Source organism: Morchella importuna, assembly GCF_003444635.1.
Source record: "Morchella importuna strain M04M26 chromosome Unknown Morimp01GS008, whole genome shotgun sequence".
Classification (NCBI taxonomy): Eukaryota; Fungi; Ascomycota; class Pezizomycetes; order Pezizales; family Morchellaceae; genus Morchella; species Morchella importuna.
Window position 1 is genome coordinate 982,119 of NW_025763405.1, and position 142,502 is coordinate 1,124,620.

The following is a 142,502-nucleotide window of genomic DNA, read 5'->3' on the forward strand; positions in this document are numbered from 1 at the left end:
AAGAATATATAACTCAGGAATACAAACTTTCAATGACCAACTTTAAGCTGCATAAAATCCTTGTTAAGACTAGGTGTTCCCTGCTTTGCAACAGTCATCACTTCATCGTGGTTTTCCGCAACCGCCCCCCCAAGAATATGCACCGCAAATTCTTAAAAACTAAACCTTTAGATACCATCCCAAACCCAGTCTAGGAACCTCATCGGAAGTTGACGTATTTTCATGTAGACAAGCCTGACTAATTTCATGAGAGATGATTCCCGGTATTTTTCCACTCTTTATTACAACAGATGAAAGTTGAGCTTAGAGATACTAATTTGTAACTTCTCTTTCTGTTTTTCTTTTGGATTAAACTCAATTCCTTGTTTCGAGACTTTGGGGTAATAATTGTCATTACCCCACGCTGATGGGTTGGGAGATTTGGAATTCCATGTTGCACGCCGACGCGCGATGCTCGGGAATACCCCTGAAATTGATATCTGAATCGGTGGTTTCTGATTGACTCGTTTAATCAGAAAAAGGGGCGAACCACCCCCTTGGGGCAGTGGGCAGACAGATTTCATAGGTCATTACTTGTTCTTGGCGCCCCGTCTCCAGAAGTTTCGGGCTTGGCGCCAATGAATGAAACGTAAGCTGTGTCGGGTGTTTCTGCCCAGTAAAAATAATTGTTTTATTCTTGGGCTACTTTGTGACTGCAGGGGCGCCGCCACCGAAACCTGGCCCAGCTTGAGATTCCCCTTGAATGCTGGCAGTCCCTAACCCTGTGCTGCGCGCTGGTATATACACATATGCATGCGCACGCTAATTACTCACGTATCTGCTTACCAGTAAAGGGATAAAAAGAAAATAGGAATTAACCCAAGCACGATTCAAGGATTTTTTGTTAGCGGGCTGTGCTGTGTCCATGTCTCGAGGTCTAGTATTTCTCGGCTTTGTTATTACTGGCAAGAAAACAGCTAATTCCACTGGAATTACGTACCCGCAAACAGACCAAATTTAGGCCAAGCAACAGTGTCCGGGGATTGATGGCCAGCTCAGCCAGGAAGCTAGGAACAATAGATACGAAGGGACTGGAGTATATGGTGTTTGGTACCTGGAAATGACCAGTAATGCCGGGTTTTTGAAAAGATCGTCGGTGAAAACCTTTAGCATCACTTCATCGTCTGACATACACGTAGCGCCTTTAGATCCTTGATGAAGGTCGAATGTTTCTTTCTAGTCGAGAAAAACAACACATGGTGTATTCTATTTCATTGATGTTCGCCCCACGATCCTATGAGCGGTAGTTGGTCCGCCCAGGCAGTCGTGTTGATTCTAGGCAACTGTCTCAGCGCTAGGCAACCTTACTGATTTCAGGCAGTTGTGTGTTGACTTCATGAGATTGTCGTGCTGGTTCCAGGCAGTCATGTCAGACTAGGCAGCCATATTCTCAACGCCAGGCAATGGCATCAACTGGCCCAGTCGATCGTATCAATTCCAGGTCGTCGTGTCCGACCACCCAGCGCTCCGAGCTATTATAGCCTCACGAGTAGGGATAGCTTGAGGGGACTTCCGGGTGCTTCTACGCCCACGAGTTGCGATATTTACCGGACAACTAGTCAGCGCTATGGATGAAGTGGTTTGGTACTTCGCCAAAAAAATGTAAAAACTACATGTAGTTGTAGAAGTGTAATATTTACATGAATCAGTAATCGAATGCAAACCATGGCTGAATTTCCATGCCGGCTATGCGTTTGACCCGTTATTAAAACTGTTTGGTAAAACCAGGGAGCCTATTCAATAAATTCATGAGTGAATTACTTTACCTAGGACGTAATAGTTATTTTTATAGGACATGTAATGTAAGTCATGTGCAAGCCCAAATATTTATTCTCCTAATAAGATATTCTTATACCACGGATCCATAACATAGCAAGCTCATTTGATGGCAAGCGAGACTAAGCCATGTGTTGTATTATGCGATGATCATGACAGCGACTTAGTCAACTCTCGAATTATCTGCTATGAAGTCTCTGATCAGCGCGCCTCAGAGACTAAAGGAGATTACTGATATGCATGCTTATCCTGCAGAATGGAGGCAGTCAACAGCGTCTCCAGCCCAATAAGTCCGACGAAAACCAGTATCCCACGAGGAAACGCTGGGAAAATCAAGCCTTGTGTGTTGAGTAGGGAAACTAAGGAATCCAATTTTCTGTCAAAGAAAGTATTCTATATATGGGTTCCCATGTGGTAAAGCTGTCGGCACACCCACATCCATAATCTGCCGAACCACATAACCACATAATCATCCCCAGGTTTCTGGCCTTCGGGAGAACTCGGCCTGGGGGGCGCGGGGGGGGGGGGGGTCCAAGAGAGATTTTTTCGTCATTTGTTGTCTCAATTGAGAACTGGTGAGGCTTAGTTGCAGTGTACGCTTTTAAATTTGTCGACACTAGTATCCAAATTTTCAAAGCTTAATATCCTAAGCAACAAGGTGGGGGATCAACATACTTATTACTCCTCAATGGATGGAGGAAATAGAGTTAGGGCCATGTATCGGGATATATCTCACTTCCTAGGTAGTCACTCTCCCATGTTACAAGCTACATGGCTTCGTAGTCACGCTAGGTCGGTATTGAAGCTATACCGGAGCTGTGTTCCCCGACTGTGATTGGATTCCCACAAGGTCTAGAGAGAACTATCACTTTAGTTCAAACAGTTCAAACCCTAGGGCAAAAACGAGTTATAGAAGCTAGTATTCTATGCGATTTAATTAGCTACAGGTATATGAAACATTCCCCCAAAGCAACCGACCCGTTATGATATTGTGCGCTCATTGGCTGGGACGTTGGGGTTTCGAAATTTCAGGGGGACTTCTCGTGAGGAGTTGAAGGGGGACTTATGAAACCGATGCATGTGTTTGAGAGTATCTGTATACCGAAGTGCCGGCAATGGGAGTTGAAGGCGCGTGGCCTTGCCGTATTGAGGCGCAATTCAACTGTCAGATGCAGGTGCGTGTAACATAATAGACCCTGATTTAACTGTCGAAATGACGTCGTTAGATCTAGAAGATGGCGATGGCTGTATGCAAGTGTAGTTTCGAATTCGCTAGTGCACTTAGATCTGCCTAATTGGCTACCTACTACGTTGCCGCTTCGACCCTGGTTTTCTCTGTTGCGCCCGGCTAACAGCTAGGGCTCTGCGTATCTGACCGGTGCAGATTGGCGACCGATAGCCCTGATTACCAAATGAGTGATTATTCCTTTTCTTTTCCTCCCTGAGATATTACTAAAGTTTATACCGTCAGACCTCGAGAAGCTGGCCAGCTCCTATGGGATCAAAATTACTTCCGGGAAACTTCTGACGAAGATCGATGCCATTAATAATTTAACCAATCACTTGAGAGATAATCACTGGAGAGAAATTGGGAATTTTTCGAGTTTGACAATATGACTTTCTAATTAAAGCTCTTTCGGGTCCTTAGGGGAGGTGGCTGGAGGGTGGATTAGCGTAAGTATCTCGAGATAAAAAGTAAAATCTCTCTCTCTCTCTCTCTCTCTCTCTCTCTCTCTCACTAATGACATCGGGAATGGAATGATAACTCGCCTCTGGGGCTACGGTTAATGCAACTACAGCCACAGCATGCATGGTACTTGGAGAATTACGAGTCTGTCTGAAGTCACAATTGCGTAGGCCGGTGAAAGAATTTCATTGTCATTGGTTCCTTCAGCTAATAGTCCTAAAGATGTATTGTTTTTCCTCTACGTGTTAAGGGGATATATTCGATAATGACCGTACAGTAGCTTACATTCATAGCACTTAGAGACGTATTGCGAGAAAAAGCACTGTTTATTAAAGAGAGAATACCAATCAGAGCCATATAGTATACTACATGTAGTTTACCTCAGTGACAACTTGCAATAGGATGTCACCCGGCCCCCGTCTCAACAATGCCCGCAACTACCCCCAAACATTAATTGCAAAGAAAAAAAAGGAGAATTTGAATCCTGTTACCGTTCGCTGAAACAAATACATTAGTGACGTGAGTACTTGTAAAATGAGCGCACGGGGTCTGAATTTCGATAGGGTCATGCTTTATCTGCATACACATGTGCACGGCTAAGACTACATTTAGTGGGATGACCGGTTTACCAAGATCAGCAGACTTGACGGAGGGGGGGGGGGGGGAAGAAGAAATATATCACAGGAAACACAAATTTCAATTCCTCTCCATGGCCGCCGCAGTTCCTCAAGTTTGGTCGTGGACCCACGTACGTGGGGAAAAAAAACCAAATATTATTATTTTCATTTTCTCCATAAAAAAATGCAATAGTAATTCGTAAGGATCCTGACAGTATTAGTGGTCAATGGCTGATTACTCTCGATCGTATGCTGCCCTTAATTTTTGACCGATCTGCCATGCGCCAAGAAGCACAGTTGAGTGGCTAGGTAGGTTGTCGACCAGTCAGCTAGAATATCGTGCCAACAGCCTCGAAACGCTAATACTCACCTAAAACACGAGCTTTTCATAATTCTAACCCCAATTCTAATCTAAGGCATGATGCTCATCATGTAGAATTAAATCTGCGACCTAGTTTTCAAACGACTGACAGCTACGAACGAAAGAGCTAGCAATGTTAATGTAGGTACAACTCTATCTAACCTATGGTCCCGTCAAAGCTGATCATGAATTCTGCTATGTAGGTACAATAATTGGCAGCACCAGCCACTCTTGGCTCCCACGGAAAAAGAAATCATGCCAAGGCTTTTGCAAGGGCATAAGTGTTAGGTACTCTATGGAGTGACGTTAGTACTGGATAGCCTGCATCTTATCTGACATAAGTTACATAACCGAGACAGGTTCCTAAAGCTTAAATCAATATCACGTTGGAAGGTCTAGTAGACATATGGATTTATTGCTAAATCGGAGCGCAAATTCTCACAATCCCACGAAAACCGATTGATCCTTATTTAAACTCATGGTCTTGTTGTGCATGTGTCTCCTAGTATATAAGTAATTATCACCAAGATTTTCAACTCTTGGGCTAAGCCATAGCTTGGTGGCCGGCCTCCTTTTTGCTGTTTGCTTTTTGTTGCTCGTGTACGAATTCTAAGCTACAAAATTACAGGAAGCACTACAGATGTAGTCGTATCCTCACCTAAACCTTACCTCAAGTATGCATGACTCGGAGACACCATAACCCAAGGTTCACTTCTGTCTTGGTGTGATTATGGGCCATAATATACATGTAGTTACATGGTTAGGTTCATTATGGTAGACGTCTTGTATACCACCGAACAAGTTGACATACATGTGAGTAGCCGTAAAATTTATATAAACTTGAACCTGTCAGAAATGGTCTCCACCACATTAAAAGCTACGTCAACGCAAATCTAAGTCAAGAGTCTGGCGATATACGTTGTACTAAGTAAGTTCCTGCTTGATTAAAAAACGAGAAACAATAAAGAGGTGACGTGTTCGGTCATAGAATGACGAAAATGGGGCATCTCGTCCGCTCTACCATACCCAAACATCGTATCGCCTAGTTATTACTGCATTGGGTGACCATGCTGGAATCCTGGGTAACGAACTTCTTTTGTTCGGATCTGCCTCAAAGACACTGCTGTAACACCATGTCAATACGCGGCGGACTCCAAGTAACGTACGGAATGTTGTATATTCCAGCCAATACCTACATGTACATATAGTTGAAACTACACCATACATATACGTGCTAAACCTATCGTAATGGCACTACTATGCGACTTGCACCCTACACCGAGAAGGCAGAGTACTTCTTTATATGACGTAGCTGATCTACTATGTAGAGAAGGCAGATCTTTGTTTGTCGATGTAGGAGTATCTTGACTACTAAGACATCGTTGAGCAGTTCATGCTGTCCTATTTCTCGGTATGTGACTGCTGTGAGCGCGGACAAGGAACCTATGTCATGAATTCTCACTCGAGCTTGTTAATGAGCCGGGACTGTCAGACTATGGGGAGTAATGCATGGTGGTATTGATATTTTATCCCGTCAGAGGAAGAGATAAGAAAAAAGAACACCAATCGCAGCGCTTGTTCCGTTTCGCCAAGGTATGGGACATAGTGATTGCAGGGGCTTGCGAGTACGAGTGCCAAGAAGCATCTTCATGTGTAGCGCATTCAGTGGCTAACTCAGCACTCTTTCTCACCTCAATCACATCACTTCTATTCACTTTCATATTCATCTCTCGACATAAACCACCGCTCTATTCAGGTCCTATACAAATCTTTATCTCTATCTGCCTCTACTCATCGTCATTCAGGCGTGCAGATTCGAGCCGCAGCTGTGATGTTCCGGGGTCCGAAACCTTGAAAAGTTGCTTTTTAGACATATGTGTCAAACAAGGAGCCGGGTTCTATTACTTGGTATCATGCACATCATATGCATGCACCTAGCATGATTGCATCAGAATATTTGAGTCTACATTCTCAGCTTGAGCTATATGATCAAATTCTAAGGCCAATTAACATGTGATATCTATAGATATCCAAAATACATCCTTAGGAGCCACATATGTCACGGGCTCCTAGAAGGTTAGATCAATATCTGAAGAGCTGCTGTATCTTTCACTCCAATTGGGGGATTCGGGCTGGCGGTTAGAACCTCATAGTATTCGAATTGTTCTTACATGAAACCTCATGTTCATCACGTTATATGTTCTGAAACATATATACTCTCGGAACGACTCAAATGATAGCTCCATGATCATCATTATCAACTAAGCGCCCTGGAAGGTGGTTATGGGTGGAGTGAAGGGCGGATGAAAGTGAACGAATTACATGCTCATTATTGGCTGCATGATATTACCGAATGGTGGACCTGACTGAGCTGGCTGAGCTTTTCCCTTCTGCAGACTAGTCAAGGCGGTCTCTAATACCCATCATGCATAGGATATATTAGCTGTCCAGCAATGATCTGTTATAGGCTTCAGGTCTCTCGCAAAAATCCATCAACCCGAAGTGTAGCATCCCTGGTATACCGTAGAGCGGCCATGATGCACATGAAGAAAGTAAGTGTCAAATATTCTTATTATGAGGTATTACAAGCTTTTTTTCCCATGGACATCCGTAGGATATATGATACAACAATAATGGGATTGTTGGCAATTGAGGCTCCGCTGTCTTCGTCCAATTGAATCAAGCGGGTAGGAACAATAGGTATGTGTGTACCTCTATCGGTTGCAGCTACCTATCAAGGCCTCCTCTGGAAAGCGATCACATGGGGTATTTAAATGATGAAAATGCAGCCATGGCTTATTGAAGCGGTAAATCAGAGAGGGAAACTACATGTAGCGTCAGAGAAAAAGAATACATTTCCAGGGCCTTATCTTTTCAGTAAAGCTTGCCCACATCTCTCCATGAGTCATGTCCGACCACCTTGAGTTATGTACAAGGCTCTGGCATTAAGTTAGTGAACTAAATGGGGTGTTGACTGGTGAGGATTCGTTCACTCACTAAATCCCAGAGCCTTGTATGTAGGTATGGCTAAGCGGGCTCTCTACGCCTAAATTCAATATCGTGGCTCGTTAACGGGGAACGGGGGACAACACATATAGACCGTGTGCACCTGTGCCGAGCATGTACCTGTGCCGAGCACCTTATAATAAAGTCAGCATTTCAGCCACCATTTGGAGTGGATCCCTCGAGATCAGATAAGATGCTCGGCACAGGTACATTCTCGGCACAGGTGCACACGGTCTACATGTATGTATTCCTACATGTACCTACACTCAGTCCTTAAGTTTCTTTTCTTTTGGGAACGAAAATATTGTTGTGATAGGCGTTACTGATCCTAAATCTATCTGTATAGTTCAAGCTCCCCGCATTGATTCTCGCCCAGTTGGGTATCTGCGAGTACAGATAGACACTTCATTATGCACATGAGGGTATTTGAAATGAAAAGCGTAGTATATTGACTGAGGCTAACTGTTGCAAAGGGCTTCGTGATAATCCTAGCTCCAACTGCGATAAAGAGCTGTGTCCACATACAGTCGGAAATTTGCCATCGAAGCAAACACTCAGTTTACAGGAACAGAGATACAGCGGCTGGGGTTCGTCGTCGAACAGTGACGATAATTATGTAATGATTGGTCTGAATTTCTCTACTACGTGACTAGCCGGGCTACGGCTAGGATCTGAACCGACCTATCTTTTTGGTTGAGTTACATATTTCTCCGAGGTGTGGGAGATATCCGCAATGCGCTTATCGAGGGTGATAATTTGTACAGGATGCTCCCAAGCACTCTGTTGTGTAACACGAGGTGCAACCATTCACATCATTAGAAAGAGTGCATTGTTATGCTCAGTCACTCTCCAAAGGGATAGGGTCTTCAGATGTAACATCCTTGCGGCTGAACCGAGTGCCCTTACGGAATCTGTATAGATTCAAGAAGCGGATAACACTGAAAACCTATCGGTCCTTTATCATAAAATAATTTGGTGACGACATTCAAGATCTGGCGCGCAGATATGTCAAAAGACTGCTAATTATAAGTTACACATAACACAGCGGTCCTGATGGTTAGCAGACCTGGGGCGGTGTTATATAAAACAAATTAAAGACACAATTGACCTGCCTAGAATGATAGGCATTTTAACTTCATTACTTGAAGCCTGTCTTTCCAAGACTAGGCTATGAATAAAGTCCTCACATGAGGAATAGTGATAAAGTCACCATCTTGATGATACACGGTATAGGAGTGCTAGCCTTTGTTAATCATTGGGTGATCGTGAGGAATAATGTGTGGGCCTTAATTATTTTTTGCAGATTGCAAATGATAAGTTCAGTGATTCGTTGCTACGATGATAAAGGTGTAATTACATAGTGTCAAGTTAGTAGCCGTTGAAGTAATATAGGTGACGGATCACCTCAGAGGCTATCCCGCTAAATTGACTTGATATTGCCTTGTATGAGCTCTAGAATAAATCTGCCTTAGGAGCGCTTTCTATAGGTAGTACTAGGGCATATGAATGGGTGCATATAAATATCTCAGCCTCTTGTATGTGGCGAAGAATGTTGAAAGCGCTACTAGATCCAATGCTTGTCTATTAAATTTCCTAGTCCAGGATTTGTAAACTTATTATGCAATGCCGGACTGCAATCTTTTTTATGAATCCATTCCTTATACGATCATCGATATTTGGATTATATTTGGCTCTAGTGTTGTGAATTATCAACTACACAAATGAGAGAGTCCAAATTTGTTCTGGCTCTTTGCGCCGTCGGAGCTTTAGGGGCGCAAATACATGTATGTAAGTACCAATTAGTATTGTATTCCTTGCTCCCATAGCAATCACCGACAGACAGACTACTTCTCGCTGTATGATGATAGGACCTCGGATGAAGGCTCATGCATGTAAGATATAATGTGAATTGATATGTGGTGCCCACAAGCCTTGTAAACGCCTGAGTGTTGGGCCACAGTAGCTATTTCGTGAGGCGATACGAAGATATATACAAAGTACATGTACGTAGAGTACCATCTCTACATTCCCGAGTCGAATACTTGTATTGAGATTGGTGATAAATCTAACTAGTGCACCTGAACGTACATACATATAGAGACATTTAGTGTGGTCGACAAGACAAGTTAACTCGAGCCCAGAGCTTGGCAGTCGCGAGCAGCCACCCTCACGAGTTGAGTTGGCTCGAGCTCCCTCCACTGCTCGACTTGAAAAGCTCGAGATTTTGAGGTGTTATTTTAACCATACTAAAAATGCGGACAATATCCTTAGTGATTAATTTACAAAATAGGTCAGTCGGAAATCCTAACCCTGGAACACTCGTTCCAATGAAGAAATCGATATCACCTAGAATGACCTAAGGACAAACATCTGAGACCGCTGGAAAGCTCGAGAACTTACAAGTCGAATCGAGGCGAGCAGCTGTTATCACCAGCCGATTCGAGCTTTTCCTCTTGCTCGTCTAAAGCCGGCTCGTCGACCACACTAGAGACATTTTTGGCAAGCTGACATGTAAAACTAGGCTGGTCTACTACTTACAAGTTACATTAACTGCACGACTTCACAATTGCAACTTCACAACTCCACGACTCCACAACACCACAAGCAACTATCAAAGCTCGAATTTGCTAGCCCCCTCTCCTCCTCCTCCGATGGGCTAGTCTTCTGGTTGCTCCCAATCCTCTTCCAACGGACTAGTCCTCCGATAGCTCAAGGCATATACTTTCGGGAGTTTGTGGCAGAACTTTGGCAGCTGAATCGCTTACTATAGGTGCGAGTTTTGAGCATATAAGAATAGGGAACGGATAGAAGGCAAAGATTTCGCCGATTCAGAATCATGCTTCGTGTAACTACAAAAGCTATGAGCATGCACCATAGCATCACCGGACGTCTGAGCCTCTGGACACCAAACTGCCTACATTGGGAAATAATTTTTTCATCCTAATAAACCATTCACAGAGTGTCAAGCTAGCCAGCGTGTGTTGAGTACGTCACGCGAGCGCTCAACGTCCCGTTATACGTTAATTATGTGAAAGTCTTTGAAGATGAGTTTGAAGCCTTGCTAATGGGGCTCCGCCCAAATATACAACTGGCCATGTCTATCCCTTTAATCCTCTTGACATTTAAAATTAAGGACGTGCATTATACTAGGGTATGGGATATAGGCTGGCATTATATCTTTAATTTATTGCCTTGGTTAAACACACCCTAACTATCGACCTGCTACACACAACGCTTCCGAATCTCAGTAGTACGTATATACGATCAACCTCCGTTACGTTACCTAAAGTAAGTAAACACCATTTTGAGTAACAATAGTCACCATTCTACACACCTCTAGCTAGCTCTAGTGAAACAAAGGAACACTAATCACTGATGATACTATACAGAGAGCATACAGCGGTAGGCAATTCGAGACTGCATAATGGGTACACCAGTTTTAAACAAGAGCGAGGTGTTCGCTCTGATCGAAATCGTTATCAGTCTTTTGGGGGTTATTGTCAGTGCTCTGGGAGTCATTGAGTTGAGGAGGCGCCGCAGAAGTAGAACTGTATCATCGTCGGTATGTATATGTTTACCCTCTCTCTTTAAGTGCAACCCTGCCGTCCGAGGAGTATAGATAACTACTGGCTCAAGCGGCCGATCATATATGCTTCCTTTATATATAATACTGACTTTCGAATTATCTATGGATAGTCAGGGGATGTAGAGGATATAGACACAGTAGAAACTCCCAGAATCCAGCCGGCACCACTACACACTTCGAGCGACCCCGGTACTATTCATGACACCCCGGAAGCCGCCACAACCAACGACATCCCATCTCTGTATTCTGTCCAAGGGTCTAGTCAATCCAGATTGAACGAACACCCATCTCAGCAATAACACCCAAACCCATGTATGTATTAGGCCCGCCAGCTAAGTGTTCATTTTTGGCTTTAAAGCTCTCACTAATGGCGTTAGTTATAGTTCCTACGTATACGTCTACTATATGCCATTTCCTATAATTCCCTTTTCTGTACGAGAAACTGTACGGATGCCCAGGTCACGAGACTACATTTAGTAAATATTTACTTGGTTCATTATGAAGTCAATTTTTTCATCTTAACTACTCGTGGCTATGGGTAGAAGCGATCGATATCATCTAGACTCTGCCCGAAGGACCATAACCGACTGTACCGTAATATAAAACCACAAGATGATTGAGCGCTATACTAATCACAACCTTAATGAATATTCCGGTGCGCCACTGGTATCTCCTTTTCAACAGAGATTGGTAGCGAGATAAGCTTTCCACCCTTTCAAATAGACTGAGCTTTGATTCATTCGATCGAGTTTCATCTTTTCCATCTTTTCGACATCCTCACAGCGCATAACGGACGCCGAAATCGCCCTTCACCCCACCCCGCCCCTCTAACGCCCCTACGAAAGGTGATGTATGGTTCTGAGTTGGCAGAGAAGGTACACGCGCACGCGCACGCGCATGCATTCGCAGGGAATGGGGCATGCACTTTAAATTTTCCTATTGGTTGGTTAGCCGTGGCTTGACCCTTATTGGGGTTTTTCTTCCTTTTCTGTCTTTCATTGAAATTGAATCTCTTATGTCATGCAGACTTTAAATTTCGTTTCTTAATTATTATTTTCATTATCATTACTCTCCTGAAAATTGATGCGCGTCATTCACTCGTACAACCTTCTATATTCCGACCAGTAATATTTCTAAGGCATCAACAGATATGTTTGTATTTGTGCTGTCACCCCTAAGGGGTAATTTTGTTTTGAGTTCAGTTAATAGTTTCACACAGTGGGCCATTAATTAAATTGACCCTGCATTCATACCCTAGATGGCTTAGTAAGCATATATAATTGAACTTAATTAGCTAGCGAGTGACTATTGATGATTTATTCTACACTAGGAAGGTGTAATCCTAAACACTAGCGTGGCGTACTTGACTCTTGCGTCTTTATCAATGCTACAAAAATCACAGTAAATCAAAGCCAAGGACTGAGGGGAGATTGGTATAGACTCAATTGTTGATAATCAAGTTGTTAGGAGGACCCGAAAGGGCCAGAATTTTTTTGATAGATTTTACGTACTATGTGGCTCTACTTCCCTCGAGGGACGGGGTATTCGTATTCGTAATCCACACTTGTGGCCGGCGGAGACAGCGAATCATAGTACATCATTCGGCAGCCAATAATATGAGATGTGCGCGATCACATGCACTTGTGTGACATGATTTGCCTCAATTGTAGGTAGATCTGCCCCCAAAATGTGTACGCTGTTCAGTCGTAGATCAGTACTGCTCTAGAGTAAATTAGTAGAGAACTCCGGGTTGTAATTAACCTTTTGCAGTCGCCGGTAGACGAGGGACTCGAACACAGACCATATAGAAGCATCGCATTAGGTACTTACAAACTAACTAGGTAGTAGTATCGGTGTTCGGTATCAGCATATATCTGGTATCCAAGCATAGTTGGGCATAACCCTGCATGCGGTCCGAATTCAGATATTGTAATTGACCGTGTAACACATGTATGGCCGACTTTACATGAATGCAACGTGGGCCCGTATGATTGATGAACACCCATGTTCTGTGTAGGGTTTAGGGCATTCTCAAAGGCTTTAATTAAACTTTGTCTCTTACGTTCTTCCTGCCCCTCCTCACTCTTTAGATTCTCTACTGTTGTCTTGTATTCCTTTATTGTTCCGTCTTCGAATTCACCTATGGTGATGGAAAACGAACAAAAATATTGTCGTAGCATCGTTGGCGTTAATTGCTAACGTGCTTTCGGGCAACATTGATATTTTCGCCTCCAATTATGGACGAAGATTACGAATTGCGTAGCATTATTAGCCGCAATCAATTTCCGCTATCATTTTCAATCTTCACTTATTGGAAAATTTAAGAGCAGAAACAGCGCTGCAGCACTGGCCGCACTCCATCGGGGTACGTATACGTACGGGAGCGCTGGCCATACTTTAAACCACCATATCTATCTCCACTTACGTAATTACGGAAAGGAGCAGCTAGAAACTACGCAGCAGCAGCACTATGTAGCTAGGCTTGCCTTCCACCCTTATAATAACGTTATTTGCATCTCCATGTTATGGAAACAGAGCATTCAACGAACCCGCAAATGTTCTAAAAGCATTCTCATCTACAGCCTTTAATTCCTCTTTAGAGCTGGTGGTAGCCCTCATGATGGGATATGAGCTGGGGTATTTCGAGTTTAAGCTCGAGCGTTTTCCATGCTCGAACTTTATACTAAGCTAGGCCGGATGATATATCTAGACGCTATACTTGAGTGTTTTCTGTACATAACCACCAATCTACTGTTTAAGATGAAACTGATGTCGCTACCCTTTCCAAATCCCTATTACCAGTCTTTATCGGGTTCGGTCCTTTGAATCCAAAAGATTCTTGTCTGTTCATGCTAATTCATGATTTATTGTATGTAGGTTAGGCCTGAAATCTACGACAACTCACCCTTCTCTCCAGTCTCTCCTCGCCTCACCCTATAGCCTACCCCCACCTCTCCCCCACCTCTCACCTCGTCTTACTACTCAACTCCTAAACACAAAAATAAAAGAAGGGAAATGGACAATTTAAACCCATCCGTCCTCCTTAGGTCACCCCACCCCATTCCCAACTCTCTAATTTCCCCTGTTCTTTGTCTCCTCATTTCCCCTGCTTCCGATACCGCCATTTCGACAGAAACTTCCTCCACCCCTTAAGGGGTATCGGAATGACCGTACTTATCCACAGTAGTTTAGGTCCAGAGATGACTCTGACTAGCCCTCTCAATGACAAGCTCAGCCTAGTTGAGCTCAGCCGAGCAGCCAGACCGCCAGAGAGAAAGTTCATGCCCATACATACCACCAATCCGAACCAGATTCACCCTCGAGATCTTTTTTGTTTCAATACTGCTTATAGTCTCCGCCCTCAACGCCTTCTAGGAACGCCGAAAATATACCAATCATTTATTGTTATGGAGTACATATTATCCTGGATGCATGTCGAACAGCAAGAAATTAAAGGAGGTTTCTACCTGTCAGGAGTTCGAATTTGGGATCAGCCGAGGAGCAAAGAGGCCGCTGGGGGGGGGGGGGGGGGGTGCTATCCTGTCTTTCTCCTTACTTGTCAGCCCGCTAGACCTGTTTCTCTCTCTCGCTCTTCTCTCCCGCTCTTCCTCTCTCTCGCTCTTTCTCTTTCTTTTTCTCATGATTTTCAAGTACGAACCCTGTATCTATCATCAATACAAGTCGATAGCATCCACCCCAGTCATCGTGACGTTCCAGTGTACTAAACTCGCCGATATGCAGAGCAGCTGGTCACGTGGGGACACTCCACTAGACGTGTTGTTCGTTTTTCCCCTCTTATTCTTTTCCTTTTGGGGCCGGCCCCACCACCTCTCGCCGATCATGAACGCGCAAGTATTTGCGGCCCTCTTTGCAATACGAATGCCGGCAGCTATTCCGTCAACAGTAACAACCGAGTTAAGGACCCAATTGGGTCCCACTTGAAATAAAGTGACCTCTTTTAAATTCATAGCACCATCAGCTTTGTAAGTACTATATTAGGAGCGCTTATTGGGATCGCTTGATAAACTTTCCTGCTTCTAGCTTTGTTATTAGTGAACAGGGCTGAATTATATCGTTTTTGTGTTTTTATCGAGGTTGGAGTTGCAAAGTACCTAATTGGAACCTCAGGCCTCTACGGTTCATGGGATAGTAAATATCAGCGTTCCCCCCATGGTAATAAGAAACGAAAGCCCGAATGACGCCTCATGACCCACACATCGACTCGACTGTAACCACAACGGCACTTTACACATCTACGAATTATCAACACCAAATAGTTATAGATGACTATGTTGATTGGATACAAAGCCACATTCTATATGAAAGTTATTCTTTCCAGCTCCGATCCTTATGGTTGTGGCTACAGGTAGAATATCAACACACATCAGGTAAGAGGAATAGTGGGGGCTGGTGGATGCTAGTATACCCGCGAGAGAGAAATAATACTTGAAATTGAAGGTTGAAGTTCAAGTTATAGTACCTAAGGATACCACTACAATTCCATCATCCTGTTCTGTAGGAGGCACCCTACATGTGGCATATGTGTTACAGGCCTCAGATAAGATTAGAACGAATCCGCGGACGAACTGCCTCTATCCTATATAAACCTACTATAATGCATCGGTTGATTATTTTATAGTATGTCAGAGCAGAATAAAGGTGTACAGTCGCTCACGCAGTGATGGCGGATCCTCTCTGATGGTTGTGTTTACATTTACCCTTGGCTTCCCTAAACTGAGATCTGCTATTGGATTCAAATATTAAATCCCTAACCGCTATCAGATAGGATGCGCCTTCACCCCGTGAGTGAGTGCACTTAATTCCCTTAATTAATACCATACGGACGAATACACGGTATCCTATAAAAAGTACGTTTATATCCAATATTAACTACTGAAAATATATATATCTACGTATACATTTAACTACATTTCATTTAATGTTGTCGGCGAGTCGAGTCCGCTCGAGTTCACAGCTCCAGCAAGGCCCAGCAAAGCCGAGCAGGAGGGGCCACGTCGAGTCGAGCTTTCATGAGCAATTTATAAAATCGACTCGAGTTTCTCGAGCCTTTTAGCCATATAAGATCTTGATAGGTTAAAGGTATTATATCAAATTAGTGTAGTCGACGAGCCCGATCGAGTCGAGCTTGATGATTGGCTCGAGGAGCTCGTTGATTTACGAGGCCTGCTCTGCTCGACTTGTGAGATCACCTGTGCTCGTGAGGAAACTCGAGCCCCTCAAGAAATATGTTTAATACCCTACATAGTACCTAATCAGGCAAAGTACTGAAAATGATATTTGCGAAAAACAGATCTTCGGCTCCAATTTGACATAGTAGCCTTTGATCTATCAACATATGCTAAGATCCTATATGACTAAAAGGCTCGAGCAACTCGAGTCGATTTTTATCAAGTGCTCGTGGAAGCTCTGCTCGTGGCCCCTCCTGCTCGTTCTTGCCCGAGTACAAAGCTCGAGCCGTGAACTCGAGCGGACTCGACTTGTCGACCACACTATATCAAATTGGAACCAAAGATCTCTTTTTCGCAAAGAATATTTCCAGTACTTTGCCCACTTGGGTACTGTTGAGGGTATTAAACATATTTCTTGAGGGGCTCGAGTTTCGCCGCAAGTAGAGGTGATCTCACGAGTCGAGCAGAGCAGGCATAATAAATAGACGAACCCGTAAAACTCCACCCGGCCGGCTCGCCGACCATATGAATTTCATTATCCATTAGGCTAGCTGACAATATGGGAAGTTCTCTCGAAACGGTATATAGATCAAGAATCTTCTCGCGCGATAGAAGAGTTGATTTTATTTCCGAACCTGGGAGTTTGTACCAAGCATTATGGCCCGAGATGCCAAGAAGGGCGATGTTTTGAAAGGTGAAGTATGCTCGGAATGTCAAGATGTGATCACCCTAGTTTGGCATTGAGATCCCGGATATGGGCTATATTCCACTCATTGTATCAAGCAAGAACCCCAGATCGGCGAGATTCCTCTGGGGGAGGTAATATTATAAGGCTCGAGTGATTTCTTATGATTAGCTACATTACTATATATGTCTTGGCCTAGAGCGTCCCTAGCAAGATCAGCAACGTTAAGGCCCGACGGCGTACTTCATGAAGGAGTTTTGTCTTAGTTCCGGGAGCTCCCGGACCTTCTAATTACGTTCCTAGCACAGAGACAATATCCAGTATTCCTTCGTCTGGTGAAAAATGTTGCACCCCACAAAGAAGGAAATTCTGTGTGGCTTTACTAACAGATCCTATCATCTCTCTTATCAAATAATAGACCCCCATATAAATATAACTCCTGTATTATGGGTAGGCAGTATTGCCAGACTAAGGGGTACGCGTATGCGCAGTTGTATATACTTGTATACGCGTACATGTACTTGAAAGTAAGAACTTTGACTTTGGCTCTTTAGGATGAGCCTAAGATTCTATAAGGTGTGGGAGCTCTACCATGATTCTTGAATCATGCCTATGAACTCTCTGGGGTTGGGTCCGGAGTTGCTGATGTTAAATGTAATTCGCGAGGACAGGCGAAAGATTAAATGCCAAGACATCAGTTGAGACCGAATGAACACGTCTGTTAACGTCGTCACCACTTATCACGTCGAGCCTGAATTCTCCACCTCAAATCACACCTGTCCACACTCGTTTTCATCCACTGTTAATTAACTCAAGTTGTCGCCCCCGCCACGTTTCATGAAAGATAGTCTTTTTATTTACTTCAACGGCTGTGATCTAAGCTTGCTACTCCCTGCCACTGTCTTCACCACGTAAGCATTGGCATTCGAGATCTCAAAGCTTCTATTCAATGCCCTTTATGCGTTTCTCTGACATCCTTGTCCTGGATACCAGAGTGAAAACTGGGGAATTCGGAATCTGCACTTCCACTCGAGCATGATGAGCAGCTTGCAGGCTCTACCATCTACTCCGACGAACTAGCTGCTCGATCTCGATCTTGACCATGTACGGGATTTATCTTGATGCTTATTAAATCTCCGTAGCAGGGATCTTGGCTCCCAGTGCCCTAAACGTTTCCACCACTCATCCGGACACCCCCCTCACTAGGACAGTTGATGGTGATTGGTTGAGAAGAGATATAGAAGCCAGTAGTAGATCTTCTTGTTGTTATGGAAACTGCCCTGGTGAGGGGGGTGTCCGGGTGAGTGGTGGAAACGTCTATTAGAAGAAAATATTGGAGGGTCACAAATCTGCGCTTCACCTCGAGCCTGAAGTTGAAGCCAATCGGATGATATCAACCACGCGTTAGTTGGTCTGTACGTAAGCTTTTTTTTTCTTTGTTTTTCCTTTTCTCCGATCACGCCCGCGCCCCAAACAAGCATCTGCTAAAAGATGAATGCAGCGACAGGATCTCCCATGGAGTTTCCCTTCATAGCTACATATTGCTAAACTAGGACCAACTTTGATCGTTGTGGCCAAAGAAGAAACCAGGCTCGAGCAAAAACCCATACCCGACGCCAGAGGTACCCTTCCAATTCCTCCGTCCATCCAAAGACCTATTATAGAAAGGTTCTATCACATATTGGGTAGGGGTCACAGCCGCCGGAGATGTGTATCAGGCACAGTGAGCATGAGGCGTCTTCGAAAGCTTAACCCGATGTCCCCTGTACGAGGGAAATGTAACCCTGAGGCTCTGCACCCCAACACCGTTGGTTTATGAACCAGGCTTGCACTTCCAGCCTTCTTTTTCTTTTCTGGAAAGTCAGATACATTATACGTTAGGGCCTACATAGCTACTAATGTTCTATTGAATGCTGCTCACGATCTGAATGCAGCGTTCAGTTATATTCCTTGGGTTGTAAGTTAGTACTAGGTAAGACAGCGAAAGGATACATTATCATCGTAACGACCTCTCTTCTCACTTCTACTCACACATTACTTTAAAGTTCGGGAGTCATTGTAACCAAATCCCCACATTGGATTCCGACCTTTTAGTTGAATCGTTTGAAATACAATCGATAAGAGGATACCAAAGCAACCGAGTATGTATACTATCGGCTTTACTTCAGAATCGAACACAAATAAAGGGCCCCTAGGCTCTTCAGTATTATATGGGGACGCCGGTGACTATGAGTCCGGCGTCCCTTGAGTGATGAAATGTGGCTGGTCAGGACCGGCGGCTGAATACCACTTATCCATTAGATAATATTGTCTTGGCAAATTCGCTACCCTAGTGACTAAATACTTGTCAAGCGCTCTGTGGCTCCCTTCGATTCATACAAATCAAAGTGGTTTCCTCGAGAGCCGTTACTGATAGAAGGGGAGTCTTTGGTTAAGTATTCTATCGCTTTAGCTAACTGGATCGTTTGCATCTGTACGAGAAAGCTAGTAGTTACAGCACATCTGAGTGGCCTTCCACCAACAAAAAAGATTGCGAACGTTACGAGCCTGAACGGGCCCGGGCTCGCGCCTTGGTTCCTGGGTAACCGCTTAAAAAGAAATATGTACGTGTCCATGATATGAGCGAGGCCGGACATTATATATATGTATATTACATGTCCCCCTTCCACTCCCCGCAAAGTAGGGAAAGTATACACAAGATCTGAGATTGTCACACCCTCTAAAGCCCATATCTCCCACGATTATGTTTATTTAAAGCTCTCCCAAAAATTCCGATACACAAAGGTCCTATAAACTCTATTCCGACCGCCGACACTCGAAGAGCATCTAAGGCCGACCAGCACGGACAGGATCCGTAAGGCCCTATACACGTTTCGACAACTCAGCATCATCAAAGATATACAATCGAGGGCTGGATACGGAATCTGAGAATTTCAGAAATCAAGTGCGTCCTCCGGCGCGAAAGAGCCGTACATACACTGGTCAAAGTACTTCTGTACTTACGCATGGGTCCGTTGATTCTAAGTCGGAGCGATATGATCGGTGTTATACAAATATGCATCGGTGTTTTCGGACTTTTTGCCAGTATTCTTGGAACTATTCAATACTGGAAGCACTGCGGAAGAAAAACCGTATGTATTCCTCAGAACCCTTAGCCGGGATAATTACCCTGTGCATTTAGCTGATGAGTTTTGTAATAAGGGATTAGATGAAGAAAATACGGTTAGACCAGAAACCATACAAATCCCAGATGAGATATCTTCACAATCGAATCTGAACGATTACCAGCCCATGGTCAAATATTATAAAATCTCAGAGACACGGGAAATTCAGGGTTCGCCTCCCCCATATACCCTTTCAATACAAAAACCAGCCGCAGCGAAACTGAAGCCCAACCTGTGGTCCCTTCATGTGTTACCAATCCACAATACATTAGTTCTCATCATCGATCTCGACGAAAGACGTAAGCAAAGTAAAAACAAGGGATTTCAGGCTATCGGAACTTGAGGGGTTATTCGTTCGCAGTTGAGTTGTCTGGATTGAGGCTTTATCTTCTGTCGGTTGACCTGTCGGGAGTTCTATTTCTTTTTCTTTTTTCTTCTTTGGCCGTGCCCGAGTTCCAGGGCAATAATTTCTTATGTAAACCTGTACGGCCGCATTCGAAAAGTACTGGCACCCTACTATATTGAGTCGTTCATGAATTGTAGCCACCAACAACCATGGCACTCGCGCATACTCAACTTATTGATAGGTATGATCGCAATAGAGAGATTGCAGCTCTTTCTGGCAACTGTCTCGAATATGACAATTGAAAAGTAGAAAGGACTGCCTCGTGAGTTTGGCTCGGAGGTGCCAATACTTTTCAAATGCGGCTGTACATGTACACTCACCAAATCAAGGGATTTCTTTTGTTACAAAGATTTCATATTTTTAGATCCCACTGAGATCTATTCTCTTATTCTTTCATTTTCGTACTGCTTTCACATACGCCTTCCTAGTGATAATTTCTTATATTTACTCATGTTTTCATTAATTCGTGGTATATACATGTATTGTTACAAGAACTTGACTGTAGAGACGTGTGAGGACACAATATTGGATATGTTAACATATCCTTCATGATCACTTATACGTAGTAATGATTAATGTCACATTTTGAACATAGGACCTGTGTACTTATAGGTTGCGCGTGTTTGTGATCCATTCTAATGAAGCTACACATCAGAACTCCAGTTTGGTACGTACCTGCAGCTGGTCGTCAGGCAGTGCAAAAATGCGCATCTCATTACTGGACGAATGATAGTACATGATGCAGAATCAATCACTGATCAGCGTCTACTTTTTCGGCCGACAAAATATATATGGTTACACAAGTAGCGCAACATGCAAGGCTCAGTAACAAATAGGGGAGGTAAATACGAGCCTGGTCCATAAATAGAGTCCTTCTCGTTAAATACTTACAGCTGCTCGCTGTCGCTCGACGAATATGATAACAGGATCGGGGTTATAATTACGGTGATGGCAAGAAACGGCCAAGCTAGCGCAAGGTCTTCAGGCTCATTTTGATTCCTATTGGCTCATGAACTTCCCCTGGTCGCCAACTGTCAGTGTCCTTCAAGTGAAGGTAAACTACTGCAGCTGCCAAAACACGTCATTTACCGTTCTGCAATGCTCTTCGATATATGATACTCCACTGCCCCTCGGGATGTCATGACACCAGATCTACACGTACCCATAACCATGGATAGGTCAAGACTGGACGTTATGTTAACCTTTCGCTGACAAATTATGTGCGATTACATAATGGGTACCGACAGGTCACTAATGCTGCAGGCTCGATATCCCGTCGGGAAGGACGTTGCACGTCGGGGGCCAGTAAATGGATCTTGCATAAGGGAAGTACGCATGCAGCTCATCTGGTGCGACAGGGAATCACCCATCCTTGAGCAGGCGGGTCTCCGATTGGCTCCGAAAGCCACAGAGTCGATGTCGCTCCCACCTCGAGAAGAGACGTGGGGACTAATTAGTTGATGAAAGACCTTTAAGGGAGCCGGGGGAAAATGGCTTTCTACTTTTCCATTAAAAAAGGCTCGAAATTTTTAGGCAGTGGCTTCTGGGATGGTTTTAAATAGACTTAATGTTAGGAAATTAAATCACTTTGCTCGGCAATCTCTGACAACGGTTTTGACAAGGGTTTTGACAAGGGTCCTCTTTGACAAGGGTTTTGATAAGCTTTGACAACGGTTTTGACAACGAATATAATAACGTTAGTACCTACAATGACACTTACCAATAGCTAAGTCTGGAAGGACTTTGACGCCGGCATTTTTACAGCAGACCTTCGGGGAAAAGGCCACGGGGAATCCTCAAAAACATTCAGTATCTACAAGTATCGTATATCTATTACCATATTGAAGCAAAGAAACACACATTTTAAAATCATTTTTCTCTCGGTATACACATATCTGGCCGTAGTGTGAAATATCCACTTCATACTACTGTACCAACAAATTTGCGGCCGAAGTATAACTACACTCTACCATGGTACGAAATGCATCAGTAAATGCATCATAAATGCATCAGTGAAAGTCGTCAGTCAATTTATCAAGCCTTGTTCCTAAAACGTGTGGATAATGCATCAACTAATGCATCAACTAATGCATCCTTAATGCATCACAGTCTCGTTTTGCCAAGAGTTCGGGAAATACTTATATCAGGAAAATAGAAATGCAAACAGTGCCGGGTTTCTGAATCATGCCAGTGGGTTGAAATGCATCAGTAAAGGAATCAGTAAAGACATCAGTAAAGGCATCAGTAAAGGCATCGGTAAAGAGATTAGTAAATGCATCATACCGAAGAACACTCCTGCCCCGATGCAAAACAAACGAATGTGGGGGGATTGAACCTGAATCCTTCCGATTATCTAGCTTAGACTTGGAGCTTACCACCTGTACCATTATATCTTTTCAATACTAGTATATAGCACTTACTAGTACAGCGGTGGGTATTAAGTCATCGGACGGCCTAGCCACAACTTGAATTTTGCCTGCAAACGCGTATTTTGGTGGCGTTCTGTCTGATCACTTATTACCCACCGCTGTACACGCAATACGTATAAGCTGACCCAATACTAGGTATATGCCAGTGTAGCCGAACTGGAGATCCAAAAATATCTAAGTCAATAATCAGTAGAGACAAGAAATACCAAAAACAGTCACGGTAGTATTCGCGGTCTGATGATTTTCCCTACTACACCTTTACCTACTGTCGATGATTTTACCTAGTACACCTTTCCCTACTAAGTACATACTATCGAAGATTTTACCAGCATCTTTCCCTACTTTGAAGTACTGTCGACGATTTTACCTACACCTTTCCCTACTAAGTAAATACTGTCGACGATCTTACCTATACCTTTCCCTACTGTCGACGATTTTACCTACACCTTTCCCTACGACTTTCCTGAGGAACATTGTCAATCAGTAGGGAAAGGTATAGGTAAGATCGTCGACAGTATTTACTTAGTAGGGAAAGGTGTAGGTAAAATCGTCGACAGTACTTCAAAGTAGGGAAAGATGCTGGTAAAATCGTCGACAGTAGGTAAAGGTGTAGGTACTAAGATCGTCGATAGTATGTACTTAGTAGGGAAATGTGTAGGTAAAATCGTCGACAGTAGGTAAAGGTGTAGGTACTAAGATCGTCGATAGTATGTACTTAGTAGGGAAATGTGTAGGTAAAATCGTCGACAGTAGGAAAAAGTGTAGGTAAAATCCTCGACAGTAGGTAAAGGTGTAGGTAAAATCGTCAGCAAATGTGTAGCCTGATGCATTTAATGAGGCCTCGACAAGCTTATGCATCAACTGGTGCATTTGCAAGCCGCTTTCGTATGGGAAATGCATCAATTGATGCATTTCCTGCCATGGTAGGTACACGCATATCAGTTAATTATCGTTTTATCCCACAATTCATGGTCTCAACTGCCATATTCTCAGTATCAGGGAACTTGGAAATAAACCAAATAATCAATTTTGATATCTCTAAATAACCGAGTGATAATCCATGATTACAATCATCACTAGTATCTCAATAACAAACCTTACAATTGGAATTGAAGTCTAACTGGGCTGGCGGCGCGTTCCCACTAGGATAGAACACGAATTATATTAATATGAGGAGGAAGAATTATTTCTAGATGGTTATTCTTTGAGATTAGTCTGTTTCGCACTGGTAGAGTATGTATATATCAGGATTTGACTAGCCAAAATCAAGAAGTGCGAAGTAATCAACCAGCGAGAAAATTAAGATAGCTATGCTTTTTTCGTACTCCTCCTCTATGGTCATGGCAAAGTTTCTTTGAGCGAAGTGAAAGAAATATGTCTCGACTTAAATTTCGAGGGGTAGGCGGATAAACCGCTTTAAGCGTAATATGTCAATTTAACTTTGCGTTACACACAGAGGCCCACAGAAAGACAAAACATTTGGTGTTTATTCCGCCTCCGCCTGGTCTGAACCTTCAGGCATAAGTATACTATATTATTAGAGGGAGGCAGAAAGAAACCTCGCCTCATAATCACACTTCTTTACTCTCATATAGTAGTGGACTGGTCTCATTCTATGCGCTGATATATTACCACTTGATTCCCATAGTCCTGATCATGTTAAACTCAATGTTAAATAACAGGACAATGCCCTTGCGAAGGGTAATTTTGAAAGCGGATATTAACCGTGCCATCCAGGTATACTTTTCACAAATAGCGATAATAGCTCTTGATTAGGTCCTTATAATTTATCCCTCGCGCAGGGGAAATTGGGGCCCATATAGACTTATGCTTTTCTTGAGCCTGATACTACAAGGTCCCGCTTGGCTATGTTTAGGTGTGGTGTCTCAAGCTTTAAAGATGACCTGTCAGCTCCCAAGCGGCATATAAAGCTGTTCTTGGGCCAATGGGAAGACTAACTTCACTTCCAGCCACCATCCATGGCTGGAAACCGCCTTTTCGCCACAAGTCAGCGTGTAGGAACAAAAACGGGTACCCGCCCCATGCAATCCTGTCCGGGATGCTCTTACACATAAAAAAAGACCATTTTAATCTCCAATAACTTCAGAAAATATATCAAACTTCAGTGAGATCCCGAGATTCGTAAGCATCACATCTACTCTCATTTCTCTTTGATATAGTTGAGGCCGGGCGGACCCTAACTCAGTTAATATATTTGGTGGATCGCAGTATGTGAGGGTATTATCATGTATCTCTATCTGTAATCTAGTGTGTTCTACGAGGACGATGGAGGCGAGGTTTTGGGGTGTCCTCGTTTACCTCTGTCCTGGTCCTCAAGGTCTGTCACTGATGTCCTGAAGAATAATAAAGCAATGAATGACCCGGTAAACAAAAAAAAAAGTGATATTTCTCAAGATTAATGGTACGCTCTGTCCGTGACCCCATCCAATTAGAACATATATATTAGATGTGTATTATATTATATATAGCCAAGAATTGTCCTTGGAAGTCCTCGAGGCGAGGACAGATATTGTTCTCGAGACCCCTTGTCCTTTTGGATCACCGTCCTTGCGCGTTATCGAGGACATGTCCTCGAGGCAAGGAGGTAAGGACGCTCGCCCTGATAGAACACACTGCTGTCATTTCTGCCTAAGGATTTAGGCTCAACTAGCCGCCGGATTGTTTGTGTGTGTGTATGATATGACGCAACACTAAATCGCATCACATCATCCAATTTGTGTTTGATTCTCTGCCGTCACTGAGCTGGTTTGTGTTTGCGTCTTGCGATCCGGTTCTTCCAACAGGTTACAGTAGGCTCTGCTCTGTGGTGGTGGTTAATGGCGTTGGCGTTGGCCCGATTGGCCAAGGATTTGGGTAACCCGTAGCCATAGTACATCTCTGTCAGGCAGACCGTAGTGAAATTAACGCCTTTTATGTATTCTGCTACTACAAAGCCATTTTACCTAGTAACCGGCGGTAACCCCGGATATTCAGTGATCATCGGTGATGGTGATATATTATGAGGTAGGGCTGTACCTACGCGTACGTCGTATCATCACAACCTGAGTTTCTATCTCATCGTGATTGATTCCTCCCGCGATCCAGGCAGGCGAGTGATGTATGGGGTTCACCTCAACCGTATATCACGCCAGGAACCGAAATTCGATAGACGGTTGTGGAAGGAGTTTGGTTACAAGATTGCGTAAGTAGCCAATCAAAGGTTAGCATATAGATATATGTGTTCTAGGCTATCCCGCGTCCACGTGTGGAGTCAAATCTATGTTACACAGTGGTGAGTTCCATTGGTGCGTCAGCCTTACATATAGTGCTCAATCCATAAATACATGTAACCAGTGGGGCAAGCGTTGGTTGGCTGATGTGTTGTGAGAGAGGCTGGTTCAAAAGGGGGTTCAGTTGTTCCGCCTCCCGTGATCCAGCAATCTATCAAAGTGCGTGTCTAACATTTGAAATTTGCCTCATATAAGGGGAAAAAAGATGCAGCCTTAATGTTGGGCGGCCCATGCTGTGTGGTTTGTCGCTTCTAAGTCGTTATGCAGAGCAGAGTTTTTATCAGGATCCCTCTCATAATTTAAAATCAAATATACACAATTGCAGATAAGGAGTACTCATATATGTTTGTGGTTGAAAGCCCATATAATGAATTACAAGTCTAATGTATGTGGCGGTGGGTGTCCCGTTCGTTCATCTATATATATATATCCGTACTATTTTCTCGTCCTGTGAAGATCAAGTATAGTAATTATATAAGCAGAGAATCTTAACCTCACAAACACCACATGAGAGCTCGCGATCATTGTAATTGAATAAGGACTCGATACATGATATAGGCATTGGATCCCCCGTAATACTGGAGGTAACTTTCTATGTAGCTCCGTAGTGTTGCCTGGCGCGCCAGGTCAGTAGGCAGAAAGAGGCGTATGGTTACATTACTAAGTGGGGGCCGTGCGACAAGGCTCATTGCATTTCACGACCTCAAATTCGTATACCAATAACTATGGATTGCATACTGAATGCCTATAGATATGTAACCCCCGGCTCCTCGCGAAAGAAAAACGGCACAAGTTATTATGGGACAGTTGGTTCTGCGATTCTATTTGTACCGTAGTTGCATACAGCTTGTTGGAGTATCATCGATCTACATGTAGCTAGGTACACAAAGTACACGGGACATCTTTTGGCGGTAGGTTTTGTCCAGCTGTGGGCGAGTAGATTTAGAGCCTGGGGACGTAGAGATTGCAGTCTTCAGGGTGCGTTCGGATATCCTGTTGTCTGGAAACCACATACGTTTTGAAAAGAAAAAGAAAATAGGAAACGATGTGAGGTGGCCTAGTGACGAAACGTGGAATCGGAAAGTGGTTGCCAGAGTGGGCATGCACAAGGTCATATCCGGCCTTTTTGAGCGTTCAGTAAACCTACCCCTCATGCCTCATACACCGTTCTGGTTACATACATGTACTTCACGCCGTTTTTTACATGCGTTTCCACCAATAGAAAATGCAGATAGTAGTCCGTTTGCTGTTATGCAACGGCTCAGCTGGATGATTGCAAAACGAGCAACCCGAAAAGTACTTTTCCAAATCCTCAGCTTCAAAGAATTTACCACCAAAAGAATAGTACGTACTCTACTCCAAATTCAAGTAAGTACTAGCGCAGCGCTAACTACCTACGTAAGAGGCAGAATGCATCAGATGAACTCGTCCTAAAATCCCAATCACTAGGGCTCGAGGTGCGTCGACAAGGCGGCCAATACATTTCCGGGAAGCATCGCAGACACAATAGCTCCCCTACGCTTACTTCTTGGTGTTTCGGAGATAGCTTATATCTGTACCTAATTGGCTCTTGGGCGGAACTACCAGTGCATCGTAGAAACGACATGTCCTGTCGTTCACTAGGCTCAGGTATTGACAAACACGGACGGGGCCTTAGTTGTTGGTTACATAACCAAAACTGTGGTGAGCGGGGCTCTCCCGATATCAAGATTGATCGATCAGATAGATACATACACAGCACCAACCATCATGTACCGGGCACTATCATAGAAGTACGGCATTTTATAGGTTCAAAGTGTGCATGTGGATCGAAAGAAAAGAACGGTTAGCCGCGCGTGCGTATATACAGTACATGGTTTCAATAAAATTAGATTTAAGTAATGAAGGTAAAAATCAAAAAAAACAGTATAGTTAAAAGTAAATTAAGAAATTAAGGTAGAATACAATCTGATACCAAAAGAAAATGGAATATCTAATGAGTGCGGCCCGCCACGATCGGTATACGTAAGTTTATACCGATAAATCCCGAGAGGTTCTAGCAAAACGTTTCAACCTTCTGATGTGTTCAATGTTATACAAGTTCCTCAAGCCTGTAGAATGTGGATAGTAGAAAATGGCCCAGGAGGGCGCGATCTCGATCGATCTCGTAATCAAGGTTTGTCGTTTTATTTGAAAGTGTGACCAAGAAGCCGAACAGACGCGGCCAACGACTCGGTATTGTTTATGGTTAATAATGCTTTTTGGTGTAGAGACATTCCGAGCTGTCGTAGTGTCCGTCGGAACGAGGTGAGCGAGGTGAGCGAGGTGAGCGAGTGTGGACTAGACGAAGAAAGAAAAAACAGTGTGAATGATCGAGCGTAGACGAAGACAAAAAGACGATTTAAAGGAATATAGGCGAAGATGCAAATAGATGTCGACTAAGATGGCCGCATCCGAAACGAGTGTAGGCGCAGACACAAACGTTATAGTAGTTTTGTTGTAAAATGTATATGGGCAAAGCAAAGACGTGCTTGGTGTTATTAACGAAATCAAAGGTAGATCCGCTTGAGAGTTTAAGCGTTATTTAGCTTTGCTGCTGATGGTTTTTGGGGGAGATTAGGGTATGGTGGAGGAGATTCCAGCACTCTTGACAGCTCTGTGAAGCTGTAGCGCTGGTTGACTGCGCATGCCTTACTGCTATTCAGGCGCCGTAGTGGGGTAGCTCCGAGCTCGATCTCGTTTTCTGCGGCTTCCGATACGAGGTTTTCTTCATCTCTGTGTGCCAGCTTCCCACAAACAAATCAGTCAGTATATACTATTAAGCAGACACATAGACTAGTCGCTTCTCTCAAGGGTTTCAAAATCACGGTGTGAAGGGACAGAAAACTAGCTTTATACCTTTTTTCCAGTATAGTATCTCCACACTTCGACAACTATAATTACGAATACACTGACCAGTGTATTTGCAACTCCGATAACAATAGCGATTACATCGCTCCTGGTGAGATTTGAGGAATTCATTTTGCAAGCCACAAATTTACCCTTAAAATAGCCGAGCTGCGTATAACGAGTGTACTTGGTCTGAAAGCTGACAATGCTGTGTGTGTATAATTCTTCGGTATATATGAATCCGATCCCATATGCGTCAAAGGTCGCTCAAAATGTAATAATAATCCATGTGATGTCCAGTTTATAATTCTTTACTTTCACTCCCGTAGGGATTTGTGGCGCTATTTGAATAACTCTGCCTAAGGCTTCAATAAGAAAGTTGACCCGTTACTACATGTACCTAGGCGATCTAGACAAAACGGACTTCATAGCATGTATGTACGTCTAGTCCTCCCAGAACTCGCTCAATTACAATGCCTTTCTTAGGTTCCATTGTCCAAAGCTACATTTTTATCACCCCGCCCTTTAATTGGCCTCAGTTTATCTATTATTGCACATTTCTGTGTTCTTTTCACGGCCAAGGGCCCGCGGGGCGTACTGTATCGTTGTACATCGAACTAGCTGCCACCCAACCAGCGTGCATGAACCGCTGCAATTTACCACTAAATACATGTACGTATGTAGTTAGCTACGTAGATCATTCGGTACACATCCGTACGTTTTTCATGCTCGGCCGGGCCTTTCTTACCTGCTCCGAATAAAACTCTAACACGCAAGCACATCCGTTTGCAAAAACTCCAACCCGCATCCCATGTCTGCAGGCCGAGCTCGAGGCGAGTACTATACTAGTTCCATCTTCGATTTTCGATCGACGTCCACTCAGTCGACCAAACCTGCTTGTAGTTGCCCATTTGCTAGCTTGTGTTGTGGATATATTCACCACTAAAATTAAATTTCGAGCTAGATAGTGACGCGAAGATATTCAGGGCTCCTAGAAGCTTCAGGGATGTATCACGGGGTTCTAGTCGTTAGAGTTACGTTGTCTTAATGCATTAATATAATGGCGATTTTCTGTCAGGACGATATATATGAAACGTACATAGAATAGCCTTGCCAATCAAACAAAACACATGTGATTTTAGAAAATGCGAATCCACTTCCAAGTTCCCGCGATTTGGGTGTAGCCGCCTCGAGTTTCTTTTATAAGCCTTACCTTATAGACCTTATCAAACTGTTACAAGTAGACAAACCATGGTTTTATGAGGACTCCCCCGGGAGATTAGACATTTTAAAGTGTTTTCGGGCTTGTATCATGCTTAAATCATATCAACAAATTATTATAGTGAATAAACTCCTTATACTCTGGGCTAAGGATTTGGTAAGGTTTATGTGAGGTATATAAAAAAACCCTTCGGGCGGTAAAGTACGTACGTACCTACACGTATATACCCTGTTAGACATACCTAAACCTATACAAAACGAGTGAGGTGATACATGCTAAACCATCTATGAGAGATCAGGTGTGCTTGTATCAATGCATTTTATTGGTAGGGCCTGCCGTTTTCTTGTGCGTTGGCGTCTCCAAAACTTCCTTCGAATATTCCTTGACTCCCTGCGTGCCATATCTTCATTCTGGGCCAACCGTCAGGACACCCTATCCAGGGATCCAGTTACCAATTGAGCCCTCCAAATGGAAAGAATACATGCAGTTGTCAAGAGCACAGCTATTATACTATGCATGTAGAGACTGCAGCTTTTTATGATATTTACAGATATATGTATACAGTACGAAAAAAGGGGCGAAATAATCACTACCATATTATAGGACTACATGCATTTCATTTAGTGAAAAATGCCGAATTAAACCGATATTGTAAGAAGAATACCGTTCTACTACTAAGCTCCTAGTGAATACGCGCACCACCCCGAGTACTATACATAAAGTACATGTATAAAGGGACCTCAGTTTCTTGTGCACGTGTACTTATGCATTACACGTATGTATGAAAACAGCCTTGAAGATTTTTTCAAATAGTCTTCAAGTCAAAAGGGCAACAATCTATGACTCGGAAGGCTTCGAGGCATCGGAAGCCTTGGCTTTCAAATGCCGAAAGAAATTCAACCTCTTCATATTCAATTCAGACACGTATGCCCTTACGCCCAACAACCAGTAGATTTATATTTTGTTCCTTAATTGATATTTATAACTTTGTAATCCCAGTTGGGCGAACTCTGAACGCTTTTCGAGGGATATTGTGTTACAATTGCCGTGGTGATGTGGGCATGGGATTTCTCTATATGATGAAATCAATTTTGGAGTAAATATGATATGAGACGATAAACCGTTACAATCTCATGAGATATTGCAATTTCACCTATTCTTGCATACCTAGCTGTTCTGTAGAAGGAAATAACCGTATATACCTCCTTATCCTGGTACCCCGTGAGCGCTTCAAAGCATACATATACCACCATCTTGATCGTTTGAGCCTTGCAAATCCCCCCTGCAGAGATCAATGCAACGTGTTCCAGGCCGTGGCATGAATTGATAAGTACTCAAAACTTTTTCCAAGTGCGTATTCCTATTTTGAATTGTGGTTTATCTGCATAATGTGCATACATACTCTGGTGTGTGCTACCACAAAATTCGAGAAAATTCGAGAAAAGGTTGTCTATTGTTGGCTTAAACCCCTGCTGCATGCAACGAAATCTTTGATAATACAGTAATCCAGCACTCACTTTCTTGACACCCAACAGTCAGGCCTGGATCTGATGGTGTGAAGCTCGGGATAACTCCATTCTAAGACGCACTTGTTAGACAACAGTCCTCCATGGGTTCGGACGAATACTCCGCATGTAGATACTTTATTTCGGCTGGAAAACACCTCCGAATTGTAATATTCAAATGAAGGATGGGATGAAGACAGCTGGGATAGAATATCTGTTTGCGTGACCGACAAAGTTTCACTACATGTAGGTAGCCGGTAAGCCAATCACAGCTGTCTTTTGCCAGCCTCCTCTGATTGGTCAATAATAGAAGTATGGCCTTCGTTTGTGGTTGTTCAGTGGTGGCTTGGCATGTACAGCCACAGAAAGTCGAGGCGGGGCCACAACCGAGGCGGAGCAACTCATATCGACCACTGCATACACTTCCCAAATAAGTGTATCCCTTAAACCGTCAGGCCAGATCAAAATCGGCACTCAAACCCTTTATGGTAACCGTGATATAAGAAGCGCTGGGCACGAACTTCTATCACGGCCCATCATGAATGCGGCGGCGTGCCGAAGACTACGATTCCCACACCTTATGAGTTGATTTCATCACGATTACCGTAAAGGGTTTAAGTGCCGCTGTTTTCAATTCGGCCTGACGGTTTAAGGGATAAGAAAGTTGAGAACCTGCAAGCATCGCCAACAAGAGGATAGCGCCCCCATCCCTCAGCCAAAGATGCTTATACTTTTAGTGTGGACAAGCTGAGCTCATCTCCAACCTCCGTAATTCCACTAAACCTTTATAAATTCTTTGGCTTGGTATGGTGGTCAGAGAAGTGTTAGGCAACAACATCAATACAAGTCTGGCCGGTACAGCTTATGGACAACTCACGTAAGAAAAGATAGAGAGACATTCCATAGTCTCATCTTGTAAAGTTCCACCTCCCTCTCTCTGAGACTAGATTAATGCAGTAACTAATTCGTGTTAGTGAAGACGTTATGGAGTTATAATCCTTAAATTACTTAGTCAATAGCGAACCTAAAATAATGGCAAATGTGAACGTACTGATAATAAAATTAAATTTGCAAAACCGCACTGGACCATCCTTCCTAATCTTCCGTTAGGTCATTTGTATTAAGAAAGGTGCGCCATTAACCCTGAAAATACGGTACAAAGTTTTGTTTTATGCGGGAGTGACCTCCAGCCACTTCTCAAAAGGTAAGGTTCGACATAAGGTACGAACAACTGAGGATTAAGTGTGTGAAGTTTCGTTTAGTTCTGGAAAGCTCAAGAAAAGCTTTAGTCAACCAATTGAACTGCTTTTTTTGCTTTTTTGCTTCTGGGAGTAACGGGTTAGGAGAGCTTTACTCACTCTGTGATATCCGTTTGGTTCGAGATTGTGCCAGACGATGAGTGATAATAAGGTGATGCGCTGGAAGGGAGAGCTCAAGCGTTGACATTAAATGAAGTTGGCAGAACTTAACAAATTTCGACAGGAGGTAGTAAACTCCCTCGATCTACGTAGGTTTAAACACCTAGCCTTAGCCGTCTTGGCATTCATTGATTAACCTTGTACCTGCGCATATCTTGGCGAAGCTTAAATTTCGTAGGGTTGGGAACAAGCCAAATACATGTACCTGAATGTATATATACCCGCATGTACGTATACGTACCGATTGGTTGTCTAGTCCTGAAAACATCCATCCTTTAAAAAGTTTACAGCCCTATCGACCATGTCAGACTTGCATTTACTCCGTGCTTCACCAGTTCTCCGTTTTTTAAGGCTTTGTGAGTCCCCATTGACTCAGCCGGGTTGCCTTCCCATGTCGACTCACAAATACATCTAGTTCTCGCCTCCGGCGTTGACCAACATCGAGCCACCATCCAATAAACTCAGTCGAATGGATATCAAGCGCTCGCCGAGCCCTTCTCGTTCTCTTCAGCTCCTTAATAAAGCCAGCTAAACCGCCCAACATGGGAGGGGGTGCACTGGGTTCTAAAAGTTTTTTTTCCTCCGTTGTCCTTTTAAATGGATCGAGTGCGTGAGACTATACAATCGATAATCAGGCATGCTAATCTATTAGAAAGCTTAAGCTCTTCAGGTGTCATCCCTTGATTAATTCAGGGCAGCATTCTCAGGAAGATACTACCTCGCTAGCCGGGGGTTTCGGTAGTGGTGCGAGAAACGACCGAAGGATCAAATACGCTGGTTAAACGCTTGGACAGTCTAAGAAAGTATATATTCTGGCAATAATTTCTTGATGGGGTTTGCATATTCCGCCCTATCAGTGTTGACTGACGCCTTGGTTTGTTAATGAATTGGCCTGTAGATAGATGGCTGTAATGAAAGGGTTCCGAATTTTGTTAATAGCCGGATACCTACCGGACCAACTAGTGATGGTCGGTCAGAAAACAAACATCTACGACAGCTACAACGCTTTCTGAACTCAGAAATCGCGTGGACATTGCGCGAGCCTGCTAATTAACTAACATATCTGGTCGAGGAACGAGAGTGGAACGGTGGTTCATGTCTTCCATTCAATGCGAAATTCGAGACGCAATACACTCAACTGATTGAGCACCGCTCGCTACTAATTTATTATCTGCTTGGGATCAGGGCTATGACTTGAGTGAAGTGCTGAAACTATTTTTCCTGATAGGTATGTCTAACTAATAACTATACTGTAACAGTTTTAAACAGCTCGCGACAAGGTATAGGCTTTGTGGAGAGGATTCCAAATTGAATTAACAGAGTGCTGACCAATGCTTTTGGGCGGGATTATTCTCCTCTATTGGGACACCTTTTTTATTACAAACCAGTCTTTCCTTTCTTATATTGTTCTGAGAAACAACGCCATCCTACACCCACTTATTCTACACCGAGTGATATTCCATGATGCACTATCACGCCCTCCTTACATGAAATGAGGTGTTCGATTACACCACTCGTCAATTTGTGTCGTTGTTATGGGCGAGTTGGTGGCTGTAGGCTCACCCACGGGGTACTAGACTGAAACACAATTATCTATAAATATTCTTCAACGGTACGCACGCCTGCCTCTTACTACTAGACTTACATAACAGATAGCAGTAGATACCGATCGAAGTATCGCTCATGCATTTTATGCGCGCCCAGATAACAACCGACTAAGAGTAGATCCACTGACTGAGTAGCAACGGATTCCTGGGTCGCGCCAAAGACAGCTGTGGTTGAATTCAATTTACTGGCCACTACTCATGGTTCTAACTATGGGCGCTTTACGCCTTAGCCACCGCCAGCCTCTCCCCAAATGAATTGCTACTCATGTGGCGTGGCGATAAGTGCTATATGGTATGAGATTCTATTCGTGGTCTAGCGGATAGCTTGTATTCGTCAATCGGCCAAAACATTCAAGTACAGCGGCAGCGCTAACAGAAAAAATTCAACTTTCAAGACCGTTCTCGATCAAAAACCACCAACTTATGGACTTGAAAGCCGTAGTCCTGAAAAAGAAAACACAGGCTATAAAACACATCAACACTACTACAACAGTTCATCATCATCATCATTTCCTCTCCATCAAAAACCTACACCCACCGCAGCAAATCACAATACAACATGCCCTCTGCACTCTCCTCCCTCACAGAAGCACACCTAGCCGAGCTCAGCAGGCTCAGCCACGCCTACGTGCTCCTTTTGAAGATACGCGCTCGTTTATACGACGCATACACGTCCCGCCACGCCGCAAGTATTTCTGTCCTCCGTGAACTGATCGGAACAGCGGAATTTCCGGTGGCGCTGATGGAGTCGATGTTTACACGGCAGCAGCTTGCGGAGGCTGCTGAGGCGCTGCTAGCGAGGTCTGAGGGTTTGAGTGAGGATATTGATATCTGTGAGCAGTTTTTGGAGGGGGATAAAGAGGCAGAGCAGAGGGTCTTAGTGTTGAGTAGGTGGAGGTGTGCGATGTTGGAGGTTGCGGTTGCGGAATTGGATGAGTAATATTGACCAAAGCTAGAGTGCTACTGGAGAGACGTGTTTTGGCTTAGAATTGAGTTGAGAAAATGATCGATGGTAATCTTAGATTGGTATTTGAATGAAGAGCCCGATGGTAATGAAGGATAGTACTTATCAGTTGTGGATCCGCAGACGCGAAGGTAAAGTGAAGTGTGCAAGACCTTATTAGTAGACAAGTCTCATATACCCATATAATTCTTAGCATAGCCTGCAATAAAACTCTTACTATGAACGCATAGTGATAGCCATATATAACTCCGGAACTCGGAAACCCAATATCAACATGAACAATTCTCATGCAGTCATTGGTCGAGTGATATCCTGTGACTCCAATACCATACTTGAGGTAAGCGATTGCACAACCCAGTCTCCTAAATATCGATATCACAGCTCACCGATTCAAATACCTTTCCCCCTTCTTCTACAAACGGCCAAACTACAAGTAGCACGACCGCTCCGGTCGAGCAAGTAAGCGTATATAACTTGTGAGAAAAACCACCACCCGCAACACTTAGTCTAGTTGCAATTGGTCAAAACCGAACAATCGAGACCGCATTCCCCATCTCCACTTGATACTAGCGTAAAGTCACGTACGCATGAAGTCCTCGTGTTTACATTACAGCTTTCACAAACGCACATACGTAGCACGAGGTTGTCGCGTAGGATACATGTACGTACGCTATAGCTAAGGGCTTATGCACGTGGCATTATACTTTGTCCTTGGCGATTTAATTGCATAAATTATCAGAAGCATGCTTCTTGCTTCCTTTAACCTCTCTCACCTCCATTCACTCCCTTAATTCATCTACCGCTCGAACCCGCGTTCCTTATGCACCAACGTTCATTGAGTATCCCGACGATTAGTAGTCTCCAAGAGCTGCTACCAAACAACGAGTGATCCTTCATGATCAGATTCACTCCCCGATCCCGATACCCCGATCCCGAGCCAGTAAGTGATTCCTCCTCCGGGGAAAATCGAATTAATAAAACCCTTGCGAGCACAGGATTTAGCCGTTAGCTCGCTGTTGCCTGTAAAGGACCGGTTTGATCAATTCAAAAAGTTCCGGGTAGCCGCTCTCCCGATCGCGACTCCCGGGACCGGGCTTCGGTTCTGGAAATAATGTTACTGGCTCCGAATCAGGCTCCGCAATGCATAAACCCAGCATAGAAAAGATTTAGGTCCTATCTAGCCGACTACAAAGAACTAAAGACCCGACCCAGGCTATAAGTTGACTGGAATTTCTCAAAGCCCGACATGATTACCTCCACCACTAAATGAGCAATCACTCGCCCAGAACCTTTCTTTCATGAACCATCCCTCGCACTGAGAATGTTAGGTCTATTGCGATTTCTGCTCCGACTACACGGCTAGAATTACCCACGAATAATTTACTCTCCGTCATTCTCGGGCCCGTCCACCCACATAAAGACTGTAAAATCGAGGTTGTTGACATGTGTAATCCCTTCTTTTATAGCAAGACTTTATAGACTGACTATCTACAAGGCGTTTACCGGCGATAATCCCTAGAATCGAATGGATTTTGGCATATAATTCGCCAATATATACAGTCCTGCCCCATTGCAAGGACCTCGACTTACTCCCATATTCGTTCTTTGAACAAACACTAAAAAGGTACGATCTGCACATGTATCTGACTCTAGGAATAGATAGACTCTGACGCCCTTAAATTCCCCCCCAGTATCACACGCCAAGAACGAGTGATACTTCATGGTTCATAATCCACCATTCACTATGCACCGTCTTCACACCCAACAAACACACCAATTGCAAATTTCTCCATGCACCGCTCACCACGGCAAATCCAAGCTGGAAGAATGCAGAGAATCGACTGCAATGACACATAAAATGCCCGCGGAATCCGGAATACGTAAAAAGTACGTACATGAACCCGGAAGTCCGTTGCATGCCTTGCAGCGGATCGTTCGGCAGGCTGGAAATGACCTGACTTAGAGTAAAATTCAAGCTTTGGTCACATGAGAATGACCGCAGTGTCCAGTAGTGTATTCTGATGTACACTGCTGCCATGGCTCACAATCAATTACCAGCGGGCGACGTGATCAGTTGGTTTCGAGTAATAGATGTTCCGGGTGGGCCATGAAAGGTTTAAGTTGGCTGTATAAACACGTGAACCCACTGAATGTGGACCCATTCTTTGATTCCTACGTCTGAGGTGAGCTCATACTATTTTATGTATGATGTGAGGATAATATCAAGCTCTAATTTCATCTTTAACAGAGATCACGTTGATCAAGAGCGTTGATCTAAGCTTACTAAGATAGGTTCGGGTCGGTCCGCCTAAAAGATTTGCCGAACTGGTTTATTATCGTGTCTCGATCCAGGTTATGGTTACCAGCGTTCTTCTAATCACTAGTGATTCATGAAGCAATATCTTGTTTTCAGAAGATCTGATGACCGGAATTGAGGTTGATTTTATATCACTAGTACACACTGATGATTCATTGGAGAGATAAGGAAAGTCTCGATTGTGTGTGTGTGAGGTAAGAAATAAAAGAGCTGCATATCACATGCCTGGTTCTAAACCCATACTTAGATTGCATCGAGTTAAGTAAAAGTCACTAACACCATATTGAGGTTGACTGTTCGTCACAAAATCTCTACATAGTCAAGGTTTTCACTTCCCTGAGAAAATGTCTGGGTAGATATATCATGCATAAAAAGCAGTTAGATACATAAAGCGCATTATAGAGAGGGGGGGAGATCTAGGTAATCTATCAATCTATATCCCAGAAACCAGAGATTTTTGATACATAAAGAGTACATGAGTACAAGCAATTAACGTTCAGTGTAAATAATAGGAAAATAACCATAAACCACCATATTGCATGCCATAAAAAAAGTAAGAATAAATAAAATATTGATAAAGAAGGTACGAAAGAAAGGAATGAAATCTAACATTCAGCCACGCACTGGAAGTCACTACCTCAAATCCACCGGCCATTTTGACCTGATGGTCTTCCCGTACTTGTAAATAAATGGCAAAAAGGGTACCAATATCAACCCCAAGAAGCCTAGCAATGTATTGCCCCACCCAAGCCCGAGCTTTCCGTACATGCTTGGCCCTGCCATCGGCAAAAACGCGCCAAACAAACTACGTGTCGCCGTCAGGGATGCGATCACACTGGCCGCATACTCTGGGAACGCATCAATCAGATACGTCTGCACGGGGATGAAGATGCCCATCATACCGAAGCCGAACGGGATCATACTGATGATGGCGACAATCCAGTGCACATGCTTCTCCGTCACCCACCCGTACCAGAACAGCGATATGGGTAGGAACATCCCAAAGATCATACACGACGGCAGACGCATCTCCGGCTCCGGAACACCACCATTGCGTTTCGCTAGCTTGATAACGGTTGCGTCCGAGATCTTTGCGACCGCGCCGACACCGAGGAAGAGGCCGATACCGATACCGAGGTAGGCAAGACCGGTCATATCAGGCTCCCAGCCATACTGGCCCTGGAAAACGCTGGTAATGGTCGTGAAAAGGAGATATAGGAGCCCGTAGGTAATACTCATGTACAGCGAGAGAAGTGCAACAATTGGGGACATGATAAGGAGCTTCAATGGGCGCATGAGACCGTGTGTGAGAACGGCGATGGGAGATAGCGGCGGGCCAACATGTTCTCTGTCGTACCAGCTGACAAGACCCTCGTTCCCAGTCTCCTTCTTCAGGGCCGTTGTCTTCCGAGCCAGGAGCACCCTCGGGTTGGACTCGCGGTTCAACACCCAGATAAGAGCAGTAACAAGGCCGGAACAAATCAAGAGGACCCAGTACACCCATCTCCAGCCGACACGTTGCGCGATGAAGCCACCACAGATAGGGCCAATGACAGGGCCAAAGAGTGGGCCCATTGCATAGATGGCTGTTGCCTTTCCACGCTGCTCGGCGGGGAAGAGATCACTGATAACACCACCTCCGATTGTAAGACAACCGGAACCACCAACGCCACTGAAGAAGCGGAAGACGATGAGGGAGTTGAGATTGGGAGCGAGGGCACAGCCAATCTGCCAGACAACGAAGAAAGCATTGGCGTAGTTAAGGACGGGACCACGACCATAGATCTCACTAAGGGGTGAGAGAAAGAGAGGGCCGACCTGGGGGTTGCATATTAGTAGGGTCAATGATTTTTATAAAAGGGAGAGCAACTTACGGCATATCCAAGGACGAAAACAGACACGACAAATGAGGAAAGGATAGTTGAGGTATTTCCAAACTCCTTGTTCATAAACCCAACACCAGGTGCAAACATAGAAGACGCCAGTGGGCTTCAAAGGATATCAACAAGCTATACATATAAATCAAGAATGGATGGAATACATACCTGACCAACGTAATACTACTAACCAATGCCAAAATCGTCCACTTGAGTTTCAACGGAAAGTTCTTTGGGTTCAATGGATCATCTTGTCCATCCCACGCCACGATCCCATTCGCCAAATCCATCACGGGATGCTCCGGCTCCTTCAGGTGCTCCCCCGCCGTAGGGTCCTCCTCTAGTTTATCATGAACAGTTTCAGTCCGTACCGTCGTCTAGCACAAGACGACGTTCATATCAGCTTCATTTATCTCCAAACCAAAACACAGGAGAAAAGGGACCAACCAGTTCGTTAACAGATCCATTCACAGGTGTTGTGGCCGTCGTGTCAGGACGGCTGCCGAAATCGCTTTTTCGGTCCTCGATTGTCTCTTTGAGTGTATCTGCCGTTGAGGGCGGCGGGCCCGGCTTCTCATTGAACGACATTATTGTTTTGTTTTGTTGACCGGACGTGCTGTACTACTTGGCGTGATGAAATATAGCACGATATATAACTATGAGTATATATATAAAAAACGACTCAATAAATAACAATAAAACCCCCTTCAGATGCCAAAGGAGAGTAATTAGTTAGTTAGCAAGAAGATCGAAGTAGGATGTCGCAAGCCAAGTTAAGTAGCAACTGCTCGGATTAAATATAAAAACACAGGTACTACTCCTTCCCTTTTTTTTTTCCTTCTCGGAATTTCCAACAGTTTTTGCTCTTTCGTCTCGGTGATCTCGGGTTCCGCTCGGGTTCCGCACATGGGTACTGATCCCTGCACGATGGTGCGATAAGCCTTTTTCTAGGGCCACCATCTGATAACAAATGTTAGATTAGTCTGATTAGGGAGGTGCAGGAGAATGGCCGGGGGGGCTAATTGGGTTTAATACAGGTAGATTGGCCCTACTGGATGTTTCTGTCTAACCTGCGCCGCAAAGGAGTTGGGGGAGATTAGTAGATTGGGGCCAAAGTAAGGTTACTGGTTGGAACTTGGAACTGGTGTTTTTCTTTTCAGGCTAGGTTTGCGCATCTCAGATCTCGGGAACGGTACTCGCATTTTTCACAAGTGGCCGAGCCGAAACATCCACGGAACCCGTGAGGCTTTGCTACTCTACATGAATCTCATGGATGTAGCTAGGCTAGGCGGTCTACCTAGACTCAGGTATCTAAACTATGATGTGTTTCAGGGGGCGTGCTCTCATGTTCCCTAACATCTCTCGGATATTAATTAGGTCGCCTTTCTTCGTCAGCCAGGCACTCAATTGTATCATGGGCATAATTAACCCTCCACGCGATCATTCCCATCTCCTCCGTACCTATCTACCTTCCCTTTTGATCCTCTCTCTACCTCCCTCAGACAAAGAATCACTAATCATATAACTCAAGCAAATTCCCCTCCACTGACCCCGCGCGCTGTGAGAGCGAAGGAGAGCAATTATTGACCTGATACCACTCACTCTCTAGGTAGCTGTCGCTGTAGCTTACGTATATACATACATATTTGCCTACCAATGGGCCTATGATGGGTCATAGCCGTGATCAAATAGTTGGTCGGGTCTTACCTGCGTCCTACGGCATGCATAGGTAGAGAGCGAGAGAAAGCGAGAAAGCGAGAAAGCGAGAGAGAGCAGCACTCCCATCCATCCATCCACCCCAACCCTCACCCCCAACGAAACCCCCCGCGACTTTTGCCTTGGTATTTTTATAACCTACCACCAACACGCAAATCAGCTACTACATACAATGCAAACTCTAGCCTCCCCCACAAACGCCAGTACTCCTCCGCCCTCCTCGGCTTCCGCCCAGTCCGAGTATGCGCGCTTCCGAGCCTGCGACGAGTGTCGCCGCCGAAAGGTAAGCCTTCTTTCCTTCTTCTTCTTCTTCTCTCTCTCTCTCTCTCTCTCCCCCCCCCCCCCCCCCCGGGGACCTCCCCCTCCCCTCTTCCAATCTCCTCTAACTCCGAAACACCCACTCTCACTCACCCGCTCTTTCTCTCTCTGACTTGTCCCGGATAGATCAAATGCGACGGCCGGATTTCAGGTTGCCGACATTGCGTGAACTCATCTGTCCACTGCGTCTACAACACCCCTACCAAGACCACGAGAAAGCGTGCCTCATCCTCGCAGTCCTCAAAACATCTGTATGTGTGATGATGATGATGACACCTCACAGTTTCGCCCCCACATGCACAGAGCTGACAAAAATAAAGGCCTGATGCCGAGACCGCCGTTATACTCGAAGAGCGTTTAGAAAGAATCGAGCGCGCCGTTAAGGAACACCTCGCAAATCGATTATCCTCCGTAACTCGCGAAGATGAGTCGTCGCAGGATGATCCGGAACATGCCGACGTCACACCCAAACGCCCGCGGCGCCATGGCATCGCCGAGACCGCCGCTGCCGTCGGGGGAGATTTAACCGCCAAGCAAAATAGCCACAACCCTAACCCACAGAAACACCAAGCCCTCTACCACTGGAAAATATCAGATGAGGAAGGGACAACAGAAAGGATTACAGCAGATGAAGGCTTGATTGAAGACTTTCAGGGAAAGCTTAAGTTCATCGGCGAATCGTCGGTATTCTCACTGTTTTTGCCGCGCGGGATGCAGTGGGTGTGCGAGAAGCTTGGGGAACCTCATTTCTTTGATCCATTAAATCGGGCGGCACTCACACAGTGGACTCTGAATTCCCCGAGCGGGAACATAATTGATATCTCCATGGCCGGCCTTCCTCCGGGGGAGGAGGAGCCGTTGCCGTCAAGGCAGGTGGTGAGGAAACTTGTTAACGGTGGGTAAGAAATCGTAAAATACTGATCTCCCCTTTTATTCACTCCAGATATATGTACACATATATCCAGAGTGAATCACAATAGACGAGTTTTACTTATTTTTACCTTAATTTCTCTTTCGGTATCTACCAGACTACTTTGACCGCATCAACTGTGTCATACCCATCTTCTCACGATCCCGATTCTCCACCGAACTTGCCATGTTCCAGCAAAACGGGCACCGAGCCTCGCCCTCGTGGCTCATATCCTTGCATAGCATCCTCGCTCTCGCATTACTCTTCAATCCCGTCAATGAGCCTGTTGCAGAGCGCAAAGCTGCCGAAAAGACTGGGCTGGCCCTCTTCCGTACCGGATGTAGACATGTACCCAAGGTTTTGTTCTGTAACCGTGACATTAGCGGCATGCAGGCTCTTCTGGTGACAATTTTGTTCCTCTGGGAAACACACAGTACCGAGGGGTGTTTCACACTGCTTGGGGTAGCTGTGAGCATAGGCACCGAGATTGGGTTCCATCGGTGTGGTACTCAGCTAGGGCTGCAAGAGGAGAGCGAGGTAGAACTGCGAAGGAATGTTTTCTGGTCGGCGTATATTCTCGACAAGGACATGTCACTGCGCATAGGGAGGCCGTCAAGCATTGCTGATGAGGATATAAATGTGAGACTACCACCGACATCGCAAGAAGGTGGAGAGTCCATGTTTTTCCATAGAGTTATGTTATCGCGGATTCAGAGCAAGGTTTCCAGGTTACTATGTAGTCAGACTTCAGTAAAGATGCCAGGAGTGGCAGTACTAGGAACAATCAGGATGCTGAATCAAGAACTAGAGACCTGGAAGGTCGGTTGCGAGTTGATGGCGGATGGCGAGGTAGATGGGGGAAGACCAGAGAGAGCGCAGCACCTTTTGAGATTGAAATTGGTGTATTATGCATGTCTGACTGCTATCAACCGGTAAGTACTGAACCTGTTTTTTAGTTTGTGTCTCCTTTTCGGTCATCTTGATGAAACGACGGGAAAATACTGAAGAACCCAAAGGCCATTATGCCCAGCTTTCGACTTGCAAGACACCGCCGACGCTGAAGTTCCACCCACCACCCCCATAGCTGCTACCAAGCTACAAGGCTATGAATCATGCATTTATGCAGCGCGCGAATCGATTTCCCTGATTGACGTCTTTGAGCAACTTGGGCTGCGGCTTCTGCGGACAACAGCAATCAGTCTAATCGCAGCATCAGTGACGCTTTTTACCAACACTCTAGAGAACCCGGGGCCGAGACGGTGTGGGACGATATTGGGAGAATCCGAAAAGTGTCTGAGTTTTTGAGAAAGGGCGTCGAGGCTGGATGCCCGAACCTCAGTGAGATGTTCTTCTTGACGTTTACGTTATGTAGTATGGCAACCAAAAGTGTAGAGAGATTGGGGTCGATGGGTGGTTCTGCCGCGGGAAACGCGGAGGGGGTGGGGCGGCGACGAATGGTGCCAGCGAGATGGGTACACAGGAGTTTGGAGGTGTAAGGCAATTCTGTTTAACATATCAGCAATAGGGACGTGCATGTAGTAGTAGCTAGTAATTTGATTTTATCGGTGTTTCGGTTATATGTTGAGCCCGAGGAGGTCGACATCCTTATCGTTTGCTGGTCCCAATTATCGTAATGCTTTCTTGCGTGCAACACAAGATATCACTCATCGAGTGGTTTATCGACTTATCCTTGTCTAAGAGCGTACAATATTCTTTGTAATGTACACAATCAGTCGATCGACAAATCAGGGCACGCCGCATGCAACGAAGGATAATGTATCGAGGAAGAGCAAGCCCAACCGCTCTTTATAAATGGCCGAATCATAACACCGAGCAGTAGAAGACACCTACCAAACAAATCCACCACGCACGCCCGACCCTCCCCACATATTTTTAGAGTGTACCAAGCACATCGTGGTACTTCAAGTAGTACTTACGTATCAAATTCCGATGAGTTGAATACAAAGAAAGTACTTCTTACGGCAACTGAAGGGTGTTATATTCCTTCCCGAGGAAAGCCTCCACGAAGCCCCTACTTCCTTTTCGATATAAGTATAAAAACTGACAGGCCAGTCGACCGAAATAAAGAACGCCGAAACAAAAATGATCCGGCGCCCTCAATATTAAACCTAACAAGGAACAAAAGGATCGCTGAGCGATTTTGAGTTACTCTCTGGCGGGGAATTGAACCCCGGTCACTCGCGTTTCGTCAGATGACAAGCGAGTATACTAACCACTATACTACCAAAGATTGATAGAAGAAGCTGCCCAGCTCATGATAAGTTAATTAAGATTACTAATAATAGACTCCAATCTTCGTGACATGTGGCAATCTATAGCTCACCACGCAAAATTAACAGCCCAGTTGAAGCGACGCAAAAATCCACAATCGAGTAGAGTAGTCGTGATTCGCGGGGGTTTTGCCCAAACCAGTAAGGCCGTTTCTGTCCGCTGCCAAGACACACCCGAATAGGTTAGGGACCACGAAACCCCAACACCGGGACAGAATTTTCCGTTACCTCCTCTCACGAGCATATTTCGTTACTTTCTCAACAAGCATATTTCCCCTCACCAAACCCAAATCCAACGCTCTCAAACCCAGAAAAAAACATGGGCGATGCCTTTTGTCGGCATGCATGTCTTCTCTTTATAACGCCACAAACCCCAACAGAACAAAAAGCGTGGAATTGATGCTCTGACTCGGAGTTGAACCGAGGATCTCAGCATGACATACTAGTGCTGCGCCTTACCAACTTGGCCACCAGAGCAGATATCTGTGTGTTTGTTTGGGGGGTTTTGTTTCAATTTCTGATATTTGGTTGCTAGTAAGAGAGTGCCAAGTCCCGGCGTAAATTATTAGATCAGTGATAACGTAATTCGTAATTGAAATGCTATTTTGCTTCAATTTTGGGCGAAATTGCTCTAAACCTCTTGTACCTAAAGCTAGTGGCATTAGAATGTGAATTAAGCGAGAATTGGACTATTCTAGTGGGGGGACATGCCCAAGCTACAGCGTTTCGGCATTCCAAAACAAGAATTATATGCCTGGAGAAAGATTTGTGGAAGCCTCCACTGAGAGAGATACTTTCCCTAACATACGGAACAAGATGGTATATGTTTAGGGCCTGAGATGAAAAATAGGCGCGGGTAAAGGAGCACCACTATATCACGCGCGCGCTTTTGTTCTCTCTTCCCTGAGTATATCTTTTTCCCTTTACCCCCCTGGACAGGCGGGCTCAGAAATTTGAACATAGTGACCTCCGTGTCTATGTTATACATATGGTAAGTAAATGACTATCAGCGGGATAAGGAAAGTTTGGAGGTGTCGGACATATGCAAGTTCATGATAAATCACTCGTAATCCGTAGAATGCATAGTGCTGAAAAAGGAAGACGAGATACGCGCAACTGACCCGATGCTGTCTCGAAAAAAAGGTCTAACTATACTTTGTAGGTGTACAGCCTTCAGGAGTTGTAGAACTTAACGAAATAGAAACAAAAACAGCACCCTCGAGCACTATAGCACAAAGACTGATGAATCTCTCCGGTATCGGTACTAAGTCTTTGTATCCTAGCAAATCAACCCTGTCAAATGCTTTCGTTGTAGAGGTATCATCTATCTAGGCGGGGCAAACAAACCCAGACATGCGTTAAATAATCTCATCTACATCCCAATATATCAACAATCACAATCCATATATGCAACGAAAGTTTAAAGGGAGCTAGCGCTTTTCTACAAGTTCACATCACCAAAACAAAGCACCTTGCTAAAGTAAACGAAAAGACCCAAATTGTAGTAAAGTTTTAAAATTCTATATACCCCCCCTCCACTATACATCCACGCACAACCACCACCACCCACATCAAACGCCCACCAAAACACACCCAAAGGACCAACGAGGACGGCAGCAACGAGCACATATTTCGTCTGTCAGATGAAGTTAGACACAGTCTTTGATGTCTCATCGCGATTGGATGATTAACTTACCGATTTCAGAGCACCGCCGCCACAGACCCCGCCACACCCGATACTCAGATCGCATGTCTCTCCATCATGTGGGAGCTGTGAGAGCTACCCCCTCAGTGATGTTGCCTTGGCTCCATACCTCCATGGCAACCCATATCTATCGCACTCCCGACACCCCCCAGGAGGATAACGTTGGATTCTGGTTCCCCAGATCATATTGGCCGTGCTTTTATGGATGTTAGTTATGCCTCTTTCTCTTATTGATGGATTGCATTACTTACAACCTCAGATTCACCAGCGTCAGGGCGGGTCAGTCACCCATTCCTGACTGCCCACACCCGAGCCTCGAACTCCCCCTCCTCAAAAGGCTTATCGAGGGCGGCCCCAAAGGGCAGAAAGCAGACAGGTAGACCCCGCGGACCGGCGACTGCAACATAACCTCTCGCCCCACCGGCAGTCTTATCAAGACTGTCGGGCTTCTTCTTGCCCTTTGTTAATGTTGGCCCCATTTTCTTCTCTTCAACTCACTGAATTGCTAATACATACCAGCGCAAAACTCAAGACCATTGATTCCCTCCTACCTCAGGGAGCTTGTGAGGGCGGCTTCAACAGGCAGGGAGGCAGGCAGGCAGGCAGGCAGGCAGGCGGGAGGGTATCATGACCATGATATACTCAGGGACCATCTCTTGAAATTCCCATGCCGAGACCCCCACCCCTCAAACCTACTAGTAGCCGAGACCCCCAGACAATGAAATTCTGGGTAGTATTTCTTCGCCCTCGTTTCACGCTTGGTTATTGTCAGTACATACACTCTAATTCGACTTACTGGATTGTTAACATACCACTTCAAAGCCCCGAACCACCCACGCCACGCTTCAAAGAAAAGAAATGGCGGCTTCTAGAGTTAGGGAGGGGTAGTAGCAGATGCCATGTCCCTAGGTCTTCAGGAGTCTGCTCCCGACAACAGACTCCTAAGGACCTTAATCTCACTCTCCCCTGCAGTCCTCGCGGACCTAGGGAGAGAATTGGAAGTGGCGTTCATCTTCGCCACGCCCTAAATCATCGTCAGCATATGCACTTTTCACTTCATTTCACTAGGTTGTTATTATACACACCTCTCCAGAACTCTGTCGTAGCCACAGTCCCACTCCCCTCCCAGACCTCCCATAAAAAAACAAGGGAAAAGCCGGACCAACCACCAGGCAGGTCCGTTGCCCCTGTCATTCTCATTAATCTACCTCCCACAACAACTCCCGAGGACCGATATGCTTAACCTCACTTCCCCCCGTGGTCCCGCGTGGACCCGGGGGAACCGGAGTTTTGGTCGTACTTGGAGCTTTGGGTAAGTTAGCTATGCCTGACATTTCTGTTTACTTGGCTAATTAGATTGTATACATACCATACTTCGAACACGGCCTCAAGAGGCCCCCCCCCACACTTAAATGGCCCAGTGGTGATGGCCTCTATTGGCGGGAAGGTATATACCCCGCCCTCAATACGGCTACCATGGCTCCGCGGCCCCCATCAGTAGCCTATAAGGATAACAAGGGGGCCGGGAGGATAGTGAAGCTTCTTTTTTCACTCCGGATACTACTCCCGGCCTCCTTGCCCTTTTTATCGTCAGTATATGTACTCTTTTTTTGAGGGATTATTCTACACACCAATATCCCAGAACCGGGTCCAAGGCCTCCCCCACACCCCAAAAGTATTTGAGGGCGGCCCCAAAGGGCAAAAACCGGCAGCGGGGGGGGGGGGGGCAGGCGTGAAGTAGGAGGGCCTCCACGGGTCAACATCCGCCCAACCAGCTGCCCCGGACCCAATCTTTCATCTCGCTGATCTCCCCAGTAGTCCCTCGTGGACCCGGGGGTTGGCCAAAGATTGGGTCTTATTTGGAGCCTAAGGTACATTAGTTATATTCTTCTCTTCATCTCACTAGATTATTGCTACACATACCGTTCCTCCAGTATCGGTCCTTGGACATTTCCCACCCACACACCCTAAAAGCTTGATGATGCCGGTGGCATCAACGAGCAGAATCATAGACCCCAGGAGGGAGGGGGCAGGCTGATAAGCCGCACCAAGCACCCCCGAGAATCTATTTTCCACAACAAACTCCCTGCACCCCCGCACCCGTGGTTCTGCTCACCCCGGCAGCAGGCCCAGGTAACCCTTAAGAACCACGGGGTGTAGCCGTACAGGGTCTGATGGTTTTGGTTAGTTATGCCTTTTGAACGATCTTTTGTTTAATTTGGGATTGGATTGCATCACTGCATGGATGGGGATAGAGTTTTTATACATACAACGACATGGGAAGGCTGATAAGGATCCGACCCTCAAGCATCTCATCTCCATTCAGCAGAGCACCGAAGGTGCAGATGGAGGGACGCGAAAACGAGCAGATGCTCGGGAAAGGTTGAGCCCCAGCCGGCCCCGCAGGATAATATGCCCATAGACGTGGCTATGGAGGGGGCCGGAGGTGAAGTCTGAGATGGAGAGGCTCAGCCACGGCAGAGGAATAGGCCCCTTCTTGAGACAGATGTCTCGAGTGTGGGGTTAGGACTGTGATGATGGTATAGTGGTGTGGCGGGGGGATGGATGGAAGGTGTTCGAGCAGAGAAACAAAAAAAAAGCCAGCAGAGCAGTGGAGAACGAAGAAGATAAGCAATCTATCCATCTCTTGGCACACAGATTCAATAAACAAAACAATAATTATCTCAGCGCTGAGGAACAATTTACACTGAGAAAAATTACGTTGTGGAGCGTGTGCCCCTCGAGGGGTGGAATCTGGTTTAGGTGCGAAACGTTACACGATTTTGGGGGATGGAAAAAGCACCAAAACCTCGTCTTGTGGATCATGAAATCGCAACTGCCTTTGCGGTTCTTGTTTCTGTTTGTCTCTATTACGTGGTTGAGGTAATTCGGTACTCGTTGAGTGGTACAGCTGACAATCGTGATAGTGATACTGCGTATATACGTATGGTGATGTTGGATATAGTGTAGAATACTCTCGTTAGTGGGATAGTAATCGATGGTCCCGAAATTAGTACTGTTTTAACTAGCTTTGCTAATTTCTCATATCGATACTCGCCTTATAAGAATAAGTAGTCATTGGTTGCGGTTCCAAACGTATCGTTATATCGATAGTCGACTGTAGTAGGTTAGTAATACTGAAAAGTTCAATCCCACTCCGCCCATACTGCAGACTATAAGCTCTCTCTTCCTCAAGTCCAAATCACAGTCAAAAAAAACGCCTGAAGCCCTCAATAACCCTTTCCCCCCCCCCCCCCCCCGCTCTCCACGCTCCAAAAAAAAAAAAAAAAAACACTAAAAACAGGTTCAAACACTTGTGCTTAACACATCTGAAGTTCAGCCTGACTTGACTCTCTGGCGGAGAGCTGCTGGGATGAGTCGCTGGCGAGAACCATGCGGCGAGTAAGACGCTGTGATCTCTATGGATCCCTGCTCAACCTAGACTTACGTATATTTTGTACAGTAATCGAAGGCCAGACCGAGGGTGGGGGGGGAACGTCCATGCTATTTAAGCTTCCGAAGCACTGCCCGGGGTCGATCCCTTATATAACCGTATCTATCAATCCGACGGTAGGGTATCGGCCTCCAGCGTAGTGAGCTAAATAACGGCCGGCGCTACATAGCAATCAGTACCAGCTCTCTGGCAGAAGCCGTGTACATGTTCTCCAGATCACGTTATATCACTCGTCCCGTCTTCCGCCCGCATAAACTCGGGAAATACGGTAAGACTACATGTACTACATGGGGAGTACGCGCGGTGGCCGGCCGGATAGGTTGAACCACCAAATACGGAGGAGTGCTTGCTACATGTAGGCACGAAAGAACAGATCACAGCGAACACTGTCCCCGTTCCTTGAGCGCTGTTTCCTCGCTACTTTAGCACTAAGCTGGTTGGCTTTTGTCTTTGGCTACTTGTTTCTTCTTCTGTTCTAATTTAGTACCATACCACTCGAGCTGGTTTTACTTTCATGCACCGAGCTTGAGCATTTCTTCCATTACCAAATCTATACCGAACTCCTGGTTCGCTCCAAGCGTTATATTCCTTGAAGCGTGTCTTGAAGTGTGTCTTTCCTCCCGGCTTGGTGCTGGCTTCCTTCACACACAACTACAAAGTACTAGTACTTTTCGGTAATCCATCCCTTCCCCCGAGAACCAATATTTGCGTGCTGATGCAGGTGTAAAACTTGTAGGTTAATTGATTCATGGATAACATACTATGAGATGAAAAAGCAGTAAGGTAAAGATCCGTTCGTGACGGCTGAGATTAGAACAAAGCATGCAATGAAAACGTACTAAGTGAGCGAATGCAGTAGGCTGTGATCGAGGAATAAGAAATTAAAAAAATATGAGAATCCCTGAGTCGAAAATAAAGAAAAAGATATGTCTCCATTTCCAGCGAGTTTGAATGAGTGTGCCATTTCATCTCTCGCCGTTCTCCGTTCCCTCATCCCCCCCCCCCCCCCTCCCTTTGCGGCCACTCTACATCGATATCTGGTTCAGCTTGTCCAAGATCTACACCACCGTTAGCCCACCTGAATCCCCTTAAGATACCACTCATCATCTCCATACTCACATTCTCAATAAAGCTTATCTCTGGCGATATCCCCGAGCCCCCCGAGCCCCCCGAGCCCCCCGAGCCCCCCGAGCCCCCCAGCCCCTGCAGACATGCCACCGTGACCTCCATATACATAGCCCCCAACCTCGGTGGGATCAACTCCTTCGCCATCTTCACCAACTCATCCCTCATAGTCCACCCATTCATGTCCGTCAGCTTCTCCATCTCGGGGTGCGCCCTCGGTTTGTTGCCCGCCTCATCATAAACTACAAACGACTTCCACAGCGCAATCTCCAGCAGACACACACCAAGACTATACACATCGTGGTCCATGCGGTACACCTCCTCGGGGAACTCGCCCTGTCGTTCCGGGTGCCGGTAGACGTTCTTCTCCCAATTCGTGTCGCCCAGCTTCGCCGTATTCCCGCCGACTGCCACGCGGAACTTCTGAAAGCCCACAAGGAACGGCGTGCCAATGTGCGAGGAGTCACTCCCGCGCGTGTCGAACACGATGATCGTCTCGGGCCGGAAGTTCTTGTGTACAAAGTTTGCAGAGTGCACGAACGAGACTGTGCGTGCGAGCTGCTTCGCAAAGTTCACCTTCTCAGTGATGCTAAAGTCCATCTCCGCGCCGCCGGACAACAGACTTCTGAAGGACTTCGGGTTCCGCAGCTCCTTCGGCACCTCCAGCACCATCTCCAGGCTCGTCACCAGCCGTGATCCGTCTTTTCCATATACCTTTGCAATCCCTGCACACGACAGCATCCCAAGGGTCAGCGGGTCTTTAATCGCCTGCAGCACCAGTGCAAGCCCCTGCAGGTCCTTTATCACGTTTGCGGCGCCGCGGTCTCGGCCATCACACGGTATCGAGTCGATCAGCACCATCCGGCCCGTCTCCCGCGACTCGTGTGTCTGCACCGGCGTGAACTTGATGGACCCCCGATCCGTCCAGTACGTATTATCGGCACCACCGTACTTGACCGCGTTATTAATATCCTTCTTCGTCTGCTTCACGCGCTCCTCCGTACCCGGCGACCCCGACCTCCCACCCCCAACCGTCAGCTCCAGGTCTGCCCTTGCCTTGCGCAGGTTCTTCACCGTCGATATCGACGCGCTGTTCTTCTCCGGCCCGTCCTTGATCCGCTGCTCAACCTCGGTCCCGTGCACGCGCGCAAGCAGATAAAACGACGGCAGCAGTATCTGGTGCAGCTCCATAAACTCCCGAATCGCGAGCTTCAGCTTCCTAAACCCGCCCTTCCCGGCCCGAAAGGCCGACCGCAGCTGCGCGAGGAAGCCCGAGGCCTTGTCGGGGATGCTGTCGATGCGGCCTCGAATGTCTTCGAGTTTCCCTTTGAGGGTTTTGATGACCCGCTCGTAGTGGTCGCGGACGCCCGGCTCGAGGGAGGACTCGATCGCAGCGATGAACTCGATCTTTTCTTCGAGTTGGCGCCATTGGGCCTCGGCGTTGAGGGAGAGGTCGGCGAGCTCGGTCTCGTAGTTCTTGAAGGTGCGGCACTTTTCGAGGATGCGTTGCCCGGCCCTGGGGTGATATACGTGAGTCTGTCTGTCTTCCGAGCTACATGCAGTATTCGGAGATTCGAAGAGGAATTCAAGCTCACTTACTGGACACAGAGAACAACGAGCCCTGGTATTCCTAGTGCCAAATCCGCCATAATTACTGCTGCTGGGCCTTTATATGTATTTACTTAAACTCGTTTTATTTTTTTCCGAGCTGTCGTTCTCGAATTAAGACTGAGGATTTGGGGGGGTAACTTGAAAGATGTCTGAAGAAAGAAAGAGAAGGTTCAAATAAAACTACACAAAACCCCCCTTAACTCTTACTTCTTACCACTCCAACAACCCAGACGTCAAGGCTGCTACATTTACAAAGCGGGGTATGTACCTCCCGGCAAATACGGAGCCGACCTGCCTATCCTTTACACGTACCTATTCGTGGTCCGAATCACTGCTGTGTGCGAAGTGCGCATAGGAATTGATAGGCAATTGATAGCGAGAATTCAATGTAGGCAGACTCGACTCACAGTTCACTACGCTGCTATGGTGCGTTGAACACTTCACTTGGGCGGAAAGGTGCTGCACTGCCCCATTGGCTGCGTGCCTTGGCGCCGCTCAGCGCTGTCAGCGAGAGCTCTGAATCAAGGCCAATGGACGCGGGCGCTATCTTCATAGAACATCACTCGGTCGTTGCGGATCTTAGGCTTGTTTTACGATTTTTTTTTTTTTTTGTTTAATTCATTAATTGCATGCAGGCTTGTTTTACGACTTAAGATTGATATAAACACACTAGGTACTTAGTTTTCATACAAGGCGGTCAATTTCACAGCCATCTAGCTCGGCGGGATATGAGGGGGTAGAACGTCCAATTCGTATTCTTTATCAAACACATATAGAAAATTCCGGTGGCTCCAGGCCTCCCTCCCCTAGCTACTAGCTCAGTGGTTTCAGGACAGAGCAAAAAAAAAAAAAGAAAAAGAGTTCCCATAACGGGGGGGATATATGCTTGCAAAAGCACCATATTCTATCCACACATCAAAAAAATAAAAATAAAAACCCCTCGCGTCACAAACCATCACTCTCATCCATTCTGATTTCCCCAGTTATCCCAGCTAGTCCTCACCCGTTCTGCAGTTTCGCGAAACGTCTTTGCCTGTGTACCACCCGCCCATTCTCAACCGTCTCTCCACATCTCTCCAGTAGACTGCCCTTCCGCCTTCACCGCCCTTCAGGTCCAAATCGCCTATTTTGCAATCGATCTTTGCCTCCATGCCCCTTCCCCGCCGCTTCCTGACCCACACCTTCAAGAATAACGAACAGTCCCTTAGTGTCATTGCCGTCCAGATATCGTCCTCATCCGCAACGATGTTCTCGTATATCTCACCCGTTGCCATACCAGCACGTTTCAAATCCTCCTCCGACGGCAGCGTCTCATTATCGCCCATCAACTGCAGCGTGGCGGACGTGAACACGCCACGAGACCCAAAGCGTGATTGCAGCTGCGTCAAAAGCGGGATGACAGGCGATGTCCGGAAAAAGTTTGTAAGGAGAGTAACCAGCGAGTTTGATAGCGCCCCTGCAAGTTGCTCGTTGATGTTCGGTGGCAGCGGAGAGGAGTCCTCGCCCTCGTCGTCGTCGGAAGGCGGTGTTGGGTCAGCAATCATGACCGCGTTGTCCATGTTGACAATCGCAAAGGTTGCTTTTTCAATCCGTGCAGGATCGCCGGAGGAGAGATCAAGCGGGCAGAATTCTGCGGCTTCAGGTTCGTGCTCCTCTTCAATCTGCCCCTGGCGCTCCTTGTTCTTGTGGTGCTGCATAAGGCGCACAGCACAGGTCCGGCATAATTTCCAATTTGCCGGGGCATTGGGAGATTGGGTTAACCATTTTGGTTTAAACTCAATCATGGCCATGTCCTTCCAGATTTCACCCTCATCTTCGCCCTCCATGTCCATATCTTCATCCTCATCATCATCCATTTCTGCCTGGCGACGCGGGGGAGCCGGCGGGTAGAGATAAAGGTAGTTCCCACAACTCATGTCTTCCACTAGCAAACCCCAGGGTTCTTTCTCGTCCAAAAGTCTTCTCTTCTTCTTAGGGGGATTAACAGGGCGTCCAGCCCAGTCAGTGGGTTGTTCGTCCTCATCGATCGACTTTAGAAGTAAGTTCAACGCGGGGATTAGGAACGACGAGAGTGCGATAATCTCAGTACGCATTAGGTATTCACCCATCAATGGGCCAAAGCGCCCGTGCAGATGATTGTGGAGCTTTTGGGTCGTAGGCGATCCTGGTAAGAGCTTTCGAAGACGCAGGAGATATGGTTTCTACGCAGAGGTTAGACGTCGGGGATGGGGAACAAAAATGAAGGAGAGATGGACGAACAAAGAATGTGTCCGCTCCCACATACCGGTACAGGACATTGTTTGCTCCTTCACCGAAGTACTCCCAGTCATCAGGATCGTCCAGAACGCGGTTGGGCACAGGCGGTGGAACAAGCCCAGGTGGAGTTGGGGTGGTGGTCATAACGATGGAAGACTATCTATCTAGTCAAGAGGAGTGGATTAATGTAGGCGAAATGCTTCAATAGCGACTCCAGTCTTTGTTCAAGTAAAGGCTCTGCAGAGAAACAAACCAGTATGGAATTAATAAGAGATGGTCAACTGGATAAGTGGTGAGGATGAGGATAATAGTTGTAGACGATAGATAAAGTGGGGTGAGAGGATAGGGGAATGGACACGAATGAAGTGAGTGAGGGATCAGAGGTTAACGTGCTGAAACAAAAACGGTGAGCAGGTGACAAGAGTGAAGATGGGAATGATTACACGTATGACTAGAAGTGGAGGAACTCTTTCTTAACAGATCAGCGGATCGTATTTGATAAAAGTGCTGCAGGAACAAGTGAACAAGTGAACAAGTGAACAAAGAAGCATAGATTTCGAGGTGGAGGAAATAACTGCGAGAGAAACACCAATCCATCTCCGTGACACCAGCGTGACATCCCGGGTAACCCCGCCTCTGCTTGTCTCAAATAATATGCGACGTCACCACTCCTCCCCTCCCCCCAAGTCTTCACAGCGAAGATCATTCGATCCACCGATCCCTTTAGTTCGCTGCATGATCTGACAAGTGCATGTGAAACCATACTCTGCGCAGTGCTCACGACAGTCGAAGGTAGTCTCACGAGTCACGACAATTGAAACATCGGGCCAGTGGGTTGTGAGAACAGATAAAAGCAGGTACGTTTACCTACATACATGTACCTACATGGGTGCAAATATTGCATCACGAGGGGAGCCGGTCGCGGTCGGCCCCATGCCCAAGAGATCGGGGAATACAACCGGCAGTAATAAAAGCCTGATCCCAACTCCAAAAAAAAAAAAAAACGGCGCACGCGATCTGTCTCCTCTGATATGAAACAAAGTTATTAGCGCCAAGAGAAACAAATCGCACGATTCGATGTAAGAGATTGAGTGCGGGAATTTCTCCAGTGTGCGATGGCACTTGAAGGCTTGATGGGTTCCCCATGGTAAAGTGCTCAATCGCAGATCTAGGACGCAACATGGATAAGATGCGGCTCTGTTGAGTGCACGTGGTGATAGGACATTGATTACCTAATTTATCGGTACTTCAATCATTGACCACCTAATGGTAGGAGTACTACTAGTGCACTCAAGACCGGAATTTGTGCCGTTATAGGGCGATTGCCTTTATGGAAAGAGTGTTTGGCCGAAAAGTGCTGCAGATATATTTAGGCGAGCGTAGCGCTTCACGTTTGATCTGCCCTAGTGGCTAATTCTTGATTTTCTTCTCCCGGGGCCCAGAATGTCATCTAATGTACTGCATTGAAAAGCAATAGCTAGAACTGAAGATTTACCTGATGATTCTTTCTCTATAGTAAATGGATTTATTTACTCGGTACACATTAACAGCCATCAAACGTTGACATAGGGAAAATATATATTTACTAATCCTCGTAAAGAAAAGCAGTACGTGGAGTAGATCTAGATAGTGCAGACGTCAAATGACATCGAATTCACTGCCGCCATCTGACATCTCCATGTCGGTTGTAATCTCAAATCTCTCAAAACCAGGAGCTACTCAAAGCATTCCCCACAGATATTCTCTCATCTGGACGTGGCACCAGTAGGCATTGCAAAAGTTCAACCACCGGCTCCTCCAAATAAAACCTCTCCAACGATTCCGTCAAATCTTCTTTCCTTCCCCCACAGAACTCCATCAGTAATTTCAAGTCTTGCTCACGGGGTATCGTGTTGACTTGAATTCCACTCTCATTTGAATCCTCATAGTAGGTAGTAGTGCGACGGAGGAACGGAAGCTCCGAAGTTAGCATCTCATGTAGTAGACACCCGAGGGCCCATATATCGACAGCAGTAGTATACTCATCGCCCCCCTTGAAGCCCTTGATCTCTCTCCGTAGGAAATTAGACATCTCTGGGGCGTAGTAACCCTCGGTTCCGTAGGTCATTCGAAGAAATGTGCCAATTTGAGATTTCGAGATCCCAAAGTCCGTAATTTTAACGTGTACTGGACTTCGGGAAGCGATAAGCACACTCTACTTAGATCTCAGTATCTACCTTTATAAACAGAACTAGAACTATATACTTGTGGTTTTAGATCTCGGTGGCAAATTCTTAGTGAGTGGAGCGCAGAAAGTCCTTCCAAGAGTTGTTTTGTAATTTCTTTTGTGTTTTCCGCCTCTGCGAGCCATGGAGTGCCGATGGCTTTGCTAAGGTCTCCACCCTCGATGTATTCCATTGCGATATATATCGAATCAAAGCTCTCATACCATCCCAGAAACTCTACAAAATAGGGTTGTAGATTTCGCTGTGGCCTCCTGCTTCAGCTCCTTTTGAACTGCCCATAACGTCGGATTTAAAGAGAGAATACTTACACCAGTTACCATCGACAATATTTCTATCTCTCTCAAAGAATCGACGCCTTTATTTTGAATAGCTTTAACAGCCCTTTCATAACTACCACCATGAGACCTTTGAAGCCAGACAGTACCGTATCCACCGCACCCGATTTTTGCTTCTCGGGTCCACTTAGATCCTGGTCCCCACTCTGTACGACTATGAACGATATTGTTGCGCTCGAACGTAGTAGGGAGTTCATAGTCAGAGAAATATTGACTTTGCTTGAATTCAAAGACCCACGGGCTCTCCAATGCCTCCTCCACTGTTATTCTCGCATCCGGAGTTAACGCTAATAGCGACTTCATGAATTCTAAAATCTCCATATGGTTCTTCTTGATCTCCGCTACGGAACTATTTCTCAATAGATCCACTGGGAAGTCAACGCTTCCCAAACCACAGTCATCAAAGCTCCATCCAACCTTCCTCCGAATTGAGGCCTTCTTGCATGTGCAATATCGAACCCCGCAACAGCAACCGGGAGGAGGGGAAGAAAAAAGCATGTCGTACAGGAGACACCCAAGCGTCCACATGTCCATAGCGCCGAGATCCCAAGAATATTCCCCTCCAGAATTCAATTTTCCACTAAATAACTCGATCTCTCGAATCGGGTAACAGACCCATTGATTTCTCTCGATGAAGACGTATTCGTCTTTAAATATAGAACGATCGAGGCCTCCTATCTTGACACGAATCGGATCCCAGGCTGCGAGGAGCACGTCCTATTCCATCATTACTAAATGCATTGCGATTGAGATTGATGCAGAAATGAAAAGATTATGAATACTTAAGGTTCTAGATTTGGGTGGAATATTCCTTGGGAGTGGAGCACAGATAATCCTTTTAACAGTTGCTGCGTGATTGATCTCGCGTTTATTTTTAGCCATGTAGCACCCATAATGTTGTCAAGGTCTCCGTCTTCGAAATATTCCACTGCGAAATCCGTGTTCCAATCGCGATCGCTTAGATACCATCCCAGGAACCTCGCAAAAAGGTCTTCTCGCTGAATTTCCCGTTTAGTAACCAGCTAGGAGATTGTTGAAACTAGAGGGAAAAACATACATCTGCCTTCAAAATTGCTTCTATTTCGTGAACAATACAATTCGGGATAGAAGTACCGAGCTGAACACCCGAGCCCAAAGTTCTAAACGTTTTAACCATTCTTTTATGTGCTCCATCGTCTGACACTTGTAAATTGACAGAACAGACGACGCCCTCTAGCTCTTCACCATAAGGTATATCGCAAGGTATATGATCAAAAAGGGATCTCTGGGGGTTCCAGAACTGACCCTGTCTCCCCCAACCTCGGCGGGAAGTCTATAGGACTCCGGTAAATCGCTGTGACGCTTCCATCGCATTCCCGGCTTGCGCAAGACTTTCCTGCGTATAGGAAAAGTATAGCTCATGGGAAATATAGATCGTCTGAGGGAGCTCAGGAAGACATGAGCGTACCTTATAGCTCCACCGAAAAGTCCGCGGCTCGAGGTTCGGGTGTATTGTTGGTGAGCTTGAGCTGCTTAGAGCCAGAGATTAGAGCCTACGTAGTTGAAGCGGGGTCCCCACGTTTGTGATCGGCTATTTGGACCACGCTGCAACATGCGGGATGAGGCTTACTGTCATGGAACAAAATTCTGTCGACAAGTATCATTACATGAACATCCACCCTGTGCAGCTTACATCGTTAAGGTTATCACAGCTAAGTGTATCCCCTTCATCTGGCGATGTTTTCCACCCACCAAAAATTAAAACGTTCTGCGGCTTTATTGACAGATCTCGTTGTCCCCTTCGTTAAATAATAGATCTCTCATACAAATTTCGTCCCTCTAATATATGGTGGCAGCATCATCAGAAGAAGGGGTGGGTAAGCTGGGGATGATTAAGAAAAAAAATTACCATTTAAAGCCTGAGTAGTGTCTAATGTCCAATATCACCAGATGTGCCAGACATGTACCAGATTTTACAAGGGAGCCGGACTGTGGCCGGATTATTTCGTGAAATCCGGCAACACCGGACCAGCGTCCAGATAATTCTATTGCCCGGTACTAGTACTATCCCATCGACACCAGGTGCACGTACTAGTTGATACAATCAATTTCAGTGTCTGATGGTCGAAGCTTTTTTTTTCCTTCACTTTTTTATTTTTTTTATTTTTTTTATTTTTTTTCAACTAAATACCTACAACACTGGCTACTATAAGAATATATATATGAAAAACGAAGTGAGGATCAATCGATACAATGTTAGTGGTACGGCTCCCAGGTCTTCTACAAAGGTATAAACCTTGGTGTTAAGAGTCCAGCGTGAGACAGATGTTCCCCCACAAACCCAAGAACAGTATCCACATACACCAGAACAGTATCCACACGGCCCTCGAGCTCAGGACCAGTGCCCATGTAATTATTCCCAGGACCAGTGTCCATATAATTCCCAGGACCAGTACAATGATTTCCAAGTTCCCCCACAAATAATTCAGGTAATCATAGTCCTTTGCCTCGGCGGCCTGGCTGGGCAGGCACTCCGGATCCATACTCATTGGTGGCGGGGATCCGGTCCCGATACATTTCTAGTAGCACTAGGTCTCGAAGATAGAATCCATTCACTTTCCAATGCTGAGGCTGCAGATATTCTCTTTCTCGGATCCGCTTGAATCAGGGACTTCAGTAGGTTCAAAACATCCACACTCGTGTCAGGCTCTAACAGATCCAACGGAAGATCCTCCGTTCCAGCACAAAACCCTATCAATAAACGAAAATCTAGCTCTTCTCCACCCAACGTATTTCCCCCCACCACTCCGCTGTACATGGTGTGTCCCGAGTTATTACCCCTATCACGGAATAGAAAAGGATTTACAGAGGTAAGCATCTCGTACAGGAGGATGCCGAGAGCCCACATATCGACGGCTTTGGTATATTGGCGACTCGGGGTGAAGCCTTTGATTTCACGCCGTGTCATTGGCATTATCTCGGGAGCGAAATACCCATGTGTCCCAATATTGGTCCGGAGCACGGTATTCATTTCGATCTTCGCGATGCCAAAGTCCGAAATTTTAACATGTAGAGGATTACAAGAAGCAATGAGAATATTCTACACATTATACCAACACTTAGTAATCAGGTTACAATGAAGGTTCTAGCGATATGATGCCCGGCAAGAGAGAAGGGGGATACCTTTGGCTTTAAATCCCGGTGGCATATGCCCAGTGAATGGAGGACTTCTAGTCCTGTTAGAAGTTGTTTTGTGATTTCCTTAGAATGGCTTTTGACCTCTAATCGATGATTTTGAATATACTGGCTCAGATCCCCGTCTTTGATGAACTCCATTGCGATGTATATGAAGGCTTTATCTTCATACCACCCTAGAAACTCCACAAACAGATCATTTCGCTATAATTAGAGAGTTAGTATCCTCTCAGATATTGGCGTGAATGTTGAAAATAACTTACATGGGCGACTTTCGACAATATCTCAACTTCCGTCAAAAACGTCCTGGTTGAGGGCGTGATAGAAGCCCACTTGTTGATAGTTTTAACGGCTCTAAAACTAGTCGGCCCACCCAGTGTTAATTCCTGCAACCACACAGTGCCAGATGCACCACTTCCTATAGCACGCCTTGCGCTCCACTCTTTCTCGTCATGAGTAACACCTTGATCACCATCAAATTTAGTCGGAAGCTTCCAGTTTGATGACATGGGGAATTATGTGATAGAATATTACAGTTGACTATTGGAATTCTTCGGCAGCAGGGGAGCTTCGAGTATGTTATACAACGATTGTTGCACCTCATGAATAACAGTGGAGAGACGTAAAGCAACTAATCAGAGAGCTTGGATTCGCTAGTTGCATAAAGTGCAGCTACGTGTTGATAGTGTAGAAATTTCCTAAAAGAGGGTTCTTCACACATACCTGCACACCCTGTAGGAATCTACATGTATTCACGAGTCGCTCAAATATGTAATTGCTATTGAAGTACCGTAAAATCCGAGAAATTTCGTTGCGCTATAGCACGGATAAATGCGCATATAGACCTATCAGAAGCAGTCTTTTAACGTCAATCTGCAAGCAGCTTTGGTGTAAAGGATCGCTGCTGCAACGCAATGAAATTTCTCAGATTTTACGGTAGAAATGAAATACAAGACTTTGCGACTGAATGTGCGCATCCTCTTGGACTTCAGGCCTGTTGTGAGTAGGTGCGTACCTACTCTACATACAACTCTACTTGGTAGCGTCGTCCATGAGATAAGTTGGCTCGACTCGAGCCCAAAGCTCGAATCTTAGTAGAGATATACATATGTCGACAATATCCTTTTATACAATATTGTATTAAACCCTAACCCTATGAACCTTGCGCGACTGCTACCTCAATAAAGGGTGTAGAAAGCATCGAAAGTCAACAATAGTGGCCATTGGAAGGTGGGGAGCCAGATGTATTGCCCGGGTTGGTTGGCATTTTCCTGCCTGTTGGCAAAGTGTGCTCTATTCTAATTGGTTAAACCCACCAACTATGTACAGAAATATCTGCGAGCCACGACAGTTCACATTATGCATCCAAGGTCTCAAACATTTTCGGGTCATCTTTCATGGCACCAAAGTTCTTTGCCTTCATACCAATGTTTAAAAAAAAGATCCGGGGCTATTCACTAAAGATTCGATTATCCATTCACGAAAAAATCTATGGATCACCCGAACACCTTATAACTATGTAGAACTACATAAAATTTAAATCCCAAATATCGAGTAGTTCAAATATCGAGTAGCTTAACTGTATAATATCAAAGTGTCCATTATATATTACATCGCCTTTCAGACAACAACTCTCCATCTAATTTTTCAACCCCCTTTTGATCGACAGGCTAGCGCTGCGTATATCCCAAAATGGCGATCAGACCCCCTGTTTAGAATCATCCTTGTGCTACGTGCGCAGCCCAATCATGATAGCCTTGTGAAACCCCGCTTTCCCCGACCACCCTTCTAGAGTCCTAATATATACCAGCAGGTATGCGCGCTTCCCCAGGATATTCAAGAGACCTTAAAACCTTTCAAGGATCACATAATGGCAGAAGCTTTCGGAGTCGCGCTCGCTATACCCGGCATTGTGGAACTCTGCATTAAGTTGGTGGAACTGTGTTGTTCGATGGATTTATGTGAGTGTACGTAGCTAACGAACATTGCTCGCAGATATGGCCAATCTTTAGTTCGAAAGTACCAAAACTACCAAAACTATGAAACTGAACTCGGCGACCTCATCGTCAAGTTCGAGGCTCACTGGACAAATTTGCGACTACAAATTGAGTTCTTCGCCAGAGTCCAAGATCGTGTCGAGGAGCGCCACCGTCTCCACTTCGAGAAGCTTGTCAGCGTGCTATCCAACAAGCTCAAGCAAATCGGACTCAAGATCGAGGGCATCGCTGTCCATGTCAAACGAGTGTTCCGGCGGGCCAAGTTTGCCATCATGGTGCAGAAGTCTCTCCAAGAAGCCATCTCCGAATTGGTGGAGTGGCAGGATCTGATACAGCCATTAATCTTTCATCTTGCGAAAACAGAGGACCCAGTTGTCGAACAGAGGATTAATGATGCGCCTGCGGAAGAAAATGTTGCGATATCAACGGTGCAGAACATGAGGCGAGCATTCAGCTCAGCAAAGCCTCCAACGAAGGAATCAGTGGTTTACCATGCTGATAATAATTTCTGGAACCCTGAACTCAGAAAGGCTATCCGATACAGCGCTGTTCAAATTCACCGGGTTCCTGGTCACAACGGCCGTCAACTTCTCATTGACGCCATCCCCTGCAGCGGGCGCGATCCGACCGCACGGCGTACAATCAAAGATATCCGTGAGCTCGTTCAAGTCCTCCGACTAGTGGATCCCATGACTTTCGGAATCCCCGTCTGCGCTGGGATTGTGAATGTCAAAGACGACAAAGGAACGCTCACCAAAATTGAAATGGTATTCAAGGTACCTGAGAACTTGACTAACCCTCGGTCCTTGCGTGATGTTTTGGTTTCACAGGATCATCAGAACGACCCTATCAACGTGCGGATGCAACTTGCGAAACGCCTTGCAAGAACGGTCTCATTTGTTCATTCAAGCAACTTCGTGCACAAGAACTTTCGTCCAGAAACAATAGTTATTTTCGAGTCTCGTGGACAATCAAACGATAAAATCTTCATCAACGAGGTTGGATTCCCGTTTTTGGTTGGGTTCCAAAAGTTCCGCTCCGCAGCTACTACGCATACCACGATGATGGGAGACTCGGCATGGGAAAAGAACCTTTACCGGCATCCAGAACGCCAAGGAGAGTTTCCGGATGAAGTTTATAGAATGCAGCATGATATTTATAGTCTTGGTGTTTGTCTATTAGAAATTGCGCTTTGGAAATCCTTTGTGTCATATGACGACTATGGTACCCCACGGAGATCAGAAAATTTCCAGTGCCTGGATAAGAGGTCTGGGAGGGAAGTGAAAGAGGAGCTTGTCAATATGGCTCGAGAACTAGTGCCGAAAACCTTGGGGAACCGATATGCGGAGGTGACGATAGCATGCTTGAAGTGCCTGGACGACGACGATGGTAATGATTTCGATCTTATGGACGAAGAGGGAATATCGGTTGGAGTTGGATATATTGAGCGGGTAAGTGTTCTAAATGTTATTCCGGCTTATCAGTGTATATATATCAGGCTAACATTGGTCCCAGATACTGGGAAAGTTGGAAGAAATAACCGTGTGATTACCAACAGGACTCAAAACCTTTTTCTTCTCCCTTGCGGCCTTTTCCATTGCTTTCTCCCTTGAGTGATTTGCCCCGAATATACCCTCTCTGTCAGATTTGGCTACCACCATCACGCATACCGACGTGATACCGCCATCTTTCTAGAGCACTGCTAGAAACTTAACAAGAAATGCCTGATGCAATTCCGGATAGTCCATTGTGGTAAGACTGGTTATGGTAGAAACGAAAAAGGGTTTAAGGGAGTCGTTGAGACGTTGGATTTATGTTTCTAAGCTAGTGCATGTATGAAGACTATTAAGCCTTATTTAGACAAGCCTAGCTGCCAAGCATGCGAGTGATGTTACATGAGTCAAGGACACCACACCCCAACGCTCAACGGAAATCATTCTGGGTGAGCCATGTTCGAGAATCCGTATCTATACGTGTACACATCTATAACACATTGGATGGCGTTTGATTTGTTTACTCATCCCAATCGCAATATTATACAAGTAAAGTGCGCTTTCTTCTTGCTTAAAGTCTCCCGCGATAATTTTCCCTCCTCCTAGATCATATTTGATTTAGTTCTCTCCCCCCTCTTGCTTTTCTTCTTTATCTTCTTACGTCTGGCGCCTTCCGCTAGTAACTGTGACTCGCCTATAGCCACCCCTTGCTCACTACTGCCAGAATCATCTGATAACCGACCCTTTCGGGTCTTGGTATTGACGAACAAAAGTCCTGGGACTCCCGGGCTTTTGTCTGCGATAGCTCGACTCTGGAGCTCGTCCGAAAGCGGTTCGCCACTGAGGGATTCATATGGCGACGAAGAGATCAGAATATAACTTGAACTATACGATCCTTGGGAAACTTTAGATCCATTATTTGCTTTTGTGCCGTTGTCGATTGAAGGCGTGGAAGTTTCTACATACTTGGTTGATCCTGGCGCATGATCTGTGTTTTCTTGCTCGTTCCTAAGGCGTTGTCTTTTGGATGATCTAGGTTCCGTTTCAATGGCTTGAGCTTTCTTGCTCTTCGAAACATCATCCTCCAGTCGCCTTTTGTTGCTTGGTGCATCCGGAGTCTGGGATGAAGATGCGTTGGAAAGTTGTGAATCCAAATCAGATGGATGAATAGAAGAGGAATGATGTTTATCTTGGAAAATGAGTCCTCCTCAAATTCATCTTGATATCCACGCTGACCTTCATCTCCATTATTTTTATCATCAACCTGCTCTTCATCTTCCGCTCCCTCTTCAATATCCGCAAAATCATGCTGCTGCCGAAGAGGGCTGAATCCTTGAGGTCTGTTTATTTCATTGGGGAGCATTTGGGAATAATTTACCTCGGGAGCAACCTTCCCTCGGTTAGAAACCATCTGCTGTCTGGATATTATTGTTTTTATGGGAGAGGAAAAAGACCGGCGTGGTGATGAGTATTGAGCTTCTTCCTTAATCGGGGTCATCAGTGGAAGAAGGCCGCTATAAAGCTGTACCAATGGGCGATTCTGATAACGATTCAGGTATATCTGATTAGGATCTATATATTCATCCTCATCCTCTTCATCCTCTTCAACTTCCGCCTCCTCCTCCTCCTCTTCTTCTTCTTCTTCTTCTTCTTCTTCTTCTTCCCCCTCCCCCTCTTCTTCCTCTTTCCTCTCCTCCAGGCTATGCTCACCTATTCCCCAACTCTCTCTTCGTTCGTTCCCCCCCCCCTCATCTTCTTCGTATTCTTCCTCTCCATCTCGGTCGAATCCCATCTCTTCGCCTTCATACTCCCCATCCCCAACCATCTCTTCATCCCCATCTTCATCCATTTCCTCTTCAGTCTCTTCATCGATAAAATCCTCCTCTTCCTCATCCGTCTCTTCCATTTCATACCCACTTCCCGCCACAGGAGACGAAATGACCTTGAAACCTCCACTCCTCAGTGGAATCTTTGTAGCGCTAATACTCCTTTCTGGTGAGGGAACAAATAATTCTTCTCCTCCACTTATAGGCCTGCCTCTGTTTTGAACATTCCTTCTCCCCTCCGATGACTGGGTTGCAATCGCTTCCGAATCACCTCCGACTGTTGGCCTTGAATCTTGTCGATTTGGGCTTACTCTCGCTCTTTGGGGACCTATTAACGTACAATCAACACCGCCGGTAAATAATGATTACGAGGTAACTTACACTTGATCCCCGCATTCACCCCCATAATACCTGTTTCACGAACGCCCCTCCTCCTCACTTCCGGCTTTACAACCTCCTTCAGTCTCTTATCTGGCCTTTCGCTCCAATAGTTGCCTGCAATCTCATCTACCACCCCCTTTACTTTTTTCATCTCTTCCCTGGCCGACGACGAATCCGAAGAAAGGCTCTTTAATAGTATCTTGTTCTCCCCGATTCTCTTTAATATCCGTTGTTGAAGACGGTCGGTATAGTTGCTTCGCTCCACCATGTACTGGTACACTTTTTCTACTGTGACCCGTCCTCCAATAGGCGGTGGAATGATAAGTTCAGGCGAAAGAATAGGTGGAGATGAGCAAAACTTGGAGATATCGATATCAATCTCCTCCTCTTCAAATACCTCTTCGTCCTCTTCGTCCTCCTCGAACACCCCCTCTTCTTCCAGATCCCCTTGCGCCTTTTCCACGTCCTCCTTCTCCAACTTGTATGTCGAGAGTAGCGCCGGACTCATTAGCAGTGTCGGACTCAACGGTATCACCCGCACCTTCACCTCCGTCAAAGCACGCTGCTGCGCCTTCCTAGCACTATACTTCCACATTGGCGACGAATTCTGGTCCTGCTCCTCAAACTCATATTTCTTGAATATAGGCGAATCCGGGTTCCTCGGCGGCGAATAATCTATCTAAACCACACCCCGCGCCCACACTCGCATTAACCAACCAATTATGGAGCCAACGTTAACTATCGTGTGTCATATCTACCTTCTCCTCGATCAGGTTCCAGACATGCTGCCGCGCCTTATGCGGGCACGCCAGACACACCTCCTCCCCCGAGTACTCCCCGCTGCGCATGCGCGAGTGGCGAGTATCCAGGAACTCGAAGCAGCCGCAGCGCTTGCAGTGGCTGGGGACGTGCTTCCGGCGCGTGAAGGGTGGTGAGATGGCCGACATTGGATTTTCTTTTCCGCAAAATTATTGCTTCTGCTTTTTTTGGATGGGAAAAACGGCTTTAATGATGGGCGGCGGTCTTTGTTTGGTAGGCGGCCCCTTTGTGGTGGTGCTGGTGTTTCATGGAGGAGACGGCCTTTGTTTGGAACAAAGAGATACTTACATGGAAATGACTAATGTGCTTTGAACCCCGAAGGCCCAAATTTGACCGAGGGTTGGGCTTGTCCGTTGGGGTTTCTGTGAGATGGAGGAAGGTAAACATGCATATCCCTAGATGAAACAGTTCGGTGATCTCGTAACTACATTCTGCTCGTATAGCGGATCCCCACTGGTTAAAAACTACGAGTGACATCTAATGACTCACTCGGTGACCATGGCGCGATCCATCCCATTCATCCATTCCCCTTGAGCGAGAGCCACAATCAATCAAGCATAATTAATTACGCCATGCAATTATATTAACGAAAACAGTTGACCCCTCAATATACGCAAGGGGTTGTTCTGCATATAGCCATGCCGGAAGCAGCTGTCTGTCTCACTCCTCACGGATGCGGGTTCGGGTTCCTTAGCATTGTTCCTACCACTCTACAACCGGTCGGTCATGGCATACCTATGTCTCCGGGGTCTATATATAAACCCGACCAGCTATAAACCTTCTTTTCTTCCCATGACGCTTCCAGTCGGACATAGTCACGATGCGGAAGACGTGGTAGTTTCTTCACCTTCTTTGTGTAGATTGGATTCGGCGCCTTCACGATGCTCTCTCTAGCCCGAAAGCAGTACGGGGCGTCTCTCTATAAGTACACAAGATGCTGTAACTATCTATCTTCCCGGCCAGGTATCATGACCCCAGAACAAATATATAGATATCCATAAACAATAATATACACTCTACCAGCCACCACCATGCGCTACCTCATGCCCCTCCTCCTTCTCCTCATCACCCTAACCTTCACCGCCTCTCTCCCGCACACCAAGCGCCAATCCTGCTCGTCACCCATCCAACGCCGCGCCTGGTCTCTCCCCCTCCCCCTCTCCCTTCTCCCCACCTATACTAACATATACACAACAGGCACACCCTCAGCACACGCGAGCGCCTAAGCTACCTCGACGCCGAACGCTGCCTCATGTCGCGACCCGCACAGACTGGCGCCGAGGGCGCAGTAAGCAGATACGACGACCTCCTCGGCGCCCACCAGCACCAGGCGGGGTGGATCCACAACACGGCATGGTTCCTGCCGTGGCACCGCCTGTACATGCGCGCGCATGAGCGCCTGCTGCGGGAGGAGTGTGGCTACGACGGGGCGCAACCGTGAGTACCGCTTTAGTTAGGTGACGTTTGATATAGGGCTGACAGGCAGGGTTAGGTATTGGGACGAACCGCGGGACGCAGGGCGGTTCTCGGGCGCGGACATTTTTGACGCGCGGGAAGGCTTCGGCGGCGGCGGGGAGGGCGAGGAGCAGTGTATCCGCGATGGTTCTATCCCCGATTCCCTGTTGGTTTTGGTTTGTGCTGACGGGAGAGAGAGGGAAGGCCCGTTTACGGACTACAGGCTGCACCAGGGCCCCGGCTACGCGTACGAGGAGCACTGCATCAGCCGCGCGATCGACGACAATGTCAGCAGCTATATCGGGCAGGACGCGATCGACGAGTGTCTGTCGCAGCCGGACTTCCAGCGTGCGTGGCCGTGCATAGAGACGAATCCGCATACGGCGGGGCATCGTGGAGTGGGTGGTGTGATGGTGAGTTGATCTCTCTCTCTCTCTTTCTTCTCTGTTCCGTTTCTTGATCATGTTGGGTGGTGGGTGTGTGCTGAGATGGGATGGAGGGGTGTAGGATAATGCGGTGTCGAGCCCGGGGGATCCATTGTTTTATTTGCACCACACGTTCCTGGACCGGGTGTGGTGGCAGTGGCAGGAGAGGGATTTACAGCGTAGGTTGGGGAGGTGACGGGCGGGGTGCCGAGCTTTGCGGAGGACGGGCACTGGGTGGGCATCAGTCTGGACGATGTGATGGATGTGCATGGCGTCATACCGAGTGTGCGCGTGAGGGAGCTGATGGATATCAGAGGACGGGCGCTGTGCTATGAGTATGAGTAGTGGCTACATGCAGTTGTGATTGCAATTGAATGAGTAATGGAATGGGAAGATATACCCGCGCGGCCGCTTTGAAGCCGCTCAAAGAACTGTGGCGAGTGATCTGGCAGCCAATGAGAGTCCGTTTTTTTGCAGTATTCAGATCAATTACCTCTTTTGTCTGAGCGGCTTCAATCCGGCCGCGCGAGTATTTCGTGATGTGACATGGGAATGGACATTGGCAAATGGTGTAACATCCAGAAGACAAATTGGAAGGAAGGGTTTCAAGTCTCACGCCATGATGATGTGTGCTTATCACGTCCTCGGATAAGCTGGTTGTGAAGAAGCAACTGGTTTGACTGTTACGAAACAAGAAAAGAAGAGAACCAGAGCACACGACTGACAAGATGGATCGGAAATATTTTATTCACAGAATTAACACTATTGATCTCAGTGAACGTAATACACAAAAGAGGAAAGTAAAAACAGAATAAGCAATAAACGATCATCTTGTCTTTTTCCTCAACTCTTCGCCAGCGGCCAAAAGACAATGAAAAAAGAAAATAGAACGAATAAGCTCATTCGCGTCAACTGGAGGCAGTGTAATACCAGTGACACAGTGGGATCATCGATGCGCAAGCACAGAGCAATGGTCCCGCGGCAAACAAAAATAAGTATAATCAATAAATGGTTCCATAGAACCGTTTCAGAGATTAAACTGAAAAGAACAGATACTACACTTGATCTAAGCCACTGTGAGGGGGTTAGCAGACATTCAATCCAAGAAAAAAAAGTCGCAATGATTGGGAAAAGAGGTGGTGATGATGAGAAAGCGAAATGTTGCGGGTAGACTTACAAAGGCAAAGAGAGCTGAGGATTTAAGAGGGAGCGGGGGAAGGTCCGTTATATATTATTCGAACACTTGGCGCCCAGCCATATTTGGCCGCTTGACCCTAAGCCCTCAGGGGGGGGGTTTTCCAAGATGAACACACTATCCCTGGCGCTGCAAGGAGCCTCATGGCGTTTTGGGCCTGCCGATCGTGTCCCAAGAGGGAAACTGGAACTCTCGGAAGAGATTGTAATTGATCATGATAGCAATGCCAATAGGAGGAGGTTAATATTAATTACATACTCATATATTGTAACTCAAAAACATAAAGCTCCAGAATGTCAAATCCACTTGGTTGAGGGGCAAGGAACACCCACAAAACCGACAAATTAAACCGCAAACCCAAACCGACCAAGAACGCCCCCCCCCCGGAGCAGCCAGATATACACACCCATTCCCAACAGCATCGTTGTTGCCCCCCCCCAGATGACGGTACTCGGCACCATGTGTCATCACTCGGTCCTCAAGCGCTAGCTAGCTGGCGAGTGGCTCAACATTTTTTTGGCCACTCGTCACCAACATTTATACGTAGGTATGTTTCGTGGCAACTTTAATATAGGGTCTAGTGGCAACCCTACCCCGGCTTTCCCTCTGACATGGATTTGTAGGGGGCGGGGGTTAAAGGATAGACCTACTGTACCCCGCTATCATGATCAAGCTTTCTGTGAATCATTGGCCATCACTCGCACGCCTCTGGGGGGCAACAGAAGCCGGGCGGTTTGTTGCGGATGACAGGAACTACCGGTTTGAGGCTATCCGATAAAACTACGACGAGGAATTGTGGAGGCCAATTGCGATCGCGAGTTGTTGGAGGGAATATTGGAATATTGGAAGGTATTCGGTGGGGTGGACTCCAAACCCTCCACCCCACTCCACCTCCTCGGCCACCTCTCCACCTCCTCCACTTCCCTCCACCTCTTCCTGCTCTTCCACCGACATCAACCTCCCACTCCATCCCCCAGTGCTCTTAGCTAAAATAGGACTATCGGGTCACGGAAAACCCACTTTCGCAATAATTCTCCCCATCACTGTACCAGGGTAAGAACCAAAAAATGCAAGTGACGGAAACAGTAATGATTTGTACAGCTATCGGTAGAATTATTGCGTTGAAAAATTGCCCTGCTCTCGGCGTGATCGTCGGCCCCTGTCTCCGCAATAATTCTACCGATAGCTGTAGACGCCTTCCCGGGCCATTCGAACACCCCCCTCACTCGAACAGTTGATGCTTATTGGTGGAGAAGCCCAATTCAAGAGGTACAGAAACCGGTTACAGCGCAGATATTTTCTTTTTTAAGTTAACTGTTCGAGTGAGGGGGGTGTTCGAGTGGCCCGGGAAGGCGTCTATACGAGTACCTACTTCTTCTATTACCTGACAGTTATTGCTCTATATCTAGGGTTAAGGATATATCCGCACTCGATTCCCATTGGTGGTTATCCCTCACGGTCAAATTCGCAGCTTGCCTCTTTAGCCCTTCTTGGCAACAAACACTGAATTTGATTGGCTCTCTTACCCAACGAGGTGCATGCACCGTGTCATCCGTCTAAGGAATTAAACTTGTATGGGAGATCTATTAATTGATAAGAGACGGATACGAAGTGATCCGCGACCTGTAAGGCAGCAGCCAACATCTGGACTGCTCACGTGCAACCTCCTGGTGTTGTGAATATCGATCCCGATGCGATAACAGACGATACTTACCTGGTCACCACACACCCAAATCTGGTTTGTGGAATGTGACCTAGGAACAATTTCTCAGTGTCTGGAGGTATCCCGCCGTGAGGACTTCTTGCGTAGCTCGGCACTTGTCGCCATGTCGGCGCAAAAGCCACAGTTCGCCACAGGGGATATGCGGAAACGGGGGTTTGTCATCCTGCATTACAGATCTTCCTCTACTCAATGGCGGAATTTACTTTATTGGGATATCAATGCCTAGGTACATGTAGTACTTGAGCTTAAAATCGTAGCCCTATAGTCAGAAATAGACAGTTCAAAGTTCCCGAAAATAGAAATGTAGGTCTTGACCTGATATTGCGAGTGGTTAAAAATATTTATTGTATGTGCGACGAGGGAACCATTCACTAGCCATCCCATCCATAGGGCTCCTTCATCCCCCGTCTCCCATCCTCCTTTGAAAAAACATTCGTCCATCATACAATGCCAAAGAAAGGAAAAATCAACTCATTATCTATAGGCTTGTCTATCTGCTCCAAAATCAACTTGAAAGAATAATCCTTTGCCAGGAGTTGGTACTGCGGCAATACCCCTGGTCCGCACGAGCCCGTTCCCAGCCCATGATGGTCAACATCAACCCTCAAAATCGTCTCGTTCAATCTCGTCAATTCGTGGGGATGCTTGGATTTCTCCAAATCCTCAGTTGTGTAGTGTAAAGCTGTAAAGTCTCCGGGCTTCTCAGTGAAAATAACCTTGAGTCCATATTCCTCTTCGCATTTGACAGCAAGCCACTTGGTGTCCGTCCTGTTCCCGCTCTCCTGGGGAAACTCGTAATTTGTATACATGTCGTCAACAGTCTTGTGCCAGATGCCCATTGCGTTTGCGTCCTTCTTGTCCTTGTAGGACTCTCCTGGCCCACGGCCATACCAGCTGACATCCTCCAGCTCGGGAGGAAGGACAAATGTTAGACCACAGCGAGCAAAAGTTTTCGGATGATTGCCCTCTAGCTTAGTTGTCACCGTGAGCTCAATGGACCCGTCACGGAAGGTATAATCATAAATCGTCGAGACCCCCCAGTCGAGAACTGGAGGGGCAATACGTGCGTATACTCTACAGATAATTGCAGCCTCCCCGTCGACATGATTCCATTCCACCTTCTGCACGGATTGCTTTACGGCGTGGAGCATGAAATCTCGCCAATGCTTTGCGTCTCCCCCGTGACCCAGATCGTTGTCGGTCGGCGCGCGGTAAAAGCTGAGGACAGGACCCTTCTGTATCAACTTACCGGAGACCGAGGACGCCCACCTGAGATCCCCGGTTACCATGTTCAGCTCGAACCTGGATTTGCTGCCCTTGACGAGCAAGAGACGATCATCCCCACGTTGCTGCACCTTTACGATCCCCTCCACCGGGAGTCTCCTTCCTAGTTTCGCGGGCGGGACGGACCGAATAAGGGCCTCAGACCAGGCGACAAGGTGTCCAGCCTTGGCCCACGTGGTGTCCTGCTTGAGGTAAAAGTGAATTGTGATGGAGATTTCATTGCTGTTTAGTTCATTTTGGCGAAATGGCAAGACAACCTCGGAGGTCTCTCCCGAATCGATGACCGGCGATGACAGTCCCCCCTCGAATATCGGATTGCCTGCAACTTTCACCGCCCATACACACGCCAGGTGTTCGGTAACCTGCCAGTCGTAGCAGTTTGTGATTCTCGCCTTCAGCCCGTCAATCTCAATCAGCACAGGTTGTATCTGTCTCTTATACTCGGCCAGCCCGGGGGTTGCACTGTGGTCGGAGAACACCAAACCGTCCATGACGAAATTCCCGTTATTCGGCTCGTCACCAAAGTCACCACCGTACGCATAGTACTCTTGTCCATCCTCTGTCTGCGTCAAGAGACCGTGGTTCGACCATTCCCAGATGAAGCCACCCTGGAGTTGGGGATACTTCCTGAACGCCTCAACGTACTCCTTAATCGCCCCGGGGCCGTTACCCATAGCGTGACCGTATTCACACAGAATCAACGGTTTGTCGCCCCCCTTCTCGGCGAAATCAATACACTTTTGAACAGTGGGGTACATCCAGCTAAAAACGTCCGCAGTCTTCGCTTCGACATCACCCTCGTAGTGGATCAGCCGAGATGGATCAAACTCTTTAATCCATGCATACATTGCTTCGTGATTTTGTCCGTAAAACGACTCATTACCCAGAGACCACATGAAAACACACGCCCTATTTTTGTCACGATGCACCATCTGCTTTGCACGGTCCAGATAGGACTCTTTCCACTCTGGGTTATCTGATGTCCATCGGGCAGCATTGGCATAAGTGATTGCTTTCTTCTCCTCGAAGGTCATGTTGTCTCCCGCCTTACCGAGTTTCAGGACTTCGACAGAATCAAAGCCGTGGCACTCGAGATCTGCCTCATCAATGACATACAAACCATGATAGTCGCAAAGATCATAGATGCGCGTGTCATTGGGTTGGTGGGAGAGTCGGAGAGCGTTGATATTGTGCTGTTTCATCAGGATTATATCGTGTTCCATGAGCTCGTATGATACAGTCCTCCCACCGGTCGGGTCGTGTTCATGTCGATTGACACCAAAGAGCTTGATCGCTTTGCCATTGAAAAGCATAAGACCATCCTTTATCTCAACGCGCTTGAACCCGATCTTATGGGCCACCACCTGTGCGCCCTCAAGCGAGAGAACGAAATGGTAGAGATAAGGCGTCTCCGCGGTCCACTTCTTTGGGTTCTTGATATTGACAGAGAATTCTATCGGTTCAGCGGTGTTATCCGTGATCTCCTGCGTGACATCAACTACAACGGTTTTCGCATCCGTCCCAAGGAGGCGGAGTCGTAATTTCTTGCCTTTCCTCTCACTTCCGCCCGTGGTGACAGCACATTTGAGGACTGCATGCTGATAATTGTCGTCGAGTTCGGTCCTGGCGTGGAAGTCGTCGATCCGGGAGAGGTTGGGGAAAGCGATGAGATAGACGTCACGGAAAATCCCCGAGAGCCACCATTGGTCTTGGTCTTCGATATACCTGCGGGTAAATCATTGTCAGCATTGGGGGTGGCGGGGAAACCGAAAGATGTCTTAAGATAACGGATCCAATGAAAGGGACAATGATAGAGAGCCAATTTCAACCCAGCCAATCCTTTAGAATCAGGTCTCGGAATCCCTAGATCGGAAGCGAGTGATTACAATTGAGATGAGAGACAAAAGAGCCATCAACACGACTAATAGAAACCACACTTATGTAGGTGAATAACGTACGAGTGATCGCAGAACCGGTATACTCTCACAGTAATCCAATTACTTCCGTATCTCACATAGTCGGAAACATCGAACTCTGCCGGATTCCTGCTTCCTTGACTGTATCCAACAGCTTTGCCATTGACCCAGACGTGGAACGCGCTGTCAACACCTTCAAACCTCAACCGGTACTGGAAGTCTTCAGTCTCTCCTCTTGGAACCTCGAATTCGCGCTGGTATGTCCCGGTCTCGTTTATTTCCGCAGGAACATTTGGAGGGTCTACGGGGAAGGGATATACAATGTTGGTATAATGGGGCGCTCCGTAGCCTTGGAGTTGCCACATTCCCGGCACCGTAATATCGTTCCATTCTCTGATGTCTCGGTCTTCTACATCGGTCTCGGTTTCGGTCTTGAGTTTCTCGGCCCCTTTCGGGATTTCGGGGGCCTCGAATGGATTCGGGGTATGATGGAATCGCCAGGTGCCCGACAAGGACTGTACGAAAGATGATTGGAGGTGGTCATAAGTTAATGCTGTTTCTTCACTCTGGAACGGGAAGAAATGTGAGCGGGGTGGTAAGGTATTGCGGTGGATGATGCTAAGGTTGTTCCAGTCGGGTTTCGAAGCAGGAAAAACCGAGGGAGTGGGCGAGGGCCCCATGGCGACGGCACTAAAACGGTGGGAAGGGTAATTTTGGAGGGTGGAACAAATGATGCAAGCTGCCTAAAAAAAAACCTAAGGGAACGCGGGCACAGGTACTTTTATAGAGCATCGCTCCAAGTGTGTTCTGTGCACTCTTGGGGGTTTACATACACTAACTCACATAGCTAATTTTTGGGGGCACCTAACCTATGTTTCCGCTGTGGAAGTTATACCAATCGATGAGGTTATGCAGGAAGATACTCACACACCCACGGAATTTGACGGAGGTTCAGTCCGGTTGAGAGAACGATAGATATATATCAAGGACTGATTTGATAGATAGTAAACAGACGTCAGTGGTCCGGGCGATCCCACGCTTGAACCACGATGTAAAACGTAACGATCCAGCCTGGGAATACCATTCCTAGCTGGGGAACGAGAATTTGGTGTAGGGAAAGGAAGGGCCTACAAGGTGGTCTACCGGTCAGTTGATACTTCGAAATTAGGAATAGAAGGCAACTAGCTCTCCCCTAAGGAGACCTCTAACCTTCCGAGAGCTGTCTGCCTCAAGGCTGAAAGTTAGGTGTGTTGTGACAGCAGTTATCAACCGGTTTTGAATAACACTCCGGCTATGTTGGATAGGATTGGGTTTTTCAAAAGTCCACGAGTACACCGTGCACCATTTATGAGCCCCGCCCAATACCTCGAGGTTATGTATTATATACTACGTACCCAAGCGCCTACTTAGCACAGAAGTAGTACCTGCAATTAGGAAGCTAAGTCTAGGTCTCGGCGAATTTTTCTGACCGCAAGCTTTCATTTTCACCAAGGGTTCAGACATAAAGTCAAGTACCCCGTTAGCCGGGCCTTACCAATAAAAAGAGGGAGTGATATTCCGGCTAGTGGCTTTCCTTTTTTGGGACTTTGATCTTGGCAATACCAACCAATCAAAAAAGCACTGACCAATCTAGAAGCCCTAACCCACAACACCACTGATAAATCTCACGATAAAGATTTGACTGCTCTAACTGAATTTCAATCCTCTTGGAGAGGAGTAAATCAGAGCGCTTTCACGGGGGAATAAATAATCAATTTTGAAAGCTCCTATTTGCCACCCAGCAAAGCGGTGCCCGCAATCAGCAGTTTTATGCCCATCTTGTATGTAGATTGGCATGCAACCATCAGTCTTTCTACCAGAACTTGCAAAATTGATGGTTGGTCTAAAAATCTCTATTCAGGGATTTCGTGGACTTGAGCAGATTACACCTCCACGTGAGCTGCTTGTTGTACCTTCAAAGGTTTCCGTTAGCCGGCGAGGTTGAGAAATTATTGTAGTGCAAGCTCTGACAGGGTATCCTTTTAAGGACGAGACACCCGGACGTCGATCAGGTTCCCTTAGTTATCCGCCACCAATTCTTTAAATTTATGGGGCCCCTGTAAACGCCGCCTTACAGCCGTCTAGACAGCTTCGGTTTCCACGGGCGATTTCGTTTTCTTATTGGTGGGAAACACTGGACGACATCGGTAGAACTATTAGCCAATCGACGACTATCAATCAATTGGCGCTTCTTTGGGTGGATTGCAATTCGGTCATTGAGCCTTTAGATGGAGGTACCGCGTGTAGCGGAAAACGGCCAACTGCACTGTTTTAACACGGAGCCCTGAATTGTTGAATCATCTTTGGTTGACATGCCTAACTATAAAAGAAAAAGGTCGCTGACCCAATTAAGAGAAGCAGTAGTCGAGTGCTTAGGCATGTCTCAGCTCAAAAATTACTTGCTAACATCTTCAGACGATCTTATTTGAAACATGACTAAATTATGGTAGATGATACCTTTTGGAGATCCGAAAAAATCTTTTGGATCATTTCTCAGTATTTTCCCGCTCGTCATATTTCTCATGCCTCTCATCTCGCAAGATCACAACTCTCTACAGTCAATTCTGTATTGCCAGATACCATCCTTTTTTACACCACTGTAACTCGGACTTGTTGGATTTTTTTTCTGATCAGTCACAGACACGTTGGATGATGTGGCAGATATTAATTACTCACATCCTCTGGTCCAGAGGAGAGGGTGATTATTTCGATCCTGTGTGCTACTACTCCTTTTCTTTTCAGTGGCTTGCCCAATATCGCTCCTCGAAATCTCACTCATGTCGCATGTTTTATGTTGCTGAATACGGGGACACGTCTTTTGATTTCTCTCTTAAACCTTCGGTTATTCCGCTGAACCTGCATTCCAGATACGGCGACATCGTGAATCTCAAAGGTCTTAGACAGTTGCTGCGGTCGGGCTCCTACTCTGACACCCCTCTTTTTCCGCTATTGGCCCTTTCTACGGGCTATGGCCTACGGAAAAACCTGATTTCCCCTCGTTCATTAGCTTTTACTTTTTACCCTTGCCTTATGCTTCAAACCGACTATTTCAAACTGTTAGGGTGAGGCAGGCTCATCTATGCTTGCATGATTCTTACCCCATTGTGCTTCCGTCTTCTTCCTCGAGATTCTCCTACGGACCGAAAACCCGTAACCTTGAGTGACCCTTTCCTTCTCTTTCATCCTGTAAGTCCTCTTGACGTTATGGATCAGATTTTTTTACTCTTTTTATCCTGATGATCTTATCCATTCTTGTTTCGTCGGACTAGATTTCGTTAGATCCTTATTCGGTCGCCCAGTCAGTGAAAGTAAACACGCCAACACACCATCTACGGTCAACGGCCATTTCTCCCTTTCTTACCCTACAGGACCCCTAGGATCCTTCGGTGTCCACCAGTAATCCATTCCAGCACGTCACGGCCTTAGATTCCTGCCCGCCTTCCTCACTGCTCACAATCCTGCGTTGATTCAATTCGAATCCATCATCCATCATCCATTCAGTCCATGGAACCGGGTCCGCGGTCTACTCGACGTTCCATCCATCACGAACCCCATCGCCCCGGGACGCCTGATTCCTACGTCGACAGCCTGAAGAAGGACACCGAATACTAACGGCACTGTTTTTCAGTGTAACTAGATCATTTCGACGAAAAAGATGACAGAATTAGAAATCTCTTCTTCCCGCGGGACCGAAAGAGTTGTAGGGGATTGATGTCTGCTGACTTTGTTCCAGCGTCTACAGTTAGGGGGCACGACAGTACTCATCGTGAGATTTACACCTCGTCCCATGGGCCTATATTACGAATTCAGTCATCTACTTTATTTTTCCAAGTCTAACAAACCATTACAAGCAGTTTTAAACCACGATCCCTATCGCTTCCCTTTACGAGTAATATTCAGGTCATGGTGTCGTAGAATACCAATTTATCACTCGTTTTTTTTTTCGTTGCTACCTCTACAATCCTTACGCGACTATTCCGCTTTTGCCTCGGTCACATGGCCGGTACGCACGGCCCAGGCCATATGTTTGGAGAGTCACGAAATCTGACTCGACCTACGTACTGCCGGCTAACGGTGATACCATGTGTCAATGACAATATTGTATGTAGTTTGGTCTGGTTGAATTGCAATCCAACCATGAAGAATGGTTGTGTGGTATCGAATCGTTTCAAGCCAAGTGTGCCGAAGTTTCATTGATTGTACAAGAGTGATGCTCTTGCTATAATCTTCGCTGGTGCTGTAATCTAGAGCCATGATCTTCATCTTTGGGTCTTCGGCCTTTACCCGACTGGCCCTTCTGTCATGATCAGCAAGGCATATGCTGCTTTACTCAATTGCCCGATGCCAAGGCCATAATGACGTCCTTCTTCATCAGAATGGCTTAGTTGTCGAAGGCCTTTAACAAGATGACAATCCCCCCCAAGGTGCCTCTCGGTTTGTGAATAGCATACCCATATGTAGAGAAATAATCAATTGAGATCGTGCCAAGAAGCGGCCACGTCGCAAAAAAAAAAAAGGCTCCGAAATCCAGCCTTAATAGTGTGGTGCCTGAGCATCATGATGGGCCATTATTATAACCGCCTCGTCATGTTAAGAGAAGCTGTTGAGGTATGTCTCAAGGCACACCGGAACAACAAGCGATATGTCTCGATGGTCTTCTGGAAATCCCATCGGGCAACTGCTCGTTGAAGAGTAGAATGCTTCCTCGGTCTGATCTACCCTTGGTAATGCGTTTTCTTTCCACCCACCGAGGACATGAAAATTGTGAAATACGATTCTGACCCATGGGTGTTTTACACTCACATCGAAAAAAAACTCTCTCTCCCCTCTGAACCTCCGTACCGTACCTGAGGGAATGAGAAAGGTGGGGAAAAAAAGAAAGGGAAAAAAGAAAAAAGGGAAGGGGGACCGATCCTCGGGACTAAACCTCAAGCTCTTGACGCACACGTGTGTGCCGTGTGCTTTTCTACCCATATCCGTAGAGCTATATACAAACATGGCGTCGCCAGTTATTTGCTTTTCAGCTAGTTAGTTAGGCGCGTACGTACAGTCGCTCACCTACTGACGGCGGATCCTGTCTGATGGTGCTGTTTGCAGTAATTTGCCTTGGCGTCCAAAACCTAACTCTTTTATTGGCCTCAAATCCCTGACCGTCAGACAGGATCCGCCTTCACCCCGTGAGTGACTGTAGGTACTGATGCTTACTTCCTGTAGTTACATCATTAGCTTTTGAGTATCGCCCTACATAAATATATGATGTATGTGATGAAGCTAAATATTACCATCCTACCTACATATCTGGAGAATTTTCCAACAGGAACGCCGGGGGCACTGATCGAGAGAATTGCTACAGACTGTCCGATTGTACTAAAATCCCGATTACCAGTGCGGTGGTCAGTGGCCCAGTGAGAAGTAGTTGTGATTATGAGTGTAGGCTGCATTTACCCCGCTGGCTAGAGGGGGGAGGGGGGAGAGTTTGGAGATACGCATATTCTATCATGAGACGAATTTTTTGATGGGAAGGGAAAGGCATTGGATTGATTGTGGGACAGTGGGATCAATGCCCTGCCCAGAGTGTGCGGACCCGGCACAGTCTGGTGTAATAGGTCTTTTTCGTTTGATGACTTATTTTCTCGGAGATATTTGAGACTTTGCGCTGAGGGATCCGGAGTCTTTTTTGATAGACTTGGCATTAATTAGCCAAGGAATTATAGATCCAGCCTTGCATTTGACTCCCAGAGAGAGGGCTAATCGCGAAATTAGACCTCCACTCCTTCTATCCTTTGTAGAATGACTAAATGGTGGCCTTTTTTTTATGAGGATTCTTTTATGATAAAATTCAGATGCAACTACACCTTCTATTAAATCCACAATAATCTAGCTAAGGTATTACTCGCGCGGCCGGATTGAAGCCGCTCAGACAAAAGAGGTAATTGATCTGAATACTGCAAAAACACGAACTCTCATTGGCTGCCAGATCACTCGCCACAGTTCTTTGAGCGGCTTCAAACCGGCCGCGCGAGTAGTTGTAGAAAAGGTTAAATTTTCTCTCTCACCAAAAACTGGGTAACGCCGATCAGTGGCAAGCAACATCTGGCTCCATTTTTGACCACCCCAGATCAACGAAAATCCATATAATTCCAAGCTGGATGCATCCAGCGCAAAGTCTCTATCAGCGTCGGAGGGCTCTCGGGGGGTTCTCAAGGAGGCTTTTCGGGGGTATTTTGTATGGGATTAGCACACCCCGAGAACACCCCGAACTAGCGTAAAATTTGAACACTAGCGGAGGTTTTCTAAACCTTAAATACCCCCGGCGAACATTAAATCTTTGCGAGTTTGCCATACAAAATCAAGTATTTCGGGGTCTTAAAATCTCTCCGAACCCCTAGACTCTCCGAGAGCCCTCGGGGTCACTCGGACATTTCTCGGAGGAAGTTCCGAAAACTTATTACACCAGACTGTGCCCATGGTGTCACACATAACATAGTCTGGGAATGAGACTAACCCTGCACTACTGCAGCAGAGTATCGATTTTCAAAGGTGGTCTACCGGAATACAGCGTTTCTGCGCGAAACCCTAACCCTGCATAACAAACAGCCCACACAAACAAAATTAGGGTCGAATTGGGCTAAAGGATTATGACTGCAGGGAGTAATTTTATGTGGCATGGAAAAAATTCGGTTAACTGAGTGAGGGGTAAGAATTATATCCTGATTCCATAAAATTATGGAACAAAGTGAAGAATTGGAAGGGAGGTTAAGGAAAGACGCAATTAACAGGATGGATTGAAGGGGTCCACAAATTGAAAGTCTAGAAGAATGTTATTAACTGGGGGAGCTGAAAGAGCCATTGATTATGCGAATGAGAAGTGGGGGCCGCGATTAAGCTAGGCCCCATCAATTGATAGCCTCTAAGGAATTAATTCTATCTATTCAAGTACGGGGGTTGCAATGGGTCACTGTCTACATATGTTTGGCCGCTCGTGACTGAATGATTCTTTAAGTAATTCTCGTACGATGTTTTCGGATTAAACCCAATCATAACTAGGGTGACGAGACATCCGAGTGATAAAACGTGACGTGCGGGGTAGCGACTCGGCAGGCAGCGGGCCGTCTTCGCTTTTCTTTCTTTCTTTCTTTCTTAGGTGGGGCCCGTGGGGGGTGAGGTAGGGCGCCCGCCAGTGCCGAATTCGGGGAGACGGGTAAATGGGTGAATTACCGAGACTCCCCGTGGACTTCAGGCAATCGGAATGATGGCTTTTGCGCAGTACCTGGATGTAGGTAGATAGCCGGTACTCCAATAAACAGCTGAACACGTAGGTACACTGTCGATGTACTGTCCCCTTAACATCACAAATCACTATTTACATCCTCTACACACACCTGCAAGTACATTGTTCTTTGCTCGCTTACTCTCTTGTGTAATAATTCAAAGGTCGAGATAGACAGCAGCATCTGATAGGTCTTATTCTACAAGTACATAGCTAGTATCCACCATGCGCGTTGCTACAGCTACTATTAGCATAGCGCTACGGAGGATCCCGCTTGATAAGGATTGGCGCGTCAAACAATCCTCCAACATTAAGCCCATCGCGACCTCCTACATACCAGTGGCCCAGTTCCCTACTGTAGTGCATCTGGATCTGCTCGCAAACAACTTAATTCCAGACCCCTACATTGGCACCAACGAGGTTACTATCTCCAACCTTCAATTCTCCTTCTCATCCCCTCTCTCCCGCAAAGAAACACACAGCGGCTAACAAACAGCTCGACACAAAATAGCTCGAATGTCTCTGGATAAATTCCGCCTCGTGGACCTACCGCACGCACTTCACACCTCCAAAGTTGCAGTCAAATGAATCGCTCACACTGGTCTTCGAGGGCCTCGACACAGCCGTCGATGTGTACCTCAACTCGGAACATCTCTTCTTCTCGAAGAATATGTTTATCCCACAGAGTGTGGATATATCTGCACAAGCTTTGACTGCGGGGCATTTCGTATTAGAGCTTCGCTTTCGCGCCCCGAGCGAGTTTGCCAAGGAGGAGGAACAAAGGGTGGGCTATAAAAAGGCAGAGACAGATGATACTTTGATGGGAGGCCATGAGAGAATGTATGTTGAATACTGTCTTGGCAGGCAATTGGGTTTGAATTGACCTTCTCAGGTATCTCCGGAAAGCACAATACCACTGGGGATGGGATTGGGGCCCGGCATTGGCTTCGACAGGGCCATATCTACCGATTTACTTAGAAGTGTATCAGGCACGGATCAATAACTTGAAGATCCTCCCATCAGTAAACGAGTCGCTAGATAAAGCTACCGTTCAAATCTCAGCGCATATCGAAGGTCATTCCGGCAGATTCGTTCTTGTGGAAATTGCAAATCCAGAGGGCGGAGTAGCGCTTAGAAAGATATTCCCTGTGAATGTTGTTGGGGCCTTTGAGCAGGCAGTGGAGCTTGAAAGTCCGGAGCTTTGGTGGCCACATACACATGGTAAACAGCCATTGTATCAGGTGAAAGTGGAGCTATTCAACACAGTACAGGTAATTATATAATGTTGGTCCCAAGTTCTTTCAGAACACATGTGTTAATTTGTTTTAGTCTCTTCACTCTATCACCACTGCCCTGGGACTTCGCCGCCTCCGACTGCAACAAACCTCCCTCAATTCTGTCCCAGGCACCTCTTTTACCTTCGTTATCAATAATGTTCCCATATTTGCCTCTGGCTCAAACTGGATTCCCGGTGACTTCTTTCTGCCACGTTTTACACACCCCCAGGACGAACCCACCGAAAGCAATTACAGGCGCTGGCTCTCTCTGGCTAAATCCGGCAATCAGAACACCATCCGCGTTTGGGGTGGCGGTATCGTTGAAACAACTGACTTTTACAATCTCTGCGACGAGCTCGGACTCCTCGTGTGGCAGGATCTCCTATTCGCATGCGGTAACTACCCGGCAAACGACGAGTTCTGCGCCTCTGTCAAACAGGAAACTATCACTCAAATAAGCAGAGTTGTGCATCACCCAAGTTTGGTTCTGATCTGTGGAGATAACGAGGATATGTGGCTGGCAGGCTTGTATGGCTGGGATTATAATCCGGAGGATAAGAAGGTTGAGAACTGGATGCGTGGGAACTTTCAGCATCGAAGGACGCTAGAAATAGTTCTTCCCGAGGCATTGAAGGAGGTTGGTATAGAAAACACAGGAATCGAGTATTGGACGAGTAGTCCCTTCAGTGGAGAGGGTGTAGAGGCGAATTCGAGGATTAAGGGAGATGTGCATATATGGGGTATATCTCACTCCACTCCTTGAAGTTCACAGAAAACTAATAATACTGGTAGACGTCTGGCATGGGCCTATGTATCCGTACCAATCCTACCTACCTCTTATGGGCCGTTTTGTCTCCGAATTCGGCTTCGAATCCCCGCCCTCAATGCGTACCATAACCAGCATGCTCCCCAGCCCTTCGACCCGGCAATCCCAATCGCTCGAGTTCCTCGCCCATGATAAAGGTCCCGGTGCGGAGCGCCGAGCAACAATGTACATGGGCGAGAACTTTCGCTTCGGCATGGACCCGCTGGAGGACTATGTCTACTGCGCACAACTACTCCAAGCCGAGGCCGTCAGCTTTGCCGTCCGGAACTGGCGGAGGAATTTCAAAGGTCCCGGAGAAGAACTCTGTTCCGGCGCACTGGTATGGCAGTTAAACGATAAGTAAGCCCTCCGCAATCTCACTCTTCCTATAAATGGTACTAAAAGCAACCAGCTGGCCGGCGATATCATGGGCTATTGTGGATTACTATCTCCGCCCCAAGCCCGCTTTCTTCACACTAAAGCGCGCACTGGCACACTTCGACATTGGCCTCGCACGAAACACAACCAAGCGTAATATCCCCATCCTACGCTCATACCCCGAGGAACAGGCCTTGCTGTCAATATGGGGTGTCTCCAACTCGCATGAGTACACAACAGTTCGGATCACACTCGCTGCATTCGACATTGCTACCGGCGCTAGCGTTGCCCTCGACACGCCTCACATCACTGGCACACTCAAGCCCAACCGCAGCACCGAGTTCGGAGAAGTCAATATCCCCGCCGCAGCAACAACAGTGGTTGCAGCATACCTCCACGACCGGAACGGGGAGACGCTGCTCGCCCGGTTTGTCTCCTGGCCTGAACCACTCAAATTTGTTCGTTTCAGCGGCGATCCCGGTGTGACGGTTAAGGTAAAGAATGGTGAGGATAGGGTTGTTGTGACGACGAGGGCACCGGTGAAGGGGTTGGTACTGGAGGCGGGTGAAGAGGGCGACTGGACGGATAATTGTGTGGATGTTGTGCCTGGGGAGGAGCTTGTAGTTGGGGTTAAGAGACTGGGTGATAAGGATGTGAAGGGGAGTTGGCTTTGTGACTGGGAGGGGAGGAGGGGTGTGGAGGCTGTGAGAGAGTAGGGGCGCGTTAGGGGTGTAAGTGGATGTACTGTGAGGAAGAATCAGTGGTTCTAGCTGTAGATGACCTCTAGAGGGCTATGAAGACTTGTATGTTGGATTCTTTTATTCAGGGATAAAAATAACTTTTGTACCCTAAACGTAGAATAAGAATATCGAGTTGTTATGTCATCCTGTCAACCTTAAAACGCGCCCAATAATTGGACCGATATAAGTTAGGGATCTGCAGTAGTAGGCGCATTTTGGCTAAGCACTAAATTGATACTTTAAACCTAACCCTGAGTTTGTGGCCTAATCCGGCTAGTAGGTAATCGGGGGTCAACCTACCCTAAGTGCAGCGACGGATAAGAAGTGATGGAACGCCTCATCAACAAATACCGTATGTTGGTGGCATTCTACCTAAAACAGGGCTTGGGATTAGACGTCTTGACGTCTTGTCTCGTTGAGAATATTAGTGCCACATCTCGCTGGAAGGCGCGATATAAACCGGAGATTACTCGTAGTACCTACCTACGCATCCAATTATATATATATATTTTGTCGCCACTCAGCTTGGTATATAAAACAACAGGTTCGGAGCCTGCCCGGAAGGCTACATACATATGTAGTACATGAACGCTACATACCCAACCGCCAAATCAATAGTCACGTCCATGACTACCAGCAACATGACTACCAGCACCACCTCTATATCTGACCTCGATCACTCCATATTCCGCCATCCGGCGAATTATCACAGATACATGCCAACCACTAGTTTTCTCATACTCAAAAGCATCTACACTCCTGAAGCCAAACCAAAAGAACATGCTGCGCCCAGAAGACATTTCAACATGCTCGAAGGCTACGACAATGTTGCAACATCTGCACCTCCTAAATACCAATTCTTCAGCGAACCCACCGAGTGCTAATGCGTATAGATTATCGGATTAGTGTAAGATAGACTTAGTCGACAAGATCTTGCACAGCCTTCCGGAGTGTTATGAGAAGATTGCGAATACAATCGTTTTTGAATCAGGGCCCGTACTGTCAGGGGTGTTATAAGAGCTTTGAAGCAATGAGAATTTAGTACGGCGTGTCCGAGCCCGAGCTGAGTTCTTCTAAAAGTCTTTCTGAATGGGGCAAGATCCTATGAACCTGCTGAACAGGCTAGCCCGTTTAAATTTTGTATGGTGCTTCTGAGCAGGACAACCCATTGGGAAAACTCACTGGACCAGGCGTCCATATATATGATTCTCAATATCATGTTATTCTGAGCGGGGTATTGTACGGTCTAAGCTAACCTAGAGCATAGACCAAGTCATGTCGCTGTGATACGTGAAGAAAAATGCGCAAGATTATGATAGTATATATGACTCGCCAGTACTCTTCCGTCTCTCTTTCGGGGTTGACCACTTTTCTTATCCGGCCTTTTTACGGTCTCTCACATTTGTTAACTATTATTATTTTTCCTAGGAACCTACTTGATACGTGTTTAGGTCTTGTTGATACATGTTTGAGTCCTATTACGTACGTCTATTTTCAAATTTTGCTACCCATCACTTATTTCATGTAGGTACACTACTTGGCGATCAATTCGGATGGATAGAATAGAACGGAGTGAGCTCCACCGCTACTGCTGTTAGTCTAATGCTCCGAGACCGATCCGGCAGTTCCGGAAACTCTTCCCCCGGAAGACGATGCATCTTTCATCTCCTCGTAGACGGCCGGATATCATTCATTAATGCGTATATATATGATAACAAGCCGCATGTAAATAAATATATACGGCCGAATCGCGCGGAGTCGCATCCTTATAGAACGTGCGGATACCCTTATAACAGGGATAATTTGTGTCTACAAAGGCTATTATGACCCGAGAACCCATAAGATTCGAATTCGACTGTAAATACCCAACCGTCCGGAGCTACTAGTAAAGTCGTTTACTATATTGTTTACGTGAAAAGTGGTGAGTGTGCAAAGGATAGCGGGTCTTTGGTCTTGCCACCCTTTACCTTAACCACCTCCGGCCGGCTTCAAAAGCACGTGAGCAATATAATATGCGACATTGCTACTAGTAGTGTCGAACGACCGGACGGTAGCTAAGTAATGTATTTACCTATAACTAACCGGTTGGTTAGGAATAATTTTATCTGGTATATAATTTTATAAGCTAATTCAAATCTTTGACCATCCCCAAGGGGGGTGTTCACGGAAAATCAATTCGCTATTGAATCACATGCATGAAACCATATCAACGAGTGATACGTTGTGATTGAAACCACCACAAAGTGGCAGGCAGTATCACAAGACAATGTCGCACCGCAGCCTACATGGGGCACAGAAAAATCCTCTGCCTTTTTCTCGCTACCATTTAAGCCGTGATAACCACCATCATTATTAGGCTCATCTCTTTTCCATCTGCTCTACATACATGTACTTAGAGTATGGTTGCGGACACCTGTAACCGGAGGACATTTGACCTCAAGCTTTGGGGGCGATGGCTTTCCAACCACCACACCTAAAATTATTTTCTCTCTGTTAAATGATGCTTTAGCCTCTGCTCTACATAATGGCAGAGTCTAATTAATTTTATCGTTTATGGTTGTGGAATTATTGAATTTCTAAAAGTTGAGTTTTTGGTAAGGGACCAAACAAATGTCGCCCAAAGTTGCCTATTTCGGAAATAGTTTTAGAGCGTTATGCATTTTAATTACCTGATTAGGCAATTCTCCGACCACCTCTTAATATCATTGAAAGGTCTTGGCACGAAAGTGCAACAAAAGTGCCAGGTTATTACTTGATTGGGAAAGTGATAGCCAAAAAACACCAATGTCGTATATAGCTACTCCGAATATAGGTGTCCGCACACTCTATGCGCGCAGCGCGCTGTCATACAAAAAGCAAGAAAACTATTCCTCGATCCTCAATGGCCAGGTTTGACGCGGGTAGATACATGCAGAAGAGGGCTTGTTCTAAAAAAAGGGCCGAAGGGCCAAGCTTTTTTGGTAACTGCATACTTGTTTACCACGAAAAGAACCAGTTGCTCAGGGCAAGGATTATTTGTATGGAGTGGCGGTGATCTCTCATACAAACTATCCCTGTTTCCGTCACTTGCATTTTCTGGTTCTTTTCGTGATAAACGAGTACATGTGTTATTTTTGGAGTTTGCGGAAAAGTCAACGGGAAGCACACATAGCCTCAACGCCAGCTCGGAGAGCCGCATCAATGTGGTGATGAGCTTTTTGCTTTTTCTGTCTACGTGCATAAATATTCGTCGTGGAATACTACGGTGGGGGAAGATAGATAGATAGATAGACTTTTATATTGCTTTGAAGTACAAGACTTATCGCACGGGTGGGGGAAGAGGATGCATATGTAGGATAGAGGTTGCATACTGTGTTCCAGTGGTGAGTATGATCTTGGTGCTGGGGATAACTCAGTTTATTTAGCAGCTAGAGGGTGTAGAACCTAGCTAGTACTAGCTTAAATCCGCGAGAAGGTCAGATAGAGAGGAGCCAATATATGGATTTAGACATTTTCATTGTTTCATGTTGTATACGTACTCCATAATACTCACTTTACTTCCGCTGCAGAATCTGCACGATCCAAAATACGCCAGAAACCAATGTTTCTCCATATACAAACCAAATCAACGGTCATATCCGAAAAGAACACTTCGCATTACATAATTCACACCCAATAACCGTACCAGCGCGGGTGCACCAGCGCAGGTCATCCAAGAGGCAAATGTCGATAAAGGACAACACTATGACAGTTGGAGGAACAGGTACTTGGTCAGTTGAGGGAGCGGGTACGTATGTGGTCCATTCAGGTGGCCAGACGATACCTGTCTTTATTATGGATCAGTTAAATAGCTAAATAAACTCCATCCTTTGTAATAAATCACATTTAAGAAGACATCACAACAATGTATACATACCGTCGCAGCTCGATATCCCGGAACTCAATGCACCGGACCCCTTGCTGTCCCGTGCGGGATCCTCTGGGAATATTTTTTGTTTTCTACTGGAAAATCAGTTTACTATCCCGGATCCTTTGCTATCCCGTACGAAATCTCTAGAATATTGGAAACCTCAATAATCTCTAACCTGTCTCTAACGACCCTTACTCAGATGGTCAGTTTCCGTTGCCGAGTTTGTGACTGCGACTACTGACACATGGCTTGAGCTCGAAATAGAATTGTGCTCAACAGAAAAATTACAGCAAAGGAAGTTAAGTCGGTCAGTACAAAGCAAGGTGATGAAAAAGGGCTCTGGACGTTTTGGCCCGTGCCTTAGTTTCGTGGCTGAGCTTTTAAAACAGTTTCGATATCTCGTCATGTCAGTCAGTCAAATCAGATGACAGTCCCGATAAATTAACTTTATGCGAGAAGTACTAACGCGGCTATCTGAGTGTTTTTGCTGTTATAACAGAGGTACATATGTATCTCGTTAGATATCTGATGGACTTGTTATTCTGGTTTAGTCCGGGGGTTTCCATGCATGATGTGCTGCAGTCTAATCTCGCCCATAGGCTTGCGCTCGGCCCAGATCACTTCTATTGGAAGCCTAGATATACACGGTCACACCACGGGCCGGTACTGATCATAGCGTTACATATATATCCTCAATCTTCCCCGCCGCACGTCATAAAGTGCCAGCCAAACAAAGCACTTACCAAATCGTCCCGTTTGGCGCCGGTCGTGTGAACCCTAGGTCGAGCCTGCGGGCCCAGTGCAGGTATCGTTTCAGCACACATAGGAGTACGGAGATCTTGGGAGCCACCCACAGGGCTAGACTAAAATTGCTGGGTGGAGGTTTCTACCGAGATGAAGTGCCCAAAAAAAGGCAGAGGCGTCTATAGCTATACGTCCACACTTTGGCCCCCATTTGTGGGTTTGAAGCAAAATTTAAACCCGGCGCCATGTCTTCAAGGGATATAAGACCGCATGTACATACCAGGCCGAGGAGGCTCCTGACTTCAGACATGAGGACATCCGGTGGAGAGAGTGTTTTTAGTCTCTGACGGGTACCTGCGTCCTCCCCTTTTGGAGTTCTTAACGAACTCTGGCATCAAAAAAATGCAGTGTAACGGCTTATATATAATTAAGCAAACTGCTGAACCTCCTAGTGCCGCGCTTCGAGTCGCCAGCTCATCGCGGAGAAGGGAACTTCAAACACGATCAGTACTTTTAGGGTTCGATAGAGAAAATTCGCAAAGGACCGGGCAATCGAGGATCTATTCGTTGATGATGGGAGCTGAGGGTGTACCGGGGGTTCACCTTAAATACCGAGACACCTTGGATTTTGTATGGGAACCGCCCATGGCAACCAAAAAGCAGCCAATGAATTTTGGTCTTGGCCCTGAAATTTGTATGGGGGAAAAAAGTATGAAGACACTTCATATATTAGTATACTCACTCAAAAATCTAAATATTTTCATAAAAATACAAACAAAATAACCAGGTAATAGCCCTTGCTCTGGCCATCACCTTAATAGCAATCCTAAACTTTCAAACATGTTTTTCGTGGAGTTCAGAAAGAGCATCAGTGGAAAAGAGGGGATGGACTGGGAGGTTGCATTGCAAAAGCTGTAACACACACAATTCAAATAACCTCTTTGCCACCAAGTGTCCTTTTTTTTTGAATCGACCAATAGCAAATGCCCACTGGCCCTTACAACCCAAAATGGGGTTCTTAGTATTTACCCTTAACTCCCATTACAAATTGTTCCAAAAGTGGTTAGCTAACTCTTACATATCTAAACGCGTTTAATAGCAATCTGATTTTTTCCAAACCTTTCACATCACAGGAGCTAGGTGTTTGAGGAAATGTCCAATGCTAAGCTGTAATTCTGTAGCGTTTAAACCTATGATATTGTAGACCGGATTTCTTTACCTTGATGGTTGATGATACCCTCAAGTCGAAGCAGAATCCTACTCTATTTATACATGTTGAACTCTATCATGATGCCAAGGCCCGCTTTCTAGTACAGCGAGATATAAAAAGTGATCGAGTATACTTTGCTTAGGGGTGTGAGACACTTGATAGTATCGACCCCCCTATTGTTAAACGCTGTAGAAGTATCTTGAAGGGTCAATCAAACCTATCTTCAAAACAGCCAAAATGTAACGGCAATATTATATTTCGGCTAAGGTGATAGATTGGGTTGTGAAGAGAAGGAATCGCGCAGTTGGACTATGATTTGTAATGGGTTTTCTGTTATGTTCTTTCGGTTTCCGTTACGCAAGATATTAGTCATCAACGGACTAGGAGTTGGATATATAAGGGGGTGTTGTCTCGTGCCTTTTCATGTTTTCCTTCCTTTCCTCTTCTCTTCACGGAATCTTCTGTATGTACTCCACGAATACTACTTTGTTCTACGCCTCGTCATAGGGTTCAACTAGTTAGTCATACTAGGAAGAGCCACTCCATAGTCCATAGTCTCGAATACCTATTGCCACGTTCTCGCCTCGGTTGTATTCCTCGGCACTATAGTCGCTACGTCCATAGTCCCCCGTTACACAAAATGATGGTAATCAAGTCAGATTCGAAGCCAAAAGAGTTTCAAACTTGTGAGACCCAGTACTCTATGATAATTACTATCCACGAGAAGAGAAACCTATCCAATAAAATAGCCAAAAAAATAGGTATACCAAAGAGTACCTGTTTTTCAATTGTCAAATTCGACAAACAGCACCGAGAAGCCGGTGCAAAAACTACCTACACCAAAAATGCAGCTAAAAATGGGTTGTCCATTGAAACTTACTAGCTCCAGAAAGAGACATTTCCTTATTTGCACTGTACGTCAATTCCATCGAACCACCCTCAACCATGTTATTAAAATCCTACCTCACTCAATTACACTTAAGATCACTAGATCCTATTTGGTATTGGCAGTCATCTATAGAGGGAGGGCAAGGAGAAAGCCTTTATATAAAAATTTTCATATGTATAGGAGATTGATTTGTTGTAAAAATCGAAAACATTCAAGTTGGTTCAATATTGGAGAATTGGGGTGACATTATTTGCACAGAAGAATTAAGATTTAGGTCAAATATCTTGTAGTCATCTTTTGGTTTCTCAGGTAAAAGGGGAAGAAGATTTACTTTACTTCCCTATATTTTTATTTAAGAGTATCAGGATGCCAGTTATGATTTGAATATGTAACGGGGACAGTCTTTCCACGTATCGTTAGAATCCGATAGAAAGATACGGCCGTGCAAGATAGAAATCAGGCTTAGATTATTCAAAGATTCTTTCGTTTAAAACTCAATAATCTTTAAGGGCTCTGCTACCGAGTAGAAATTACTTAATAGCTCTGATGAAGACTTGTGAGAAACGGATAGTTGAGCAGGGAGGATCCTGAGTACTTATACTCCAAAGAATTCTGTTCCCCTGCTCCTACTTCCTTACTAAGTTCCAGTGGTGCCTTTCAGCGGAAGGGAAACAATACTACCGCTACCCCACTTCTCTCTAAACGTTAGTGGGTGTTTCCAGTTCTGAGAACAACCACCCTTAGTCAAAGCCTTTGTAACACCTGCAGTGTTGGCTGTCACACAACCGGGGCCTGCATGAATGAGCTGCCGCTCAAGTGTAAGCTTAATTGTTGCTGTAGAGCTTTTCGCTTATTGTAGACTTCCCAGGCAAGGTCCCTGCCACTATCGGCGGACTTATCATACTCAAAGAGTGTAGAGGATCGCCGGACACTCAGAGATTCACTCTGGTTGACCTTCTAATCATTGTTGAGGCATAGACTCGTCAGTCATTACTCCCATGAAGAGATCCTCTTCCTAGCGCTCAGAATGTAGTTGCTTTGACAGCTGGTAGCTGTAACAGAGGTCTATGGGCGTAGAGACTATGGTGCCAAGGAATACGACCGAGGCGAGAACGTGGCAATAGGTATTCAAGACTATGGACTATGGAGTGGCTCTTCCTAGTATGGCTAACTAGTTGAACCCTATGACGAGGCGTAGAACAAAGTAGTATTCGTGGAGTACATACAAGATAGATAGATAGTTTTTATATTGCATAGAAGCACATAGCTTATCGCACGCCTACACTACCGCCAAAGACAAAAGAAAAGTACGTACAAATACCGCGCGATATGGTGTAGATGAACAGAAACTAAGCGACGAACAAAGTAACAACACTACAGTAGAAATGAAATCCCAAAAGCTTATCCGTCAAACAACATAAAGTCAATCGTCTATATACCCGTTCACCATAAACCAGGATCATTACCAACGCCTAAAAGGAAGTACTGCACGAAGGCGAGGCGAGAGACCGCCGAAGCATCAGGTGCGAAAGCACAGGGAGGGGGTGTCGATGGGGTCCCTGAGAGTCTGCTCGTCAGGCAGCAGGGGGTTAAGGTAGGAATGGCACAGAGGCAAAGTGTAGATGGGGTGAGCGTGAGCCGCTACCTGTTGGTGGTCTTTACAGTGGTGACATTCCAACTCGATTTCCGTAGTATATGGGGTGGTCGCAATCGTGGGTGCCGACCGTGTCTTGATGGGGTGGCCTCGGTTGTAGTACCGGGCCGATAGGGTTGGGTGAGTGGGGAAGCCGACTTGGTTAAATGGGTTGCCTGGCTAGGGCCGTAAAGCAGGGTAAGGCCCAATGAATGGACCTCGCGTAAGGTAAGGAACGAATGTTTCACGACCGTAAGGTCGCTAACACCGTGGGTTATCGTAGGCTTTGGCAATGGGTCTGCGCTGACCTCCAGACTATTGAGAGAGTGCCGATACGACGTAGAGAGGGGTAGCCTCGAAGGGCTGGTCGTTTGGGTGTCGCGATCGGGGGCGCCGACGGGTTTGAGGAGTGGTAAGAAGAAGGACGGCTCCTAGTGAAAGGCTTCAACTCGGTAGATAGGGGGACGTCTCGCTCAGGGCCTGAAGCAATTCGAGAATCAGGATGTTGAAATGGGAGGGGGTCCTGTCACTCGCGCGGTCGGGCGCGAGTAGATACAAGAGGTTCCGTGAAGCGAAGAGGAAAGGAAGGAAAACATGAAAAGGCACGAGACAACACCCCCTTATATATCCAACTCCTAGTCCGTTGATGACTAATATCTTGCGTAACGGAAACCGAAAGAACATAACAGAAAACCCATCACAAATCATAGTCCAACTGCGCGATTCCTTCTCTTCACAACCCAATCTATCACCTTAGCCGAAATATAATATTGCCGTTACATCGGTTGGTGTTGAATTCCTTGCACCAGTTGGTTAGGTAGGTCGGGAATTTTTGTTGGGTAATGATTTCTGCGAGTAGGAGGTGGTCCACGGAGTTCAAGGCTCCTTGTATATCATTTGTGAGGAGGGCTGGTCTGTCTGGGGTAGTTCCTGTAATTCGTTTGATTAGGAGGTTTTGTTGAATGGGTGTGAGGGTGCGGATTAGGGCATCGATCGCTGAAATTGTTGCCCTGCCTCCGAATTGGTCTTTGGTAAGTGTTTCCAAGATGGATCCGGCTGTACATAGTCTTGTTGCCACTTTTTTTTCCAATACCTTGCTGAAGCATTGCAATAGGGAAATCGGTCGGTAGGCTCTGGCCGATGAATAGTCCGGTTTGCCTGGTTTTGGGATTGGTACACATTTTGCCACTTTCCATCGGTCTGGTTGGACTCCGTGGCGGAGCATGGCTGAGAACATGTCTTGAAATAGTTGGATGTTTGCTTTAATCGTGGCCTGGATGAATGGGTATGGGATGCCGTCGGGGCTGGTGACCGAGTGTGTTGGACATGATTTGATTGCGGATAACATTTCCTCTGGTGTAACTTCCTGGAAGGTGTCACTAAGATCAAACGATGGGGGTCTGATTTGGAGTGGGGGGTTGTTGGGGGACGTCCAATTTGTGGGGAAGAGTTGGGCTTTTAGAGCTTGGCACTTCCCCGCAAACGTTTCTTCACCTTGTATGGTTGGGATTGTAACGTCCCTTCTTCTTCCTGCATTGAGTAGTTTCCAGATGATGCTTCCTTTAGCCTCCGCGAGTTCCTTCTCCCTTTGTTCTGCTTTGGCTTTGCGGATCAGTGATGTCCATTTCCTGCTCGTTTTCCTGAAAGTTTCTCTATCCTCATCTTTTTGGGTTTTCCTGGCTTTCCTTTACGCTATGTTAAGGGTTGTTTTGAGCTTCTTCAGCTCCGGGGTCCACCATTTTTTTGATTTGATGTGTCCTTGGCTCCATGGGGTGACTTGATCTATTAGGTTGTCTATGTGTTCAAGTATGAAGTCGACTGATTGTTTTCTATGGTTCTGGGATTCCCACGCCTCGGGGGGGAATTGGAGGCTTGAGATGTTTTCTTCCAGTTTTTCCCAGTTCGTTCGATGCCATAGTCTTCTGGGTATGTGGGGGAGTTTTTCTATCCGTAACTGTACTATGGTCTTCCTGTGATCAGAGCCTGCGCCATGGCGGTCGATGTTCCAGCAGACGTCATGTTCCAGGATAGGTCCTTTGATCAGGGTCAGGTCGATGATGGTTGGTCTGTTGTTGTTTCTGGGGAAGTGCGTGAATTCGCCCGGTTCGTTGAGTAGGGATAGCTTTTGTCGATCGATCCATTTTTTGAGCTTCTTGGATCCGGATTTGTCTGCTCTGATTGTGTTGGTGTAGTCGTGGGATCTGTGTCCATACCAGAGCTGGTGGTGGCTGTTGAAGTCTCCCATGACGAGGCAGTTTTGGATGGTGATTATCTGGCGAGAGATTTCTGTGAAGGGTCCGCTTCGCCCTGGTGAGTATATGTTGAGAATTTGTGTCTTTTGGTTCTTTATTTCTACCGTGGCGGAAACGATGAAGTTGTTGTGCGTGTAATGGTGTTTTGGTTTTAGATTGGCGTGTTTTTGATATATGTGGCGGCTTTGGTGCCCTGGTTGCTGGCTGTAACGGGGGTCTATGGACGTAGGGACTACGGTGCCAAGGAATACAACCGAGACAAAGACGTAGCAATAGGTATCCGAGACTATGGGCTATGGAGTGATTCTGCCTAGTATGACTAACTAGTTGAGTCCTATGACGAGACGTAGAACAAGGTAGTATTCGTGGAATAAATACAAGAAGTTGCGTGAAGAGAAGAGGAAAGGAAGGAAAACATGAAAAGGCACGAGACAACACCCCCTTATATATCCAGCCTCCAGTCCGTTGATGACTCATACCTCGCGTAATGGAAACCAAAAGAACATAACAGAAACCCCATTACAAATCCTAATTCAACTGCACAATACCTTCTCTTCACGATACAATCAATCATTCTAACCGACCGGTACTATTGCCGTTACAGATTACGCCCCCCTCCAAGGCTTACCTCCTGGTAGGCTTTGGTTTTCGTGGATAACGTTCATGAAATTGTCGAACGATGTCAGGCGAATGCTTAAGGTCCGATAATGGCTGCCACGAGGTATCGTCATATCCTACATACCGTACCAGCTACTCAACCATTCCCTTGCGTTTCCTAGAATCCAAAATGTCTTCGACTTCCCATTCCTCCTCCCCTTCGATCTCAACTGGGGGTGGTGGTGATAGTTGTTGTCCCGGTAATTGATTGCCTGCTTCAGGTGACAATAATGAAACATGGAATACTGGATGGATCTTCATGGAACGGGGAAGTTCGAGCTCGTAAGCATAGGGGTTGACGATTCGTTTGATACTGTAAGGACCAATCCGTTTCCAATCAAACTTCTTGGAGGGTCGCTTTGTTAGAACATTGCGTGTCGATAAGAAAACTTTATCTCCTATACAATAGCGAGGAGCAGGAGAACGATTGAGATTCGCCGATTCCTCTTGTATCCGTTGTGACCGAAACATTTCGCTCTTCAGAAATTCCACCACCTCCTTCATTTCCTTTGCGATGCTGTTGGCCTGATCTTCCACTGTCGTTTTGCCATGTTCCAAGGGGCCAAAAGTCATACTGGGATTTCTTCCCGAGTTGGCATAGAAAGGAGAGACTTTTGTTGTTTCCGAAGTATGATTATTTGTGGCGAACTCGGCCATTGCCAATAGCCGGACCCAATCATCTTGTTGGTAAGAGACATAACTTCGGAGATACTGTTCCATAATGGCATTGATTCTTTCAGTTTGTCTATCGGTTTGGGGATGAAATGCGGTGGAGAATCGTGGAGATATTTCCAGGTGTTTGCAAAGTGACTTCCAAAATTCCGCGACAAATTGCGTTCCTCTATCGGACATAACCGTATCAGGTAGTCCATGTAGTTTCCAAACGTTATCGATATATAGCCTTGCTACTTCCTTCGAATCCACCTCTTTAGTTGTTGGTATTAGGTGTCGCATTTTGGTTAGTCTATCTACAACAACTAGGATCGCATTGTAACCATCGCTCGCAGGGAGGTCGGTAACAAAATCCATCGAGACATCTGTCCATGGTCCATCGGGTATTGGCATTGGGCGAAGTACTCCATAGGGCGCATTGCGTGGTGCCTTGCTACGGACACACATATTGCAATTCCTAACATATCGATCGACATCTTTTCGCATTTGTGGCCAATAACACTCCCGACTTAAGAGTTCCAAGGTCTTTGCTCTACCCGGATGGCCTGGCGATGGTTTGTCATGATGTTCTTTCAGGAGTCTCAGCCGGAGGTCATTGTCCTTTGGTACGTAGAGTGCGCCTCGATAAAGTAGCCGACCGTTGTTGTCTTCAGTACATTCGGCAAGTGAAATTTTATTTGAATGACGAACATCGCTTCGAAGCATAACGAGGATCTCGTTTGGGAAACTATCAATTTGGTAAGCTTTTGAAAATAATTCCTCCACAGTGGGCATTCCTTCAGCGGATTCATTTACAAAGAACCCGCGAACAAACTTAGCTTTGTATCCAAATTTTTTCTCTTCAGAACCACCCGGCTCTGATGCATCAACCGTTCATCCCCCTCTTTAGGTAGGTCACCTGACCTTCTAGTTAATGCATCCGGTTTTGCTCCTTGTTTTCCTGGTCGAAATTGTATAACGAAATCGAAACGTGAAAGAAATTCAGACCAACGAGCCTGTCGACGATTTAACAATTTTGTCGTCATGAAATATTCCAGATTTCGGTGATCGCTGAGGACTTCAATAGGGAATTGTGCTCCTTCTAGATGATGTCGCCACTCCTCGAAACATCGTACGATTGTTAGAAGTTCTTTATCGTAGATTTCATAGTTACATTCCGCAGGGGAATGTTTCTTCGAAAAGAAAGCTACTGGATGTAAAACTCCCTCATCATCACGTTGTGATAGAATCCCTGCCGAAACATAGTCGGTTGCATCAGTTTCCACTACAATCTTTCGATTCGGATTGAAATTGACTAGTATAGGTGCCGTTGTGAACATCTTCTTCAAGGCTTGAAATGCTTTCTCCTTTTCATCCGTCCATTCGAATTTAACATTTTTCTTTGTTAGGGCTGTAAGCGGGGCGACAATCTTTGAATATCCCAAAATAAACCGTCGATAAAAATTTGCAAATCCCAAAAATACTTGAACATCATGAAGATTTGTCGGTGTAGACCATTCTAGAACATCAATAACTTTCCTTGGATCCATTCTATTGCCATTTGGGGTGAGGATTAGGCCGAGATATTTCGTTTCTTGAACCATAAATTCGCATTTTTCAGGTTTGAGGTGGACATGATTCTCATCAAGTACCCTTAAAACCTTTTGAATATGGTCTTTGTGTTCTGCAAGGGATTCGGAATAGATAAGAATGTCGTCTAAATAGGCCGTCACAAATTGATCGAGATAAGGGCTCAGGATGTCATTGATCCAGTGTTGAAATGTAGCCGGAGCATTCGCTAATCCAAAAGGCATTACCGTATATTCAAAGTGTCCATATCGAGTCCGGAATGCCGTTTTCCATTCATCCCCTTGCGCTATCCTGATTTGATTATATCCCCAGCGTAAATCCAATTTAGTATAATATTTTGCTTTCGACAATTTGGTCAAGGTTTCCTTCAATAACGGTAATGGGTATCGGTTCTTAATCGTGATTGCATTGAGGCCCCGATAGTCGACACACAAACGAAGAGTTCCATCAGCTTTCTTGACAAATAGGATAGGTGCCCCCGCTGGTGATTCACTATGACGGATAATCCCCTTAGGTAGGTTCTCTTGAAGGTAGTCCCAAAGTGCCTTCAACTCTGTTTGGGATAAAGCATATATTGGTCCCCATGGTGGTTGTTTGCCTTCTTCTAATACTATCTTCATATCATGGAACGGTCGATGTGGCGGACGCGCTGAAGCATCATATTCTTCAAACATGTGGATATAGCGGTGGAACTCCTTCGGTATTAGTTGTTTGATATCGATAGTAGGTTTTTCGGTCGCTGAGACGGTAACGGTATGAGTTTCAGGTAGGGGAATTGATATACCATGAACCGTAATTGCAGTTCCACTAAGCGAGCAATGTTGACAGCAGCTTTGAGAGTCGAATATAAGCAAATTTTCTTTTGGTCGAATCGTAACATCATGGCGTCGCATCCAAGGTATCCCCATCACAATCGGATAGTTTCCCAACTTTGTCACAAAACATGACGCAGTCTCTCGATGGCCATGAATGTCTAGCGAGACATCAACAATATGAGTAATCTACCCTGACTTGATAGGTCTGCCATCTATAACGTCTACATGTCGTGGTATTTTGAGTGGGGTCATGGTGAGATTGTTGTGGCGTGCAAAAGATTCATCGATGAAAGCATATCCTGAGGCTCCGGTATCAATAAGGGCGTAGGTGGGTACGAAAGTATTTTTATTCTGTGAAATTGAACAAGTTACTACAAATTGGTTCCCATCCATTTCCTCCTCTGATACCGAAAAACCAGAAATATGCATTTCAGAAAAATCCTTAAATGGTCCCTAGGCTAAGCCACTTAGTGCAGGGACAAATCTTTTGCCGACTCGTTATCGCTTCCATCATTTTCCTCTACCCTCAATGCTGCTCCTCTCATCACCGGTCTCCTTGGTTGATTTCCAGTTGCCCTTGCTTGGGGGCAATCCCTAACCATATGTCCGACTCCTCCGCAATAGAAACATCGGCCCTCAGCTAAGCGGGCGTTTCTTTCAGTAGGGGTGGGGCGACGACGTCCCCCGGACAGATCCATTGGTACATCACCTCCCGGGCGAAACGAGGGATGGTTCTCAGCAGTAGGTGCATTGACAGCTGGGGCGGCAGCGCGAGGGGTAGGCACAGGATTCGCTGGTGGGGGACGAGAGGTCGGAGCAGCAGTAGCACTCCAAGGCTTTTTACTTCCTCGCTTAGCCTCTGCCGCTCGTTGTCGATTATCTAACCGTTGCAAAAGTGTCGCGCAGGCATCTACTGTCGCAGGAGTTTCATGGTGTATCATTGATTCATCGAGTTCCGCATTAATGCCTTCCATCAAAGCCTCAATCCTAGAGACCTCATCCATCCCTGACTCGGCAGCATACCATTGGAATTCGGCGAAGTAATCAGCAAAGGTTCGGTTTCGTTGAAGGATGTTCCTAAGGTTCCTCCTAGCCGTACGCATTCGATCTGGGTCCCCGAAAGCAGTATCCAAGATTTCATAAAACCGTAACATAGAAGGCAAAGCGATGCCTTCTTCTCCGACATATTGTAAGAACTGATTGTCGGCAACGCCCTCCAGTTGACTGAATGCATAAGATAACTTGGACTGTAGTGTGGGGAAGCGGTCGGCATTTCCCAATAGCTTGATTCTCATCTGTTGCTTGAATAAGTGTAGTCTTTCTCGATCGCGATCTCCCCCTGAACACTTCAGGATCTGGGAGTTTTTCCGACCGTTGGGTAACTACTGGGACAGGTGGGACTGGAGGTACCGGTGGGGCATTATCATCTCCGATTGGTTCTTCATCAGGGGCAACCACTTCAACCGCAACTCGGTGGCCCCTGGCAGCGGCTAGATCTCGCTCAAACATTTCCCTCGCATTTCCAGCCTCCCTCTCCACCACCTGTAAGTCCGTTGCATATTGAGCAAGGTCATGTTGTGCCTGTTGAAGAAGTGCATAGCCTTCTATTCCAACATTGCCATCCACCTCTGGATGTTCTTGAAAGAAGGTCTGAAGGGCATCGCTTAGCTGTTGATAATCAATAGGGAGATGTGCCGGCATGGTAGACTATGGTGTTGTACTGGTTGGCAATAGAGGACTCAACTTGGTGTAACGGGGGTCTATGGACGTAGGGACTATGGTGCCAAGGAATACAACCGAGACAAAAACGTAGCAATAGGTATCCGAGACTATGGGCTATGGAGTGACTCTGCCTAGTATGACTAACTAGTTGAGCCCTATGACGAGACGTAGAACAAAGTAGTATTCATGGAATAAATACAAGAAGTTGCGTGAAGAGAAGAGGAAAGGAAGGAAAACATGAAAAGGCACGAGACAACACCCCCTTATATATCCAGTCTCCAGTCCGTTGATGACTCATACCTCGCGTAACGGAAACCAAAAGAATATAACAGAAACCCCATTACAAATCCTAATTCAATTGCACAATACCTTCTCTTCACGATCCAATCAATCATTCCAACCGACCGGTACTATTGCCGTTACACTGGCTGTGAATAGATAAAAAAGAGGGGATTCCGGAGGGTGGCCGTCTTTATTGTTCCATGGTTTTGTAACAAAAGAAAAAGTATGTTGTGGTCCTGTTCTGCTTCCTCCACTACTGACTTTGTTGTGAGCTCGTTTTTCGCACAGTTCAGTTGCTGTTCAATAGCCGTGGTTTTTTTGATGTGGCTCATTGGGTTTTATCCATAGCTGCATCTTCTTGTGGGAGGTCTTGGCCCGGAATGACTACGGGAATTGGTAGCGGGCTTGGGTTTGTGTCTTGTCCGAGTTTGTTGGTGATTCGGACTTTGGTACGTTCTGGGCAGTTGGCGTCTGTTGCCTTATGGGGGGCTTTACAGTGGTAGCACCGGATGGGTGTGTGGACACATCTGACGCCTCCTAAGCATTCGGAGCATGAGTGTTCCTTTGTTTGGTGGTCCTCTGCACAGTGTCCACATCTCCCGGTTTGGTGAGAGCATCTTTCATGTCGGTGGCCACATTCTCAACACTTGGAGCATTGAGTTTCTGGGCTAGCTGGGAGGTAGTTGTTGATTTTGCATTGTCGGTCGAATAAGGTGAGGTATCTTAGTTCGAGGTTATCTTTTGTATATTGTCCTGGGAGTGCAATTATCATTGACGAATGTGTTTTCCCCACTCTGGCCTCGGGTCTGCTGAGCCATCTGGGGATTTGTGCCATTTCGAATGTGGTTCCATAGTTGTTTCTGACTTCTGAGGCCATGACTTGTCCTACTTCATAACCGTCTCCGATTGTTGTCGGAATTCCATGTACGATGAATTTAGACCATCTTGAGTTAACTTTGATGTCAACAAAGGGGACCTTGAGCTCTTTCAGGGCTGCTTCGATTTCTTGTTTGTAATTAAAGACTTCCGAAGCCGGTGTGGCGAATTTGGTTTCCCATACGATGTTGTTTTTTGAGGTTTTCCTAGCGGCAATCAGCTGGCAGTCCAGATTTTCGATTTTGGAGTTGAGTCTAGTCCTGATGTCGGAGGGGGTGACTGGTGATTCCTTGTTTGTTTCGATGATGATTTCTCTGTTGATTTTGGTGACTTCCGGTTTGAATAGGGGGTCCGCTTTGGGTTTGGGTTTCCTCTTGTTCGTTACCACGGTGTATTCAGAGTTGGCGTTTCCTGCTGCAATGGAGACATAAGATTTTTGTGCTGGTGGGGGTGGTGCTTCTCTGCCTTTTCCTTTTGCTTGTTGGGCATGGTTCGGGTTATTGGCGGGTGCGGTGCTGGAGGTAATGGTGGCGGCAGCAGCGACTGCAGTAATGGCAGCGGCTCTTCCTTCAGTAAGTGCTTGATTGCTGGGCCACTTGGTGGAGAGGTTGGTGAGCTGTTGTTGGAGGCGGTGGAGTTTTTCAGATGTTTTGTCCTGATTCTTTGTCATTTCAAACATTTCTTTGGCCAGGATGTCGATGGTGTCTTTAAGGGATTCGTTTTTGGCAGATAGGACTTCGATTGTGGCTTTTAGATCCTTATTGATTCGTTCGGTTGTTTGGTTGAGGGGTTCTAGTGCTACGGTGAGGGCGTTTCTAACTACTTAGGAGATGTAGTTTAAGTCCATTCTGGCATTGGTTTCTTGGGGAATAATGCTGGGGTTGATGTAGTCGTACTTTGGTGCGTACGGTTCATTGTATTGGGTGTGTTCAGCAAAGATAGAAAAAGGTTCGCCGCTGAGTTGGGTATGTTCAATCGTGGTAGACTGTGTTTGTTGGGTTGGTTGAGTGTCGGGAAAGCGTGGGGGGGCCGGGGTTCCTGGTGGGGGGGCTCCTGCAAACCAGGAGTTCAGGGAGGCTTGTTGGGACATCACTGATGTTCCGGATCGAATTGGGTTAGGAAAAACCTCTGATAGGGTTCTCTTCCTGCCCGCGATGTTTGGGGGATTGGGTGGGTTTGGTGAGGCCAGGTAGGTTATTGTTTTTCGCTGTGGTCGCGAGGCTTAAACGAGGGTTGAGGGGTAGAGGGTTCACAACTCAGGAACTAGAGCGTGAATAACTTCGCGTACGAACAGATGTGCGATGAGATACCAATAGATTACGCGGTCTATTGACATACAGGATCGTGTTCGATGAAAAGTTTTATCGAGAGTGCAGGCCAAAAGGTATTGTTGTTCAGAAGTTTTGGTGTTGCGAGGGTAAATACAGGAGATTCCGTAAAGAGAAAAGGAAAGGAAGGGAAACATGAAAAGGCACGAGACAACGCTCCTTTATATATCCAGCCCCTAGTCTATTGATGACTAATACTCTGCGTAACGGAAACTGAAAAGAACATAACAGAAACCCCATTACAAATCATAGTTCAACTGCGCAATACTTCCTCTTCACGATCCAATCCATCACCCTAGCCAGAATATAATATTGCCGTTACAGTAGCTAACCACACTGCCGGTACTTGCATGTCACTGTGCGACTGGCTTCTATCAATAACTTTCAGCATGTAACCGGGCCCTATGTGTACTCATACACCAGACAGTTGAAGTGGCTCCGTTACAGAATACATGTATGAGTTGCTGATGCAGGAGGCCATCGTAGCAGCGTTGCGAGACATCGAGAGTGTAACCAGATATAATGAATGCAGGCTCTGGAGGGTGCCCAGAGGGCATGCTTGAGCATCGCGAGAGCCGCCTGAGCATTAGCGAAGGCACGACAGGCCTCAGAACGGGCAAACCGCCTTCAGAGAATTAAAGTTGGTGGGGTGTCTCCCAAGCCTCCGGTATCTCATGAATACCTGCACGGATTGCTGATGTGGGGGCGACATGTATCGATGGGATGAAAATGAGGGGGATTAAGTTGGCGTAATAATAGCACGATCAAGCCATGGTGTAGTGCTAACTGTGAAAACCTTTAGTAGTGTCATGACAGATCACTCGAGCAGTAGTAGTTGTATCAACCAGGGTGATATGTGATAGATAGGGGGGTATATGTACCTGGGCAACTGATATAAGCACCCTAATTAAACACAAGTACTATGGCTGCTTGCGTGGTGGAATCTAGATGGATGTACACATCAGTGGTACAGGTAATCATTACACTACGAAATCGAGACTATTTCTCTCTAGCTTCTCTTCTCCTTTCTTCTGCTTGCTTGAGACTCTCGCCCCTTTCGATGCTCTCTCTCTCTCTCTCGCTCTCTCTCTCTCTCTCGCTCTCTTTCTCTCTCGCTAATAAACACTCCCTTAGTCCACGATGGGGTTCACTCCCCACACCCCGTGCAAAGCTCCCCTCCCCCACCCCATCGGGAGTGTGTGTTACCAACGCTCTGCCCACCCCTACCCCTGCCCACCCCTGCCCCTGCCTGCCTGCCCCTGCCCTGCCCTGTCGTATTCTGTCCCAAGTTTAGAGCACAGTGCAGGAAAAGGAAAAAAGGTGTGAACCACTCCCAGAAGCACAACACACTCACTCACTGGTTCGGGCAGCAGCAGCAAGGGAAGGCGACCAATGACCTGCAGGGCAGAGGAGAATATCTTGTTCAAGAGGGGAGTGGGCTGCTGTTGTGGTTTGGGTTTGGGGTTTGTTTAGTTTAGTCGTCTGGTTTGTTTAGTTGTTTAGTTGTCGACGGCGGTCTGGCTGTTGTCCGTACGTCTGGCTGGCTGGTTTTCTTTCTCTCTCGCTTTTTTTTTTATTGCTTTCTTTACTTGCTTGGGTAGCTGAGAAGTACCAGTACCAGTGACTTGAGATTTCGAAATTCCTTCTTCTGTACGCAAGTAGTGGTCACTACCCGTACCTTACCGCACCGCACCGCACCGTCCTGTACTCTACCGTCCTGTACCTACCCGTACCCGTACCCGCACCTAAAGAGTGCAGTGCAGTGAGTGAATACAGACAGTGCTCTGCTCTCGGACTCACTTTGCTCGAACCGGACTTGGATATTGCACAGATCTTCACTCTGGAGGTTGATTAATCTGCACCCACATAGTGCAGCAATCACACACACATCACACCATTTCCCACACACACACAAATACACAAAAGGGAAGGCATCTGCCCGTTCTTTTCTTCCTTTCTTCCTTTTTTTTTTTTTTTTGGTTTCTGCTTTGCTGCGATTTGCTTTGACCGATCTTGTACGGTTAAGTCAGGCACGCCCGCTGCTGCTTCTGCTGCTTAAGCTACATCCATTTGTCGCCCATCACCACCAACATCATCAACATCACCAGTAGCACAGCACAGCACCCTCACAGCACCTTACCACACAATGCCCCTGCCCCTGCCCCACCCCCGCCCCCACAAGCGCCAATCCGACTGCCCCTCCGGCTCGCAATGGTACGTCTGCTCCGCCGGCCCCGGCTTCCGCGGCTGCTGCTCCACCGACCCATGCAACACCGGCATCTGCCCCGCCAGCGGCAGCGTAGTCGGGATCGGCTCACCCTCACCCTCGCCCTCACCCACCAGCACCAGCACCCGAACCAGCACTATCACCACCGTGAGGACTAGTACGAGCAGTGTGGGCGCTGGTATTGTCGACACGCCTGTGGCGCGCACGTCGACGTATTCGACGTACTCGGCGTATGCGACGTATCCGAGCGTTGAGGTGACGGCGCTTGCGGAGCCTTCGGCGTCGGTGATGGTGACGGGGAGTGGGAGTGGCGGCGGGGTGGTGGTGGTGACGGAGGCGGGGGAGAGGTCGACGATTACGTTGAATGCGGGGACTGCGACGGTGACGGCGGGGAGTGCGACGGGGGTTGCGGATGCGGCGGCGGGGGGGATGGAGGAGGAGGGACGAGTGTGGCGCCGATTGTGGGCGGGGTGGTGGGCGCGGTGGCGGTGTTGGGGTTGGTGTTGGTTGCGGTTTTGGTGGTGAGGCGGCGGAGGAGGCGGAGGGAGGAGGCGGAGTATGGCGCGGTGGCGGAGAAGCAGGGTATGCTTTCTGTCTTTGGTTATGTAGATACGCAGCTAACACAGACTACAGGTTTCTTCAGCACTCTCTTCCACGGCACGCACCCCCCGCACAGCCCCAGCACCCCCACCACAACCTTCTTCGGCCTCTTTACCAAAAAACCCCACCACCCCCCTCACCACCCTTCCTTCCCCACCTCCCCCGCCCCCGCCTCCACCGACACCAAACACACCCCCCTCCCCCCGCCGGCCTCGCCGAGCTCCCCACCCCCCTCTTCACGCACGACCGCGCCGAGCTCTCCTCCGAGGCCGTCTCCGCGCCATCGCAGCTGTCCACGCCGCTCTACCAGAGCAGCGGGTGGGCGCCGAGTGCGGTCAGCACGTCGAGCACGGGCGCGGTGCTGTCGCCGAAGAGGGAGACGCATTATAGTGATTCGAGTACCGCTGCGGGGGATGGGGCGGGGATGTATGGGTCGGGGGTGCAGGTGCAGGAGTTGCCGGGGTCGCAGGGGGCGTATGGCGGGGGTGGGGTGCAGGAGTTGCCGGCGGGGTCGGGGTCGGGGTATGGGGGGTATTCGCAGCAGGGGTCGTCGCAGCTGTCGTATGCGCAGCAGCATCATCAACAGCAGCAACACTCGCTCGGCCCGCACGCCCACCAGCAGTTGCATGATCACGGCCCGCAACCACCGAGTAGTAGTGCGTCTGCGTCTGCGCCGTCGCAGCCGCAGCAACAGCATAGTTCGGGGTTGAGAGGTGGGGGGTGGCCGGGCGCGGGGATGGTGGCGAATCTGAATAATAGTCTGAGGAGGAAGACGGGGCGGGCTCAGCAGCAGCAGCAGCAGCGGCAGCAGCAGCAGCAAGGACAGCAGGGACACGGGCAGGAGACGCATGTGATGAGCTGGATGAACTATGAGTCGGAGCCGGGGAGTGACGGGCAGGGATCCGGAGGGGTGATTCGGTAGGTTTGCTGTGTGATGGGGGAGGGGAGTGTATAGAATAGGATTGGATAAAATAGGGTACTGGTACGGGTTTGCATGCGTTATGGCTATGGTTACGGTTTGGTTATTGGGCGGGAGTTTTTTGCTGGTTTCTACATTCTTCTTTTCTTTCTACCCTTCCTTCTGTTTTGGATACCTTTTTTTTATACTTCCTTTCTAGATACTTTTTATTTTTCTGCGCATTGCATTGCATGCTTGCATTACGGGGGCCGGGGGCACATTCTTCATCTCCTGCTTTCTATCTATCTAACTAGCATTAAGACGGCGGGCGGGTCTGGGTCGGTGCGCTTGCCTTTTTTTCTTACTTTCTTTATGACGACTATTATCGTAGCCTGGCTCCTGGCTGCGGGTGGTTTTGGCTGTATTTTTAATTAATGTGTATAATCCACTTTTTTCTTTTCATTCCCTTCTTTTCTTTCAGAGCCAACTATAAACGTACATACTACATACTACATACTGCATTCTACATCCTACACACACACTCTCGATCTCGCGGTTAACTTAGCGTACGTTTGGTGAGCATGAGCGTGAGCGGTTTTTTACTACCGACTTTAGTTTGTGTTCTCGTACGGTTGTACGGTTTTGTACGGTTGTACTCGTTTAATATATCACCGCACCCTGCCGGCTTGTACCACAGCTACATGTATACATCTCGGTAGAGTACAGTTGCGAGTCGACAATTGAGCAAGGTCGCGGATGGGGCGGATAGATACATGGTAGATGATTACTCTTCTGCGGCATTTGGCTCTGTCAGTTTCGATCAGCGGTGCAGTGCAACGCTTTTTATTTTAATTGTTTGTGTTTGTGTTTGTGCTTGTACTTCAACTGTGCTTTTGTGCTCGTGTGGCGGAGAGAGGAGATAGATGTAACTAGATAGATGAACATAAAGTAGTATATGCTGGGTGGCACCTACTGCATTAGTAACCCCCGGTGTGAGCTGCATTAGCGAGATAGGTCGGGTTGATGCGCGGGGTTTAGTTGGGTTGGGGGCGGAGGTAGGGGCGGCGTCATGGAGTGTCACTCGGGTTGGTGTGGTTTGGGTGGTTGATGTTGATTCATTCATTTATTGTACGTACGCATAGTAGGTTGCATCTATCGTCCTCCTGATGTAAGTGGTAAACATATATACCCGCCAGAGTTGGCTGTAGCTAGCTATACAAAAAACCCTCTACCATGTTCTGCGTAGTGGTTAGAACAGGGTCTGTATGGGTATCTACGTGATGGATTATATTGCATCTAACCGGCCTTCCTGCGGTTCGCGAAGGGCTATGAGCTGCGGCATCAGTATCTGTTGTCCAGCTTCTGGGGGCCAGGGTGGGTTGGTGGTGGTAGCGGCGGCGGTAACTGTGGTGGGTCGGCCTTGCGTGGCGTGGGAAATATATGGGATCATGATGCATCACTCGGTTCATTATCAACGTTGACACTTACACCAGCTGTTTACACTCAATCCCGATTGGCTAGGAAGCTACTAGATAAACAACTGGGGGCCTTTAATTACGCCGTTACCTCCCTGGGGAATAGATTCGTGGGTGTAGTAGCTAGGAGGAACTCTGACACGACTCTGATGGTAAGGCGATTGATGAGCCTGTTTTGGGAGCGATCATCGGATACATACATGAATAGCGACTGTAAAAAGTTTCAGTCAGCGGCATACCGGTCTGTCATGTCAGGTCTGGACCGGTAAGACGACCGGGTTGGCGGCGCTTTGGGTATCAAACTTCGCGGGTTCGTGCATATAACAGACACACGCTTTCTTAATTCTCACGCTCGCAATTATTGTAGAGAAGTTAGTAGGATTTAACGAAGCGGATGTGTCATGGTGGGACTGCGGTAGGATGATGTTGTATGTTCAGGCTGGCCGCAAGACTTCGACTATAACGAGGGTATTTCTTCCTCGCTTTCTTCCTCCGTTTCGTGCTTAATTCAGCGGCTTTAAAGTCTTTCAATAATTATAAATTAAAGCCCTCTTCGATCTTTCCTTCCTCCCTCTATTAATTCGTCCTTTGGCGATGAATTACCACAACGTCCTCCAACGGCTATAAAGTCCTTCAGCAGTCTCCTTTCGCGAATTCAATACAAAGCACCCCTAACTCGATCCTCTCTCAATTCCTCTCCCCATTAATCCGTTAACACAATGTCCTCCAACGATTATAAACATAACGGCATTCATGAACGACTATAAAGCTATTTATTTCCTTCAGCAATTTTAATGCAACACACCCCTCCTCCCTTTCTTCCACCACTTATGGTCCTTCGCGCCCGAGTAGTCCTTCAACGGCTGTAAACTTGAGCGATTATATACTTATTAGTCCTTCAACGATTACAAAGTTTTTAAGTACGGCGATAAAACCCTCTTCTTCTGTTTTGTCCTTCAACGATAATCCAAGCCCTTCAACATTTGTCTATCTAAAAGGGTTTAAGACCCACCTAGTTCGAGTAAGAAGACACGGCATGGCAGTTCAGCAGCACGCAGTGAGGTGATGGACAGCGGTCCGATAGCACGCGGCCCAACTGTGTGTGCCGAATCAGGAATTGGGAATGAGGAATTAGGAATTAGGAAATATACGCCGCGTGGCCCGCGCGAGTCCATAATCTTGCCTAAGCAAGTAGATCGTCAGCCCCCGTAGTCGAAAACCAAAGCAGCGAGCCAACCCCCGAGTCCATTCACAAATATGCTATGTAGTGATGGAATAGGATGCGGTGAAAGAGCTCTTGTCCTTTCCTTTACTACAGCGGGCCTGTCATGAGCTTTCATAAACTACTGCTACGTACTCTGATCTTCTTTATCTGCTTTGCCTATTAATTAGTGTTATGTTGTTGTCCTATTCAATTTTATGATTAGAATCGTGCTTTCAATAGAAAACATCATTTCTATCATGATCATGTACGTATTGTCGAGAGCTTAAGATTGATAGAAAATTCCTTCTAGGTATGAATTCCTATTACCGGCTTTGTGGATTAAGTGGTCTTTTGGGTAGCGTGGTCGACGAGTCGAGCTTTCACGAGCACTTCATAAAAATCGACTCGAGTCGCTCGAGCCTTTTAGTCATAGGATCTTAGCATAATTTGATAGGTCAAAGGCCACTATGTCAGATTAGAACCAAAGATTTGTTTTTCGCAAATATCATTTTCAGTGCTTTACCTGATTAGGTACTATGTAGGGTATAAAAATATTTGTTAGGGGACTCGGGTTTCCTCACGGGCACTGGTGATCTCACGAGTCGAGCAGAGCAGGCCTCGTAAATCAACGAGCTCCTCGAGCCAATCCTCAAGCTCGACTCGATCAGGCTCGTCGACCATACTACCTTTGGGTAATTTCTGCTCCTAGTTGCTATGCGGAGGTCACGAGAACGTTTGTCACCCGATGATATAATACCATGGCTAATAATAATCCAATCCGTGGGTCATGGCGTACCTGTATCGGCTGCCCGGTGGTTCAAAATGAGTGGAAATTGGGGAAAATTCCAATATCGAGAGCTGGATATATATCTCTGATGATGTACATGTGGAAGTCCCGGTGTGGTTGGAGAAAGTGGTAACGTGCGTATCTAATTAACGAGTGATCTCGTGTGAACGAAAGCTTTTAATTTTGGTTGGACTCGATTGACAGCGAGTTAGAAATGAACCAAGTCGGCGATATATTATGGATTCGATTATTGGTGAGTCCCTCCACGGATTCGGCGCCTTTCACCCGGATTCGATGGTGATACGACCTGCTTAGGTGCAGAGGCGGTGAGTTTCATCGATCCACCAGATGCCATATACACACTACACGTTGCCTAAATACTTGAGCAGAGCAATTTAGCAATCGTATCGATTTACCCATTACGTTTCACTACATGTACCCAGTTTCCATGATGTTTTCATACTTATCTACTACTTATAAGTTATACCAATTCAAAAAAAGAACGTCAGGTCCAAACAGTCCAGACCGGTCGAAATTAAATTGCAAGAACTATGTACCTGGTCGTTATGTAAGTTACCCCAAAATAAAGTATGCATGGCTTATCCGAAGTTTAACCTTTTCTGCATATTCGACTCTTAGTACCTGGGCTATAAATCATGTTTTAAGACTTTGTTGGGCCTTTAGGCGGTGATGAAAGTCCGCTCCGGATAAGACTACGGCAATTTGTTTTTGCTTTTACCGATACGGCTATAAAGTACATATAGTTTAGTATGCCCGGCCGGCCTAGACTGCTTGACTGACGGAGAAAAGGAACAAAGACTTGAGGTCGCTAAAAACGGGATCGAGGTATCAAACAGGAACCCCTATGGGCTCGATATCAGATCAAAGGTAGGAGTGGTCAAAAAGATCAGCTAGCTTTCTACTTCCACATAAAAAAGGTATAGATGCAAAAATTAAGACTGCGAGTACATACATAACTCGCCTTGAGCGTCCCTGTCTCCACCATGCGCCAGTCAGACTATGAACAAAAAAGAAAAAGATGTGTGACAGAAGTGGGACTTGAACCCACGCTCGTTTCCGAACCAGGAATTGATGTTAAGAGTAAGACCTTAACCTGGCGCCATAACCAACTCGGCCATCCTGCCATGTCGCTAAATGTTTGATAAGCTTTTTTGTTCGGTCAAGGATCAAGGGTAGAGTCTCTAGCTTGGCATGGCAGGGTGTTTGAGCTGGGGAGGATTTTGTTTCCTTCATCGGTTGCGGCAAAAAGGTAAGCGCTAACTGAATTTGGTGTGTGTGATCTGGGGAACTAATGAGTTGCGTACCGCTCTTCCCGGCATGCGCCAGTCCAATTGCAACCGCTGTTCACCTTCATAATACAGCGAAAGCTTGCTATAACGGTACTTTCTATAAGGGTAATCTCTCTATAACGGTAGAACTTCTCGGTCCTTTTTGCCTGGCTTTCAGCACCAGCACCTCCTATATAAGGGTAATCTCTCTATAACGGTATCAAACTCCAGTCCCAAGCGTACCATTATAGCAAGCTTTCGCTGTACTATGAGTCTCTCATGTTGGTATGGGCGCTTATGAAGTCCCGATATTACGTGGAATGCCATTGTTTGAATTAGCCCTCTGCCCCGTCGGCAGACAATTTTATAAGAGATGAGACTACAAAGCTTAAACTTAGGGACACCGTAGACAATTGCAAATCATCCCCAGCCATCTAATAAGCAACTACGGCCAGAACATAAGCTTTTTGGTATCTTATCATCTGTCCATCATACTAGCGATCGGAGCCTATTTTCTGGTATCGACTCAAGAGATGGTGGTTGTAATCATATACTATCACTCGATTCGCGTTGCTTTACAAGCGAGTATGAAATATTCTCAGAGATATCGAACGTTTCCTCACACCACGACAACACCCCCAGAGTCCTAGCTTGGTTCTTACCACAGACACGCTTCAGCTCCCTCCGAATACCTGTAACACAAGTCAGTAATCTCCAGGATCGTCGCTTTTTTTGGTCACATCTATTGGTTACACTGAGGTCTCCAAGGTTCCTAAAATGGTCCGGTTTTGGCGCAGTGCGGCACAGACCATGTCTTCACCGAATCACAGGCTCTACCGGGGTAAGCAGTTTGTGGGGTAAAGTAAGCAGAAGTAAGCAGTTTTGAGCAGGATATTGGGTAACGTTTTGAATAGGTGATAGTGAGTGGCTGAATTATGTTCGTGGATTTTGCGCCTCTTACCTGTTGTCGTATGTGATGGATGATAGTACCTCATGGAGACTATCCCGCACATGATCATAAGTAAAAGTATCTTGAATCTTCAGTTGTCCAGTTTTAATGTACATACTAACTCTAACTTAGATTTACTCGTCAAGACAAAGCCTGTTTGGCCTTCTTAGCGAGTTCTTTGTCTGTACCATAGAGGAATCCTCCTTTAGAGTTTGTTACTATTTTTAGCATCAGATCCGACAGAATGGTTAAAGAACTTCGAGAATACTTCTACAATCTTCAATAAGATGTATCATCTGCTCCAAGAACATAGCCATTAGCGGTCGCTGTTGAGGCTGAGGATGTCATCTATCGTGATGGTAACAACGTTTGGCGTTGCGATACATGCAGTTCACCGGTATTAGCAAGGATCCCCAGGTACATGTACGTAGTTCCTTGGTAGGGCACGACCGGTCAACAACACCGAGCACTCTCACGAGAATAATGCTACTGCGCCGTGAAATACCTTTGACCGGTTGAGGTTTTGCAAATAGCTACCCTTAACCGAGCTGCTTTGGTATTCATGAGATGATGTATATATTCCTCTATCTCAGTTGTCACTTTATACTATCTCTCTCTCATCATCGGTCAATAGCAGCTTCTCTTTCCTTTTCTCTTTCTTTCTCTTCTTCCATTGGAGCGCTAGTCGTCCATTCATTCATTTCTTTCCTCTTTTTCTCTTTCTTTTCATCTAAATTTTTCTCACGCCATATATCGCTAGCCGATATTCATTCAATAAAACCCAATAAATATTAACAATGAGAAGCGTCCTCAGCTACTCAGGCCCTGCGGCAGTTCTATTTGCTACTGCATACCTCACCAAGTCTGCCTCAGCACGTTTCCCTCAGCCAGCCAAAGACGATGTCAAATTCAACTCCACCCGTGTTCCTGGCGTTTCAATCTCTTACCGCAACCCTAACATTTGCGAAGAGACCCCAAATGTGGAGTCTTATTCTGGATATATTCAGATCCCGCCAAACACACTTGATTATAAACAAGATTACCCAATCAACACTTTCTTTTGGTTCTTTGAGGCTCATAACGACTCTGCAAATGCACCATTGACAGTTTGGATGAACGGTGGACCTGGATCGTCTTCCATGTAAGTTCTATATGTTTGCTTTTGGTGAGAAGATAATACTAATGTACTTAACAGGAACGGTCTTTTCGAAGAGGTCGGCCCTTGCGATGTCAAGAACGACTCCAAGACAACCGTCAAGCGTGAATTCGCCTGGAATCGTCTTACCAATCTCCTCTTCATCGACCAGCCCGTCCAGGTCGGTTTCTCCTACGATACCCTTAACAACGGTACTCGTACTTTCGACCACAAAGCCAAGGGCTTCAAGGACACTCTCAAGAACTTCACCGCCACTGAGACCATCCCGTCAAACAACGCTACCTACATGGTCGGCACCTTCCCGTCGCTCAGCGTCAACAACACCGCAAACAACACCGACATCGCCGCCCAGGCCTTCTGGTACGGTATGCAGACCTTCACCGAGGCCTTCTCGCAGTACAAGAAGCTCGACGAGGTCTCCATCTACGGTCAATCATACGGTGGTCACTTCGCCCCCCGCTTCTCCGCCTACCTCGAGCAGACGAACGAGAGGATCGGGAACAACACCTTCAAGGCCCCCCGCGGCCGTACCGAGAAGCCCGCAAAGCTCAACGTGAAGACCCTCGGTGTTGTCTCTGGATGCATCGACTACCCAACCCAGTACGCGGGTTTCTACACCCTTGGTGCAAACAACACCTACGACATCCCGTTCCTTAACCAGTCCATTGCTAGCACCCTCCTTAACCAGTACACAAAATCCGGCGGCTGCAAAGACGCATACCTCGAGTGCCAGAAGCTGATGAAAGACGACCCATGGGGTGACAAGGGTACCGTCCGCGCCTGCATCGAGAAGGCGAACAAGGGCGTCTGCAGCATCGTCCACGACCAACAGCCAGTCACTGACTTTGAGTATGTTGCCATCGAGGGAAGGAACAGATATGACATCACCCACAACAACACCGATGGATTCCCATGGACCCACTGGAAGGGATATCTCATGGACGCCAACGTCCAGCGCGAGCTCGGTGTCCGTGTTAACTACACTTCCTCTTCTGCCGCTGTCAGCCGTGCATTTACATCCTCTAACGACCGCTTCGGCCCCGGCTTCCTCGAGGATATCGGTTACCTCCTCGACAAAGGTGTCAAGGTGTCAATGATCTACGGTGACAGGGACCATGCTTGCAACTGGTACGGTGGTGAGCTTGTCAGTCTCGCGGTTAAGCACAAAAAGCAGAAGGAATTCGCGGCTGCAGGATACACAAACATCATTGACAGCAAAGGTACCGTTGGTGGCGAGGTCAGGCAGTATGGAAACTTCTCGTTCTCCCGTGTTTACCAGGCTGGACATGCGGTTCCTGCCTATGCTCAGGAGATCTCGTTCCGCATCTTTGAGCGTACCCACAATGGTATGGATATCGGGACTGGAAAGGAGAAGGCGCTTGATGCATTCTCGACCAAGGGTGGCTCACAAAGCACTACTAAGACCAAGAACGAGGGATTCGGGCCTGCGCCGCAGTGCTACCTTCCTGACTTCAAAGGATGCAATGAGGAGCAGATGAACGCGTTAAACAATGGAACGGCGGTTGTTGAGAACTACTATGTTGTCAAGCCGACTGGTGGTATTGGGTTCAACAGGCCGGTGAAGTCGACTGCGGGGACGGGGATTGTGAACTAAGAAAAAAGAAAAATCATATGTAGAATTTGGTGGGTGGTTAGGAGAGGAGTTGGTCTTGGTTGTGATTTTTTTTCCTTTCTAGAGATTTCTTTTTGTTTGCATAATGATCTTTTTGGAGTTTTGTTTATTTATGAGGACGGACAATCAAATCATGGCGTTAAACACAGTAAAAAGACCTTTTATCCATCATAGTAGAAACTAGTGGACTCGGTGAAGTTGAGAAACCCTTTTCGGACGGGTTTATAATTTAACCAATGAGAGCTGCACAGGTAGACAAAGCTACTGTCAGAACGGAGGCCTTTCCCGGTTTCCTCAAGTTTTAATAAGCTTTGACATGAACTAGTAAGATAACTCAACTCGAATTAGATATTGATGTATAAATTAGGGAATGAATGAAATTATTCTGTCAGCCTATAATTGACTGTATTATTAACCGTCACTACTGGTAGCGTATCACACGAGAGTGCAGTTCAACATGTCGGCCCAAAATCATGGGCGAGATTCATATAGAGATTTGACTTTCTAGAGATACCATGGGAATTGATATTAATGAACTCATGTATATTGCCGCCATGGCAACATATATGGTTATTTTAGTTAGATAATAATCCAATCGTGAGATAGAATCAACTAGAGACATGGATTTTAGTAGGCGAACTACAACTACGTACGTGGCTTACTTCTTGATAATGCATCTCCAAATTATTGCACTTGAACCTCATGTTGCATGATGCTTGGTTGTTGAACTCATTCCCACGTGGTCGTCCGGGGTTGCCGTCGGAATTTACCTACAGGGATAACTTGGCGATATTGGATCCCGAGATTAGAAAAGCGGGACGCTCAGAGCTGACTTCTTAAGTCCGTTTGCTAAAGTGTCCGTTCTCACCGTCTTCGTTGACCCCCGGGATGCTGAACAAACTCTCCATAGAGAATTCCTTGGATTCTCATTGGGCTACCCCGATATACTCAGACACACTCTTCTTATCAACGCTGTTGATTTCTAACGGCCTTGTTGGCCGATTCCCGAACGTACGGTTCAAACTCGCCGCATCCGAGACACAACAGCTGACTCAAAACCAGATTGCCGGGAGCGAACAGACCCTTAATTCCAGTAAGCTAAACGCTAGTTTTGTGATAACTAAACCGAATACTTGGCATTGACGTGCGCACCTCGAATGACCTTCCACAACGTCACCACAAACCTCTTCCTCTCTCCATCGCTCCTTCATCCAGAGTCACAGCATCTATCTCGCAGACAGACTGCGTTGATTCGCTCGGTTTAAGGCGAACAACTTCACAGATGATCACTCGATTACTAACTACTTGTGGGATTACTTATCCAGCTCATCACTAAGCATCGTTATTAGGGCCCCACCACGGGGAGAGATCGGAAAAGCGCACAGCTTGGGATGAAAGTTAGGCCTTCCGTGAAAGGGAACGTAAAGGCCCCACGGGGAATGTTACTCCAAATTTTCACGATGGATATTTAGAGTAGGTTGATTGATCATTTGAGCCGAGTTAATTACAATAAACAACACCGATATATCAGAAGAAGTCTCAGATTCAGACTTTTTGAATGTTCCGAGAACAACTATGGTCATCCTCTAGGGTTCCTATATCCTTAGTAATCGCCTCAGGAGGTCATCGGCAATCAGTTAGCTGATGAAAGGATTTAAGATGAAACAGGGCAACAAGGGTTATCGATATCAGTTTGGTGGGAGTATTACATATTTACATATTTATCGCCCTCGTTCTATGATTAATCTGAATAGCTAACGATGGTGCTTGGAAAACCTTGATGGATGGAATATATTTCAGTATTTTGTCATGGCCGCGTGGGGGGGGGGGGGGGCAATCCGAAAAAATACTCATATGCGAACCTCGATAATAGAATTAGTAAGTTTCCGTTCATTGCACAGCTGTACCTGTACACAGTGGGCCTTTCACCTAGCTACCGGATTCATGTACCTGAGGTTAACTGGATAGTCTTGCTGGGTGCAGATGAAAACAAAGGAAACATGCTATTTCACGGACCATCACTCGGTACGCCTGGCTCAACTACAGGTAAAATTGCATTCCTGCCTTGCATCTACTACAATTTTTTTTATTGGAGTACTGCGGATCGGTTTGTTTGTCCTTGGTCTCAAGTCCCCGGAGCCCTCTCCCAGGATCCTGGCCGTTGGTCCCATTCACAATTTTTATGGGAAACCATGCACCTGGTATTTGGGCCCGATTTTATATATTATATCTCATTGGACTAATTCAAAATCGCATCCTCGGTCTAGAGTAGCTAATATGAAGACACTTGATTGGCGCGCCTCGCATGTGATCTCTTCGCAAAACCAGTCATTATTACTAAACTTAATGTTGTGAGCAGCTTTCGGCCATTGGTTGACACCATATCATTCTAGGTTTAATCGTGAAGATTGAAACGGGTCAATGCATCGACAGTATGGAATACCTCACCTAGAGAATTTAGGCTACAGGGAAGTCTTCTGGCATTAAGGATAACACCAGATATATTCATCCAACAGAACACGTAAATATGGTGTCTGTACATTACGAGCACCTACTTATCAAGGTCTGGTGGTAACACAGGTCGATAAAATATATAGGTTACGCACCAGACGGTATTTTAGCGAGCTACAGTCGTTCAAGGTCTCCCTGTTGGCAAACAGGGGCTATGGTTATGGCACGAAACAGCCAGGCTGTGAGATCTCCAAATTCTTTCAACTTCTATTGGCTCAAATTCCGCTGTTATTTAACGGCTGTAGGTACAGGCAGCGTTCGTCGAGTAACAGTGAATGACTGCAGTACTACCTAAACTCGTAGGTACTCTACATATTTTTGTGGAGGACCGAGAGTTATTCCACAAATAACGACGGGCATGATATGCGAATAGGGTAAAGGATTAACTCAGGTGTCTTGACTGAAACATGGCTTGCTTATGCCCGGAGAACGGCAGTCGTAAAGCGGCAACGGAATGTAAGAAGGGGGTTCGACCATGAAAGGTTATGATCGGTAGTGCGTGCTGACCGCCCTGAGTTTAGTATTGCTACATATCTTTTGCGAATATTTTTCGAGGGCTATCAATTGATAGCAGAAGAAGGTTCGAAGCTAACGTCATTTGGATATACTTGAGACTGTGCGTTAATTGTGAGGGAGGTTAATTTCTCTTTTTGGAATAAAACCAATAAAAAAAAAGCACTCGTGTTTTCCATGACTAACAATCCCTAAAAATCCAATTTGGTCAGAACTCCCAGAGAGCAGGATTTAGTAGGCACCCCTCCCTGACAATAGCAGTACGCCGACGGTCCTATGGCGGGCCGGAATATTGTGACTGAGAAAGATACAAATTTTTCTTGATGGTAAGTCCTGGCGCTTACTTACAGATCATTGGGGGATAAATTTTACAGAACCTTCTAGCCTTACAACCAGATAGATGGGTCCAAGTGTTGGCGAAAATCAATGTAATCAAAAATCATCTGATGCTTATCACCAATAGCTCTGGGAGGACTGTTCTGCTGACATCAGTTCACCTAAAGGACGTTTATTTCACCCCTTGATTTTACGAATCGTGGGATAGGGTCGATCAAAAAGAATATTCCTCCGGTTGAAAAGAAAAGAACGTCAAAATACACTGAAAGCCATGAGCCTTCTGTTAAAATGTCGGTTTGTTCGTGAAATCTCACCGGTTTTGTTCTAAACCTCTGCTCCGATGACCGATTTGAGGCCTGACATTGTCATTGCTGGTGTGTGGTATCCCAAAACCATCTTTCAATAACCTGACTCGTTTAAATGCTTATGGGGTGTAATGTGCATGAGTGCCTAAACTACATGTATCAACGAAATCAACCTTGGCTCGCTCGAGAAGAAAAAAAAAAAAAAGAAAACATAGGATCAATTTCAACAACGCTTGAAACTGGATGAGATTAAAAGCACAGACCTAGAAGGGCCTCCGACTAGGGATTGGAAAATAACGTCTTGCCGCGACGCTTGTGCGCGGCTAAGAATGGATAACGCGTCCATCGTAGAGCAAAGTAACTAGGTATAACCTTAGGGTGCAGAACATACACCCCCGGCTAATGTTCGAATTCAGTCAATAAGTCGAGTATCGACATGGTATACCACCAATAACGGATCGAGGAGTAATAACGTGTTTCTCCTTATCAGTCCAACCTGGCTTGAACACAGCTGGCCGATCTTGCTTTTTTATAAACGAGGAGCTTGACCACCACATTATTGGAATTGATGGTGCATATCATGCAGACCTTTCGGATACGTGGCGTAGGCGGGCCGGAAGGTGAGTCGCGGTGAAAGTTTCCATTTTGGTTTAAATGTGAACAAGTTGATATTAGAACACACGGCACGCGATATACTTCTGTGAATAATAAGCGCGTAACCCGACTCTATTGCATGACCTTTATGATATCGCGTGAGCTTCCATCCCAAGTCAGTGGTGCCCCGCATCAATCATCAGACTTCGGTTGAATAAGGTTTGACTTGGGCTGACCAGATCACTCGACCAAATGGCTGGATATGCAAATTGTTCTCAAATTAAGGGGTGCAGATGAAGAGGATGAAAATAGGTACTATGTGTGACTTGTGTGTGTGTTCCTGACCTGATATTTCTCCATCGAGAAGGAGGAGTGAGGGAAAAATCTGCATGATGGTGGATCGGATTTGCGTCATTCTAGAAACCCAGTCTTGGATCAAACGCCCTAGCCACCCTGAGGCAGGAGGTGCAGCCTATTGTGCTGGGCAGGAAACAACAACGAGTGAGAGCTGATGATATACTGATCTCAAGCTTTGGTTGATTAACACAGGCAATATACAGTCAGAAATCAGGCCACCTCAACCGCAGCAGGGATCATTCAGTGGGCTCTAGCGAGAGGAAATGCATTTAGCACCGGGAGTAATAATCTGGATATGCGAATGCAACATTATTCTCTCGCCAAGTTCACTAACATTACCCCGGATCAACAGGAATGTTCGATTCATATATTTTACAGGGATTTCTCTACTGCGACTGGATCTCAACACAATGTCCTATTGGGGCCGGCCACCATCGCAAAATTTACTCATATGTATAGCCAGCACCTCAGGGCTTTGTGGTAACACTGACATTGGCTCTTTCCATCATTCATATGTATGAAGATCAGGTAAATAGTTGTCTTAACCATAACCAGTACGTATTAATATTTCACCCCTCATAGCACATGGTACCGTTGATGACGATTAGGGTGCAGGCGTTTCTAATGTCCAGCCAGATCCATGCGTTTTGTGAGCCATCACACCGGCAAATTAACACTCCGACCCAAAAGAAAGCAGTACTTTATAGGCAATAGAAAGTCTAGATCATATCTCAAACAGTATATGGGGCGACTTGACAGAATTCAGCTGATCTAGGATTCCTCGACTACAATCTACTGGGAGGTAGGCCATTTCTATACCTCCACATCGAAGATAACAATGCCGGAATTAGAATTCTTCCGACTACTCACATGCCCCTCCCTAGATCTCAGCAGGAACATAAGAAGACTGGGTAACCAGGGTTTTGGGTACCACAAATATTCAAACCGAGACAAAATTATTGGAAGAAAAAATATCTGCCACTCCCTTCCCGGAGAGCTCCGATGATACATCATCGGGGGGCTTACTTGCCGTGAGTGGGTATTAATGTTCAATTGCTACTATGAACTGAGATGGTACGAGCGACAAGCATATACGGAAAGGAAAGGACTGCATTTCAGTAAGCAGGGCTAGGATGGGCCTGAAGCCAGTACCCGAGATTTGATACTGGAGGATAGTTGCTTTGTAGCCACGCAGGGGGGATCAATAAGGGTTTGGACTCCTAAATTGGTGGAGTTTAATCAGTTTAATCCAGCACGCACCACCAGAATAGCGGGAGCGCCAGCTACCTGGCTAGGTTCAGATTCTTTGGACGCGGGAGACAGAAAGTAGATCACTTGCGGGGTTTATTGAAGATTGGGTATCCAAGGAACTTGGGAGAAGCGATGGTTAGCTGAAGTAGCTGCCATTCGGTTGACATATTAAAAAAAAGAAAACATTCACTAGTATTTGATATGGCGTACGCGTGTGTAATCCCCCCGATCATTTTCTTTGAAGTAGGAATCTCGTTAGAGCCTAGGATTAAAACTGAAGATAAATTTCTGTCAGGTATGTAGAAAGCCTCCTAGGATAGTTATTGAACACACGTATCGCAACATCGGACTGAACGGGATAAATGGCCTTGTAGGCTAGGAAACATCCATCTGTGGAGTTACAGGTGACTCTCTGGATAGTGCATCAAAGCACTGAAACATGGCGAATGATGATTCATGATGCTGGCGCATCTGAGAGGTAACCGCGAATCTGCTTTATGCAACCCACACTCTTCTACACCTTCATCCAAGCTCATAACCATATCTAGAATAGACGGGGTCTGAACGAGGAAACAGATAATCGTATAACCAGAAACCGGCACAAGGATTCTATCTTCCGCGGGCAAATCCAAAAGAGTGGTGGGTTGGAGTGAACTCTTGGGTTGGACATCATGCATGATATAAAACGCAATGTCAAACATCTTGGGAATCTGGTAATAGCGTGCGCCATGTTTCATTCCTTCTCGATACCTAGCTTATGTATCAACTGCAACAACGCGCCGAGGAATTCAGCAAAAGGCTAAACTATTGTTCTAAACCGCTCTGAAGTACTCGGCATGCAAAGATCTATGAACATGGGAGCTCCCTGTTACCGAAGTCTGGGAATACCTGCACCAACCAGTAATAGACTGCTGTACCGAAATCTAACGGCCCTACAGGCTTTCGCGTGGTGGCTAGCTACACAAACGGAATACCCAAATAGTGTGTTGTAAAAGACGCATCTGTCTCGAATCAGACCCGCAGAAAAAATGGTAGCTAACTATGCATGTGGGCAGAGTACTCTAGTTATGTGACCTACTTTCACAACTTATAGTGTAGGCAATATTGAGCATGCTTAAGGTGGTAAATATCGATTGATTGGTTATTCCACTGCGGCATATGCAACTGGCTGATCAGCTTTTGACTTACCCGCACGTTTACATTTGGCAAGTTACGCTTGTCTTATTGTAATACTGTGCTATATTATTGGCGATGCAGGTACAGATAAGATATGGAAAAGGAAAAACCTATGGCCCAGCCATACATGCTGTCGGTAACAGCGGGCCGAGATATTTCGCAAGGACTTATGAGGTTGCTATAACCCGAGCGCGTGGTCGGAGCAATCTATCAACGCGATCGCATGAGCTGCTGATTGAGGGAGCGTGCGTTGCGTTGCTCTGCTAGTAAAGGGTACATAGAGTGGGTTTACCATCACCGCCGGAGCCAAATACTCGAAAAATTGGCTAGGTAGCGCCAGATCAAAATTACCTATATGGGAAACTTCTGATGCAGATCGATGCCATTTAGCCAATCGTTGGGGAGGCCGCAGGTAGCCAATTCTTCGAGTTTTTGCAATAATCCTGGGCCCTGGGCTTTCCCGACAGACCGAACAACATATCCGCTACACCTAAATTAACCAGCAAAGCAATGACCACCGAATCGGATCAATTTGTGCCTCGGGAGGGAGGGAGGGAGGGAATGTTTGAGCAAACGACATCTCTCCCAAGAGAGTGCGTGCGTGCGTGCGTTCGTGCATACTCAAACGAGATCGTCAGCTGTAGGCAGTGCCACTTGCCGTCTCGGCATTGCATCTTCAACCAAGGGCTCGGAATATGGCTTCTTCCGGGTCCAGAGCAAGGTCCATTGGATGGGTGGGTTTAATACAGGGTAGGGGGATCTATTTGATACACAACATCGGTAGGTCAGTGGGCCAGAAGGGTACATGCTTTCCTCTCTTTGCGTACTCTGGAGTATGTGGGCGCAGGCAAGTGTGGCTACTCTCTCTACGAGTCTACATAGGTATCTCTCTTTCAGTCTCTTTTTCCTTTTTATCCTGACATTTTTATTTTTTTATTTTTTGCTTTGTTTTGACGTGGAGGAAAAAATAATTTCCAGCCCCCCCCCCCCAAACCAACTCACACGTGGAAATACAATAAATGCATCATCATAATAATAGCTACTATATTGCGGCAGCAGGAGCAGCGGCGTACTACCAGATAGAGTGCACACCTACCATATGTGCTCTACTCTCCAGTAGGTACTCAACTCTGAAGTGGAGTACCACATGCTCCCTGAATCACACCACCTGTTTATTCTTCGTAAACGGGCGCTTTTCGAGTCTGTTGCGGTGACGGTCCGGGCTGGCAGGGCATGGCGTGTCTAGTCTTATTGCTCTAACGGCTTTTATTGTGCTGGAGCGGTGTATGATGTGATTGGGGTAGATTAGCCGCCCCCCCGTCCATCCATGGGTTGGCTAGTTGAGTCTTAAGCGAGAACGAGGTGGAGAGCCATAACAGGCATGAGGTAGAGAGCGGAGGAGGTGGAGGTGGTGGAGGTGGGAGGTGGGAGAAAAGCAAGTGCGAGAGAGGAGCAAGCATGCATATGGGTGGCATAATGTATGCGTACTCTATTGGAAATGATAACTTCTGCTGGCGCTCTTAGGCAGGTATCCTGAACGCACTCTGCCATCCACACTTACCATAACCTACACCACATGCATGCCTATCTAACTGGCTCTGTCCAACGGGATCCCCACACCGCTGGAAAAAGCTATGTACCACAGAGATATAAAGAGGTCGATGGTATCCGCGCCGTCGGTATTTTTAATCGCCTGGAGAGTTTGTCCAGGACCTACCAGCATTTTGGAGAAATATTACCGCATTTTTATTTTTGTTTTGCCCCTTTGACTGGAGGCACTAATAATTCAATAAGTACCGCACAAAATAGATTCTCTCGTCACCCTATCTCTACAGAAGACACGGGGAGTGCCGACAAGCCCTAAAAAGCGCAAGCAAGCAAGCAAGGAAGGAATAGAGCACCACACTAATAGTATTTATCATCAATCACCTCATCAGCATACGATTTGCATACGGCGAAAGCAGGGAGGATCATAAACCGAGTAGAGAGAGACATGTCAACACTTGTTCAAGCACCAACCATGCCCGAAAACGTGCGTGAGAACATAAACAGCACTGTTCGTACCTTATCCGCCGACGAAGCCGACGAGGGTAACTGTATGGACTGGAACGGTAGAGAAGAGGAGAGGTAAATAGCCTTTATTCTTTCGGTGTAGGGGGAACTCAACTGACACTGTCATGCATCGCCCCCTCTAGATACAGCCTGTCATCCGATGGAGAGGAGGAAGAAGATGAAGAAGAGACGTATTCTTCGGACGAGGAACCTTCATCCGATGATGTTGACGACGACGACGATGCTGTCTCAGAGGTCCTGTCGACAATGTCGTTGTCGGAGTCTATAACGGACTATGTTTATGAGAATGGGCGACGCTATCATTCGTACCCGCTCGCGTGCTATGTGAGCGAACAAGAAGAAACCCCCGCTTCTTTGATTTTATGATAGCATCACTGACGAGTACTTTGAACTGTAGGCATTTCCAAACGATGAGCAAGAACAAGATCGACTGGACTTGATGCATCATTTATGGAACCTTGCTCTCGGTGGTGAGCTTTTCCTCTCACCAATTGATAAATCAAACGCAGAAAGGGTATGTTGTTTGCTCGTTTACTAGTTTATTACCGTTATTGGTTAGAGGAGCTTTGTGCGGCTAGCTAGGGGGTTGAGATTTGTGGTTGGTGGTGGTGAAACCATTGCTTGATACATCAGGGGCAATTCAAGGCCCGATTGAGTTTAGCTATCTTTCGTTGGCTAGAAAGAATCTGGGTCCTGAATGCTCACTAATTATCGTGAATGGTTTTCTTGCATACCCTTTTTTCCTGTCTCCGACCATTCTAACGTTTGATACAGATTCTTGATGTAGGGACTGGAACTGGTAAGATTATCATATCCCCAGTCATTACTAGTGCGCACATATTGCGCACAGATCACCCCATTTGGAATTTCCCACTAGCTTCACATTGAAACATCAGGAGAGTGAGCGTAGTAGCTAATCTAGTTTCTTTTACCCTTTTTTTCTTGTCACGATAGGCATCTGGGCTATCGATACAGCAGAGTACGTTACCTCATTTACTACAACCCTAAATCTTTACAAACCAAAGACTAGCTACTATTTTAGAATTTACTGACCACCACTAGTCTGCTTCCAAAAACAACAGTAATCGGAAACGACCTCTCACCAATCCAACCAGTCTACGTCCCACCAAATCTTCATTTTGTGATCGACGACTGTGAGGAAGAGTGGCCTTTTCCTGATAATCATTTTGATTTAATCCATATCCGCAACCTGTCTGGCGCAGTGCGGGACTGGAAGAAGCTATATGCACAGGCTTTCCGGTGTGTGTCTGCGTCGGTCCAAGAAGAGAAGAGAAAAAGAGAGAGGGTGCATGTATAGACGAGGATGGGGGATATGTTGAAAAAGATGAAAAGATAGTCCGAACCGAATCTAACGTTGGGGCCTGTATATCGATTTAAAGGACTCTTAAACCCGGCGGTTGGATCGAACTAAAAGATCATTCACGACCCTTCGATTGCGACGACGGCTCATTTACGAGTGACAACATTCTACAAAAATGGGTCAACGACTTCGATAAGGCCTCCGATATGGCCGGCGTGACGTGGATCATGGCAGAGCAATTCAAAGAAGATTTGCCAGATGCCGGATTCAAACAGGTCACAGAAAGGAGCTTCAAGGTCCCGCTTGGGTAATGAAGAATTCCATTTTCCCCCCCTCCCCTTCTTTCATTTTTTCTATTTCATTTCGACGGAGAGGTTGAGAGAGACGAGAAAAGGAAGAAACAAGCTGTGTTTACTGACGGGGTACTGGCGGGTGTGAATGTAGAACATGGGCGGAAGCTGAAGGCGATAATATGAAGGAAATGGGTATGTCGTGTTGGGCGGGCCGGGCCGGGTGGGAGTCGGTGTAGCGGTTTCTCGCGACTAAAGTCACTCACTTACCTTTGCTTGTTACTCAATAGGTATTTTTCTACGAGAAGTGCTGCTCGTTGGCGCACAGGGATTGACGCTCGCCATGTTTACGAGGATGCTGGGGTGGGATAAGAAGGAGGTTGATGTGCTGGTAGCAAACATTCGCCAGGCCGTCCAGGACCCAAGTATCAATGTCTACACCAAATTGTAAGTTACTCCCTGGGCTTTTTATCCTCTTTAGGTGTATTGAATTGCTATAAGTTTGCTGATAGATATTATATTTGCCTATCTAGCTTCGTTACATACGCCCAAAAACCTCTCACCACACGTCCTAGTTGAAAGAGCACTTTTCTTTACCTGTATATAACGAAACGGCGGAATAATGATTGTAGATGGCACTTGCCCCCTAATTTAATTTCTTTGAACCTTCACCCCCCTTGTGAACTCACTCCTTCAAAAGCACAGGTAAACATGATATTTCTAGCTCGCAGATCTAGATGCACTAACCCCCATACGATGTCAACCCAGCCAGCCACCTAGCCAGCTCCGTCCGACCCCCGATCTGCAAACTAGAGCTGCAACCAGCAATAGATACCCTTCCCACCTACTAATCAATCAAAACGCCAAATTCTTCATATCCGCCAACGTCCAATACTTTCTCATGTTCTCCGCCCCCAACTCCACAACCTCATCCTCCAAATGCTTCCACAGCACCTCCCCAAACGTCTCCATCAGCTCCTTGAGCTCCCTTAACACCAGCTCCCGCTCGCCGTTCTTGCACTCCTTCAAGTACGCTGCATACTTGTCAAGGCCCTCATGGATCTTGCGGTGCTGTGCCAGCAGCTCGTCCTGCTTGCGGAAGGCGGGCATCTTGCGCGCAAGCTTGGGGAACACGTAGCTCTCCTCGATGGAGTGGTGCATCTCGAGGTGCTCGGAGAAGCGGAGTGCGAAGGCGATGAAGTCGCGCAGGGACATGGAGCGCGGGCGTTGGTTGGTGGTGCAGGCCATGTAGATCTCGTTCCAGGAGAGGCGGAAACCGTTGTGCTACCAGACACCCCCGAGAAAGAGAGAGAGAGAGGTGTGTTAGTTAAGTGTGACAGACAGCATATCAATCTAAACGTGCTCCTTGTCGGGATGTGTTTTTTTTTTTTTTTTTTTTTTTTTGCATGGGGATTGGGTTCTTGGGCTATTCCAGCTGCAGCTCCGCATACCTACTGACCTACCTACCTGCCTACCTTCCTAGCTGGCTAGCTAGCATATAGCCAGCTACTGGTCCGGAGGAAATTCCGGTGGATAAATTGCAAAATTACAATTTACGACAAGAATAAACAATAAATCATAAGGAAAAAAAATAGAACAAAAAAATAAAATTAAAAGATAAACAGGGAGTGCGGGAGATTTACAAACTGATCCATGTGTTCCGCCAACCGATTATATTGTCGGAACTCTGACGCGGTGAGCTTCGGCAATTGCTGCTGCTGCTCGGTTTTCTCGCCGGCATCAGCTCCAGGTGACATTGACACTGACTCCTGCTGTTGTGATGCTTGGCCGTCTGACATGGTAATGGCAATGCCTGTGGTTGCTTCTGTGGCTGTGGAGTAGTAATGGATACCCTGACCTTGTAGTCGACCTCGCGGACTGTTTTTATAGATGTGGGTTCGGGTTGCAGCGGATAGTGCACCACAGTTTAAGCTTGGATAAATAATTAATATCGTGAGCACAAGTACGTTTGGTGCGTACATACAGTAGCACACCCCCCGGCCCGGTGGAAGAATAATTACCTCTTGCGATGTATTGCCAGGGATTGATGTGATATGCGGGAGAGCAGATGAAGCATGGAAATACACAAAGAAAGATGGATTTAGGAAAAGAGCAGCTACTTGGGGATCCGATTTCTTTTTACGTCGAAATCTATCGGCCGTGCCGGGTTCATGGCACGTGATCAGCATCTTGATTATATAATGGCTGGCGCTGTGTGACAAATACATCTTTTGCGAGCCACACAAGGGCTTTGTTCGGTCGACTCCTTCATGGGGTATCACTCGCGATTTGTAGGACTAGTTTATTGATTTTTTGTTTTGTTTTAATTTATTAATTGCATGTAACCTTGGTTTGAGCGACGATCGATCAGGTTGAACCCTAGACGGGCGGGACATGCAGGTGTCGTTATACCACGTTGGCCATGTGGGGTGTTAGGTCTGGGGCTCGGCGGTGTAAATGAAACTCCTGGGCCACCGTCTGGCTAGCCAGTTGGGCCCTGCCCGGTCTGCGGTGGCAAACCTAATTGGCACTGAGGTCCTGGGGGCCGCGCTTGTTGATGGGCAGGTGTGCATATACGCTTCGGATTACTATACGGTACAAGCAGCGCATACACATCCAGGTTGACTGTATGGTTTAAGTGAAGGTATGCGGATGAGTCTCTATCACGCGCGGATGGAGGGAGGGGAGAGGGTAGAGAATTACCCTATCGCGCGGCGGCCAGTAATACGGGTATGTGCACTTGGAAGGTAGAGGAATGGAATATGCTTTCTCCCCCTAGGCTGTATACTCTTTAGGCTAGGGTCTTTCCGACATGCGGAATTCCCTAGAAACGTAAAACCACGATCCGTGGGTGAGCTGTCCGGATTCAAGGGAGCCTTTCGTCAATCCTGTTAGGGCGTCATGCTATAGCTATTTAGATGGCTGTGTCTCATCGGGTCCTGTCCCCGGTTCCAGAGAAGCATCTCATCTCGCCTTCGCAGTTATGTCGGGATAGGTGGCACTTCATAGCCTGATCGGGGGACCAACGAGCTATCCCTTATAGAGAGCAGGTAAACTACGTGCTCTACTGGCATAGGTGTATAATATTTCCTGATTACTGAACTCACTGACTGGCCTTGTGTTAGTTCGGTTACTCATCCTCTCTCGACAAACCGGCACCATTCCGACAATTGGGTCGTGAAGCTTTTATGCTTACTTTGGTCGTTCACTCCCCACCGATCCCCGGCAGTTGTATATAAATACTTGTATTATCTATATTTATATATATGTATATGTATATAATATTTAATTATCACCAACTGCTCTCAAAGTGCCGTTCCCCAAGGAGACTTCCCCAATGTCTTTGAAACCAACGGCGGGCTTGCAGTTGTTGGTACCGGTGTATTGGTCTTTTTCCGGAATTCGTATGCAGAGCGAGATAAACCCGCTCCTGCCTTAAGGCTGAAATATGATATGTGTAATAGTTGTGGTAGTAATAGGATTAGCAGCAATAGTAATAAATACTAATCATCCAATATAAATTAAAGGGTCGCTTAACCAGCTTTCCCCAACGGCTCGTAAAAAAAGAAAAGAAAAAAAAAATGGAGATTTTTCCCTTTCTGCTGCAGGTCGGGGGTGGAGGGCTGTGTGTATCGCCGATAACTGACTGGCCCATGGTGTTGATCTCTCGCTCATTTCTGCCGGTACTCCCCGGTCGGGAGTGCAGCGTCAAGTCAAGCTTCATGGCTTTGGCGTCGTGAAGTATCCTGGGACCGGTACCCAGATGGGATTCCGACTTTTCCCGTTACAGCTAGCTGGTGGAGAGGTCGCAAAACTATCATTTCCGATACCGGGGGTCAAATGTGCCGATCACTCTGGGCTCGGGGTCATGGGGCGTTTAACATTCTCCCCGAGATTGATTGAGTACGTTACCAGTCAGTAACATGGCGCAAAAGCCATTGCCGAGATTGCTTCTGGGAAGGAGACTGGTTGGTGGTTACCTGTCTAGCGGCTCTAGCCATGTCAGCGTATATATTATCTGCATGAATTCAGACATTTCCATTATGGTGCTGGTCTAGACTTAAGTAGCTAGTAGATCTATGCCACTTACGCCCTCTCATATCTGGTCTAGTCCAACTAGAGTTATAGGAGTAGCACTGACCCAATGACACTTCTCATGGTTTAATAGAAAAATGCATTATCCCCTGGCTATAGATGCTTTTGCGCTTTAGCACCCTAGGTAGCCTAGTTTCTGCCAGGTACAAGTTACATTAGCAGAATTGGGGGGGGGGGGGGGGTACGGCTAATCTCATAGCAATTTAGTACTGTGTAAGTATATCGCCTTAACCGTCCATTTTATCAAGGGCAACCGTTCTGATACCGCAGTACTAGGGTAATCAGACGGTCAGTTCGCAAGCATCTCCGGTATTGTAAGTGTAAAACCAGGGTTAAATGCAGAGCTAAGTTGTCGTTGAAGCCATCAAGCTACGTACTACGCCTTCGCTTCTCTGCCGGCCTTAGGGTTTCGAGCTGTCAAAGAGTCAAATGCAATTATAGGGATCGATATATAAATAGCCCTAGATGAATTATTACTTCGCGCCCACAGAGACGTGGGAAAGGAGTAGGAATGACGAACGGCATTGTGATATGTGTGCATGATTTTAGGTATTATCCTTTCTTTATCCTCGATCTGTATAACACGGTTTCAGCTGGATGATATGGGCCTGATCTCCCTCAGCGGTTGAATAAAGGGTTAGGGTTTATTATTCATTGAAGCCAAGATTTCAAGAATGTTTGTACGGACAAAGGTTCCCCCGAGCGATTATATCCGTGACCAGTGTTTGTAAATATTTCTGGAATTATAAATATTGTGCCAGAAATGAGGGCCAGTCGGAGCCGGACTTCAACTCCGACTCTGATCCCAACCCGATGCCGACTGCGGGCTGCCTCCCGAGGCATCTCGAGGCGAGAGGCCGAAGGAGGAGAGCAATTGGTGGTGAGGGTTGGGAGGCGAGCTCCGCTGAGCTCTGTACGGTAATTTGTCGGGGCTTTTGAGGCTCCATCAGGAAGTTGATGAAATTTTGTAATTTCTTGCCGAGGCCGAATTACTGATTACCGCTGTTAGGGCATGTGGTTTGAACTTAATCAAGGTATCTCGAAACGGAAAATGCGAATAATGATCTGTAGAGGCTCTATGAAGGTATTCGCCTCGGGTCTAACTATATCTGGCTGAAGCGATGCAAGAAGAATTCTAGATCGAAATAGACGCCTTGCAGATTTGTTGAATTAAAGTTCAAGTGGCCATATCAGCAGCGATTTGATCAAAGGCGTCATTGGCATATCTAGAGTTTATCATCATACCTCAGAGTGCCTAATTCGACTCTGATACTAATTACGGATAAAATGTGAACACGGGGTTCCGTGTCTGCTGCGCGAAGAGTGCCATATTTTGGTATATGATTTAGGTAGAAATCTCCTGATGACAGGACATACACCCCTACAGTGGGAGTTGATATTGGGGAGAAGATTCCGGAATGTGGCCGATTAGTGTAATATTCTTTCTAAACTTGAGAATCCGATTTAGTAGTTACCACTGACGAGAGAAAATAATTGGAATCATGTATTATCACTCGCCTCGAAACGCCGATTGATTGATTAGGCTCATGGCGCCTGCTAGGCTCGTGAGTTCCGAGTGTATGTGTACTGTCGGTGCCGGTGCTGCATGTATGTGCCGTGCTCGAAAGTTTCCCCTTGAAGTTTCTCAGTCCGTCAGCCACCTCTGGCCTATTGGTTTTCTGTAATTGAGGTGGTGGGTGGGGCGTTTTGGGTGGCCGTTGTGTTGTTGGTGGTGGTGGAGGGACGGGGGTGAGGGTATGGAGAATGTCTTCCTCTGCCTGGTATGTCACCAAGGTTTCTAAAGACAGATCTACGTATGGCTGGAAGTGCCAACTATGTCGTGTCACGTGCCAGCGGCGGGGTGACCTAACCTTAGTTTCTTCTCACAAGTAACGTTCTCCACCACATCATCATCCAAGGCTCCGATATATGTGCCGATATACCGGACCTTTCCAAACCCCGAAAGATCCGTCATCCCCGGTTGACTATCATACAATATGTACCCTTTACCACATCTAGCCAAGAAAATTAATGTAACGTGAGGTTTAGTGAGTGCACCCTTTTAACGTCCTGCGTGGAAAACATATATAGGATCGATTGATCGACCACGTTAACCAAAACTGTCAGACAACTATGCAGATCGACCTAAAGATGCATGTCTGATGCGTGAGAGAAATGAATGGACCACCGGACCCGTTAATATGTCAGTGAGGCATTCGAACCGGAGTAGTGGTGGGCACGAGACAAGACGAGACCACATTTTTTTTAGAGGGAGTATGTCTCATCTTGTCTCGGGATTTGCAAAAATGCGAAATGCACTTGCTGGGAGAACGAGAACGAGCCCCCAGCAAAAACGCGGCCGCAACACAAACGTGGTGACAGAAACTTGTTCTCGCAGCACGTAGGATGAGTAACGATATTGATCCGACTGCATATGTTAATTATTATCTTGTGGAAAAAAATATTTTCTTTGGAAGAGTATTATAACCCTCCAAAAACCTTTCTTGAAGGTCCAAAATAGCCCCGCGAGACGTCTCGAGATGATTGTGAGACCACTTCCACTGGTCTCAATTGTCTTATCTCGTTTGAAAAGTTCGAGACTCAGTCTCGAGACCTCAAGTCTCGTGCCCATCACTAAACCGGAGGGATAGAGATACACTTGTAAGAGAGCAGCTTGGTTGGGACAAGTTTTTCCATCTTGATTCATAGTATTAGCTATGGGCAGCCAAAGATGATCTGGCTTCAAACCATCGCCTAGTCGCGGCGGGGAAGCTTTGCGCTGAGAGAGGGCAAGGTGGTGGAAATTATCGGAAGTCTGGCCAGACAGTGTTTAGGTATGTACACAATGTTTAGTCTGTCGGTGGTGTGTTCAACGGGGAATTTGTCAATTAGTGATATTCCTGCCCGGGCCGCTTGTGCCACTCAGGAAAAAGGAGCACCACCTTCCAAGCTAGAAAAAAACAGCTCTACATAAGTGGCCGGTGACCACAAACGACCAATGTGATAGACAAGCGGCAGTCGTGTCATTCCTGAACGGACAAGTTATATAAAACAACTAAGGCTCAATAATAACCATCTTATCGATATCATAGGCAGTGCGCTCAGGAATATTCCTCAATGGAAAGATTCCTACATGGACTAGAGCAAAATTCAAGCACATGCCACTGAAGGCCGGGCGGCCGCGGTGAAGAGAGAAGAACTTGGTGGCTAAAGGACAGGTATGGGATCATGTTGCAGTACAATAATTAAATGCTTATATGATACGTATAAATCAGAAGTCTTCACTAATAAAGGTTGGTCTTAAACTCTTTCCTATACCTGCCCCAGACGTATATACATATTTTTAAATCTGAATCATAAACTCTCACTCGGGCTAGTTAGGAGCCGTTCCGCGGCTTTGTATGAGTGCTTTATTCACTAAGCAAATATCTACCTACCGGTGAGAGCGAGTTCATTTATTTCTTCATAGAATGATTACATGTGTGATATCACTGGTTGCTCGAGTAATTTTCGATGTATCACTCGAACCCGCTTAACACAATCCACGATCGCGACCACTTGCCCAATACCGTTCTAATCGCTCCCGAAAGGGGATCGCCCATATTTTAAAGTAAATCTCATGTGTAGCCTTTGATAATTATCCTGTTAATACAGAGCGAAACAACAATTCTGAAACCAATCGCCGAATTGCAACCATACTACCGCTCCTTAATATATGTAGCTATTGATCAATTGGTGATTCATTAATTCTTTGCAGCCCGGAGGTGATGAAATACCTGATAATAGCATAAACATCCTTTGGTTTCCTCACGATCAGCCTAACCTTAATCTTCCTCACTCTCCTCTCCACCTCCTTGATTGGCAACTCCATCGGCTACTTCTGCATGTACCAGAGGTTTCAGTCCCATGATCCCGATCCCTCTACCACGGCGGTAAATGCATCAAATGATGCATTGCCCACGTACTAGTAAGCCGGGCACGAAAATGCATCAATTGATGCATAATCTGTTGCGAGTTGTGTAAAATCGTATGATGGATGCATTATCGATGGATTTTCGATCACTTTACTGATGATAATCTACCATGAAGACATTTACTGATGAGTTTTGTCTAGAAATTCGCGCGAGAAGTCGTCTGGAAAATTGCATGGAAAATCGTTAGTGGTTAAGATCTGTCCGACTGTCATAATTGATAGGTAAAGTAATAGGTATAGTTGTTGGTTAATGTATTCATCGGATGAATAGATGCATAAATGTATTAGTAAATGTGTTAGTAAATGTGTTCTATAAAGTAGATACATCAGTTAATATGTTCTTGTTGGGATATCATCAGTAAAGTTGTCATAGGCGAGTGTTGAAATATACTGCCCGGCAAGGTATTTGACATCCCTCCAAATTTCGGACTTCGTAGATTTTTATGCATTTCTTACTAGCTAGTAGGTGTACGCGCCTCTAGCCTGTGGTTGATATAGCACCGATTTATTGCCTCAATATATCAAACGATAGCTTAAGCCTGAGCCCCGGTGGTACGACGTGGGGTAGTTAAATACAATAGTACAAGTTCGATTCTGACATTCTATTTTATTTTTATATATACTAGTACCATCGAAATTCAGAACACATTTACTGATCTACATAAGTACTAATATACTGACGATTTAACTTACCAATTTAACTGACCAATAAACCACCAAATTGACTGACGACTCGGAATTGTCTGACCAATTGACTGACGAATTGTCTGACCAATTGACTGACGAGTTGTCTGACCAATTGACTGACGAATTGTCTGACGAATTGACTGAAAACTTAAATTGATAAAGTAGTCAGTAAAATCGTAAAGTGAGACTGGGGATGCATTAGTTGATGCATTATAGTGGTGCATTATTCTGGTATGACGGCGTGGAAGGGGGGATGCATTTACCGATGCATTATCACGATACATTCCCACCGTAGTAGAGTCCCCCTTCCTATGTCCACTCTATATTGTTGGTATGTTGAAATGCGGCGCGTCCCCACACTGGTTAAACGTTATTTCCATAAATTACCGGTAAATCAACGATTTTGGTCTGTGATTAGAGTCGATTTAGAAATAATTTAGACACGTAGGCCTCGCCAACTCCCAACTCCTCCTGGAGGATAGATCATTCTATGCACCTATCCAGTTAAACGTATAGATAGCTAGCCCGACACACGACCGAGTATAGATAGTGCAACAATCCTATGAGAGATGGATTTGGATTTGTGGCGACTAGCTAGTGAAGTGATAATCAAGATGGGGGTTAGCGAATGCATAAACCAGTAGCGGGGGTAACGGGGGATTAATGAGTACCAATTAAGATAAATGTTTCATAAGATTCAACAGTAGATCGATGTTTGGGGCACTCGTAGTTCAGATAAATTATAAAGAGACATGGACGTCTAGAGAACCAGATATACCTGTGGGTAGAGATTACTATGAATCGAAGTTCAGCTTTATTCATGTTCTGCTTCCAGGCTGGTCCTGTAGGTACAGACGTACACCAGCATGCGCAGTTGAACAACCAAGTGAGCGATCGGTGGCATACTGCTTTTGGGCTTCATGGAAAGATGAGTCTTATATTTTCGCCATTCGCAAAGTTTAGGTAGAGTCGGAACCCAATATTTCGTTTTTCTTTTGGGTCCTGCGAGCGCAAATAAGGGTCGCCTTTAATAGATATCAGAAAATGAAGTTGAAATTTCTGATGTTGTTGATGTGTGAGAAGCGAGAGAGAAAGAGAGAGGACCGGAGAAATTAAGTACCTCTTCGATACTTGAGTTCTCTGTAAAAGCTAAGGAGCAGCGAGAAATGTGAGATATGAAGAGCAGGTAAAATTTTCCCTCCGTGCAAAATGAGATATGTGCGGAGTATAGATGGTGAGAAATAGTTATGATCCAGGATGAGCGGTGTTTATCGTGTGGGTATGAGGGATAGAGGAAAGGGAGGCGGAGGGGCAATTTATAAAAAAAGACTAACGTGATACGTATGTAACTTTATTTCAGGGGCCCGTGTAATGTACTTGTATATACTCAAATTCCTCGTACGCGTGCGTTCTTAATTACATGTAAGTAACGAGAACGTCAAGTACAAATATGCCTTTAACACTTTGCGCCATAATATGAATAAAGTTTTTACTTAGGCCTATAGGAAACACCTTTTAGATTTCATATTGTTAGAAGACATATATATCTAATCACGTTGTTCCACGATGTGCGTGATGCAAAGTACCATGGCGGCTGAGGTCATCATTTCCCCATTGTGGGCTGAGTCAGTTTCGGTTTGACAACTGGGCTAAAGGCACGCCATAAATAATTTGGACCAAGTACGGCATAAAATCAAGCGAGAGAATGAGAAGATCCAAGTTAGTAGTGTTTTATTGGTGGAACTGCTTTCGGGATGTGATATACTCACTCGGGATAAAGGAACACACCACCATGCAACTAGTGATTCCATGGCCATGGACCCAAATAGCGTCATACATACTTACTTAATACTTTACCGGACAACGATGTTGGTACAAATGGGGAACAAATACATGTACTACTAGTGTTGTTTCTATATGAATGCTATAGTGATTTCGATCTGCTTTCATATATCCATTCAAAAATATTTCTCCCTTCAAACAGGAATATACCATCAAAGATCAGCAAGGCTTCGCAAAATTTTTACTGATCCTAGTACTGATTATGGATTCGGAAGCAAGACAAAGTGAGGGGTAATAAGGAACTTAGAACCGTCAAGGCAATTCAAAGGGAGAAAACCCCGAAAGTCTTCTTCTAAATTAAAGCAGCTAGGGATAAGGGCGAAGAAAACTTAGGGGGCCTCCTTCTGGCTGCTATATCAAAATAATGTCCCTAAAATCATTGATACAAAGTCATCCGCAACGCCATGTGTCACCCTGGATTCCTTACAAGCGCACCAAAGATTCCGCATTGCTAGAGTAACGGTATCAAGAAAATAAATGTACATTAAGAGCTTAACTACGCGATAGTAGTATCGGAGATACTTAACTAGATCTTACCTTCAACTTGCTCGGCCGGACTTGTGTGGTTGATTGCGTAATAGCCGGACGCAATTTGAATAATAACCAGACGCAAATTCGCCAAACCGCGTATTCACGTTCAGATCGTTCTAGTCCTCCGTTCGAGTCGAATGACGAAAGAAAATCCAGGTGATTACAATGCCCTCTTTCTGCACACGCGGGCACGGCCAACTAGCCCCTCTAAGAGCACGCTCGGGACCGGAAATTGGTAAGCCTATAATTAAGGAGGGTATACTCTGATATCCAAGGTCAATTCGTACCTAGATCTGAGAAGATCCATAAAGCATGACAATTATTTTCTTTAAAAGTCAGTTGTCTTGATAACAGGTATCTTTATCGCGGGGGTCGGCTACGCTACCTTACGGCAGGTAGGCTTCGAAACACAGAGGCTTGCTACCTCAAGTCATAAGCAAAAAAACTATGACTCACGCTAACCATAGACATATCAAGAGCCAGGAACAATTCGACAGTAGTGTAATTCCCCGGCCGGTGAGGAAATGAAAGAAACGTTCACGCATGGTAGCACGGATTCCTTCATTGTCAGCCAGAAAAAATAAATTAAGTGGAAGTTAACCTGACTAACGAACGGTACGAGACGGAAAAGACAAAACCTATACCCCTCTCGCGTCCTGGATTCTTTGAACCAAGCCATGACAATGCATGAGTCATGTTAAAGTCTCGATGCTTTCGGGTAGATATTTTGATGGTAGAATCCTGGGCTGGGTTTGGGATGATGTTGGAGATTCATTCAGATTGTAGAAGAGAGAGTCAAGACTCTTGGTGCCGGGAATAGTCAGTGTTCCTGATAGTTTAGGCCCTTGATATTGCTTTCCCGTTGCTCTGGTTAGATATTCTGTCATTGAGATGATGTCTCATGGGCCGAATCATGAAGAAGGAGAACAAAGATAGAGTCTAGTTAAGTTTTAGATGATTAGAGCTAGGTGCTGTATCTTCACTATAAGTTCTCCGCAATATCGCTCTGGCTGCGCCACAAAATCTACCTGAGGCTGGAAGTGTCTCGCCCATGACTCACCACAGGGTCCACAGAGAAAACAACAACATCTCGATCCCCCTTTAAACTGTCTTAGTAGAAATCTCGTTCCCATCATTTATCTGAGGATTGACCCAGCAGGATTAACTATTATTACTGGCCAGCAATTCGTGGATAGATAGGGGTTTTGTATGGGAGATGACAGGTGATGTCGATACACGGTGTGGGAATCATATCATGTTATAGATGAGAATCATTTGTTTCTCTTTTCAGATATGTACCTAGCCAGGTTGCAGAACTATTTCACCGCTATCTCATGTCAAGCACAAATATCCTTAGTTCACGGACTCTTTTGCTCTAGGTTGATGTTATTGTATTATTTGACCGCGAAGTCTACCTTTGATCACTCTCAACAGTCTTCGATCCTCAATTCAATAAAGACAGCCAGTTCCGGCAATATACTTGTTGACACAGTTACTAAGATTGCTATACATAATCTGGAAAAAACGAAATAAAAAAGAGGCAGCAGACGGTAGTTATTATACCTATATGCTGAGAAAATGCCGGCACCATGAATTGGACATGGGTTCTCTCGGGGCAGGACTCAGAGACCACAACAAGAAGTACTAACCACTATACTATACCGGTTTGTTAATGGTGGTTGGAGAGGCTAACATGACTCATGAGTGGAGCTGAATCTCTTGACACGTACTGCACCCCCATGTCTTGGCTTGCCCACCTCAATCTAGTACAGCCACTCAGCAAAAGTGTTCGTGATTTACAAGTAGTTTTAATGTCAGTGCTCAGTGTGGCGCATCCGTAATGTTGCTATCAATGTTGAGGTTCAAAACAACGAAAATTATATTATAATTCGTGGCTGTATATAAAAGAAGGTAGGAAATTAATCTTATTCTTCATTGATTCGGGGAGCTAATATAGCTACTAAGTAGTATTGGTCACTGGGAAGTTCTAGTCTCTTAGGATTGTTTTAGTAATAGTCTGCCACGGTTACTTGTACATATAGAGATATGTTTCACTCCGAAATCGGAATCACGAACACTTTTTCTGAGTGGCTGTACCAGTTTACGAAACTGCACTTTTACTTTTGTAGAACTGTACCAAGTACTTACTAGGGACTAATCTACGTATTGCCCCAAACCGACCTACATCGTCCAACCTCACCAAGAGTAGATTTTACATCAACCTCCTCAGCACGATGTCCCAAAGAATTAGTTTATGAGAGGCGTACAGTTCAAATGGCGATTCTTCCATAAAATTTTCAACTTCTGTCTGTTTTAAAAACACCAATACTTATGCGCATAATTGCTATCGTCCAATCCGGAAGTTGAGACATCCCCCATAATCTGCAAGTGCCAACAACGTTTGGCTAAATCATAGTAAGACATAAACTTGAGCCTACCTACGGGTAGCTTATTAGAGAAATACTTCACGAATGGGCTAAGAACAATGCTATTTAGCTAATTAATGAACCAATTTGATTTGAAAAAGGCTTCCAACACCTCTGAAGCGCATAGCTCCAGTCCATCCTGCCAATTTATTGGCGAGCGGTCCAAGCAGGGACTGGTTTGGTGGAAGAAGACCTCTGGTATGCAACTGACTCACTTCTCTCGGCATTATCTAGCCCATGAACTTCTATTTTTATAACTGACAACCCCCCTCAACCGCATCTCTCAATTGGACAGTAGAGTGTGGTCGATCGAAACTCTAGCTTGCTATCCATTTAGTAAGATTGTTAATACAAGCTACCGCTACAGGGTACGACTCAAAACCGTGATTCACGTTTCCCACTGACGAACGTTTTTCCAACGGGCCGTTCTATTGGGGGGACGTATGCCATAGAAGGGTAGCGTATGGGCCAGAACAGATCAAACCCGAATCATCCTACCTACGAACCTTTTTTAGATTTCAATGTTTTCGGTAAGGTTTTCCTGACTACTACACTACTTGAGCTTGCGTTTGAGCAAGTTGAGGTGTGACTAAAAGATTGGTATTGATAGTGGTACGAGTAACACCGACAGGATATGCATCCGCACCACCCCTTAGGTACTTTCACACCACCTCCAACCCGCCACCATCACTAGCACTGGAGTGGCCTGTGATGTGGCTCGAACCGGTGATTTTACGGAAAGAAGTCAAGCACCGTTCTCACTAAACTACAAAATATTTTATCAGGGTAAGTATTTCTAGCTAATTTGTTGACTGTCTTAGCATACCCGTCTGCTAGTATATATGTATGCCTAACCGTTTTACTGCAAAATACCTGCCCAACTGCTTACCTCGATGCATGGATATGTATGTCCGTACTTCTGTATCTTGGCGACTATACCGGCACCGCCATAGGCTCTAAATCAGCCACAGATTAACAGCAAATCGATAGTAAATCGACGGCAAACTAAAACAGAACCACCAGCAGTGTTCTCAACGGTCCCGGGCACCCCACCGGACACCATCCAGAGCTCTGATTGGGGGTAGGACCTGGCGGACGGCAGGTACTGTGATATGTCCAGTTCATGAGAAATGACGGTCGGGGCAGAGCCCTGGAACTGGATACCTTGATGTGGGTGACTGCTAGTGGCTGCCGCTGACAGCGGTGGACATCGGCGGACAGGAAATGACCGCAAATTATTGGATGTGACTGTATATGGCTGCATATAACTGCATATGACTACCGGGGTATTTTAAACCATGCTATATGG

General features: G+C 46.2%; 22 protein-coding genes across 22 annotated transcripts; 12 read left to right on the forward strand and 10 right to left on the reverse strand.

The window, feature by feature from the left end:
* Nucleotides 1–20,001: 20,001 nt before the first annotated feature.
* Nucleotides 20,002–20,453, forward strand: LAJ45_03750 (uncharacterized protein; the record flags this gene model as incomplete). Its single annotated transcript, XM_046113334.1, has 2 exons — nt 20,002–20,077; nt 20,155–20,453. 2 exons carry the CDS (start codon nt 20,002–20,004, stop codon nt 20,451–20,453), a joined length of 375 nt encoding a protein of 124 aa, XP_045973627.1.
* Nucleotides 20,454–28,787: 8,334 nt separating this feature from the next.
* On the reverse strand, nt 28,788–29,235 carry LAJ45_03751 (uncharacterized protein; the record flags this gene model as incomplete). The annotated part of the gene is made up of 2 exons (XM_046113335.1): nt 28,788–29,000; nt 29,170–29,235. 2 exons carry the CDS (start codon nt 29,233–29,235, stop codon nt 28,788–28,790), a joined length of 279 nt encoding a protein of 92 aa, XP_045973628.1.
* A 6,179-nt stretch (nt 29,236–35,414) lies between these two features.
* LAJ45_03752 (uncharacterized protein) lies at nt 35,415–35,795 on the forward strand (the record flags this gene model as incomplete). The annotated part of the gene is made up of 1 exon (XM_046113336.1): nt 35,415–35,795. One exon carries the CDS (start codon nt 35,415–35,417, stop codon nt 35,793–35,795), a length of 381 nt encoding a protein of 126 aa, XP_045973629.1.
* Nucleotides 35,796–38,769: 2,974 nt separating this feature from the next.
* Nucleotides 38,770–40,601, reverse strand: LAJ45_03753 (uncharacterized protein; the record flags this gene model as incomplete). Its single annotated transcript, XM_046113337.1, has 4 exons — nt 38,770–39,954; nt 40,011–40,125; nt 40,182–40,390; nt 40,461–40,601. 4 exons carry the CDS (start codon nt 40,599–40,601, stop codon nt 38,770–38,772), a joined length of 1,650 nt encoding a protein of 549 aa, XP_045973630.1.
* A 1,300-nt stretch (nt 40,602–41,901) lies between these two features.
* Nucleotides 41,902–44,453, forward strand: LAJ45_03754 (uncharacterized protein; the record flags this gene model as incomplete). Its single annotated transcript, XM_046113338.1, has 8 exons — nt 41,902–42,012; nt 42,174–42,298; nt 42,368–42,942; nt 43,076–43,596; nt 43,698–43,707; nt 43,766–43,889; nt 43,974–44,126; nt 44,198–44,453. The coding sequence occupies 8 exons, from the start codon at nt 41,902–41,904 to the stop codon at nt 44,451–44,453; spliced, it is 1,875 nt and encodes a 624-aa protein (XP_045973631.1).
* A 2,236-nt stretch (nt 44,454–46,689) lies between these two features.
* Nucleotides 46,690–48,325, reverse strand: LAJ45_03755 (uncharacterized protein; the record flags this gene model as incomplete). Its single annotated transcript, XM_046113339.1, has 12 exons — nt 46,690–46,884; nt 46,945–47,028; nt 47,090–47,149; nt 47,205–47,207; nt 47,262–47,411; nt 47,470–47,500; nt 47,646–47,710; nt 47,766–47,796; nt 47,937–47,977; nt 48,039–48,050; nt 48,254–48,259; nt 48,323–48,325. The coding sequence occupies 12 exons, from the start codon at nt 48,323–48,325 to the stop codon at nt 46,690–46,692; spliced, it is 681 nt and encodes a 226-aa protein (XP_045973632.1).
* A 3,107-nt stretch (nt 48,326–51,432) lies between these two features.
* Nucleotides 51,433–53,181, reverse strand: LAJ45_03756 (uncharacterized protein; the record flags this gene model as incomplete). Its single annotated transcript, XM_046113340.1, has 3 exons — nt 51,433–51,465; nt 51,527–53,048; nt 53,132–53,181. The coding sequence occupies 3 exons, from the start codon at nt 53,179–53,181 to the stop codon at nt 51,433–51,435; spliced, it is 1,605 nt and encodes a 534-aa protein (XP_045973633.1).
* A 954-nt stretch (nt 53,182–54,135) lies between these two features.
* LAJ45_03757 (uncharacterized protein) lies at nt 54,136–55,543 on the reverse strand (the record flags this gene model as incomplete). The annotated part of the gene is made up of 2 exons (XM_046113341.1): nt 54,136–55,344; nt 55,403–55,543. The coding sequence occupies 2 exons, from the start codon at nt 55,541–55,543 to the stop codon at nt 54,136–54,138; spliced, it is 1,350 nt and encodes a 449-aa protein (XP_045973634.1).
* A 1,558-nt stretch (nt 55,544–57,101) lies between these two features.
* Nucleotides 57,102–59,115, reverse strand: LAJ45_03758 (uncharacterized protein; the record flags this gene model as incomplete). The annotated part of the gene is made up of 7 exons (XM_046113342.1): nt 57,102–57,593; nt 57,644–57,865; nt 57,933–58,341; nt 58,646–58,676; nt 58,742–58,749; nt 58,803–58,957; nt 59,017–59,115. The coding sequence occupies 7 exons, from the start codon at nt 59,113–59,115 to the stop codon at nt 57,102–57,104; spliced, it is 1,416 nt and encodes a 471-aa protein (XP_045973635.1).
* Nucleotides 59,116–60,483: 1,368 nt separating this feature from the next.
* LAJ45_03759 (uncharacterized protein) lies at nt 60,484–61,642 on the reverse strand (the record flags this gene model as incomplete). The annotated part of the gene is made up of 3 exons (XM_046113343.1): nt 60,484–61,038; nt 61,122–61,337; nt 61,397–61,642. 3 exons carry the CDS (start codon nt 61,640–61,642, stop codon nt 60,484–60,486), a joined length of 1,017 nt encoding a protein of 338 aa, XP_045973636.1.
* Nucleotides 61,643–63,003: 1,361 nt separating this feature from the next.
* On the forward strand, nt 63,004–64,678 carry LAJ45_03760 (uncharacterized protein; the record flags this gene model as incomplete). The annotated part of the gene is made up of 3 exons (XM_046113344.1): nt 63,004–63,062; nt 63,129–64,581; nt 64,646–64,678. The coding sequence occupies 3 exons, from the start codon at nt 63,004–63,006 to the stop codon at nt 64,676–64,678; spliced, it is 1,545 nt and encodes a 514-aa protein (XP_045973637.1).
* Nucleotides 64,679–65,225: 547 nt separating this feature from the next.
* On the reverse strand, nt 65,226–67,777 carry LAJ45_03761 (uncharacterized protein; the record flags this gene model as incomplete). Its single annotated transcript, XM_046113345.1, has 4 exons — nt 65,226–65,812; nt 65,860–66,777; nt 66,831–67,509; nt 67,589–67,777. 4 exons carry the CDS (start codon nt 67,775–67,777, stop codon nt 65,226–65,228), a joined length of 2,373 nt encoding a protein of 790 aa, XP_045973638.1.
* A 753-nt stretch (nt 67,778–68,530) lies between these two features.
* Nucleotides 68,531–69,725, forward strand: LAJ45_03762 (uncharacterized protein; the record flags this gene model as incomplete). The annotated part of the gene is made up of 6 exons (XM_046113346.1): nt 68,531–68,612; nt 68,673–68,790; nt 68,847–69,086; nt 69,142–69,251; nt 69,309–69,517; nt 69,612–69,725. 6 exons carry the CDS (start codon nt 68,531–68,533, stop codon nt 69,723–69,725), a joined length of 873 nt encoding a protein of 290 aa, XP_045973639.1.
* A 3,162-nt stretch (nt 69,726–72,887) lies between these two features.
* LAJ45_03763 (uncharacterized protein) lies at nt 72,888–76,327 on the reverse strand (the record flags this gene model as incomplete). The annotated part of the gene is made up of 2 exons (XM_046113347.1): nt 72,888–75,456; nt 75,690–76,327. 2 exons carry the CDS (start codon nt 76,325–76,327, stop codon nt 72,888–72,890), a joined length of 3,207 nt encoding a protein of 1,068 aa, XP_045973640.1.
* A 2,446-nt stretch (nt 76,328–78,773) lies between these two features.
* Nucleotides 78,774–79,063, forward strand: LAJ45_03764 (uncharacterized protein; the record flags this gene model as incomplete). Its single annotated transcript, XM_046113348.1, has 2 exons — nt 78,774–78,872; nt 78,956–79,063. 2 exons carry the CDS (start codon nt 78,774–78,776, stop codon nt 79,061–79,063), a joined length of 207 nt encoding a protein of 68 aa, XP_045973641.1.
* Nucleotides 79,064–83,181: 4,118 nt separating this feature from the next.
* LAJ45_03765 (uncharacterized protein) lies at nt 83,182–86,132 on the forward strand (the record flags this gene model as incomplete). The annotated part of the gene is made up of 6 exons (XM_046113349.1): nt 83,182–83,376; nt 83,468–83,796; nt 83,849–84,227; nt 84,286–84,973; nt 85,026–85,398; nt 85,451–86,132. 6 exons carry the CDS (start codon nt 83,182–83,184, stop codon nt 86,130–86,132), a joined length of 2,646 nt encoding a protein of 881 aa, XP_045973642.1.
* A 20,708-nt stretch (nt 86,133–106,840) lies between these two features.
* Nucleotides 106,841–108,443, forward strand: LAJ45_03766 (uncharacterized protein; the record flags this gene model as incomplete). The annotated part of the gene is made up of 3 exons (XM_046113350.1): nt 106,841–107,417; nt 107,500–107,503; nt 107,555–108,443. The coding sequence occupies 3 exons, from the start codon at nt 106,841–106,843 to the stop codon at nt 108,441–108,443; spliced, it is 1,470 nt and encodes a 489-aa protein (XP_045973643.1).
* A 6,477-nt stretch (nt 108,444–114,920) lies between these two features.
* Nucleotides 114,921–116,894, forward strand: LAJ45_03767 (uncharacterized protein; the record flags this gene model as incomplete). The annotated part of the gene is made up of 2 exons (XM_046113351.1): nt 114,921–115,264; nt 115,319–116,894. 2 exons carry the CDS (start codon nt 114,921–114,923, stop codon nt 116,892–116,894), a joined length of 1,920 nt encoding a protein of 639 aa, XP_045973644.1.
* Nucleotides 116,895–118,912: 2,018 nt separating this feature from the next.
* LAJ45_03768 (uncharacterized protein) lies at nt 118,913–119,991 on the forward strand (the record flags this gene model as incomplete). The annotated part of the gene is made up of 8 exons (XM_046113352.1): nt 118,913–118,958; nt 119,306–119,344; nt 119,429–119,444; nt 119,510–119,604; nt 119,675–119,679; nt 119,727–119,797; nt 119,860–119,879; nt 119,945–119,991. The coding sequence occupies 8 exons, from the start codon at nt 118,913–118,915 to the stop codon at nt 119,989–119,991; spliced, it is 339 nt and encodes a 112-aa protein (XP_045973645.1).
* A 268-nt stretch (nt 119,992–120,259) lies between these two features.
* Nucleotides 120,260–123,872, forward strand: LAJ45_03769 (uncharacterized protein; the record flags this gene model as incomplete). Its single annotated transcript, XM_046113353.1, has 7 exons — nt 120,260–120,262; nt 120,321–120,364; nt 120,440–120,562; nt 120,627–120,646; nt 120,720–120,733; nt 120,929–120,942; nt 120,994–121,000. 7 exons carry the CDS (start codon nt 120,260–120,262, stop codon nt 120,998–121,000), a joined length of 225 nt encoding a protein of 74 aa, XP_045973646.1.
* A 2,103-nt stretch (nt 123,873–125,975) lies between these two features.
* LAJ45_03770 (uncharacterized protein) lies at nt 125,976–128,419 on the forward strand (the record flags this gene model as incomplete). Its single annotated transcript, XM_046113354.1, has 12 exons — nt 125,976–126,082; nt 126,151–126,352; nt 126,426–126,542; nt 126,803–126,827; nt 126,983–127,007; nt 127,091–127,288; nt 127,429–127,656; nt 127,794–127,834; nt 127,930–128,086; nt 128,173–128,207; nt 128,340–128,344; nt 128,408–128,419. The coding sequence occupies 12 exons, from the start codon at nt 125,976–125,978 to the stop codon at nt 128,417–128,419; spliced, it is 1,152 nt and encodes a 383-aa protein (XP_045973647.1).
* Nucleotides 128,420–128,494: 75 nt separating this feature from the next.
* On the reverse strand, nt 128,495–129,716 carry LAJ45_03771 (uncharacterized protein; the record flags this gene model as incomplete). Its single annotated transcript, XM_046113355.1, has 3 exons — nt 128,495–128,923; nt 129,283–129,571; nt 129,661–129,716. 3 exons carry the CDS (start codon nt 129,714–129,716, stop codon nt 128,495–128,497), a joined length of 774 nt encoding a protein of 257 aa, XP_045973648.1.
* Between the last annotated feature and the right edge of the window lie 12,786 nt (nt 129,717–142,502).